The sequence below is a fragment of the Lathamus discolor genome, chromosome 1 (assembly GCF_037157495.1).
Source record: "Lathamus discolor isolate bLatDis1 chromosome 1, bLatDis1.hap1, whole genome shotgun sequence".
NCBI lineage: Eukaryota > Metazoa > Chordata > Aves > Psittaciformes > Psittacidae > Lathamus > Lathamus discolor.
In genome coordinates, this window is record NC_088884.1 from 94,202,334 (window position 1) to 94,346,512 (window position 144,179).

The 144,179-nt window shown below is 39.7% G+C and overlaps 3 protein-coding genes across 12 annotated transcripts; 2 read left to right on the top strand and 1 right to left on the bottom strand.

The window, feature by feature from the left end:
* Window positions 1–18,225: 18,225 nt before the first annotated feature.
* Window positions 18,226–60,977, top strand: JADE1 (jade family PHD finger 1). 9 transcript variants are annotated; one of them, XM_065687123.1, is made up of 11 exons: window positions 18,226–18,305; window positions 27,369–27,446; window positions 38,370–38,452; window positions 41,863–42,020; window positions 46,244–46,431; window positions 48,799–49,010; window positions 50,360–50,527; window positions 51,121–51,237; window positions 54,040–54,570; window positions 56,413–56,530; window positions 57,393–60,977. In XM_065687123.1, the coding sequence occupies exons 2-11, from the start codon at window positions 27,395–27,397 to the stop codon at window positions 58,289–58,291; spliced, it is 2,526 nt and encodes an 841-aa protein (XP_065543195.1). In that variant the 5' UTR covers window positions 18,226–18,305; window positions 27,369–27,394; the 3' UTR covers window positions 58,292–60,977. The 9 variants fall into 9 exon arrangements, with proteins under 9 accessions (XP_065543195.1, XP_065543203.1, XP_065543223.1 ...); XM_065687131.1 differs by lacking the exon at window positions 18,226–18,305 and adding an exon at window positions 18,420–18,442; XM_065687151.1 differs by lacking the exon at window positions 18,226–18,305 and adding an exon at window positions 18,630–18,778.
* A 2,630-nt stretch (window positions 60,978–63,607) lies between these two features.
* On the bottom strand, window positions 63,608–99,747 carry SCLT1 (sodium channel and clathrin linker 1). 2 transcript variants are annotated; one of them, XM_065687195.1, is made up of 23 exons: window positions 99,551–99,747; window positions 99,277–99,356; window positions 99,038–99,096; window positions 98,279–98,331; window positions 97,326–97,395; window positions 96,205–96,260; window positions 95,706–95,838; window positions 95,169–95,291; window positions 94,398–94,463; window positions 91,884–91,954; window positions 87,301–87,391; window positions 87,037–87,128; window positions 85,256–85,433; window positions 83,086–83,184; window positions 81,421–81,492; window positions 80,419–80,493; window positions 79,462–79,607; window positions 78,320–78,512; window positions 76,752–76,948; window positions 71,318–71,396; window positions 70,151–70,246; window positions 64,460–64,561; window positions 63,608–64,179 (listed from the first exon to the last, which is right to left on the bottom strand). In XM_065687195.1, the coding sequence occupies exons 3-22, from the start codon at window positions 99,080–99,082 to the stop codon at window positions 64,493–64,495; spliced, it is 2,004 nt and encodes a 667-aa protein (XP_065543267.1). In that variant the 5' UTR covers window positions 99,083–99,096; window positions 99,277–99,356; window positions 99,551–99,747; the 3' UTR covers window positions 63,608–64,179; window positions 64,460–64,492. The 2 variants fall into 2 exon arrangements, with proteins under 2 accessions (XP_065543267.1, XP_065543276.1); XM_065687204.1 differs by having other exon boundaries at window positions 99,519–99,747.
* Window positions 99,748–99,843: 96 nt separating this feature from the next.
* C1H4orf33 (chromosome 1 C4orf33 homolog) lies at window positions 99,844–108,164 on the top strand. The gene is made up of 6 exons (XM_065687217.1): window positions 99,844–100,045; window positions 103,091–103,280; window positions 105,099–105,159; window positions 105,357–105,408; window positions 105,519–105,718; window positions 107,306–108,164. The coding sequence occupies exons 2-6, from the start codon at window positions 103,094–103,096 to the stop codon at window positions 107,403–107,405; spliced, it is 600 nt and encodes a 199-aa protein (XP_065543289.1). The 5' UTR covers window positions 99,844–100,045; window positions 103,091–103,093; the 3' UTR covers window positions 107,406–108,164.
* Window positions 108,165–144,179: the final 36,015 nt, after the last annotated feature.

A 144,179-nucleotide genomic window follows, 5' to 3' on the forward strand; every position in this document is an offset into this window, starting at 1 on the left:
TGGCGTGGTTGGGAGGTGGTTTCTAAGTTGGTATCTTTTAAATGTCAGATTTTTTTAAACTAGTTGTAGTAATGTGATATCATGGTGACATTTACCATCAGCAAGGAGCATTAGTCTGAGGATCCCAGCCTTCTCCAGCAGGCAAGAGGTGAACTTTGAAAACTTGCCTCTTCTGGGGGTGCCAGTGACACCACATATGCTGCTACTCTGGTTGCAACACTGATCTAAGTTAACGTGAGCGAGCAGTATCTTTTGTAGCTATCAGTTTTCGTTTAGTCACAGAAGCAAATTTAAACCCAAAATCCAGAGTTGACAAAACATTGAAAGTGAGAAGCAATGCCAGTAAATCCAACTGTCTTTCCACATGGCACAGCAGCTACTTGGGCAGCTCTGTGAGAGCAGGTCTGTCTTGCCCTGCTGGGTTTGGAGGTGTGTGTGTGGGACTGAGAAATGATTTCTGCAGCTGAAAGTGAAAAAGCTGTCTGTGTTGTCAACTTTCAGAAATAAAACTGTGGCAGCAATGTAGAGAGAAATGTAAATAGAACTAATAACTCTGCAAGACCTGAGAGGAGGAAGTGCACCTCTAAGAGGCTGAAACTGAGCTATTTTGAGAGGTGCTTAATGGAAACTTACCAGTTTCAAAGATAACTGGCTTCCAAGAAAACCAAATGAATTTGAGTAACATGAAAGTACTCAGAATTCCTGGAAATAATGAAATAACAAGCTTTTATATTTTTGTTCTCCATCTAAATATCAAGGACCAGTTACTAACAAATGACCCCTGCATCTATGCATTTGATGTTGCAGATGCTCACTGACCTTTACAGTGCAGGATTTTGCACAACTGACTGAATGGAAAATTCTCATAGGATAAAATGAGTTTTATTCAGTATTTTGCTCCAGGAGGTATATGGATAGGTATAGATGCCCATCAGAATTGAAAGGTGTTGGTATTAATAGATACTGATGCCTACTGATAGGCATTGGTGCCTGTTGATCCCTACTGATATCAAAATGTAATGATGCATATAGGTATCAATGCCTGTTATGGAATCATAGAATCATAGAATAGTTAGGGTTTGAAAGGACCTTAAGATCATCAAGTTCCAACCCCCCTGCCATGGGCAGGGACACCTCACACTAAACCGTGTTACCCAAGTCTCTGTCCAACCCGGCCTTGAACACCACCAGTGATGGAGCACTCACAGCCTCCCTGGGCAACCCATTCCAGTGCCTCACCAACCTAACAGTAAAAAAATTCTTCCTTATATCCAATCTAAACTTCCCCTGTTTAAGTTTTAACCCGTTACCCCTTGTCCTATCACTACAGTCCCTAATTAAGAGTCCCTCCCCAGCATCCCTATAGGCCCCCTTCAGGTACTGGAAGGCTGCTACTAGGTCCCCACGCAGCCTTCTCTTCTCCAGGCTGAACAGCCCCAACTTCCTCAGCCTGTCTTCATACGGGAGGTGCTCCAGTCCCCTGATCATCCTCATGGCCCTCCTCTGCACTTGTTCCAACAGTTCCATGTCCTTTTTATGTTGAGGACACCAGAACTGCACACAATACTCCAGGTGAGGTCTCACAAGAGCAGAGTAGACGGGCAGGATCACCTCCTTTGACCTGCTGGTCACGCTCCTTTTGATGCAGCCCAGGATACGGTTGGCTTTCTGGGCTGCGAGCGCACACTGCCGGCTTATGTTCATTTTCTCATCGACCAGCACCCCAAGTCCTTCTCTGCAGGGCTGCTCTGAATCTCTTCTTTGCCCAGTCTGTAGCTGTGCCTGGGATTGCTCCGACCCAGGTGTAGGACCTTGCACTTGTCATGGTTGAACTTCATAAGGTTGGCATCAGCCCACCTCACAAGCGTGTCGAGGTCCCTCTGGATGGCATCCCTTCCCTCCAGTGTATCAACTGGACCACACAGCTTGGTGTCATTGGCAAACTTGCTGAGGGCACACTCAATCCCACTGTCCATGTCAGCGATGAAGATGTTGAACAAGACCGGTCCCAGCACCGATCCCTGAGGGACACCACTCGTTACTGGTCTCCAGCCGGACATTGAGCCATTGACCACAACTCTTTGTGTGCAGCCGTCCGGCCAGTTCTTTATCCACCGAGTGGTCCATCCATCAAATTGATGTCTCTCCAATTTAGAGACAAGGATGTTGTGTGGGACAGTGTCAAACGCTTTGCACAAGTCCAGGTAGATGACATCAACTGCTTTACCCCTGTCCATCAGTTCTGTAGCCCCATCATAGAAGGCCACCAAATTGGTCAGGCAGGATTTCCTCTTAGTGAAGCCATGCTGGCTGTCACCAAGCACCTTGTTGTTTTTCATGTGCCTTAGCATGCCTTCCAGGAGAATGTTCTCCAAGATTTTGCCAGGCACAGAGGTAAGACTGACTGGTCTGTAGTTCCCTGCGTCATCCATTTTCCCCTTCTTGAAAATAGGGGTTATATTTCCCTTTTTCCAGTTGTCGGGAACTTCACCTGACTGCCATGATTTTTCAAATATGATGGCCAGTGACTTAGCAACTTCATTCGCCAGCTCCTTCAGGACCCGCGGATGGATTCCATCAGGTCCTGTTGATATCAAAGTTGTGAAATCAATAGGCATCAATGAGTAGCAATGCCACTGAGTATTGAAATCAGTGAGTAGAGATGCCACTGATAGCAAAATAGGTATCAAAATTGATAGCATCGATATCTTTACTACGGCTAGTGGGAATATATACAACCAGTATGTAACCAGTAACCATTTATTGGCTAGTACATTGGCAGAAACAACATTCTGTTAAGCCAACCAGAAATGTGTGCACCACCCCAAATGCAAACATCTGATAAGTCTCTGCTCATTAGTCAGGTGAAGGCACATTGGCCTCTGTGGCTTCTTGCAGCAAACTGTTCCTTGATCTTGCTGACTTTTTACTGTTACTTCTTTGGACTTTTATACCTTTTTATGGCTGTATTTGGCTCTCAAGTCCTTCAGCTACTGCTTCCACCTAAAAAAAAAAAAAAAAAAAGAAAAAGAAAATCACTTTAATCTTTGTTTTTACTTTTACTTACTACTTCTTATCTTGCATACTCTCTCACAGCTCAACAACAATCTTTCTGTAGTGCTGAGCCAAGGTCACACCTCTGTGCTTTGCAGAACTCAGCCTCCAGACCACAGAAATCTGAACTCCTGGGCAATGGGTCTGGGTTCAATTTACAAAGAAAAGACGATAATGGATCTCAGGGATATGTTAGAATTCGTGTTTAATTGCATTGACTTGTTATATCCTTTAAGTTTAGGGGAGATGAATGTTGGATGGTCAGACCTACGAGAAGATGCCCCTTGCTTGGATGTAATGATGAATGAATTTAAAACTTGGAGAACACCTTGATGTTTTAGTGATGGCACACGCATGAAGCTAAAAGCAGAATCTGATGGCAGTCTATAGCCATATACAGCTATGAAGTTCACTTAGTCTCTAGCATCTGTATTTTATTTCTATATCTGAAAACATCTGTGTCCATATTGCTACAGACAATTGCTTTTCTTTCAAAGGAAAACGTCTGAGAAATACAACTTTTTCTTCTAATTTTACTTTTCCCACCACAGTCCTAATTTAAATTTACCTAGTGTACCCTAATAGTAAACAGACATCTTGGCTCTAACCTTTTTTTGCCCTTCCTAAATCATTACTCCAAAGTTAGCAGGCTTTGTGATGTTCCTGAAAAGGTACTAGGTTACTAAATGAGGGAAAGCTTTTAAGAATGGAACCCTCATGGAAAATATGTTGTTTCTGTATCATTTTATTCTATATTAAATGTTTTTTTGCCTCAGGTATTTCTGCTGATCATCACCAGGTGCATATATGTTAATGTGTTACTTCAGAGAGGGCTTGTCCTGGTGACATGAATCTTTCCGTCCTCCTTCCTCACCTTGTGTTGGTTTGTCTTGTCAAATTGTCCTGGCGAACACAGAGTTCCTTTTAGATTAAAACAAGAGGCAGGCTACAGGAGCATATTTAAAGTGCTTTAACTGCTAATGATCATTCAGTGCAGGAGACTGGGGTACAGCTAGTATAAAGCATTTCCCCTTCCCTCCAGAAACGTCTGTAGCATGGGCGTTTGGCTTCCAGTAACACCTGTTTTGCTCTTCAGACTTGCTGTGATTGTGCTGCACAAGTTGCTAATGAAAGGGTAGCCACAATTATGCTATATCCTTGTCTACTTCAAGTGAGGTGTGAATCCTAAAATTAAACTTAAATATTAGCATTTTGTTGGTGACTGCAACAGAATAGCATTTTTAATCAGTGATAGCCTACAAGCTCATTTTAGAACTTACCATCATCAATAAAGCCTCATGAAAAATATAGGCCATCAGCACAGCAGTTTGGCATCTTAGTCTTTAAAGCAGATGCTTAATATTTAGCATCTGTTTCATCCTGATGTTATCAGACGCTAGTAGAGAATTCTGTGGATGGTTACCAGAGTGAAATATAATTCAGTTTCCACAGACATTCTTTGCTGAATTCAAGGAGTAGTGGGTCTTATTTTCACCCCTAAAATAAATGCAAAGGACTCTTACCTGTATTGAGGGAACACATTTCTGAAGTGCCTCCTGCCATTTCTTAAGGATGGTGACTTCAATGGAACTGGACTTGCAGACCTGAATTTTATCCATTGGCACTCTAGAACTCCAGAGAAAAGCTTTCTGGTTTAAAATCTTAGGCTGTTTATGTTTACATGGTGGCTTTCCTTCTAAACTGTAAGAATGTAGATAGCAGAACTCCTGCCACAGCTCAAACCATGGCATGGATGCCTTTTAAAAAATTGCCATTGTGATTTTTCTCTGAACTTCATTTACTTTCTGAATTCTCCTCAATTCTTACAAAGTGGACAATAATTGAGAAAATGCACTCAGAGAAATGTCAGCTTTATGGTACAAAGAATAAGGACACTTCTGCATAATTTCTACGAAGAGTTCCACAAGTCTTATGCGACTCTTTTTCCTGTGTAGCTTTGTTGAGATCAGCATATGGCCTTCCCTACAGAAACGATTACATAAAGCTAATATTTGCTGGGCCTTCAGTTTCAGAGAAGCAACTCTATGTAGACAACTATATACTTCTTAGAGGACTTTAAGATTAGTCTGGGACACTTTTCAGGCTATTTAGAGAATTGGGTAGGTAAGTACATGGCTGTATTCAGAATATAGGATGTTTTTAAAAGCTAACTCTACAAACCACTTGTGATTCCTAAAATGGAGATTTGCAGGCATTATGTTGCACACAGGGTTAAGGATCAGTTTGCTTCAGTAGCCATGTGTCCCCTGAATGTGCTGAAAATCTGAGTATCCCAAGGCACAGATATAGGAAAGGGGCTGTTTCGAGGAAGGTCAGCATTCATTGATTCAGACAGCGGCTGGACTAGGTAGTCTCATAAAAAGAGTGACTGATAGAGAGGTTGTGAGTGCCCTGGAAATGTACCAGAGACGTCAAAGAAAGAGTGAATACTTAAGCCTGTTCAATCCAAGTCAGCCTGTACACATGCAGACTAAATAAGGAGGGCTGAAACCTAACAGCTTGATGAATGTCTTGCCGGCAGTTTCAGACTGTGATGTGTTTATGACACCAAGTTGGCTGGAGAAATCCAAATCTCATTCAGTCACAGAATACTCACCCATTGTGGATACCAGCAAGGTCCCTGGCACAAAAATTGCTCCAGAAAGAGGGTGCTCTTGCTCAACAAACCATGCTGCATTTAGTAACCAGGGGGCTGCCAGTGAGACTCTTTGCATGGCCAGCAGAGTCCAAGTGACTCCTGTCTTGCTGGTGTTGCAGCTGCTGGGAGGATCAACTGCCAGGAATGAAGACTACATAAAGAATAACCATGAGGAACAGGAAATAAGAAGCATTAGAATGAAAGAAAAGACACAAGACAGGTTCTCCTCAATTAATGGAACAATTTTCATGAGGAAATTTTATATTGACTGAAGCAGAGTAACCTTTGAGGGAACACGTAATTTGTGTTTTGGCAGCCACATCTAGCCTGTGATTTCTGGTGAAGAGATACTTTGCAAGAGCTATTTACTTTGACCATGTAGATTATAAGTATATTAGTAAAATGCTGTTAGGCTTTAGTTATCTATTCACAGGAAGGGATGGCTCATCAGATTTTGGGGTTCAAGCTAGGAAAATTTCATAGCCAGCTTCTGCTTTGAAGAAAGAAACCAAATTGCAGATTGTTTTCTTAGGCATCTGGAGCTTGGTATATCTAATGAGCAACTTTCTCCTGAAAATGTTATTGCTGTGGTCTATACACATTAAAATCTTTAATACATCTGCTGGTTTTGCTGTTTATCAAAGGACAGAAGGGTTTGATGCAATCATGGCATATATTTGGACATTAAAGTAAAACCACTACAAGGGTCTGGAGTGAAAGAGTTTGAATGTTCTGCTGTTCTAGTCATCAACTTCTTTTCTATTTTCCTTTTAGTTGTGTAGGATTTAAGTTGCTTGATTCATTTGACCTTTAATTCAAAGTATGAAGGCTGATATCTATGAGTATGGAAGAAGGGTTTTGATCTTGTACCATGGAATAAATTTAACATTTAATGGAGTATTCCAAGAGCATTCTAAAAATTATGTCCCAAAATTTTGGTAAAAAAAAAAAAAAAAAAAAAAAAGATGTGGGAGAAAGGCATTAACCCTCAAGTTTTATATTTTATGACCTTTTCCTTTCAGAACTGTGTCTGTAATACTAAAAGAGAAGAATTAGTCATTCTGAAGTCTGGAACCTAAACCAGTGCAGAATAAGGGTGCCCCTCCCTATTAAGTGTAACAGTCAGCAGTTCTTATATAGAGGAAAAGCCAGAAAAGTGTCAGGAAATGAGGATATTCCGAACTCTGAATCACACATTCTGCACATCCACTAAGGGACACTTTGGGGTTTATAATTTACCACAATATAGCTGTGGAATTGCCCTTCATGTATGTTCACTTCAGTTTGGGGGGCTAAGAGGTGGGGTCGCTTGCTTTTTGGTTTGATTTCTTGGTGCATTGTTTTTTTTTGTTTGGTTGATTTTTGGGGTTTTTTTAGGTGATTTTTTTGTATGAGAGAGGAAGACATGATGCTCAAATATCCCCTACCCTCACAGGACAGGAAAAATTAATGCCAATAATCTGGTTTTTTTTCAAAATCCAAACAGAGCTCCACAAATACCAGCAATTGCTTTTATAAGATGATTTTGGCTTATCAGGAAAGATCTGTATCTTTAAAGTAACAAAAACGGGTGTGCATTTAAAATAAACTGTGGTAATATTTCATGTATAAGTTCTGTTGTCTGTGTGACCAAAAATACATATGTACACACAATGGGGATAACACGGTACAAGGACTGAACATGGGCTAAGGAATATTACCAAAAGGAGAACTACCTCCTAAACATTACAGTTGAAGTATCAGTAAACTGTTTTCTCTTCTTTTAAAAACTAAGTTGTTAATTGCCTGAGGCATTTTAGCACCCCGTCTGCCAAGAACTTAGGAAGTTGTTTAATTTTAGGTATAATAGTCTAGTTGATGCTTCTGGACATAAATGTGTAAATGTGTCTGTGGAGGTACTGAGTCTGCCTGGCAGGCAGCTAACATTCTTCATAGCAGCTTGTATGGTACTGAAAATACTGGACAAACATTTTCTTCTTTGCTTTTGCTTTGTTTTCAAGCAAAATAGCATTCTATGTCTTTAACCACATGAGATCTGAGCATAGATTTTTAATTTGCATTATTTTATACAGGAGGAAACTGAATTAGCAGAGCAGCTTTATGCAAAAAGTTAACTACCAGCTTACTGTTGCTTCTAACATTTTATATAAAGATAACAAATCAGTAAATACTACAGTGATTAATCTGACATATTAAAAAGCTATTTAAATGTTAGTTTTTATAAATCATACTGTTCTAGAAGACTCCAGTTAGGAAGTTTAGAATTAATTTGCAAATACCTGTGTCCTTTATTGCTATCTGTGGGCTGCTTCTGGTCTTATCATAACGAAAAGCTGCACTGGGATGTTCTGAAGATTCCCCAATGTTTTGGTTGCTTGTTCACTCGTGCACATGTTTATGAAGTTCTTTTCTCAGAGTCATCTTCCTGATCTCAGTGCAACAGCAGTCTCTCTTGATTTCTGTTGTGATAGTGAGATCACAGCTTTCATGCTTTCATGATTCTCTTTGCTGCTAAAAGAAAAAGAAAACTGGGAGGACTTCTCTGAGCAGAAAAGAAGCAAATTGCTGGTGACAGAGCCATTGGTTGCCTTGGGAGTACCCACTGCATCCTTCAGTTTAATTTGCTTAATATATGTAATTAATTAAGCAACTACAAAGTGAAAGAAATGTGTTTGTGGATTCAGTCTCTGTGAATTAGCGATAAACCATTTGATACTGCAGGATGCTAGTGCTTTCTCTGTGGGACTAATGATCTCTAATGCCTCAGCAGTCATTTGTAAAGCTCATCATACTTACCTATTAACATGAAGGCATTAAATTTTGCTGTAGAAATCTTGGAATGCTCCTGGTACTACCTGTATTTGGCTGTGAATTTCTGATCATGAATAGCACCTTGAGTTATGCATACTCTTTTAGTTCTGGTAGTGTTTGTAGAGACATGGTAGATTCAGTTGAAGCATCAGCAATAGCTTAGTGATGCAGGTCATTCTGCAACCTGAAATCTGACAGAATTACGCTTTTTGGTGTTTCTTTTTGTTTGGTTTCTTTTTTTTTTTTGCAAGCCTTAACTACCTGATATTTCTCAAGTCTTCTATATATCAGCTATATGAGACAATTTAAGTGTGATGCATTTTATGGGAGTCAAGGGATTAAGGTGTCCTCTTCAGACCTTGACTTACAAACAGCTGGGTGTGCACATTTCTGTGTAATGTCACTGGAAAACCTAACACTACTCATGAGGACCAGTGACTTCAGGGTTAAAATAAGAATCTTAAACAAAGGTAAAGAGTGGTCTCCTGGTGGGTGGAGATCATTTAAAATGCTTGGGCTGAAGAGCTACAACTTGTCTAGAGACAGCTTTAGTGTGTGCAGGTGCTGTGCCCGCATTCTGTGCAGTATGGGTACTTACCTATGCAGCTACTGAGTCTGCATGCACAAAGGAGAAATGCTTGTATATGAAAACCTGTAGAACAACACATAGAGGCCAAACTGACAGAATTTTCAAAATTAGGCTCAAGACCAGGCCTTACTACTCCCCTACGCAGCATTCTTGCTGTTTTTCTTCCTTCAAACTATTTGAAGGAAACTGATAATCTAACTGGAGTCCAGGCAAGTGGCTGTTGGTGTCATCTGTACCCAAGAGATAAGTGACGTAAACTCAGTGCAAAGAAAAAAAATTGCAACTTCACTTGTTTCTTTCAAAAGGTTTGTTTTGTTTTTTTTTTTTTTTCTGAAGGAAATTCGTGTGGTGCTGTCAGTGTGAAGCCCTGTAACATCCTTATGAACTTCATCTCTTAGAAAACGTCTTACTTGTTTACTCCTGCAAGCTGTGGCCTCCATATGCTGGAGACTTTCCTGTACGGGGAGCAAAATGATTGCTCAATAGGGAAGTGTGAGCTGAATTACTGGTACTATTAATATAGGTTAAAAACACAAAAGAGCTGAGATATCCTAGTTCGTGTCCTGTGTCTGTAGCATGACTAGCAAAAGTGTTATGCAACTTTCAGACCTTAAATAGTAGTGTTGTTTTAAAAAATGAATCAAGCATTAAGTATCTTCTTGTAAAAAAGCAGTGTAGCCAGAACAGAATAAGTACAAAGACATCAGATATAATGGTTTACCCCCAAACTTAGGCAGAGATGTGTGTTCTCCATCCCTTTTATTAAAGTTGAGGCATTGTGCAACAGAGTGCATACAAGTCACGAAGCAGGATGAGAACAAGCAGGCCCTTTGGCTCTGTGGCACTGGGTTGCGAAATTCAGCATGGAGCAAGTGGAAGCATCGAACCAATAGGTAGCCCTAGACCATAGCATCTGGCTTCACTGGGCTGAGGCTGGAGCCATGACCTCATTATGCAAACTCAAGCAGTTCAGATCATGCCAAACAAATAAGAGCTGCAGATCTTCAAGGAATGCTGCAATCATGCAGGGAGGTACTATGTAAGTTTAGACTATTCCAGAGTCAGACAAAGAGCAAGAATTTGCTGAACTACATTTTTAGCCTCGGACATCAAAGTCCTTTGAACCTAGTCTCGGTAACCTAGCACATTTTTCACTTTACTTGTGCTTAATACTCCTGGACCTGGCCTAAATTTTCAGAGTTAAATGTGTCTGGTTTTGTGCCGGGAAGTGTAAACTGGGTTAGTGTAGCAGTACGATTTCGTTTGGTGCATGTGCTAGAAATGACATGCAGCTTTTAAACCCTTTGTCAATTAAATCCTTGTTGGATGTTCAGGTTGAGATGCTGGTCTTCAGTCAGGGTACTGTGTTGTGTTGGAGAAATCAGTTTATTAAAACACATCACAGAGTTTGAACTGCAACAGCTACATAGAATTCTCTGCAATTATAAAACAGGCTCAGGAAGAATCCTGGCTCCACAGATGTAAGTGGCATAAACACTCATTACTGGTGGGAAGTCTTTCAGCTCCTGCTTTTGGTTCCAATGGGTGCTTACAAACTGTAGGTACATGCAAGGAATTTTTAAAGTAAGACAAGTACTGATGTCTTCTTCCCTCAGCTAGGCTTGGAGATATCCAGACTTTGAGATACTTGCAAAAACAAAGCATGCATGTGTAGTAGAGAAAGATTTTGTGCGTATGCTGTAGCTTGATTTTCTGGACTGCTATTTTTCATGGAAAAATACAGAATTTGGAGTATTAGTGTATCTTTGGCAACCTTAAAAGGATTTACAACACTTAACCAGCTGATGTTCATTGTATTGTGAAGGGTAACCTGCTCAGTCACTAGGGCTCCCTTGCTGGGGACAGCATACGACAGATGTACACATTTCAACACTTAATCATTCTGTTCACACAAAGCAACCGGGCTTACACAGTCAGTGATCTGGGATTCTCATTACTTTACCTGAGGTTTGGGACCTTTTTGCTGTCACTGGTTTCCTTCACTGCAATCAAACTTCTGCAAACAAGCTAACTATAATATTTGAGGTGTGTGTCAGGCACTACTGAGTGCACAACACCTGCAGCAGTTCATTAAGGCAGTCATGAAAGATGTTTAATTTCATTCAAGGGTGGTGGGGGGGAGGTAATCCCAAAGAACCCACAGGAGGAGCTCTTTGTAAAGCATGAAATAAAGATAAACATGTAAAGGTAGAGCCTGGGCAGAGCTCTAGGCTCCAGTGCCAGCATCTGGGAGAGGAGCAATCCCTCGCTCCTGCTGTGCATCTGTCCAGCCCGTCAGTTAATATGTGCTTTATTACAGATGTTGTCAATCCAGAGCACTACAGCAGAGTGCCAGTACAAGTTGTACTCTGGCATGGGACTGTACTACGGTCCTGGAGCTCTTTCAGACTTTCCTGCACTTATCTTCCATAAACTTCCCCCCCACACCTTCCCCTCCCCCCCTGCCTTGATGTGCTGGGGCTGAAGACTCTGCCTGGCTCCCTTAAGTAGTTGGGCCCTTTTCCAGAAGAGATCTGAGACACTGTGGGCTCACCTTTAGCTTTGGCCAAGTCCAGAGATGCTGCTATGGTTGGCTGAGTATTTGAGAAGCAGAGTAGGCTGGAACTGTGGTTTTGGCAGTTACGTAAAGGATACATGTGCTCGATGTAGGATGTGCCCATTCCTCCTTTAGAGATACCAGGTTACAGGCACTTGGCGCACTGACTTTGCCCCAGTGCTCGCACTTCCATGTGAGGAAAGTAATCTGCCTCAGATTGTCAAAGAAACATACATGCATGATGGTTTAAAAGTATGCCCTGCATAAAAGAGGGAGTCTTTTCCGAGTTGTGTAATTTGAGGAGCAAACATAGATGTTTACCTGGTGCCAAAATCTGCCCACATAAGCAGATCAGGCTTTTTTTTTTTTTTTTAATGTTGTTCTGGAAGGTCAGAGCCTATTTTGTTCGCTGCAGGTTTTTTTTGCTTAGTGAAGCAAAGTTCACAGGAGCCAGAGTAATGATTTGATGTCCGAGTTTTCTTCATTCTTCACTGTGTGCTTAGTTATATACATCTGTGGCAGTCTCGGCTTTGAGCAGTAGCAAAGGAGATGAAACTTCTAAATAAGCTATACCGTCCTTTGTCCATTAAAAAACAAATAACTTCAGAATTGCTGTTATAGATGGTACGAAATGACTTGAGGGCTGTTTACATCCTGAGTGCTTGCAGTATGTGCAGTGAAAATTTACTGTGCAGCTGTTTGAGATTCTGCCTATGAACATCTTCATGTGCAAAAACTCTGCTACATCCTGTGACTCTCCTTGCTCTCCTGGAGTCTGAGGCAGAAATTTGGGCTTAGACACATCCAGTGTTCAAATAAAACATTAAGGGTAGCTGACCTTTTATACTGTTCAGTTTCTAACGGCTCTGAAGGAGTAAATTAGGGTTGGATATAAGGTAGAGTCTCTGCTTTGCCAGGTGCAGCTTTTATTTGTCTCTCTCTGCCATTATGTCTCAATGTCTTACATGCAAAATAGATAATAATTCTCTACCTGATAAGGGTACTGCGGATTTTCTCATGTTTGTGCATTTCCTCCTGAGTGTGTATTTCTGAAAAGCTCTTAGCAAAGCGGAAGAGTAACAGCATGAGACTGTGTTGCGTTGGGTATGTATTAATGCTGGCTGGATCAGAGAGGCAGCTAAGGCCATGTGCTGCAAGGTTATGTGGCTCATTGATCTATGGGATAAACTGCCTTGCGTCTCCCAATACTCCGCCCACTTTTTTGGGAGGGAGGTTAGAGAAGGGCTCGAATGCCTCTGTTGTGCAAGGGTTCTTTTGTACTGGATATTCTGAGCCTCTTGTTGCAAGTCCTGTTTGGTAGTGTTGAACCTCTGAATATATGTAATTGTGAAATGGAAGTATGTGAGGCAGCTTTTACTACATTTATGCCAATTAAAACTTTCTGAACTGTTTTTCTTTTGTGCTTACTTACGCAGTGAAACCACAGAAAAGCTCAGCAATCAGTATTGCCACAGACATTCAATTTAGTTTTCCTATGTGTTAAACCCTGAATAACTTACTTTCTAAACCACGTAATTGGTAAAGTAAAATAACTGAAGTAAACAACAGTTGCCTATTTGTTTGACTTAAGTTTCCTTTATTTACAAGTAATGGCTTCTTTACACCCTTGTGGCCTTACATCAGTGCACTATTGCGCTAAGGTTACTAATATTTGAAGTAGATTTCAGGACAACTGCATCTGAAATTATTGGATTGCTGACTAGGAAATAGAGTTCAAGCCCAGGCTGGACAGGGCTTTGAGCAACCTGGGTCTAGCAGACGTGTCCCTGCCTGTGGCAGGGGGTTGGAACTGGATGACCTTTAAGGTCCCTTTCAACACAAACCAGCCTGTGATTCTATGACACTATAAGAAAATTTGCCTTTTGTCAACATTATGATTGACACATTCCCTAAGGGGGATTTTGAGCATGGAAACTGCTAAGCTGGTAAACTGAGGAGAGGGAGCTACAGCTATTGAAGATGAACAGAAAATCTCTTCTGCACTGTAACTTATGTCTAATTGTCCTAGCCATGTTTTCTGCCATGGAGTGTATGATCTCTTGGCCCTTGTGGCACACCTCAGTTTTGTGGTCTGGAAACAGCTTTAAATTCAATGAAGTGTGAGTCATCACATTTGGAAGAGGCTGTCCCGGAGGAGACCGCAAATAGAAACTACTCTGGGGCAATTCCATAAAGTACCGAGTGGAACCCAAAAGGGCCACATGGGAAGATACTTCAAAGGTTTCTGCTCTTTCCAGAAATGTTACCACAAATTGCTCCGAGCAATTTCAACAGCTGATCTTTTTTTTTTTTTTTTTTTTCCCAAGTTTAATCTTTTTCTGACTCCTAAGGATCCAGAGTTGAAGCTGCCTTTTTCGTTAGGTCATTTTGGCACCAGGTTGTTACTGAAAAAAGAAATTGGTATTTTTGTGTTTCCCCAATAAACTGGTACCACTACTCCACTTTTAGCAAGCAGCTATCAGGATGTACTCTGCAATCAGAGAATCTGTAATCAGATTCTTTTGAACCCTTCTATGAATGTTGTCACAGCACCTTTCTTTCCCTACATGATTTATGCCTGCACAAACACAATTTAATATTGAAGTTCATTTAGATTAGCCAGTGTAATGTTGCTTGATGAGCTGCCAGATAGGCACGTGTGTATACATCAACTGAGATTTGATCTGTTACTGCTAAACTCGCACTTGCCTGAGGTTTTCACAATCCATTCTTCCTGTACTTAGGGCATTATCTTGCCTGCTAATTACTTTTCTCATCATGTACAAAATGGTGTTGTTTACCTTAAAGGTGATGCATCAGCTTCATCCTGCTTAACTCACAGACCTGCAAGTTAACCGCCTGCTTCTAGTTGTTCCCTTGAGGTTCTTGTTCTACTGTTTTCCTGTCAGCTTCCGCTTTTCAAGTCAAGTAATTTAGAAGCACTTGGTTTCAGTAGCTGTTCTTTTAGATTTTGGAATTTAGTAAATTTTGCCTATTGGACTTACCCATTACCAGTTCACTTTCAGATGAATACACAATGTCAGCAGATGCATATCCATGTAATGACTGTGTTTGCAAGAATATTTTAAGATATCTATGTGCCAAATGTCATGGAGGGATACTTTGTACTGTGTTATGTACTACAGACCAGGCCAAAGGAGAGGATATAGTTTAATCATTAGAAACCTTGGATGGGGAGGCATGACTTTAGGTTTCTATTCTTGGTTTTAATGCTGACTTAACATGTGACTTGTGCAAATGACTTAACTTTTGTATGCCCCTGCCTACCGAAACATAAAATTAATATTATAATCTCTATTTCTCAAATATGGTCATTAACAAGACTAGACTAGTCTCCCTGTTACAAGCACCGTGTTTGATAGTATGTTAAATGTAATGTTCAGCTGTAAAGATTCATTTTCATCCTTCTCCATCCTCATCCCTTAATGGTACAACTTTTCCTTACTGGGGTACTGGCTCATACAGCCAGTTAGTAACTTCTCACAACAATTATATTTCAATAAAACAAAGGAATTATAAAACAGAAAAAGGAGGCTTGTGTGCACAGGAGAAAGCACATCTTTGGAGCATGGTCTGTGAATATGCAAATCACTCCTACAAGCAATCCTGGGAGCTGTAAACCTCAGCTTCAGAGTAACAGGAAATAGCGTACTACCTGGGCTTAGTCTTTTTGGCCTCCCTAATCCAGACACACCAAAATTCAGTGCTTCTAGATAAAAAGAAGGAAGAAAAAGCCAGAGAACCGATTAATTTTTGTGCATTATTTTGTGAAGTGGCCAGGTGCTGTGTTGCCATAAATGCTGTATTTGCATTAGACAGAACTGTGATAACCATGTTCCTCTACAGCCCATACATGAGCTGTGTGCGCAAGTTTTATTTCTGCAGGAGTTAGTTAAAAATATTGTGCTTAGGCAATTTGTAAGCAGTATAGATTCACATATGCATAATTCTAAATGGTTCTCAGCCCCTGCCCCTCCCCTCCCCGGCTCATGTGAGTAGACCAACTAGAGACAAAACGGATCTCAATAGGATTTGGCTCAACTATGTACCCACCTTATCTCACTGCAATATGCACACATCTCACAGAAGATGCTAAAGTTCTCCGGAAGTTTTTACACTTGAAGATTGAGTGTGAGCTAAAGTCTTGATAGTGCTGGTTTGGATCTGGACTGTGTTTTTCCCCTCCAGTTTCTAATCTTCCAAATAAAGAAGGAGAAAATGGAAGTAGAAGTTCCTAAGAACTGGAACTAAAAGTGCAGAAGAGTAGTTTTGGGTTCTGAGTAATACTTGGGCTAAGTTTAACAGTGCGAAGCAACTCAACATCATTAGTTCCATCTTCCTGTGTGGAGACTGCAAGAATTAGTGGGAAAGATTCCCCCTCAAAAGGTGTGTGTGTGGGGAAGCTAAAGTATTTTATCAGACACTGCCGCAACAACAGATTTCCATGAAAGGCTGGGAAAAAAGTGCTGAAAAGGCATATATTCTTTCCTTGTCTTTGTGCATTTACTCAGAAATAAGTCAAGCAAGAGAAACCAAGAAACTATATAAAAAACAAGGAAAAAAGAAAAATATGAGTGACTATATCTGATGAAACAACTTGGAGAAGGGATCAGAAGTTCTGTGTGGTAGTACAAAGCCTGACTCCAAGCCTTATACATATTCTTAGAATGCTCCTGGAATGGGTGTTAATACTGATACAAAGATGACTGAAGGAGGCACACAGTCTAATGACATTATTTATTACAACAAAGTAAGAAGTAGTCCATGAGCCCCCAAGGGGCCTGCAGACCACTGAGTGAAAAAATCCTCTGATCTAACCTGTTCCTGGGTTTATACCACAACACAGCACATGCTGTTTAGATAACACAGATCAACAAAGTTCTAGTTCCCGACCCCCTTGGCAGTATTGACAATCAGTGCATGCATGGGGTAGGTTCCTGGCAGCTCAGGAGTGAGATGATGGGTGTGTGGATGTAAATCTGACAATAAGCAGATTATTTATCAGATAATCTGACCTGGTCTGTCACACAGATGATCACAGGTACCCTGACTGGCAAAGAGCTGAGGCCTTGATCCTGTGAATATGAATGACTTTAACTGGAGTGCTGGTCTGGACATCCAGGGAAGTACAGGAGAATATAGCAAATTGGTGCGTTTTCTGATTTTCATGGAGATGAAAACAAAGAGAATCAAAGGCTTTTAGGCTCTACAACCTGAAGATGCTTCAGGCTGTTCTACGTATAAACCCACAACTGTCCTATTTTCACAGTGAAAAAATATCTTGGGGCAGGGAAAGGATACTTTTGTAGTGAAGTACAACTTCTCAGGACGCGTAGCAATGCAAGTCCTGTTTCATTCTTGGGTAGGTAGGTGGGTGAGACAGCAGGATGAACGATTCCGTTTGCATGGATGAGTAATGACCCAGTTCCTCTATTGAGCTAAGGTGGGATTCTCTGGCAGACTGCTGTGGAGGCTGCGTTAATTTGTATTTGCAGTTATGGGGGTCACGTTCCACAGATTGCCTTAATTCTGAGATGATGCCGAATCTTCTCCATGGTGTTCATTACCTCACACTGCATTTGCTCAGGAACTCTGCTCAAAAGGGGGAGTTCTCCTTCAGTCGGGGAGCACGGGTGCGTGGCATGAGGTAAAGTGATTTATGTGGAAAATAAAGAAATAGGCTTTCGTATTTTTTTTTTAATAATGGGAACTTTAGCATGTAATTTGGTGCCAATTGAAGATAATTTGGTTTCCTGCTAGAAAGATGTGAACTGAACTGCAGCGTGTGCTAGCTCTTTCTGGTCTTTGCTAAGTGTCAAAGTTCGGAGCTGGAGGGGTACCGCTGGGGCTGAAATGGGGACCCTGCAGTTTTATTCTTGCCCTGGCAATTACTCACTTGTGTATGCGGCCGCACCATTTAACTCTTGGGTGCCTCAGTTTCTCTGCTTCAAACCCGGCACACTGTGCGTTACTCACAGGGAGCCCGTGCAGCACTGCTTGTGAAATCGGCTGGAATTTTGGAGAGAGAAGAGGCAATGGTCGCAGGGTAACGCCAGCAGTGCCACGGGGGGACCCGGGTGCAGACACCATTCGTTTCCCAGCTGCCAGCCCTGCGCCGTCCGCTCCTCTCGTCCTCTGCCAGCCCGATCCAATACCAGCCCCCGCGGGCTCCGTCCGAGTGGGCACAACCGGGCGGGGAGCCCCTCCGGCGAGCTGCCGGGGCGGCGGCGGCTGCGAGGCGGGCCCGGCCCGCCAAGAGTTAACGGCGGCTCCCGCGGGGCCGCCCCCTCCCTGGCGGTACGCGATTATCCCCCCCCCGGCCCCCCCTTCCCTAGCCTTCCAGTTTTGGCAGGGGATTAAAGTAGCTCCCCCCTGTGGCAGCAGTGACCCAGAAACGAGTTTGATTCACGGAGTCCTTCCTCCATAACAAGTACAAACGTCAGTCAGAGGGAGTCTCTCTGTGCCTGTGGTGTGTGTGGCGCAGGGAGCCGCTCTCCGCGCCCGCTCCCCGGCGCCGCGCCGAACTCATGAGGCGGCCCCGAGCCCTCCGCGCAGGGGGAGCCCGGCCGCGTTACCCGCCCTCGCCGCCGCCGCCGCCCCGCCGCCGCCAGCAGGTAACAGTGCCCGCCGCCGCCGCGCCAGCCGGGGGAAGCCGCCAGCACAGCCATATTTGATGGGCTTTTTTTGTCGCTCCGGAGGCGGCGGGAGAGCAGTTCGGTGCCGAAGGTCGCTGCCTAGTGGAAATAAGATAGTACGTCATTAACATGGCGCCAAGAGCCGCGCGGCTCGGTGCGGGGCGAGGGGAGGCGGCCGACTTGCGGCTCCGCTATCCCACAAGCAACTTGTGCCGGGCCGGGCCGGGCCGGGCCGGGGAGGGCGGCAGGGACGGGGCGGTGGGAGCAGGGCGGGGAGGCTGCGCTGGTGCCGGCACCGCCGGCCGGCTTTTTGTTCCGCCGCCGCCGCAGGCGAGGACCGCGCAGCTCCCGAGGTGCCGCGGCCAACTGAGGCGCCGGCCCCGCGCCTCGGGCTGCGCCGGGGGGAGAGCCCCCGCGGCATCGCCCTCCGCGGGAAGCATTGGAGTAACTTGGTAGGCAGATGGCAATAGCAGAGCGCAGGTCCTGCTCGGGGGGTGATGTGCGGGAAGGGGGCGGGGGGAGCCGTGGCCACTGCCTGTCACCGTGTTACCCACATGTCCGCTAGACCCATCGCCGAGAGCGTGTGCGTGGGGGAGGAGGTGTGCACAAGCAGCTCTGTAACTACACTGACCCCCCTGGGCGCACTTGGCTTTCGCTTGTAGAAAAATAATGCTTGGAAAGCATAAAAACTGCTCATCGGTGAAATTAAGCACAAGTTGTTTTGCGCCGCAGCCGGCCAGCCGTGCACTGCCTGAGCGCGGGAGGCAGTGCGCTAGGGCACCGGCACCGGTGGCAGCTCCGCGGGCGGCGGACAGCGGCGGGTGGGTCGCCAGAGGCGCGCCCGTACCCACCGCCCGTGCCCCGCAGAGCGCACGGCGCGTCCCGCTGCGGAGCAAGTTGCGGAGCCCGGAGCGCACGTGTTGCGAGCAGCCCCGCCGGGCAGGGCCGGCAGGTGCAGGGTGGCCCCAGGGAGGCGGGTGCGGTGCTAGGACGGGCACGGGGTGGTGTGAAGTGTGCAGACTCCGGCGGGGGCTCCTGGCAGGACGGAGCTCCGCCGGGGTGATCGGCGTGGCTGTGCCCGAGTTTGTTGACGAGGGAACGAAACGTCACCGGCGGTGCTGGAACGCGAACGTAACAGAGCAAGAATTCTTGCGCCGGGGAGCGGCGGCAAACGCCAGAAGTTGGTTGGGCGCCGGTCTGGGTAGCTCCGCCATCCCAGTGCAGGCGGGATGGGGCTGTGCTGAGGTAACCGCTCTGTGCCCTGCGGCGGCCCTGCCTCGGCCTCTCGCTGGAGGTGAGCGCTTCTCCAGCGGTATTCCACTTGATGAAATTAGACAAAGCCGCCCGGCTGCTGCTGCTGCCACCCTGCTGGTCCCGGGGCTCGGGTAGCCGCCTGCCTCCCGACGCCGTTTTGGGGTTTTATTTTTTATGTTTTGCTTTTCCCTGCCGTTCGCGCCCGCCCGTTCATTAGCGATAGGCGGTGGGGCGGTCGTTATTTTGGGAGGGTGGAGGCAGAGGGTGTTTGTTTGTTTGCACCGCCTGCTGGTTGGTTTCCTGTGACAAGAGGTGATACACAGTTTCCAGAACTGTCTGGGAGTGGGAGGAGAGACAGACACAAAATGAGCTCAAGTCTCGTCCGTGCTGGTGATGCTGCTCCTGATGCTGCTCCATCCGCCAAACCGCCGTCCCGTCTCCCCCGCCGCAACGCGGCGATGGGGATGGAGGGATCGGGAAGGTGCTCCGGACGTTTCGGGCAGTGCCAGGGCTTTGGGGGAGAGGCAGCGGGGCTGGGGGTACCAAGTTTGATTTGTGGCCGAGCGGATTGGTGCTGCCGGCGGCGGAGAGGAGAGGCAGAGGGAGGCAAGAGGAGGACGAGGGGGCGAGCCGGGCCGTTTCGAGTAGAAACTGGCGGCCGTGCCGCTGCCCGGGGAGGTGCCACCCCGCTGGGGAGGTGCAGCGAGGCCGCTCCTCTCCTCCCTTCTGCCCGCCGCTGGCCGTGCTTCGGCGGCTCCGGGGTGGGCGGCCGCCGCCCGCCGGGCCGGGACCTGAGCGAGAAGGAGGAGGAAGGAGCCGCCCCGAGCGGCACCCGGCCGGCAGAGAGCCGGCGAGCGCGGGGCGGTAGGCGCCGGCTTTGAATTTAGACTTAGAGCCCCGGCTTCCACTCTCAGGAAAGGCGGCCCCCAGCCGCACCGCCGGCTCGGTGACATCGGTAGCGGCGCAGCTCACCTGGAAGGCGGTGCAGAAGGCCACGCTTCCCGGACGAGGGCGTCCTCTCACTAGCCTCCTCCTCCGTCTCTTCCCTCTGCCGACGGCTTGATGGGGATAAAGTTTATTAGATTCGCCTATCGGTGAAATCCGCGGGATTTTGAGACTTGTCACTGGCCCAGCAAGGACTGGCCGTGTGTGACACAGAATCATAGAACGGTTTTGGGTTGGAAGGGACTATAAAACTTACCCAGTTCCAACCCCCTGTCACGGGCTGGGACACCTTCCACTAGACCAGGTTGCTCCAAGCCCTGTCCAGCCTGGCCTTGAACACTGCCAGGGATGGGGCAGCCATGGCTTCTCCCGACAACCTGTGCCAGGGCCTCAGCAGCCTGACAGGGAAGAATTTATTCGTAAAATCAAATTTAAACCTCCCCTCTGTCAGTTTAAAGTCATTCCCCCTTGTCCTGTCACTACATGCCCTTGTAAAATGTCCCTCTCCAATGCATGGTTTGTGTGGCCGCAGAGAAGCGTTAAAAATAGATTGCTGCTTCTTGGTAGCTGCTAGGTACTATTAGAAATTCTGATAGCATTTAGCAACACATTTTAGTTGACACTTTAACATAAAAGCAGGAGGATGCTTTTATGCCAGCCTGGGTTTTGGGTTTTTTTTTTTTTTTTAGAGGAAGATTTAGCTGTGATTTGGAATAATTTCCTTTTTAAGCAGGCGCTGTCTTTTAAGTAAGTCAAAAGCTGCCCACACTTGCAAACCTAAAACCTGTGTAAAAGTTATGCCAAAACATGCTTGTTACGATTCTATTTCTAGAGGTTTCTCACACTCAGTGGGATATTGTTGAAACAGCAAGGGTTGTATGTTTTAGTGGCAGGATTTTCCCTCTGGCATCAGATACCACTCGCTCCCTGCTTTTGAGCTATGTTTAATACATATGCTTAAAATAATAATAATAAACTCCCCTTTCCCCTCACAGCTGCAGATTTCCCTTCCAGCTTCTCTGGTTTCATTCCCAATTCACAGAATACTGTAAAAAAAAAAAAACAAAACACCAAAAAAACCCCCACCAAACCCCTCCAGTCTTTCCTCAGATGTTTTCTGCGTGCGGTTAGTACTGCTGCTTTGTGCTCCTGTTTTCAGCTGGAGCTGACCAAGCTGACAGCTTTTTCTGCATGGAAGAGATGAACTGCGATGGGTGCAGGGTGGGTTGAATCAATTCATGGAGCCCAGTTTATCATTGCTCAAGGTTTTGGGCAGTCAGTTTCACCGGCACAGTTTGGGAATAATTTCCTGCCGCTGCCCAGGTTGTAGGGTAGTGTTATGAGCTGACTTGCACAGGTGCATAAATAAGCATGTGGCTTGCTGAAAAGTGTTGGGCTCCTACGTCCAAATTGTGCTTCTGCCTTGCCTTGTCAAATTTCGAATAGGTGCGCTGAAGTCAGCAGGAATATTCCTTGTGGAGAACACTCTTGGCATTGGGACATACTTTCTTGTTTCATGAGACTTGGAAATTTTTTTTCTTCAAGGTCTGTGTCTCTTTTATACTGTGGACTGTGCTATGTAGTATTGCAGTATTTAAATAACTCTTTTTGTTTCTTTGTGACCATAAAACGTTGCTGTCGAAGCTTTCCTAGGGATTAAAGAGGAATAATGAAGTTCTACATGGATTTTACCTGTTTGTGAGATACAAGCCAAATGTCTTCATCTGCTATCATTAAGACTATGTCACACTTCCGTTTTCACAATAAGTGTTCTGCAGTGATTTCTTGTTTACTAGAGATAATTAGGTCTTAGTTTCGTTGCAGTTAGCGGGTTACTTTCAGTAAAAGCCAGTTTTTCATTTTGTCTCCAGGGTGTACATCTGTCATAATTCTGCTTTCTTCCCGTTCTGTCTCTGCAGCTGTTCAGTGCAGTTCATTGTAGCGACACACGTTAGCATGGTTACAGTTAATTGTCAGGGCTTCAATTCTACACTCCTTTTACCCAGAGGTTTATACAGCCCTTGAAAATACTTTAGTAAGAGTTGTGCTATGTAAAACCTTTGACCCGAGGATATAGATTTTTTTCATGTATAATTATTTTTCAAAATCTGGTTCTGTTTAGCTATTTGCATAACAAAGAGTGGCACGCTTTATATCTCCCTATTTGATCATGTCTCTCTACTGGGGTCAAACAGAGGAAAAAGTATATGGTGTTCTTAAGTGTGCAGTAGTAACATTAAAAGTTCTGTGATGTGTTGCACGTGGGCATACTGCTGTGCCAGCTTTGTGGGGCATTTCTGCTCTGAAGAAGCTAGGAGCAAGGATTTGGATTTTTTTTCACTCTTAACCTGTGCAACTCCTAGGACTTCAGTGTGGAAGAAATAAGGAAGAAGGATCTTGGTGTTACTGCCCAGCATGGTTTGTGGCTTTTGTTGGTTCTGTGATCAAAGGAGCATGATAATGCGTACTGGTAAAAATAGTGACCAGTGAATTTGCTGTACCGTGTCATGTTGCTAGTTCTAACCCACTGTACTGCATCTGCCAGCAGATACTTGTAAGTGGACAGCAGTGTCCGTATTCCTAACTGTGTCTAGTTAACTTGTGTAGAATTAGATGTTTGTTGCTCTCATCCACAAGGATATGTAAATCCAAATGTGATTTTGTGGCCTGACATTGATTATATGAATATCATCCAGACATTTCATTTGCATAGCATTTTACAAGTATGTTAGAAAATGTTTAGTACTTTCTCCGAAATGCAGTAGCCAGAAGAAACATTTCACGCAGTGTAATCTTACCTTTAAAAATGTACCGTGTAAATCCAGAGTTATGTTTGTATGTTTGAAGTTTGTACCTAATCAATGAGTAAAGCTTTGCTTCCAGAGCTAGCATGATGAGAAGGGGTGGAAGAGCCACTGATGACTGTGGTTGAAGGCTGGTGTTTGCCTTGAGTCCATGTGTGTGTTTTATTGTTGTCTGTGTGTCGATCTCTCTCTCCCTTTCTCCCTTTCCCCCCAGTAAACGGTAAATGCTATAATAGAGTCCTCAGGAGAAATAACTATCAGCAGATAACTGTCAGCATGCTGTGCGTTGGTCTGTCTGATTTCTGAATGGATGCTTTTAAAGTGAAGAAGCAATCATCTTCTCAAGAAATGAAACTGAAACGACATGCCAGAGTTACTGGGTTATTTACACGTGTCACTAAAGTCTTGGGGAATGTTTGGCTTGGTGATGCAGCAGCCTAGGGCTGCTGGGCTCGTGTAGCTTCCCAAGTGTGGGCTCACTGTGTGGGTGAACGGTATGTGGGTAGGTGCCCTTTTGGGGTGAGAATTTGGGAAAAAACTCCTGTAGAAATGTTTGTGATGGGAGATACAGGGTTCAGGGGCACTGCTTGGTTGGCTGCTTCCTTGCTTCATTTTGCGAAGGGGGTTGGCAAGTTATTCTGAAGCATGTGTGGGTGCAGTGAAAGTTTTGTGGAAACTGCTGGACTAAACAGCAATTATGTGGTTGTATGCAGTTGTTGGGAATTACGCTTGGTAACCTGGGTGGTCTCTTCCTGTCCTGCAAGTGCTGCAGAACGGGTGCATAGGTTTTACTTACTATTGGAATGAATTTTAAAGCTTGTCTTAAATATTTAACCCTTTTTATGCTTATTTTACTTACAGGTATGATGATCACAGCCAGTATGTGCCATTAAACTAGCTGTGGTGCAGTCAGTCTTGATGAACCTGCATTTACTTCTGACTCGTTGGAATTGACAGGTGTACTCTAGTTTCAGAATACGTTTTAATGAGCTCAGGGTTGGACCAGATGCATTGTATATGCACCTGGATATAGTAAGTGTGGGTCAGAATAAAGTCAGGTGAAAAATAACAACATTTTCCTGGCTGTGAAGGGCAAGAAATTAAAAGGAAAATAATATTTCTGGCCCTCAAATCTCAGATAATGAAAGGAAAGAGAAGGAAATAAGTAATTTTACTGCCTTTTCAGTGTAATAGTGATAACCTCCTTATTTTTAGTTAATGAAAAGAGTTGCTATAGGTTTGGTGTTTTTTTCTTCTTCTTGAAGATTAAAAAAGTGTTACTTGAATTCACAATATTCTCTAAACATGCTGGGAAAATGTGATTGAGCAAGGAAAGCCTGTACCTTCAGTCTGCACCTAACCATCACTGGATTTATTTCAAATGCAGTTCTTGGGTGGCTTTGAGGTCACCATCACCCAGTAGAAACCAATAGTCTTTGAGCTACAGGCACTGTGATACCCTAAAGGACAGCAGCATTTCAATCTGTGTGGTTGTAGTTCTTATTAGCTATTGTAGTGTTATCTCTAGAATGTGTTTTCTGAACTGTGGATATAAACATCTGGTGGGAACAGTGTAAAATTATTTTAGAAGTTGAAAAAAGCTGTTTTATTACAATGGCAAAAGTTCCAGGGCATTGATCTTGGGAGGTTTGAGACTTACTCTAAGAAGCTGAATGCTGCTTTTGACATCTGTGATTTAGCTCCCTGTAAACTCAAGTTCAAAGATGAGAAAATGAGATCCCTGGATTTTAGCTTCCCCCCCCTGCTTCTATAAAGGAATCTCACAGAAGCTTCATCAGATGGTGTCTTTCTTTGACTGTTATTTTTGAGAACGCAAGCTTTTCACAGGCCAACTTCAGAAACCTGACCAGAGTGGACAAGAAAATTAGCTGTCTTACCTAATATTCTGTACTGCAGGAAAGTGGCTTCTGTTCTGTCTTCTCTTTTTTTGTGCAGAGCTATGGAGGGTGTTTGGACTGGGAGATGTGAATACCACTCTTTCCTTTAAACAATACCAACAACAAAACCATTTAGTTTGTTGGGGATTTTTTTAAATACCAGCTAGGAAGGAGAAGCTTCCTGGTTTTCCCTTACTTTGTGAGTTTGCAGAAAGGAGGGATGGGAAAAGATGAATTCAAAACACATGTATCCAGAAAGATGTGGAGGAGTAGGATGTCAAATTTTCTTGCTCCTTGCAAGGTCATGAGTGTGTCTCAGTGAGTATGCACTATGCTACTTCGCATTAGGATACATAGTACTTTTCAGACCATGCAGGAATGAACCAAGAAATGAAGATTTTTGACCAGGAATATCCCATCTACATTTGTGAGATAACTTTTTTTTTTTTTTAATTCCATATCCTTGGCCTTGTAGCAGCTAATTGATTTTTCAGTCTTGGCCTGTTCTAGACCTGAATGTTGGCTTTCTGTGATACGTGATTGTGTCAGAACTTGGCTCCGGACCTACTACATTTATACCAGATGTGTATTCAGATGACTTTGATGGTCCAGGGTGATCTGGGTATTTATTCATTGGCAGCATTTCTGTCTGCTGTACGCACGGAGTTCTGGTCTGCTTCAAAGCAATTCATTCAGAGAGAATTCTAGCACTACAGTTGCTTGCAGAGGTTGTCATTTATGATTCTTTATTCTCTGTCATTAGACATTATCTGTGAACTCCTACTCTGTAAAATGATAACAAAATGTTTTGGTGAAGTGGACCATTCAGTTACCTTCAGTGAGCAAAGTTTGCAGCTCAGAACTGTTAGAAGTTTCACAGACAACAATGTTAAATCCCACGTTGGAAGGTAACTCTCTGGGAGGGAGTCTTTCCCCCACCTCTGTTTGCAAGTATAATGTAAAAAAGGAAGGCTCAGTGAAAAAAGTTCTGTTGAAGGCTTTCTAAGAAATCTCAGCTCGTGAAAATGAGGTTAGATTTTCTGCGCATACCTAGAAGCAAAGAAGTATTTCAGCATCATGATTTCCAAATCTGTGCCTCTGAGGTATGTATGAGGGCTTTGCTGCTAGCAGAACACTCAGACCTTATTGGTACTGTGATTGATATGTGGTAAGCACAGAATCAAGGGGTTTGATCTGTTTCTAGAATCCTTGTCATTTTAACTCATGGTGGATGTGCCGTTCTACACTTGTCATGTTTTTTCTGCTCTTCAGTTTACACCTTTTAATAGCTTTATACATGTAAATGCACACTAGCTATTTACAGCTTCTTTAATTTTTCTGAATTTGATTTCATTCCACAGAGAATACTTGTGAAAATACCAACACCCTGCGAATAGTAGTTAAAAAGATACTGAACTTTTTGTCTTTCCATCACTGGATCATGTGCAGTCAAACTCAATATTGGTAGAAGTCTGGCAGTTTATAGGAGCTTCTGTGCAGTCAGTTGGTGGTCTGATTCCTGAAGAGCAGTGTTGGGCATGTGCCTGCAGGAGGAATTAACACTTTCGCTGGAGAGGGTGGTGCTTTCCAAGGCATAGGTGATACATGTTTAGTTAATGGAGAAAACTTGGCTGGCTACTGCTCATACTTCGTTCATATGTATATATATATAAATACACACACATATATATGTGGATGACTTTAAACTTTGATTTTGTAAATCTGGCACTTAAAACAGGAATAAAATGGTTCCAGTACCATATTAGCCAAAGCAAATATTTACACAAGCAGTACAAATGTTATCGTATTACAAATCCAGTGTCAGAATGGGCAGGGGAAGTCAAGCGCATTGACTGCAGCTATTTCGTGATTTTAAGACCTCTCAGAACAAAATATGCTCTTGCTTAGGGGTGAAAGTGTTTGGTGGGGCTGTCATCGATCCTCTCCAATCTTGTTCACTTGCTCATGTGATGACTGCCTAATTAAGCATCCCTGAGAGAGTCACTGTTCATATTTCAGATGCTGTTTAAAGTTGTTTGTTTTCCTTTGTGTGCTGTAAATCCTTCTGAATGCCATCAGAAACACAACTTGATGACTGTGTATTATTATCTTGGGTTAAGTGCTGTCTCATTGCTTTGCAGGCTGCCTGCTGTTTCCCGGGGAGATCATGAAACGACGTCGGCTTCCTAGCAGCAGTGAAGATTCTGACGACAATGGCAGTAAGTGCTCCTTTGTTGTACAGTGCAGTAGGTTATGAGTTTGAAAACACATTTTAATGCAGTGTTTTATCTGACAGAGGCTTTTTGCATATTGGTTGGACTGGTAGGAAATGTGTATTATAAGGATTTAGTCATTCTGAGTGCCGGTGGACAGAAGATTGGGGATCCCCCCCATTGTATTGACTATACAGTGTTAGCTGGTAAGAGAAACAAGTGAAAAAGTAGGTTGTCTTCTTTAAAATCTTTGCAAGCAGCATAATTTATCATTGCAAGGACAAAATCTGCATGGAGACATCTGCTGACATTGTCCACAGCTTAGTATCTAATAGAAGTTTGCATTAAGATTCTCATACTCTCTTATGCAATGAAAGGGTATATTGCTTCCAACTTCAGTAGGAAAGATTGATGGTGCATAAAAGTTGTTCCTTACTTCATTTGAGGATTATCTTATTTGAGGAATAACTTTAAAGAATTTGAATTCAGGAGATTAGTAATTTGGATACAGAATGTATTTAGTTTTTTAGCTGTAAGTGTCCTGACATAACTAACATTGAGCTCTTAATGGTGTTTTGGATTCCAGAGATTGATAATCTTCCATTAAGCAGGAAAAAAAAAGGCGGGGGGAGAGAGGAAGGTAAAATGGCAGTTTGGGAAATGTGCCAGGGTGTTTCATTTACCCAAACAAGCAAGCTGATTGTACCTGACAATAGTGCAGCCTAGCCAGTTGTCAGAGAGATTTCCCTGGTTTTAAATTGATCTCTCTGGGTGCACATCTTCAAATCTGAAGTCTTTCATGAGACTTCAGTTTGAAATGTAACAGAAAATGATCAGGGAGGTTTTCCAGGTGCTTCTGAAAGCTTTGCTCTGAGAAGCAGAGCTACACCTGGCTACACTGTGCCTACTTCACCTGCATTTCTTAGGTGTGTCTGTTCTGCATGGAAGTCTGCTCAGGTCTGGCCAGATCTGCACCCTGAAAACCCTAAGCAAACTGTTGCTGTCACGAAGTAGTGGTAAAAGGGTTGAAGGAGATGAGAACTAGCCAGCCTATAGGAGTTAGTCCAAATGAGGATTGAGTAAAATCTGTTAAAGAGGTGTGGGATTTGGCTTGGTTTTGGAGAGCTACCTGCAATTGGGGGATTTTGGAAGACAAAAATGGGTGATTTAGACCTGTTTGTTCTGCGTTAGAAGGTTACTTGGGGTTTTAAAAATAGAAGTTGTTGTAATTCCTCAAATGTAATGCATACTTCCCCAAAACAAAGATGTGTTTTACTTGTAAGATGGACAAATAGCTGCAAATGTGAGGGCTTTCATTGTAATTTTGCTTTACCTTTTTTTTTCATTGTCTGGGAGCTTTGTATTATAGTGTTTCATTTTGATAATACCGGTGTTTATTTTCACTCTGACTTTTACAATTCGATCCCCTCATGTGCCTTGTGTTACAGGTTTTACCAGGCAAAATATGAAGGAGGTAATTTTGGAATTGAAGTTCTGACACATACAATTGACTGATCTGTTGCTGATTATGGTGCTTGTTTGCCATGCCATTTGATATATAGCGATCTGGAATAGAGCTGTCAACTTACTGAATCATGTTTTCCAAAAAGCTTTATTTTCATCTGTTCCAGTGATCAAGATCTAAGGAAATGAGTTAGGGAAAGAAAAACGAATCCTTGCTCTTTCAGGATCTGTCTGTGTTAAAGCCTAACTATTTGTTGAATAAGTTACATGGCAAAAGGCAGTTTAAAAGTATTTTCAAGCACTGATTGAAATATATACTGCTTCCCTTTCTTGAGGTGTCTTTTCTCTTGATTTGATTTGGGTGTTTTTTTCCCCTTGTGAAGTTAGTTGTCAGATTTAGGTACAGGCTTCTGTATTCATTCTGTTACAATACACGTGTTCAAAAAGATCAAGGATGAGAAGCTGAGATACAGTGTAGGGACAGTGTCTGAGTCTTTCTGTCACTCGCACTTGGCTGAGTACAACGCTCAGGCCTTTTCCACTTTTCGTGTTACAGGGATACCAGTAGTTCCTCGCAACTATGTGTGAATGGCAAAGGTCTCCTCTAACAGGTCTCACCTTCATTTAATCTTTTCTTTAGTAGTCTTCAGTAGAATTATTGATTACTCTGGCAGTGTTCATTTCAGTGTATGGGTAGTAGCGTTAGAAGGGGAAGCAAATTTTGCCTAAAAAAACGAAAGGTAAAAATTTCTGGGCTCTGTGTTGAAGGCTTTAAGTTGTTTCACTAGCTGTTCTTCCTTCTTGGAGTTTCCGGAGTCGGAACACAACTCAATAGACTGTTCTGAGCACTTCAGACAGCCGTCTTCTTGTTGAAAAGTAGAAATTGTAATCAACACTTAGTTGGAATCCTGTTGCCAAGCATCTGCTTCCCTTCAGTCAGTGGCACCTCTTGACCCTTCAGTGCACTTGTTGCATTCCCATCATACTGCACTCAGTGGTCCTTCAGCTTAGAGCTCAGAACTGCTCTCCCTCATCTCATGTGGTGAGAATTTGGCCTTCATCTCTTGGGTTTCTTCAGTTCTGAAGTTGTGTTTTCATACTGTGCTTTAGGAGACTGTCTGGTCAGGTGTCTCAGGTTGAGCACGAGTGTCACTGAATAAATGTGCTTGGAGTAACCTGAATGAGGATGCTTGACTGGGGTAGACTCCAGCACATAGACTAGCATCACCCAGAAAATATTTTGGCATGAAGAAATACACATTCTACATTACATTACATTATTATTCTACAATACACATCCTGAACTCAGGAACCTGAGTATTTATAAGGTAATAATAATGTTACTAATAATGGAAGTTACGGAAAAAGAATGAACATACAAAAACTGTTTTCCATTAATTGAACTGAATCAGTTTCCTTGGTAGTCATGAAGTTACAGCAAAATAAGCCTCATATACTAAGCACTAAAAATGTATTATGCTGAAGATATGTGTACCTGTAGTTCTTCAGGGGCACTCTGCTTTTGTGACCTGACAGAAGAGGATCATTTTCATTTAGGGGTGAAATATAGGACAGAAGAAAGCTTAACTACATGGCTGTAGTCTTTGAGTACATACATGTATTTACTGACTTACGTCAGATATTTTAGTGTGAATGGTTATATGTTATTTGCAATATTTTAAAGCCTTGCACATTAAGGAGGGAACCCTTACTTTTTCCATCACTTCTTTGTTGCCTGCTGATTTGGTTCTTTCCCAAAAGCAAAGTGCAGACTTCAAACCCCACAAAGTATTTTTTTTTATGTCCTTCAGCCTAACTGCTGTAAATCTTTAAGCCGCGTACCCTTAAAATGAGAGTTCTAAACCTTCATTTAGACATGAGGCCAAAATAACATATTTGAAGCAGTGAGCAAGAGGTATCAGTGCAAGTTGTACTCAGCAGTTCCACAGTTAGCCCCTGGCTATCCGAGTGTGTTCTCAAGAGATTTTGTTTTCTGAAATCATAGGTCACTTCTGAATATTTTATTCATGAAAGATAATTGAATGAAAAATGGCTGCAGATATAGTTCTGGATTTTGAGCTTATGTCTAAATACAGAAGAATGGTATTGGGAGAGGCTTGTTGAAAGGATTTAAGATTATTGGCACCTGAAAGTGATCTTTTTTTTTGTCATCTGGCAGTTTGTTAGTTTCTGTCCCTTTCCAGGTAGCGCATTACAGAAGCTACAGTAGATGTTAATGTGAGCCAGGGCCATTATAAAAGCATGATACCACCTTCTTCAAAACCTGTATTAGGTACATTAGTAACCTTTACCTCAGACTCACTCATGTCCTTGTTAGCTGCATGGCTGGCTAGTGCTTTTGTAGTTCTTAAGCAATCTTTCCATTGTATTTCTGCTTGCTCCTCCTTTGCAAAAACTCCTCTTTATGATTCTGGGTCTTGCTGTCATCAAATGTTAGATACTGAAGCTGTTTTATCTTTCCTGCTCAGTCTTGACCTGACTTTTTAGCCTCATTGGTCTGTAGATCTGCAAAAGTGGTTTGTGCTGAATGTTCCATGTGCTTTGCTTCCTGGAGAGATAAAGTTGTGCAGGGAGTAGTTTCCATTTATAGCTTCAGGGCATTCCTTCCACACAAATTGCTCGGACAATTGTATTGTAGAGATCTTGGGTGAAATCCAGGCTTTCCTTGATGTCAGAGGTAGTTTGGTCGGTGTTTTCCATGAGTAAGGAATTCAGAGCATGATTTTCTCCACACTTTACTGGCTCCCAAGATGCTTCTTCATTTATTCGTGGAGGGGTTATCAGTTCATCATACTCCTACATGCAGAGCGTCTGAGAGAAAAACTGAAGACGCTTGCAGACAAAAAGTACTTGTAAGATTTACAAGGTTTCACATCAGTTTTGAGAAATGAAAGATTTAATACTTATGGATTATGGAGTATAATTCTGTAAATTAGATGGACCCTTATTCTATCTTTGCTAAACAAATGTTATTTTAAAGTTAAACACATTTTGCCAATATCCATTGCTTTGGCTGAATGATGGGTATCTTAGGTTTAGAAAGGGCTTTTCATCCCAGTGGATTCCCGTTGTGTTTGAGATGGATCCCAGAGTGCCTTCACAAAGGTTGCTGAGTACATAACCTCAGGTGTGTACATTTACCGCAGTGTTGCAGTTGCTGCTGGCCTGAGGTGTGGCACTTACTTAGCAGTATGAGTAATGCTGTGCACCATTTTATCAAAAGCAAGTGAAGAGCATGTTTTGGTTTTCAATTGAACTGGCTGGTAGGGGAGGGATGGTGATAAATAGTGGAATGTAATGTAGTTACAGTGCGAGAATTTGGGCAAAGTAGGACGTTTAGTGGTTACTACTGTGCTTTTGGTCAAGGGTTTTGGCGTTCAGATTTGATGCTGAGTGGTCAGAACCAGCATATCGTGAAGGTTATGTTCACTGGGGTGGGGTGACTTTTGGTAAAGTTGTTGCTCTTTTGAGTGATTTGAAAGATTTACGGATTTTAGGATATTGTATCTGAGGAAGAGACATCACATAATCATCACAACCATTTTGGGAGGCGTACACCTTTCTTTACAGGACTGCTAATGTTGAATACACCTAACTCCGCTGGAGTTTTAAGGCCTGACTGACAACAGTTGTGTTACCAACCTATGCTAGCTCAGGAGGTGCTAAATTTGCTTTGATAACCTGTATTAACCTTGCCCTGAAACTTCGCATACTGTTAATGGTGGGAAGCCCTGGGCTAGAGAGTACTTGGGTCTTGTGATAAAATACAAGGTGGGGTCTAGGAATGTTAAAAGAGTGTCGTGTGCCTCTGCATGGCGCATGTTATGTACATGGTCTTTGTAATTATGAAACTTGTGTGTGCTACTGAGAAAAGGGATGATAGAGGGAACTTCAATTGAACTACTGTGGCAGGGAGCTGCAAAGCTGTTTGTTATGTGTGTCAGATACTGAGCAATTGTGCTGTGTTGTTCTAAAGCACTGCAAAAATTGTATGGATGCATGTGTTGTTCAGCAACTGCAGTTGGGTAGTTGTCAAATGGCGCTACATCTTAAGTAGAATTGGTGTTGCTTTTTCTGTTTTGATCTTGAATGAGACTATTGTGTATTAATACACTATTATATAAAGATAAGGAAGATAGATGGCTCCAGCAACAGAAACATGAGAAGGTGAATCTGGCTGTGTGGAACGATCTCGTATGTTGTGTTTGCATACATGCTCTGTGATAAGGCCTGAAGGCTTCTGCACATACAGCTCTTTTTGTACCTAACATAATGGGAAGCTGCCCTTCGAATAGTCTGCTTCTGTTTTCTTTGTGTTGGAATTTAGGTCTAGACATAGAGTTATGTGTAAGTGATATGTGAAAAGTTGTGGGCCAGCCACTAAATGGGGAGAATGAGCATCTATGTTTTCTCTTCAGATTGCAGATTTTTCTGACAGAGTATTGGCAGCAGCACCTAGTTTGACTCAGAGAGAGCTGAGGAACAGTATAGGCAGCTGGAAATGCCAGCGTTAAGCAGAAGTGACAGCCAGACATACATCCATGTCGGGGATGTTTTGCTCTGTTTTGCTGCCTGCTGTAATGGTGTAGCAGGAGTGTATTTACAGTGGGAGAACTGCTTTCAGATGCCTGGTGATCTGAGGCTTTGAAGTGTTCAGAGGCTGGAGCAGCAGGTAGGTCTCCAAGGACACAGCAGGGTGCCTTGCAGGTGGCTTTACAACAGTCTTGTGTATGATACATACTAGCTGAGCCTTTTCTGCTCATGCTGAGTAGTAGATTAGTTGTGGGGAAGAATTCCCTGAGGGTTTGAATTGCTTTTTTGGTCTAGAGGAGTTTTGTGTTTGATGGACTTTTTTTGAATCAAAACATATCCTCAGTAGATCATTTAATAAATTGATACAGTTAAAATTGATTAGGTTTTTCCTTCTGCAGAGTGTCTGTCCCTCACAAATATGGAGAGAGAATTCATGGTCCTTGATTTCTTCATTATCAGGAGGTGAATGTGCTACATACACCCTGTAGTGGTGTTATAGAAAGAGTGTACAGTGTAAGGTGCATGTAATAGCCTAAGGGAACAGGAAGTTTTCTTACTTGTGTCTTAGAAGTCGCCTTTGCAGCACCAGGAGTGTTCTAGACCTTTGCCTCTCCTGCTGTGAGTTGTACCTTGTTAGTAGTCTGGGATTTCTTCTTGCTTTTTGTCTTTAAGTGGATAAATGCAAAGGGAAAGCTGAGATGTAGTGAAAGTATGATCCTCCTACTGTTCTCAGTGATGAAAACCTTTTAAAGCATGCGAACACCTATGCTGTCTGAATGGATCATACCTGTAAAAGAATAAGCATGCTCTTGGTGTCTCTCCTGAGTGGTGATGGGTCTGGCTACTAGGTTCACTTCCACAATCATGTAACAGGATTGGCACTTAATGAGACACCTTTTATCTCTGATGTCTGGTGATAATAGTGATGAATGCCCTGGGTATGTTTGTTTAGCTTCGTGCTTTTGGAGTTGTGTGCTTTTCCTATTCACTGTTATTCACGTGGCTTTTGGTAGTATGGGCTCTCTTAACATCTCATTAATTTTCCATCTGCTGTAGAACTCATTTCTCCCATGAGGTGTATAATGTTATCTTACAGAAGTTTTACGTCTGCCAAATCCCCGTGATTCAGCCTTCCCTTATGTTTTTTGTTATTTTACCAAAACTGGGTTTAACTGTCTTGATCTTTAGTTGATTTTCTAGTCTTGGTGATCCTAACCCAGTTTAAGGCTAGTGTTCAGAAAACTGTTGATGAATATAGTAATTTTGAATACTTAATGCAAGAGGATAATTTTGGTGAAAAGCGTCTGTAATCTTTCCAGAATAACTCAGGTTCATGTGCTTTTACAAGCACAGAAGAGCTGTTTTGAATCTGTTTGTTTTGACCACAGTAGATTGTTCCTTCTGTACGATCCAGGAATGGTTCTTACTTCATATATTAGACATAAAAATCAGATCATTCATCACTGAAGTGGTTGTAATCGCCTATGAACTTTTTCTTTCAGTGAGGTCCCTCTTCTGGATTAAGCATGAAAATGTGGAAAGGATGCTGAAAAGACAGATAACACCCTCATTTTCTTCCTGCACTTTTAATGGTGTACTCAGAGTGGGTGGATTCCTTACTAATGAAAACAGCTTTGGGTAATACAGTGACCTGATCCTGGCACTGTTGAAGGCAGTGATACTTTGCCATTAACTTTGATGGGAGCAGAGTTGAAAATCTGGTTTGAGATTTCCGAAGTGTTAAATTTAATACTGTTAGGGGCTGGATAGTTTACTATCATTAGGCTACCTCCTTCAATTCCTTGCAGTTCTGTGTCTTAAGTGGTGGTGGTTTGACTCTGTGAATGCTGCCTTATAGCTGGGTTCTGTTTATTCAGTGAGTAAATGTTTTCCGTATTGAAGCAAAGCTGTTGCCAAAGGTCATCTGTTAGCTGTAGTTACAGATCTTAGTGGGTAGTAAAATCACAGTCCCCTGAGAAATTCTTACACCTTTTTCTCCTAGTATTACGTAGAGTCAGTTTACACTGCTCAGAAAAATACAACAGCTTTTTCAGTAACTTACTAAAAACATTGTATGCTTTCAATGTGTGTTCACCAATGTTATGTACAAGGAAGCAGCTATTACAGAACTACGTAAGAAACTGTTTCTTCCCTTATTCGTTGTAGGGAGTTAGTTGGCATGGAAAAAATACTCACAGTATCTCCTGAGGAAGGCTGGCTGCATTTGAGTTATCCCTTATGCACAGAAATTTTATGTTGTGTGCTGTGGTATAGCACTTTAAAAAAAGTAATTTAAAATGAACTTTCTGTAGTTTTGGTGCTCAGAGTTGACCTTTCACGTTGCGTGGGATAGTTAATTGATCTGGTGGCCTAACCCTTGCGTAGATGGACTGTGTCTGAAATAGAAGTACACATTTAAGACACTGTTTTGATGTGTAGCATCTGACTGAGTAAAGAAATGGAGAAGATACAGCAGGGATTATTTTATTCCTCACCCTTTGTGGCTTCTCTGTGGCATGAGAGAGACCTGGGAGTCCATCCTTTAATACCCACAATAAAACAAACAAACAAGCCCCATATGCTGCTTGCTTACTTGTCTTCAGCTTATGATAAATTGTCATCAGAGTTGAATTACAGCACATGGGTAAAGATCCAGAAGTACAGTGTACTGCTGCTATTGCTGTAATTTTCCCAGATGCATGCATTACTTGAGAACAGCTGGATTAAACCTCCAGACCTACCAGCTAATTTCCCACAGAAACTTCTGAATCAAACACCGCTTTGCCAATGCAGCTTGGTGTTCTTAATTCCTTGCCTTGCGGTCTACATCCCCCAGGCCCAGCAGTGTACAAAATACCCCAAACCACAGATGAATTAGAAATTTCAAGTGTCTGACTTGCTGGTGTAGCGGTCTGACTAGCTGAATATCTCAGTAGCAGATGGTTAGTCAGATATTAATGTCTTGCTGATGGAAAATACCAGAACCCACGAGAACTGAATACTGTCTGGGTGGGTATGAATGTGGTCTGTCTTCTAGTGAGGCTCTTCATTAATCACATCTGCCTAAACATTAAAATGTTTGTATTGTTGTGGTGCAGGAAAAATCTGTTTTTCTGTCACGGATTTTAGCTGTATGTCTGACACTTTTTGAGTGCTTACACTTACTCCCCTCTGCCTTTTTTAGGTTGAGTTTGGATAAGGCTTATAGGATCCTCAGGAGCAGTTTCTACTGCTGCTTGTGGTTTTTCTTTAGTTTTCAAGGGAATGTTTAAGTGGAATGGTGGTTAAGTGATCTCGGGAGCCTGGTTTTCCACACAGATCAATAAATAGCAGTTGGTTGATTCTTTCGTTCTTTTTCTTCCTTCTTTTTTTCTTTCCTCCTTCGTAGAAATAGAAAATTATAATTGTGAAATACAGGAGCTTAGGACAAGTGACCATGACTTTTTAAAAACTTTTAAAATCCCCAGCTTTTATATTAAAATTATGACGTGCTTAAAATAATCTTTCTGTATTCTTATCTCTGAAGATTTTTAGCTGTTTGCTCTGTTACGTTGCTTTAGTTTGACCATTATGCACGTCTGCGTAACCTGTTACTCATTGCTGTGTACAGAGCAGCTTCTACTGGGGCAGATTCCTTAATGGAATCTGAAAAACTGAAAAGAGAAGCCAGAAGCATAACTACGACATAATGGATTCTTCTAATGACTTGTTACTAGCTGCGTCTTTCCAATGAACACCTTGGTTAGTCGCTTCACTTAGAAAATGATTTTCCATTTTGAGAGCTTATCCCATCCTATGCAATCTGGTTTTGAGCAGTACTCTCTGATCCCTAAGAGGTTTTCTGCTGGATGACGTAAGGTGATGTTGCTCTTACGGACTATAGCTTACACTTTCTACTCCTACTGTCTATATGCACAGGCAGTGGAGAAATGAACAACATGGGAAGGCCTTTGCATCTGTTCTGTTTATCTGTATTCAATGCCCAGAGTTCCAAAGTCTGTGTTCAGAGTTCAGTGTGTAGGTCCTAGCCTCCCTATCATATAGATGTTATTTCAAGTCCTTCATCTCTCCATCCCATGAGGATTTATTGTTTTTTTTTTTTCCCATTGTTTTTGTATAGTTGGGAGTAGAAAATACCTGCTGTACGTATAAATCTTCCTGAATTAAAATCAGTTGATTGGCACAGGTATAATATACTATGGTGTCAAAGCACTGCCTTGACAGCGGAGTGGAGGTGCTTTCTCTTTTTGCTTTTCTCCTGTTACAATATTTCTGAAAGCTGACAGAGACTCTGCCAAAAGGTTTCAAGGCAAAGAGGTATAATTTTTTTGGAATGGAATGAATAATTATGCAGATGAAAATTATACAGCCACACTGAGAGATTTGCTCAGAAGAGACAGCAGCTTGTTCGTGTGGGCTCTGCGGTGTGCGCATGGCAGTGGGCTTCATTTTGAAGAGGCTTGCTCTTTGGCTGACCAAAAGAGATATTTAGGACATTAATACGTTAGCTTGAAAGAGTACATTTCTGGCTGCCAGCAGACCTCCTGGTCAGTGATTAATCTGTAGAAAGTGGTTTACTGATGCTCAGGGGGAAGTGTGGTATGAGATAGCTCTCTTTAAATGCTGGGGGGAAGGCTGGTAAGGGCCATGCAGCCGATGCCTCTGTAAATAGAAAATTACGAACGAAACCAAACCAGAAGAGCAATCACTGAAGTTTACAGCTGAGTAACTTTTATTTTCTGGTTCATTTTGAAAGAGTCTTTGGAGGTGTGTCATAGGAGCCTGCCTCTAGCTTACCTTACTCATACAGTTGCGCTGAAGTCAATTGGCCTTCTTGGGTGTGTGGAGGGAGCAAAGGCTTTTATTGATAGATGGCAGCAGTGTCTGCAAATGATCATTTCTGTATCCTAGGTCTGTCCACCTGGTCTCAGCATTCCAGATCTCGACGTCGGAGGACGTCGTGTTCCAGACATGAAGATCGGAAACCTTCTGAGGTATTTCTGGAATGTGATTTGCATTTTGTTACATCTATCACATACAGAGCCATATACATGTTCTGGTAATGGATCCATTGCTTCTGTTTTACATTTTCTTTTCTTTCTGCTACATTTTAGCTGGCACCTTCCCCACACCCCCAACTTATTTTTTTGGCCGGGAGATGAGGGAGTTCAGCTGTTGGCAGAGCCACTGCCAGCACCAGTCTCTGTGAATTTTGTTATAGTCTGACACCCGTTCAGCATGGCTGTGTAGTCTTTCTTCTAGTCTTTTAGGCATCGGGGTTTATTTGTAGCTTGAAATGTGAACAGTGAAAGTCAACATTAGGTGCATTTATTGCGTAGTTGGTAGTGGGTCTTGGTATGTGATCTTTGTTAAACTGCTTGTCAAACTAGAAGTCTGCTTCCTGACAGTTATGACTTGTGTAGTGCTTTGAGGAAATCCTGTTAAGGGAGATGCAAATCTTTGAACTTTCCAGGATGGATCAGCTGTTAGTAACACATAAACGCGATCCAGTTCTTTGGAAGTGTTCTTGGTCAATTTCCCTATCTTCAGGCAAATACTGCGTGGCAGACTTTGTAGAGGCTGCAAGGAAGGTGTTAATGTTGGGAAATGGAATTTCTTCATTTAACGTACTTGCCCAATACATATATTTCTGGTGCATTAGTAAGTGATCGATGTTGTGTGAAAACTTGCTTTATTAATCTCCTCAATGACAGTATGCCCAAGTCCCGGAGAAAGAGTTTTCGCATGAAGGGTCATTGCTCAGTGTTTCAGTGTGAGCGACACCAAGTAGTGGTGGTTTCCAGTCTTCTTTTTTGATTGTTGGCCATTAAAGACCTGTTATTTAAATTTTTCCTTCCTTCTTGGTGAATGTGGAGATTCCCTGGTGGCTGGCTTCCTTTCCTTAGTTATCTTTTGTGCTTCCCTTAGAAGCAGCCCCTTACACGCAGGTTTGAGAACTACCTCAGGAAAAGCCATCTGGAAATAATTTGAGATAATTACAAATCTTGCTCTTGTTTTTTTGTGAGCTTCTGCTTTCTCCCTGTTGCTGCATTTATTGTCAGAATCTTTGCAGTTTTGTGCTGTTCTTTCTTGTCTTCTGAGCGTGGATGGACTTCTCATACACATCCCTTTAGCTCTGTTTCCCTGCCCCCGCTGCCTCCCTCCTCTCTGCTCACCACAGCACACTATTCTGATGAGAAGTGTGCTGGCGGGAAAGTGACACTTGCTAAACTCCCCGGGTGAAATCCTGCTCTCATTGAAGTTGGTGGCAAAATTCCATTGACTTCAGCGTGGCCAGAGTTTCACCCTTCAGCTTTGAAGTGTTCAGTGCTTCTGAGAGCCAGCACTTCTGTAAGCTCTGCTTTGCTCCGGGCAGTCTGATTGCATCAGAAATTAGAGCAGAAAGAATGGTGTCACGGGGCCACTGGCCTGGGAAGAAGTTTCTTGGCTGCCAGGTGCTGCATTAGCTTGGCTTCTGAGGGAGTTTAGCGACAAATTTATCTGAGAGCCTGAGTTTCATTTCGCTCTTGGAGCAAGGTTTGTGACCCATTTTACATTTTTAGGCTTCTTTTCATTTGACGTATGATTGCTTTAAATCAAACCACTCAGAAGTGCAGAATCCCCTGACCAGCTGTGTTTGTTTGTTTCGTGAGCCGGTTTACTTTGTGGCTTGTATTTTATTTCTTGAGTGGAGCCTCCCAGGGCTTGTAATTGGATTGTTTGAAACATTTCATTATATTTCATTACCTGCATTCTCCCTTTCCTTCATACGGTAATATTATTCTTTATTATTGGCAGTTTTTCTGAACATGTCAAGACAGATGTTAAGAAAAATGTCATGATTTTGTGCTACTTTTTTGACAAAGCCAGAGTGGAAACAGAAACAGAGACAGAAGTAGGGTAGTATGTGTGTGATGGGAGGCAGGAGAGGTACCAAGATGTGCAGTGTGGTGAGGCAAATCACACTTTGAAATATTCTCAGAAGTGTAATTAACCATCAGTTTCACTGTTTCCCTGAAGTGCTTCCCGGAAATCATAGGGAATCTATTGAGGTTTCAGGTGTGTGACTACTGCATGACAGAAATGGCTGTCCTGAGAGGCTGCCTCATCAGCACTCTGCACAGACTGGGCTCTTCCGCAGCCCTGGGCAGCTGCTGGCTGGAGCTAAGGTAGAACCATTGCTCTGGGACTGGGAGGTTAGGTCCCTTTGCCCCACTAGCAGCCCAGTAGGAGAATTCAGGAGCAGTGCCCAGGTCATCCTTTGTAACTGTGCGGTGTGGGGCTGAGCGGATGCAGAACCGCAGAGTCTTCAGGGGAGCTTTTCTTAAGCTGTTACCTGTCTTCTTCTTGTCCTGGTGGTGCTTATTTTCTGTCAGCTGGTTGGTTTTTTTCCTGTAAATATGGCATTGAGCAGTTAAAAATGAGTGGTTATGGACGTGAGGAGTAGTGAGAGTAGTTGTACTCCACAGCAGCCTTGCCTTGCAGCAAGAGGTGGATGGGGAGAGCTGGAAGATGCACGAACAAGTGCAGGCTTGTACTTCTGCTGCCTGTGATAGCACCCTTTGTGTTCTGCAGTGCTGACAGGCAGTGGCTGACCGAGTTGAAGCTGCTACAGCAGTACCACAGCATGCCTGCTACAAGAATGAATCCCTTTTAATTTCATTCTATGGCTTGTTGAAAACAGTATCACAGCTTGTTTATGGCTGCTAACCCAAAGGCTTCCAAACATCTTGCTCATTTTAGAGGTGGATGCCTTTGCAAAGACAAGGTAAACTCACAGCTATGATGCAGAGGTATCTGCAGCTGATGGAACAACAGCACCTGTGCTGAATAATGGAGTTGCCCCCACAATTCCAGTTTTCATCTTATTTCATTTGGTTATTATTTTAAATACTTGCACAAAGAGTCATCTCCGTAGAATTTCCTCTTGTGGCTGGTCATGGTAGAATCACGCCTTGATTTCTACCACAGGGAATTTCTAGAATTGCTTTGGATTAGTCAGAACTCCAGTACTTAAGAAAAAAACCTCAAGCCTTGGAGCAAAAATGAGGGTTTTTTTTTGTGCTGCTGTTTTAAGACTCAAAGCTCCTGCAGCTTTTATTGCAGAAGGGCAGAGGTGAAAGTGGATGTCAGTTTTGAGCATTATGCCTCCAGTGTAGGGGGAGTGCCAGGACTTGTAATGGAGTTAGCTGGAAGTCATTCTATCTGAATTTGCACCTTCAGCCACCCCTTTCCCTGCAATGAAGCTAAACTTCTGTTCTGCAGCGGGCTGGGTTAGTTCACTGGTGATGCAGTGACCTTGTTGCACACTGTGCTCCATGGTTACCCTGCAGCTGTGAATCATAGAGTGTAAATATCAAATGTCGGTGTCTCTATTTTTCTCTCTTGGTCACTCTCTTTGCAGGTGTTCAGAACGGACCTGATCACTGCCATGAAGTTACATGACTCCTTCCAGCTGAACCCTGATGAATACTATGTGCTGGCAGACCCCTGGAGGCAGGAGTGGGAAAAGGGAGTTCAGGTGCCAGTTAGCCCAGGGACCATCCCAGAACCAGTAGCCAGGTATAGTTTGAAGGAATGTAAATAAATACACAACATTTATCCTAGCAGCTGTATCTACATTGCCTTAGCTTCTTGAGCTGTATTCCACAGTGTCTAGCTAGACAGGTCTTGGTTCTCGGAGATGAAGAGCAACCTGCCTCAGCTTTTTGAATGATCAGAGAGGTCAAGAGTCAGGCCTGCTCTGCCTGTGTGTTAAAATGTGAATGTCAGAGAGTAATTTTTGGCATTACATTAGGATGGAGTGTAATGACAGAACCTTACAAATAGTTTCTATTTTTAAGTCTAGACTTGACCTCACTCAGCATTGCCAGGAGAGCCCTTGTCTGATGCTTCTTGTGTTTAGTTCCAAGCCATGGGTTCCTTGTAGGGAACAGTTAGACATCCAGACTTAAGGGCTAGAGAAAACACAGCATTTATTCTGGTTTTGTGTTATTTTCTTGGTTGTTTCATTTACTACCTTAGGAAATGGTTTGTTGTACAACATTTCAGCCGTTTTAAGAACCATCCAGATGTGCATGTAACTAAATACGTTAATGTGAGATTTTCTAGTTCTTATCCAAGAAACCCTTGTTTTCCTTACCTTTTTGTTATACTTGGATACTGTTTTCTGTTTCAAATTAAACAGTTGTAAGGGCAGGAGTGTGCTGCAGCCCAGCTGTCTATTTCATGCTTAGTTGGGATTGGAGCTGGAGAAAGTGGGAAGAACAAGGGTTATTGCTATTTAATTCTACTAGATCTCTTTGATTGAAGTCCAGGCTGGCCTGTAAGGTGTTACCAGATGACTCACCAGTGCTGGTGGAGCCAGAACAGCCCGACCTCTGATATACAGCAAAAAATCATAGATTATGCTACACTGTTTCTGCCATCTTTAACCTTGGAGCAGGGGGACTGTAGGTATGTTTAGCACTTCCTGTGTTCTGTGCAGTAGCCTGCAGACTGCTGCACAGTCCCACTAGGTCTGTACAGTGAGGAACTTCACCAACACATCAGGTAGACCCTCTCCTTCCTTCTTCTTCCAAAGGACTGGAGGTGGAGGTCCAAGGAATTTTTCCTTCTGCTGTGCAGTGTAGAACATGGGAGCATACTGTTCTCCTGCAGTTCTTGTAGCCTGCTCTACACTGACCTCAACCAGTCCCTACATAAATGCACACACACTGGACATGTGTGCTCACATTGTTGTCTTCTCACCGCTTTTTCCTTCAGGCATCTCCCAAGGCTGCAGGATGGCTGGGAGACCTTTGGACTTTAGCAGAGGGAGACTGTCCAGGGGATCCCCACCCTGTATCTTTCAGGGAGGTGGTTTGGTGGCTTTATCAGATCCAGGTACCCACTTAGGAGAGAGCTTTTCTCTGCCAATGGCCAACAGAGATGTTGCTCCAAATTTAAGCTATTAAAGGAAATGGGGAAAGGCAGCACCCACAGTTGTAGGTACCAGTACAGGAGGCATCACTGTTTTTTAGCTGCTGAGCAATCTTGTATGGGGCTGCTGGAGAGCACCTGCGGCTCAGAGGGGCTCTGTGATTGTCTTGCTTGCTCCCTGTTGTGGTTTAAACCCAACCACAAACCTCGTTCACTCGCTCCCCCCACTTCTTGCCCTCCCCCTGCTCCTGGAGGGACGGAGAGGAGAATCGAAAAGAATGCAACTCCCACGGGTTGAGATAAGAACAGTCCAGTAACTAAGGTATAACACAAATCACTACTGCTACCACCAATAAAAATAATGATAGAGGAAATAACAAGAGGAAAGAATACAACACCTCAACACCAGCCGACTGATAACTCGCCCCACTCCCCCCAGCCAAGCACTGACCGATACCTCGTCCAACCCTGCAGTCCCTAGCCCTTCTGGGTAACTCCCAGTTACATCCTGGGCATGACGTGCTGTGGTATGGAATACCTCTTTGGCTAGTTTAGGTCAGGTGTCCTGTTTCTGCTTCCTCCCAGCTTCCCCTCCTCCCTGGCAGAGCATGAGACTCAGAAAGTCCTTTGCCAGACCAAACATTTGAGCAGCAGCTAAAAACATCGGTGTTATCAGCACTGCTCCCAGGCCAAAAAATGAAAACATAGCACTGCACTAGCTACTAAGAAGGAGAAAAATGACTGCTACTGCTGAACCCAGGACACTCCCTCACAAAATACCCAAGAGAGCTCTGTGGTGGTGGTGCTGGAGAGCTGGAACTGTTCTGTGCCTGACTGTGGGAGGGGAGGCAAATGTTCTGTAAATTGAACCAGCAATACTTAAACACTAGCTGATGTAGAACAGAGGCAAAATACAGTACAGACAGCTGATGCCAGCAAGGTATGTAATGGTGAATTAAAGGTTTTGGCTGGTCAGAGCAGCAGGTGTAGGTTCAGAGGGGTGGTGAAAGGAGCAAGTCCATGTGGTGACTTTGTGTAAGCATGGTCAGGAGGATAATGCAGTTGGATGGGTTTGTCGGTATGTAGCAAGTGTTGCATTTTTTTTTTACTTCTTTTGATAAGAAGTAAAGAGGTGGAAGTGGTTTGTTTTGCAGCCAAACTGCCTGTGCCACTAGAGTGGTATTTAGACAGCATGTGCAAGGTGCAGCCCAGAGTTTATGACTTCTGAATGGGGCAGTACTCAGGAAGGAATTTCTAGTACAGAAGACTCAGAGAGCAGTGCCCAGTTTCAAGTAAATTTGCTGTGAGCTGTAATAGTCTGTAATATTTTAATACTGTGCGGCATGACCAGGAACGGTTTGGGCAGTGCAGTTAGGCTGGCAAAGTCATTCATATTTGTATTCTTCCACAGTTCCTTTCTGCACCTCAGAAGCCTCAAATTCAGCATTTGGCTCCTGCCCACAGTTGCCACCATATATCAGATTGTTGTCTGAAATAAGCTAGATGAAGGGAGGATTTAGGGCTGTGCAGAAGACTGAGATAGGTAGAGGATTTACTGTGTGTGCAGATGAAGTAGTGGCAGATCAAGGTCTTCTGATAAGAGGAGGAGGTGTTAACATGTTGGACCTGAAATCGGGGCAGAACAGGTTGGAGGATGTCCTGCTTGTGGAGCTTAGGCCAATCCCAGCAGAAAGTTCTGCATACATGGAGTGGTGTTATCTCCTTGCTGGTAGCATTAGCGCACCAAAGATCATCTGCACTGGCTGCAGGGGGCAGTCGCTTGGCAGCATGGCCTGTCACTCCTGGAGGTACCAGCCTTACATGGTGAAGTGGATTTGATCCAAACTGAATTTCAGTGTGTGCAGTTAACTAAGAGAAAGTGCAGTTTCCTCTAGTGAGGGAGCTGTGCTGCAGGATGGAGTTACCTTACTGTTTGGAGGCAAGCCTGCTGGTAGAATGACTGCTGTCCTTTATGAACTGGGTGGTTTTCCCCCAGTTCCTGGCTTTGCAAGGTTGTGGCATTGCAGGAATCTGACCTAGAACAAGTGATATGTTGTAGGTACTTTACTGTTTCCTGAACCAATGCCTGTGGTCAAACAAAAATTCCATTGGCTTGCAGCTAAAATACACTTTCATGATTGGTTGTTGGCCAGCTGGAGCTTCCATAGCCTGAGAGAAAGTAGTTCCATGAGTGGCTGATTAATATTTGCACTTGACCCAGCATGGCATTAGCGAATATGAAAGAGGAAATGCAGACTGAGGATGCTTGGGTAAGTGGAGGTGAAGCTAGTGCAGGTTACTGATTCTCTGTGGAAAAGTTATCTGAATTTCGCAGGGATGGCAATTGCTTAGCTACACATGTGCACACACGCACAAACCCCCTTCAAATGTAGCAGGAAATACTACTTTTTTTCCTTGAATTTTCATGATCTTGGTGTTGTAGATTTCCAAACAGGTAATGTAGTTCAACAGATTGATTTAAGAAAGGCCGCAAACCAGAGTTTACATCTCTGTGTATGGCAGCTATCACTACATGAATACAGTGTTCCCATTTTAGCTTTAAACAAGTGTGAATTTCAGGTAAGAGTAAGCACAACCCTGTCCTCTAATCTTTCTATTTTATTTAGATTTTTGGTAATGAATTTGGTTTCTAGACAACTCCAATTAACTTCTTATAATATCACCAGTCCATTGTGGAAGTGCACTATACTGCTGTCTCTTCCCTTAGTGAGCAGGATAATTGCTTAGGTGGTCAGATGTGTGCTGATGATGGTTAGTCACTTAAAGTGAGGCAGTTTGAGTTCTGTGAAACAAGTGTCTCAGCATCCCAGCATACCTGACATCCTTTTGTCTGTCTGTTCTAGGGTTGTGTCTGAGACGAAAGCCGTCACGTTTACACGACCCAGGAAGTACATTGTTTCATCGGGGTCGGAGCCTCCGGAGCTGGGCTATGTTGACATTCGAACCTTAGCAGACAGCATGTGTCGCTATGATCTCAATGACGTGGATGTAGCATGGTTGCAGCTTGCCAATGAAGAATTCAAAGAAATGGGTGAGCAATGAGTGATGGTTTTTGTGTGTCCTTTATTTTTAAAGCTGGCAGGTTTAAGAATAATTTGAGGAGGGCAGCAGCAGGAAGAGATGGGGTAGCTGTGGGAAGCCACGCCTGATGTAATTAAGCCATAAGATACAGGCTTTTGTAACTGCTGAGTAGTATTTGTTTAGACCAGGTCAGAATCTAGCCACATGGTTGGATTTTTCTTTTCTCTGCTGCTTTCTATTTCACAAGGCAATTCTGCCAGAGTTCCCTTTTTGCCATCAGGTTTCTTGAAGAGGACATTAGGCAGACCATTCATTGTTTCGCCAGTTAGTCCTTTGCATTTACTTATTTATTTTTCTCTGTGTCACATACCCGTATCATCTTTTTAGCTAGCCATGTGGAGTGCAGAGAAGGTAGACAAGGAGTCTGGGGACGTCTGGAGAGCCTAATGCCATCCCAGCTGCACAGGGAATGAGACATTAAGGAACTCCTGTAGTGATTTATTGGAGGAACCTCCCAAACCTTACTGTGCCTGTGGGCTCCAGTTAGGAAGTAGGAAGAAGAGGTGTTGCAGGGGGAGCAGCTCTTTCTTTTTCTGCAGGATGACTTGTGCATTGGAAGGGACAAGGAAGCAGGGCAAGAACAGGAACGTTGGTGAGGCTGGGTTATGTGTCAGCATTGTGGCAGTCCCCTACTCTGGGTTACAGAACGCTCATACGGGTTTTACCTGGCTGTAGCCCACATGTGGCGTGGCACAAGACCTGGTAAACCGCAAACTGACCGTTTAGAACTCTTGAATTAAACCCACATATGAACCAACCATGGCCTGGTTTCTTACCCAAGCCTTTTTTCCAGATCTCAGGTCAGGCCTGCTCAGGTTTAGTGTTGGGCTTAAACAAGTCAAACCAGTTCATAATTCAAGAGTTTAAGTTACTTTTCCAAGTGACCTTCAGTAAAACAGCACCAGTAAGTCCCCTCAGCTTTCTTCAGAATAAAATAAAAATACTTTTTATGATTTTCAGTTGATGCCCAGTGTCTTGCCAGAACCAGAGGAGGGCTGCCACAGTGTTACACTGGGGTGTGAGTGGGGAGGTGTGTGAAGCCCTGAACTGGCCCTTCTGCTTGTTTCCTCTTGCTGCCTTCCAGCTGCTCCTTGTGGGGAGTGTTGGAGGCATTGATCCCTGCTGCAGGGATTTACCTGCCAGTAGGGGAAGCTGGAAGCACTTCCATAGAGTGTTTGTCTTCAACCTGCAGGAGCTAGAGAGGTTTTTAATTCTTCATTTTGTGGAATTTATGTCTCGGTTATTCACAGGGAAAGCTGAAAGGAGGATTTTCTTGTTAAAACACACATTGTAAGGTTGCCATCTTCTGTATGTCACAGGAAACATTAGGTATTAGACCAAAAGTGGGATATCCTAAGCTTGTGCTTCTTTGTAGTGATTTAACTATATGGAAATTCTTGTGCTAAACTGACTTGGCAAAAGGAAGATGACTGTTGGCAGTAGCATAGCTGTCCTGGTTTCACCGGGGCTTGAGTGGCATGATTGTGTGGGAAAGGTCAGCACAGCACCAACCTGGAAGTATTGCGGCCAGCTCATTGTTGTGGCAAGTGAGACATGGAAGCCAGAAGGTGAAACACCATGCTCTTTTTTGATATTGTTCCTGCTGCTTCTATGATAGATATTTTCGAGGTCTGTAATGGTAATATAATTAACAAAGATAGATTATAGAATACTGTATTACAGTCAGCCTGCAGCTGTGGTGTCATGAATAATTTTCTGATGTATGTCGTTTGAAAAGACCAAGTCCCAGATTAGATGGTATATGTATTTATTGTCCCAGATTTGATGTTGCATTTATTACAGGAGTGTTTTCACTTGTTAAACATATTGTCAGTTGGGGTTGCACCCTCTTGAGTTGGAAGTTATGGAAAAACCAACAGCTCTTGTTAGAAACTGTAAGTTTGCCATAAGTATTGCAGCAGATTTTGTCAGTGATTTCTTCCCTCTGCTCTCATCGCTTTTGGTTCAAAACACTCTCAAATCCTTCACCAAAGAGTCAACATCTGGGTTGCAAAATTGAAGCCGAAGCCATAGACAGGGCTGCACCAGAAGGAAAAATGAGAGCAAGACCAGGAAGCCAAAATCAGTTTATGGAAATTTTCCCCAGGATTTTGAAAGATTGGTTTGGATATTGCACTTCTGTTAGGTTAATACAGTTACAAGGCAACTTTGACTTTATTTTCCAGTTTCTCTAGTTAATGCTGGAATAGGCTGAGGTTGCCTAGGAATGAAATGTGCCTGCTCTGGGGTTGGCTGTATCTACTCAGCTGTTAAAAAGCTGGAACTGTGTGTTACCACTCTTTCTCCTGCTCCCCAGGGATGCCTGAGCTGGATGAGTACACGATGGAAAGGATCCTAGAGGAGTTTGAACTACAATGCTATGATAACATGAATCATGCTATTGAGACGGAAGAAGGACTTGGGATTGAATATGATGAAGATGTTGTCTGTGACGTCTGTCAGTCTCCAGATGGAGAAGATGGCAATGAAATGGTGTTTTGTGACAAATGCAATATTTGTGTGCACCAGGTATGGTGGCCAGGGCACTGTGGGGTGTGTAGGGATGGTGACAGAAACTTTTCCAAACCATTAAAGATAACAGATTGGATTTTTTCCAGTGACATTGATCAGTTGCACAAGGTTCATCATCAAGCGGTGGGGTGAATTCAGAAATTATGTAATTGACTAGAATTGTTACATGTGATTCTAGAAGTATCATGTTAAGAAGGTTGAAAGTAGTATTGTTTATGTATGGAGGAGTTACAAGGTGAGGAGTTGCCTTCCCGGAACAGATGTGTCTTGTTACACATTCTCACCTGGTCACTTCTTGTCCTATATTCATATCCTCTCTGCACACTTCAGTATCAGTAACTGGGGCTCAGCAGAGAGGGAATAAAAGGTTTCGGGCAATCAGTGGGGATGTAGGGAGGATTTATTATAGTAATTTTAATTTAATGGAGAACTTACAGAGCTGAGCTAATGAAGCGCTATTATGTGCCACCTTTTTGTGCCATTTAAAAAGTCTTCAATTTTAGCATATCTGTTTCTGTGGATGCTTCTTATTGCGGCAGGTGCTTTTCTGTCAGTCTGTCCTTCCTTTCCAGCTCTAAGAAGTTTGCTTTGCCATTCATTATTTTGAAAACTGTGGTCTTGTGAGCAAGAATGGCATTTTTGTGTATGTGTTACTTAAATGCAGTTGTACTAATGATAAAGAAATACGCCTGCGATAGCTGTGAGGTACAGATGGCTTTCTTGTGAGATGTGCAGAGTGAGGTGGACATTTTTAGACCTGTAGTGGTTCTCTTTTCTTAGTCTCTGATCACATCAAATCGGAAACTTAAGAGGATTAAAACTGACAATAATGTGGACACAGGTCTCCATAAAGGTGCAGCATCTGAAAAAAATTATATTAATTCATTGCCGTTTTGCATATTTTCCCTCTGAATACAAAGTAAAACCTGATGCTCCTGAGTTAACATAGAGTACTGCATAGCTGAGCTTCTCAGTTGGTGATTCTAGCCTTTTGAATTAGGTATAGCCCAATCCCTGTTACGTGAGTCTTGGTGATACTGAACTTCATGGGAGCTGGCTTCTGGCAGGATTGTCTGTCGGGAGTCCCCTTGCTGTTTGGGCTGGCAGACACATTTTTTTTCTTTTTCCCAGGTGTTTTTACCTAACAGCTGGTCGTGACATCTGATCTTTCTGGGGAATGAATGGGTAACGACGTTGGCAAAGTTTCTGAAAGCATCACCACAAGATGAAGTGTCTGTAGTGTCAGCAATCCCATAAAGAACTGTTCGAAAGCTGGGAGAGGCTACATGTAAGCAGCTAAAAAGGCACAAAAATTCACATCGTTCCCATGTTTTCTTTCCCCACAGGCATGCTACGGGATCCTGAAGGTGCCAGAAGGCAGCTGGTTGTGCAGGACCTGTGCACTTGGTGTTGAGCCCAAGTGTTTGCTGTGTCCTAAGAAGGGTGGAGCCATGAAGCCAACTCGAAGTGGCACCAAGTGGGTCCACGTTAGCTGTGCTCTATGGATTCCAGAGGTAGGTACTGATCCTATGGGAGTGTTGGGCTGCTGGGGTTCCTGGAGCGATATGTTATAAAAACATAGCTCAGCTTCCTGTGTGTTGCTACAGTGAGCTTAACATACATACGATACTTCTCAGTAAGACAGTATAAAGGATTTTCAGTAAGGTGTACAGTCTGGCAGGATGATGCATCTTCTATAAAGAAATTACATTACCTTTGTCAACCAAAATTAGGCCTCAAAAAATGAGGCCTTTGTTGCTGGCAAATCTCCTTTAACGAGGACACAAAGTACTGCTTTATTTTGTGAAGGGAACATTAAAGGTGGATCAGGAAGGTTTGGATGTGGCAGTGAGAGCTCCTGTGGGTTTTCATCCTGCATGATAATTTCAGAATGGTGGGCTTCACCTTGAAACTATTTTGTTTATGCAGTGAGGAACTGATGTTTTTTAAAAAGGAATTGTAATTTTTTTATTTCCTTACAAATTGAGGAACTTGGAACATGCTCATTTTACACATGCATACAAGGAATTAGATTTCTTTGGTAAATCGCTTTCCAGTTAACAGTGTAATGGTCGCTCTGTTGTTTTTAACCTTTTTTTTCTTTAAGGTGAGCATTGGAAGCCCAGAAAAAATGGAGCCCATTACAAAGGTTTCTCACATTCCCAGCAGCAGATGGGCACTGGTGTGCAGCCTTTGCAATGAAAAAGTTGGAGCTTCTATACAGGTAATTTAATTGCACAGATATCTGTGCGTTTTGTTTTGTCAGTTTTTAGTAGATACACAAAACTCGTATCTGCCATAAACTTTCTTTGATTTCCTGTTTGCTGCTATGGACTTAACTATATAGAGTGCTGTCAATGTTAGCATGTTCTTATTGTCTAGTCAGATTTGAATAATAATAGCCAGGTCATCTGTCTGCTTGTCCCTATTTAGTGACTTCTAAGACAAGTTGGGTATTTCAATGGGAGTTGTGTGTAACGCAGTTGTTTTCACACCAACAACTCCCATTCTTGTGCCAGTGCTGGTTTGTCTCACTGCATACTTCTGCAGTTCTCTCTGCAGTGTCAGTTGCATTTGGGTTCAGCCTTTCTCACCATAGCCTGTGAACTGTGCCTGTTAAATGATCTGCATCAGGGTATTTCAGGCCAGGCAGTGTGAGTGCACGTGCATATTTATATTCAGTTGTTGCCTGTAAAGCACTTGCATATCCTCTGCAGTGGAAGGTCACTCAGAAACGTTAAATAATCATTTTAAGAACACTTTAACAATCATTTTAGAATTAGATTGCGAAAACATACTGCCAAGCCCCAAGTTTTTGAAAGAGGAGATACTAGGTTTCTTGAAACACAAGACAAAACTTTGACCTAGCTTACTCACTACCAAATGATGGGAGAGCATGAAGACAGGCGACCCACTCCGAAGAAGCAGAGCTCTGTCCGTTGTGTTGTGGCTGGCCTTACTGACGTTGCAGGGTCCAGGATGGTCAGACCAGCATTAAGACACAAAAGTCCTGCTCTTCTTTGAAATTAGGTTTTATCCATTTCCTTTTTCCCCTCTGCTCTATTTGATGAGGTTACCAGCAAAAGCTGTAAACCAGCACTGCAGCAGTAGTTCCAGTGAAACCTATCAGTCCGTTCTCATTTAAGGAATGTATAAAATAGTAAATGTTAAGTAAATAAATCTGTCCACAACATATAAATTTGTGATCATAATACCTCCTTGCAGAGCTGCCGCTTCCTCTTGGCCACTCTTACTTGGTGGAAGCTGTTTTGTCCATTCTGTGGGGTAACTCATGGTAGTTTAAGTTGAATGCTTGAGTGTTTACATACTTCAGTGTGGTGCAGAGGGGTGTCCTTCCATATTTCTTCTCCCTTTCTAGTGCTGACAGAGGATGACATGCAGACATGACAGCTGCCACTTCAGACAGCTCTGCATTTGAAATTATGGGGAAAGAAACAAAAAATGGCAGTTGTGCCTGACATCTTACAGCAATTGTGTAAATCTTTGGTATCGTTAAACTAGCAGTGAGAAATACATAGATTTGTGTTGTGAAATTTTATACAGCAGAGAAGAATATTATACAGAGTGACTGCAATGGAGAGGAAGTAGCATTAACTGGAGAAACTGGGGGAGATGGGATTTTTCAGAGATGTTGGGAGATAGGCACAGCAAACAGAAAAGCTGGCAGCTGGAGTGTGTGTGAGGCTGGGCATGGAACAACCGCAGCAAGCTGGGAAAACTGAGACTGGATTCTCCCAGCTTCAGCAGATTTCCTTATCATGAGACAGGCTTCCCCTGTTCTTTCAGTAAAACATCAGTCACACTAAGCTAATTATTCTGAATGGGCGCAGCTTGGAAACCATGGCTGGAGTACTCACCTGGACTATGTGGTGTTCCAGCAGGGCTGCTTTTGCTCTGCTTGTTGGTAACAGGAAAGGGCAAAAGATAGGTTGATATTTTTTAATTCCTTTTATATGTTGATTTTATTAAAGAATGTTCATTTGAAACTGCTGCAGTTTAAATTCTGTTGTACCTTTATATGCCATCTGGCTGCTGAGTGAGCCTGAGCAGGAAAATCCAGCAGAGAAAGATATCTGGCTTCTTTACAAAGCCCTGTGTAAACATCCTTGTGCAGTGCATTTATTTCTCTTTAAGGTTAGATGACTTGGGTTAAGCATAGTTTTATTTCCTCCTAGTTAATAGCACCAATGTTCATTTCCACTCTAAATTCTCTTCACTGGAGGCTGAGGTGTGAGTTGATACAACTGCATATGTATGCCTGTGGGTATATACATACACATATATATTTAAACCTTTCAGTTGTGGCTGGTGATAGCTATGACAGCAGTTTGCAAGAGGAAGTTATATATAAATGAAGTGCTAAATCAGCTGAACTAGTGCCCATCACACCATGATGGCTGGGTTCAGAGGGAGGGAAGAAAAAGGACAGAAAATGGGATTTCCTGTTCTCCTCATGTCCTCATGTCGCTGGTGAAGCGAAGGCTGCAGTCAGTGCAGTAGTGATTGACAACAATTTAATATTTGACATTATAAAATTGGGATAATGGGAAGAAAACTGCCCTTGGTTGAGGCCTTTTGGGCAGCACAGGTCCAGGTGCTAGGAAGGACTTTTAATTAGAAGTATTAGACTGGCCTGGAGCCCCCCAAGGTGTTTTTCCCTCTCTCTTGCTGGCACAGCCAAAGTGGAATGATTTCCGTTGTGTAATGCTGCCTTACATGCGTGGCCCAGTGCCGGTGAGAACACTCATCTTGTGGATTTGCTGGTTATTGAATAGGGCAAGGGAGGGGTTAACCACTTCTGTCCCACCAGGCCACTTCATCCTTACCTAGCCTGAAAGCACAAAATTGTAAGCCTAATTAAAAGAGAGCAAGAAACTACATGCAGCTTAGAGGCAGAGCACAGGTACAGGGCTGTTCTTCCAAAGCATTCCTGGCTGCATGAATAGTTTTAGGCAGTGTGGCTTCTTAAATTTGTGTTTGATTAATTTTAGTTTAATTTGTGCAGTGTTCGGTGAAGAACTGCAGAACAGCCTTTCACGTTACCTGTGCATTCGACCGTGGCTTGGAGATGAAGACCATCCTGGCAGAGAATGATGAGGTGAAGTTTAAGTCATACTGTCCCAAGCACAGTTCCACCAAGAAAGTGGATGAGGAGACTTTCAGTGAAAGCCCAGGTCGGGAGAATGGGAATGGGATTCAGGACAGCTCTCTTCCTGCCCACGTTGACCCTTTCCACAGCATGACTCAAAACCAGGAGGAGGCCCACAGAGTCAGCCTCCGCAAACAGAAACTCCAGCAGCTGGAGGATGAGTTCTATACCTTTGTTGAGTCTGGGGCAGTAGCTAAAGTACTGCGGCTGCCAGAAGAGTCAGTGGAATTCCTTTACCAGTACTGGAAGCTGAAGAGAAAAGCCAACTTCAACAAGCCTTTGATTACTCCAAAGAAGGATGAAGAGGACAATCTGGCCAAACGAGAACAGGATGTTCTGTTCAGAAGACTGCAGCTCTTTACACACCTCCGGCAGGATCTAGAGCGGGTAAGGCATAGCACTGCCTACACATGCTTAAGCGGCATTGCCCTTCCTTAGCCAGGTTTCTAAATTACGCTTTCAGTTACTGCCCTTGCATGTAGGTACTTCATGCTGCATCCTCATGCAAAGTGGTATTGTCAGAGAAGACCATGAACACCAAATTTCTATGGAGCGCACCAGCTACCCATTCCAAACAGAGGGTTAGTTCAGAGGCCAGCAGGTCGTGGTAGTAGTATCCAGTCTCCCTATAAGCACTGGATTGTTGTATTTCCACGTACCTGGAGATTTTCTAGCCTTTAAGGGCTTTCTCTGCTCCTTTCATCTGGTGCACAATGAGGAGAAGATTATGAACTTTACTTCGATTTGCAGCAGATCTGTGTTTTCATTGACACAACATAGCATTGACACATACAGACAGTGGACTGTCTGTGTAGTAGGTTTGGGAGGCATGTGATACTGCACTTCAGTTTTGAATGTTTAAAGGGCAGTTTGGTGTTTTAGGTACATCTGATCTTGTAATAACCTGAATTCCTTCCTCTTGGGGTTATTTGGGTTAACTAGTAGAGCTTCAGATCAGTTTAAGTTTAGAGAACGCTTAAGATCAGTTTAAGTTTAGAGTACTGCAATAATTCCAGCTTTTCATGTCCATACAGTATGTGACTCATGTAGGCCATGTGCAGAACCCAGCTCAGGGGCTCATAACTCAGCCACAGTAACCTGTGGGTGAACTGGAGCCTTTCTTCTGGAGTAATACCTAGCCTTTAAATCAGGACAGTGCGTGTTCATGCATCTACTGCATTCTTTGTAAAGCATCCCAGTGGTTAACTACTCTCCTAAGGAATCATTGCAATTTTACTTGGAAGTTTTTTCTCTAGTTTCAACTAGAAATGACCCATACTAGAAATGGCCCATGACCCTTCTCTAGTTTGGTGAGATGGCATCTCTTGTTTCTGCTGCATGCTCAAGGTTTCTTTTCATGTTCTCTTTGATCAGCTAAATAAGTTGAGGTTGTCACTGTGCTTCTCTGGATCTTAAATGGTTCTGTAGGTATACTTCCCATTTTTAAGTTCAGTGTCAAAACAAGATACATCATTCCAGTAATATTTTACTACTCCCTTGTTCCTATTGATTTTAATTGAAGTTACCTTGGACATACAGAAAAAAAAGCCCAAGTTTTTTTCTCCTCTTCAAGATAATCAAGTTACCCAACTTTATGAGTGACATTTAGTGAGAGTGTCATCAATCTAGAAACAGTCTGAAATCATGTCATCCAGTTTATGGAAGAGGTACTTTGATGGACATGATGTATTTGTTGTGCAGCTGGAATCAAATAAGGCAAAGAACAAAAGGCCAGAGACTGTCTCAGAAAGGACCAGCCAGACAAATCCCTGCTAATTAAGATCCACAGAGTAATGACAGTTAGTTAAACGTAGTGGCTTTCATGGGACTGGAACTTTTAAACAGAGTAGGACCTTACCACGCAGGTCACACGTATTCAGTGTCTCCTCCTCAGTGACTGCGAGACCAGCTTACAAGGCTGTAATGCGCAGGGCACCACACTGTGGCTGCACCAGGCTGAGCGAGGAGCCCTGGGAACACCCACATGGATCCCTCAGCAATTTCTTCCACTGGGAGAGAAGGAGCTAATGAGCTCTAGGAGAATAATCTCTCAATTAAATGGTATTTAAGACTCTTCTGTAAGAAATATGTTCAAGAAGGTTAAAATACAGGTACATTACTAACTTGTTTAATTCAGTTTAAGCACTATACACCATTTAAGTCAAAGAGCAGATTGACAACATTACAGAAACGTAATTCCTGTAAAGCTCATAACTTGATGTCTTCCAGGTGCGTAATCTCACCTACATGGTGACCCGAAGGGAAAAAATCAAGAGATCTGTTTGCAAAGTTCAAGAGCAGATATTTAATATCTACGCAAAGCAGCTGGAACAAGAAAGAGTTTCAGGTATGCTTCAGTGTTGTCTTTTTCACCTAAGACCACAGGTACAAGCATTGAAGGGTTTGGCTGCAGGCTAATAGCTAATTTTGAAGGACAATCAGGACCTCATTTATTCTCATTAAGATCTTGTGTAGTCCATCATGCTTCAGCGGATTGGGAGAGATGTGGGTGGGTGGAGCTCTAATAGTGGGCACATTGCTATAGGAACTGGTAAGTCTGTGCTCTTGTCTAAGGGGCACTGAGTGGCTCCTGGCTTCAGCTTCTGTCTGGTGCGATTCTTCAATGACTCTTTGTGACAGGAAGACATGACTTAGGTACCATATGGTACCTCCTAAGTCTGTGTTTTATTAGTGCCACTACATTAGTGTTTAGCATGTGCTTCTTTGCATCACAGATGGCTGTTGAAACAAATGAATTTTGAAAAGGTAGCACTCTGGTTTTAAAACAAGATGCAGTTTTTTTTTCTCATTGCCTTTTCTCAGAAAGATTAATATCCTCAAACTTAACTGCATTAACTAGATTATCATTAAAGTATTCAGTAATAATAAATCATATTTTAGGCAGAATCAATCAGATTCACGTGCTGGTTGCTTCCCTGTCCTGGAATCTGTCTTAGTGGCTACTGTAGTGCTAGGATTTATGCTTGCTAGAAGTGTAATTGCATGCAGCACAGCTACAGGAAAACAAACTACACCAGCAGTATGTTGTGAAACCAAGACATAGCTGCGTAACTGTGGCCAAATACCCGTTGATTGTCAAAGAACACACCAGGTTTTGGGAAGAACAGTGTTAAAATATGTATATTCAAAAGTGGTTATTTACCCAGATGTGGAATTCCTTGACTTTAACTTACTTTGTTTACATGTAGGTGTGCCTTCCTCATTCTCCTCCATGGACAACACAGTACTGTTCAACAGTCCATCTTTGGGTCCCAGTACCCCTAAGATAGAGGATCTGAAATGGCATTCTGCATTCTTCAGGAAACAGATGGGCACGTCCCTAACTCATTCCTTGAAAAAATCACACAAGAGGGACAGAGTAAGGGAGAGCTCAGGGAATGACAGCAAAGCCATTCTGAGGCAGCCCAGCCAAAAGGAGGGCAGTGCAGCTCCAGGGAGCTTTTTACATTTTGACAAGACCTTTGCAGAAACACGGATTGCATCAGAACAGCAGAAAAATGGCATAGTTATACCAGACCACAGAAAAAGCCGAGACAATCGTCCACAGTGCGAGGTGACCAAGGCAGAACTAAAAGAAAAGACTTCTAAACACAACCACAAACCACTGAGACCTACAGAACTCTCTCAGAGGCAATTGGAAAATAAAAGGGCTGTGAACCACTCCAGTGGTAGGTCAGCACCTGGCACACGGAGGGATATAGTGCCTAAATGCAATGGGGGTCTTGTGAAAGTAAACTCTAATCAGACAGCAGCAGTTCAAGTGCCTACGACACCCACTAGCCCAGTGAAAAACTGGGGCGGATTCCGAATTCCAAAGAAGGGGGAAAGGCAACAGCAGGGTGAGAGCCTAGAGGAGACCTGCCGCCAGAACTCCAGCTACCCCTACTTGGGCAGGGTTTCCCCAAAGGACAGGGCTAAAAGCAAGCTCAAGCCCGACAGTGAGAATGATGGGTATATCCCTGATGCTGAAATGAGCGACTCAGAGACTGAAGTGGCTGAAAAGAAGTGCCGGCAGCAGAGGCTCAGTCCAAACAACACTATCAGCAGAAGGACAGACATTATCAGGAGAAGCATCCTGGCATCCTGACTGGACACAGGGACACAGAGTCACTGCCTACAAGCCAACTCCACGTTATTTATTGATTTGAAAGAGAAGAATTCTAAGACCTAGCTATAGACTGATGATGACCTATTATTCTTGAGCTCTATAAACATGTTTACATGCACTTAAAGCTGTTTTTTTTCCCTCCTTTCATTCTGTGAGAAGTTTGAATCTCCTTTATTTGCAACTATCCTGAGTAAGCAGAGGAATGATGTCACTACTAAGATGGGATTTGTGATGAACACTAAGTCACAGAAACCTTTTAAAAGAGGCTAGGGTGGGTAGGGGACAGTAGGCTGCATTCATACCTTTTAGCTAAAAAGCACTGATAAAATTTTACTTCCTTCCCCTGCCTTCTGGAAAAGCACAAGCTCTTAATTTATAACTAGCGTGTACTGAATGGAAGATGGTTGTTTAACCATACTGCACTGCTAAATATCTCATTACAAATGGTCATTTACCTTGGGTGGTGGTAGTCTTTTTCCCCTCTTTGCAGATGTTTCCCGTTGCATTCAGTTTCAGCAGAGGTGGCAGCTCAAACCCATCTGGAAGCTCCAGAGTTTACATGTACATATACCTATGAGGTGACCAGATTTAACCATGTTGTTATGCTGGAGGAGGAGGAAGGGACTGGTCAGGGCTGCAGCTGTATTACACTGCAGCAGCTGGGAAAGATGCAGACTGAGCACGAGGACACTCTCAAAATGGCTCAGTTCTGAGAAGGGAAGTGGGGCGAAGCTTGTGGTTTACAGCACCCCGTGAAATAACCCACCACCATTTAGTCAGTCACCTGCCTCTGTGAGTATGGTGACAACTCCAGAGAGAAATTTCAAAGGCACTAGTTGGTAGGATTTCCCAAAGTCCACTGCAGATGCACTAATGGTACGTACTGGGAAAGCTAGGCTTAGGACACTAAAGGGTTGCTTTAAAATGGACATGAATATATATTTTTAAATAGAATAAAATGGAAAGGCAATAAATTGTGATTAGTTCTTTACAGTCAAATGAAGAAAAACTATTTCATTCTATTCTGGACTAGATTTGATGGAAGAGGGATCTCGAATTCTGGTTGTATACTTTTTTAGTAACTGCAAATGGCAATAACTGGTAAGCTAGGAGCAATAATATCAACAGATCACTAGGGTACTGTTGGGCCAAGTAGAGTGCACATCTAACAGTAGAGTGTTAGGAGCCTCCAAGTTTTGGAATTCTGCATAGCTGTAAGTCAGGTATGTACTGGTGAAAAAAGCTAAAGCAGCAATGTGTTACACAAAGTCAGGCATAAAGAAACCCCTCCTTTCCTACCCCCACCTCCTTCTCCTAGTCTGCTCTTACATCCCCTCACTTTTTAGTGTTAGACCCTTGCCTCTTGAGTAGGGGACGTTTAAAGCCCAGCAGAACTCTGCCATAAATGAGTCTTCCAGAGGATTCAATCAAACAAACAAGGCTTATTAACACCCTGTCTTGCTATGCAAGTTATCACTTAATGAAGTATTTATTTCAACTGAACATATTCCTATCAATAGTTTTACAACTCCAAAGTCTTACCCTACAGAGGGAGGGGGATTGCGCATAGGATAGTGTACTTTTAAAATAGATTGCTGGTTCCAAGAAGTTAGATGAATGTCAGGACTTCCAGAGGTGAAAGTCAGACAGGGCACTGGAGAATGTGAAGTTACGGAGTTATTCTTGGGATGTGTTAAAAGTACTTACTTGATTGGCCATCACCAGACAGACGACAGGTGAATGCAGGTAGGTTCTGCTCAACATGCAGCGAGGTTTTCCAAACAGGCACTGTGCTTTCCTGTAATAACGAAACTTGTAACCATATAGGGCATAGTATGTTAAGCCATAGAAGGAGTCTAAATTTTGATGCTTAAGTAAATGTTTAACCTCGCACCAGATTGAAGGAGTTACTTGTTAATTTGCACTATGATGAACGCTAAGGTTGTGCAGAATTAATGCCTTACCTGTTCTGCTCCCTGCTGTCTAGGTTACTAAGCTTTTTAAAGTTAAATTGAACCAAAACCAAAAACCTGTAGGACTGCAGGATGCTCAGCTCTGTAGGTTAGGTTTGTCCCGCATGCTTTGCTGTCAGCAGAGGTGTTGGAAGTACAGCAGTGACAGTACAAACCTCCCCCGTCTTTTACTGCGATAGACCCATTTGCTGCATTTCTGTTTTTATAAGCATTTCCTTCCCTTGTGCAGACTGACCAACAGATCTTTGACTATGATTGGTGTATTCTGTCCAACTGTAGGTTAGTTGAACTTCTGTAAAGTTGACTGGAATGCCATTTATTAGGCTGCAGACTCACACAGACCTAAATGAAGGGTTACCCATATTGTGTATAAATCTTAATTTCAGAGATTTGAGAAGATTTGTCATTACATTTGTAAAATCTTGTACAGAAGATTTTTCACTATGTGCCTAGCTTTGGTGTCCATTCAGCTGAAATTAAGAAAGGTGCATGAAGAGAAACAGATAGAAATAAAAAGTATATGTAGAGATGACTATTTTATATTACATGGCCCAATCTGTATTTATTTTCTCCCTTTTTTGAAGTATTTATAAAGACCTAGTTGAAGACAGCTGTTATTTTTTTGTTAGAATATTCAGTAGACTTGTGCCTTTTTGTCTGTATGTGAATAAATGCTGTACATTTTTGCAGTATCCTTGCCCAGTGTTTTAGAATTCACAGTAGTTGTGTTTGAGGTTTTACATAAACACTTCACTGCAGTGATACGAAAAACTTCCATAGTTAAAGCCAGCATTTAATTTGAATTATTACAACTATTAAAATGCAGAGAAGGGTGGTGGGTTTTTTTTTTTTGTTTTTTTTTTTTTTTTTTTTTTTTTTTGTTTTTTAAGGAAGAGTAAAGAGTTTTGTTACTAGCAGTTGTGCTTGTTCCATCAACAGAAAATTGTCTGATTTTAACTTGAGATCCTCAAAGAGATGTTGCTTACCTCAAATAGTTTAGTTGTTGATGTCTGATGTCCTTCCAACATCCATCATCTTCATACATACCCCACTGAACAGGAACCTGAAGTTTCTGACCTGGAGCTCTTCAGGATTAGTATGCTGAATGTACATTCACTCTATGAACTGCCTCTAGTCAAGCAACACCGACAGAATGTTTGTGGCTGCAGCAGGATCTTGAGGAGACAAAGTATGCAGGGCTTCCTCTAAACTCAAGCGTGGAACAGACTTGCAGCAGAGCAAGTAAAGGGGAAGACTGCAAAGGCATATGCCTATAGCAATACATCCTGAAAAACAGCTGTGGGCAAGTAATTTTTCTCAGATCTGCACTTGCATCACATGCACTCCCACTGCAGGCACTGCGAGTGGCACCCCTCAACACATTTCATAGAATGAGGATTAAGAATGACTCCACGAGGGGTTACAAGCTTATCAAGGTGTGGATGAGTCTGAAAGACGTTCTTGCAGCTGCTGTATAGATACTGCTGACAGCAGCCTTTCTGAAAGGCACTGCGCTGCTGGGGTGACATGAGTAAGGTTGGGTCAGGGCTGAGGACAGGCTCTCGCTTGACGCAGGAAGGCATGAGGCATTTGGGAAGACCCAAAATTAAACTCATATTAACCTTCAGTTTATCTCACCTGTTAGTTTATCATCTCACCTGTTCAACTATTTCCCTAGAAAATTTTCTTAAACATAGTGAAGAACAAAATTTTACTCAAGGGAAACAATGTCACACTAGAGAATCTTTAAAATGCTCAGAAAGTGGTGTTGGGTGGGAAAGGAAGGTAGGGGAAACAAACTTCACTGACAGAGTGACAAGAAATATACAGATAGAAACAAATGTAAAAGAGCCAAGACACATACTGCACAATTCCCTGAAACAACCTAGTATCACAGGGGAAAGAGCAGGACTTCCCTAATAAGCAAACCTCAAATTTTACTTGCCTCAGCAGGTGCCTTTCCAAATCCAGCTTGTGATCCACACGCCAGCAGCCTCCTCTAGAAGCTAAACAGAAATGAGAGGTGGTGGTGGCCAGCTTCACTTGGCTACAGTCCCTTTTGTGGCTCCGACAGAAGTATTTGGTCAGTTTTTAGCTTCTTAGAGGGGTTAGGCAGAGGGGAGGGCAATATTTTTCTTTCTTGTGTCCTCTGCCATAATTCTGCTGCCCCTTATCTTGACTATTAAGTGCTTGTGTCATCACTGCAGTTTGTATTTTGGCAAGTAACCATTACACAAAAACTAGACCACAAGTTGAAATGAATACACCCATAATTAAAGGGAATCAAATCAATTCCTTCTGTGCTTCAAGGAACAAACACACAAATAATGGTGCTCAAAAACTTACCTGCCATTTCGAGCTGGGTTTCACTTCCCAGCTAGAGCCTCTATTGAAGGTATGATGGGATGAACAACACGCACAAAACCTTCCAGGTGGGCTGTCATCATTTCAGATGTGCATTATACAAATGGAAAAAAGGTGGTTGGTACTTACCTCCCTCTGTATCACACAGACAGTTGACTGATTACAGTCTCACCGCAACAGACATTTGGAGTTTCTAGACAATGTGTCCATGTTGCTTTGAAAAATCTTGGAAGTCTTTAAGCAGAATTACAGATTGCAGTTGATACAGGTACAGGTACCAAACTGAGAAAGCACTATGAAAGAAGTGTGTACAACTGCAGAACAAGGTAACTTCTCTGTGGAAAGTAGAAATTCTTCTTGAGGTTGCATCCATTTTGCAGGCTGTACTGGAACAGCAGGTTTTCAGGAGGTGGCACCAACTCTAACCTCCATGTGATGAACAACCTGGGTTTGTCCTCTAAAATGTGAATGGTGAAGATCCACTGTGACAGATGCATGGGTTTGTTAGTCCAACAAAACAGCTTTCCTGAAGCACTGGGTAAGCATTATCCACCAACTGAATTAGAATTTACAAACCAGAATTACACTCTTCACATTTAAGAGGAAAGAACAAGAAACTACATTACTTCAAAATCAGTTAGCACCTATCAAATGTTTATAATACGTGCTGAAAGAGAAAACAGAGTTCAGCTCTCATTTTAGAATGTTGTTTATGAAGTTTCTCAACTACCAAAGAAAAACAGGTGCGCAAGAGGATTACCACATACTGGCATTTCTAGAATTTAAATACACCATTTCAGAATGCACAGAAGCTGGATGACTTCACCAGCTTTGCGCTAATTGAAGTAACAGAGCACTCAAGTTCCCAGACAGATAAACAAGGAGAGCAGACCAACGGACAAACAAGGAACAACTGTAAAATTGTAATTACCAAGAAAAAGGCACAACTGAAGAAAGATATGATCTGAACAGCATTTTATTTACAAACTTTTTCAAAGAGGCATAAAAACAACCAACCAAAATCTTAACACTGGAAGGTAAGGGAGGCATTTCGCAGCTACATTGAAGTCCTCTAAATGACATTTTGTGGTCTTCTTCCAATCTTTAGTATGCTACGGATAGTATCTTGATCCACCCCTTTCTTACCTAAAAAAACTAGGAAATGTTTATTTAAACATTTAGATAAAACATTAAGAATGGTTTAGATTTAGATCTAATCATTTAGATTAAACATTAGAACTTAAAATCCAAGTTTTACAAGCCTTGCTATGTATTTGGGTGCCTCTTTGAAGGAGGGACATTCCACAGGCCTCCAGCCCAAGTTGGGGCAGACGTCCTATCTCACCCTCAGGACAGAATGGTGGGCACTTGTTGGAAAGCAAAGGTCACAGCTCCAGTGAAGGGTCTCTACTGTCTGTGCTGGTGGCAGCTTATGCCTTCACTCAGAGCAGCTGCAGTGCAGATCTCAGGTTGCAGAAGGTGCCTCAAGCTTTCCCGTGGAGCAGAGATAAGCCCGGGAATGAATTTAAACTGAAAGAGGGTAGATGTAGATTAGATATTATGAAAAATATCTTCCCTGTGAGGGTGGTGAGGCCCTGGCACAGGTTGCCCAGAGAACCTGTGGCTGCCCCATCCCTGGCAGTGTTCAAGGCCAGGTTGGACGGGGCTTGGAGCAACCTGATGTAGTGGAAGGTGACCCTGCCCGTGGCAGGGAGTTGGAACAAGATAGCTTTTAAGGTCTCTTCCAACCCTGATTGTTCTATGATGACTTTAATGCTTCAATATGAAGTTTCTCCATCAATCTTCTTACCTCCAACATGGTGTGAAGAAACAATGCAGGTGTTCACATATCTTCCACCTCCTTCAGGGGAGCAGCTTTTTTCTTCTGTGTTGTTATGAGGCTGAGCTGTAACTACAAACATATAGTTTTGTATGTAAGTTTTTGTAAGATCAAAGCATCAATATATCTTCAACATGGAAGGTGTCACGAAGGAGAGAGAACAAGTACAGGTAAGTGGGCATTTGGGGAAAGTGGCAGAATTCACAATGCACTCCGTAGATGACTACTGCTTTTGTTTTATTTGTGATCCCAAAGAATTCAAGATGATCAAAGATTAGGAAAAGTACACTTTCAATACATCTACACAGAATATACAAAGTTTAAACCTGTGCAAACATTAGCCTTGTATTTTTTATGTTTCTTACTGAATTACTGCTATTAATAATTACTATTACTAATAAGCTAAGATTATAGATATAATAATATGTATATGTATATATGATAATTACTAATAAGCTAGGATTACTATTAATAATAAGCTAAGATTTGTAGTCACTGAACTAACCACAATAAAAATGTAATTTCTAGACTCCCTCATAGTCCAGCTCTAGCATACACTGGATCTAATTTTACCGGTAAGCTGGATACTGTAATGAGAATATGCAATTAAGTCTGAAAGTAGTCCTCAACTGACAGGTTCAGAATACAGATAGGATCTGCCATTCTGAATCTCAGGAAGTACACACATAACTGTTTAGTCTTACGAGAGCTAAAAGAGAACAAACACCTCCTTTCTTCAGATCCAGAAGAGTGGACATGCTTTTAGCTGTACTCCTGGAGACCTCTTTTCCCAGCCTTTAGTGGGAACAGTGCTGGTATGTCTTTTTTGGGGTGGGTTCAGGGGAAGAGGAAGGAGCTTGGCACAGAAGTCTTTAAGTTATTACAGAGGAGCATTGCCTGACAGCAGCAGCAGTAACCTCTGCCAAGCCTGAAGAGGGCAAGTCAGTTCTGAAGACTGGTAGCAAGATCCAAACAACAATTTGGCTGCTAAACATCTTACAAATCTCTCTGTTACCTTTCAGTAGAAGACTGCTAAGGAATAGTTAATTATCAATTTTTTTAATTAATTGGAGCTCATCTCAGATGCCTCTATACAAACGCCCCCAGCATGGGGAACAAACAAGAGGAATTAGAGATGTGTGCACATCTACGGGGGTATGATATAATAGGCATCACAGAAACATGGTGGGATGGCTCCTGTGACTGGAGTGTTGGAATGGAAGGTTACAGGCTCTTTAGAAAGGACAGGCCTGGCAGGCAGGGAGGGGGAGTTGCCCTTTATGTTAGGGAAAGGCTGGAGTGTACGGAACTCTGTCTGGGGACAGGTGAGCAGTTAACAGAGAGTTTGTGGGTCAGGGTTAAAGGGAAAACAGCCGTGAGAGACATTACTGTGGGGATCTGTTACAGGCTGCCTGATCAAGGAGAACCTGTGGATGAAGCACTCTACAGACAGATAGGAAAAGCCTCACGCTCGCAGGCCCTTGTTCTCATGGGGGATTTCAACCACCCTGACATCTGTTGGAAAGATGGCACTGCACGGCACAAGCAATCCAGGAGGTTCCTCGATTGTGTGGAAGACAACTTCCTTCTGCAAGTAATAGAGGAGCCGACAAGGAGAGGTGCCATGCTTGACCTTGTGCTCAACAACAGGGAAGGGCTTGTTGAGAATGTGACGCTCCAGGGCAGCCTTGGATGCAGCGATCACGAGATGGTCGAATTTGAGATCCCCAGGAGAGTGAGAAGAGCGTGCAGCAAGCTCACTGCCCTGGACTTCAAAAGAGCAGACTTTGGCCTCTTCAGGAGCCTGCTTAGTAAGGTTCCATAGGATACACCCCTGGAGGACAGGGGGGCCCAAGACTCTTGGTTGATATTCAAGGATCACCTGCTACAAGCTCAGGAGTGCTGCATCCCAACTAGAAGGAAGTGCGGCAGGAGGGCCAGGAGACCTCCTTGGATGGATAAGGAGCTGCTGAGGAAAATTCAAAGGAAAAGAGAGGCTTATAAAAAAATGGAAGCAAGGACAGGCGGCCTGGGTAGAGTACAGGGATGTTGTCCGGGAAGCTAGGGACCAGATTAGGAAGGCTAAGGCCCAGTTAGAATTAAACTTGGCTAGGGATGTCAAAGATAACAGGAAGGGATTCTACAGGTACGTAGCAAACAAAAAACAGACTAGGGACAACGTAGGCCCCCTGAGGAAGCTTTCGGGAGAGCTGGCTACACAGGATTTGGAGAAGGCTGAGGTTCTGAATGACTTCTTTGCCTCGGTCTTCACTGGCAAAGGCTCTGACTGCACCACCCAGGTCTTAGAAGGTAGACGCTGGGACTGTGAGAATGAAGACCTTGCGCCCACTGTAGGAGAGGATCTGGTTGGAGACCATCTTCAAAATGTGAACGCGCACAAGTCCGTGGGACCTGATGGAATCCATCCGTGGGTCCTGAAGGAGCTGGCGAATGAAGTTGCTAAGCCACTGGCCATCGTATTTGAAAAATCATGGCAGTCAGGTGAAGTTCCCGACGACTGGAAAAAGGGAAATATAACCCCCATTTTCAAGAAGGGGAAAATGGAAGACCCGGGGAATTACAGACCAGTCAGTCTCACCTCTGTGCCTGGCAAAATCTTGGAGCACATTCTCCTGGAAGCCATGCTAAGGCACATGAAAAACAACAAGGTGCTTGGTGACAGCCAGCATGGCTTCACTAAGGGGAAATCTTGCCTGACCAGTTTGGTGGCCTTCTATGATGGGGCTACAGAATTGATGGATAAGGGTAGAGCAGTTGACATCATCTACCTGGACTTGTGCAAAGCGTTTGACACTGTCCCACACCACATCCTTCTCCCTAAATTGGAGAGACATCAATTTGATGGATGGACCACTCGGTGGATAAAGAACTGGCTGGACGGCCGCACACAAAGAGTTGTGGTCAATGGCTCAATGTCTGGCGGGAGACCGGTAACGAGTGGTGTCCCTGAGGGATCGGTGTTGGGACCGGTCTTGTTTAACATCTTCGTTGCTGACATGGACAGTGGGATTGAGTGCGCCCTCAGCAAGTTTGCCGATGACACCAAGCTGTGTGGTCCGGTTGATATGGCGGAGGGAAGGGATGCCATCCAGAGGGACCTTGACACGCTTGTGAGGTGGGCTGATGCCAACCTTATGAAGTTCAACCATGACAAGTGCAAGGTGCTACACCTGGGTTGGAGCAATCCCAGGCACAGCTACAGGTTGGGCAAAGAAGAGATTCAGAGCGGCCCTGCAGAGAAGGACTTGGGGGTGCTGGTCGATAAGAAAATGAACATGAGCTGGCAGTGTGCGCTCGCAGCCCAGAAAGCCAACCGCATCCTGGGCTGCACCAAAAGGAGCGTGACCAACAGGTCGAAGGAGGTGATCCTGCCCCTCTACTCTGCTCTTGTGAGACCTCACTTGGAGTATTGTGTGCAGTTCTGGTGTCCTCAACATAAAAAGGACATGGAACTGCTGGAACAAGTCCAGAGAAGGGCCACAAGGATGATCAGGGGACTGGAGCACCTCCTGTATGAAGACAGGCTGAGGAAGTTGGGGCTGTTCAGCCTGGAGAAGAGAAGGCTGCGTGGTGACCTAATAGCAGCCTTCCAGTACCTGAAGGGGGCCTATAGGGATGCTGGGGAGGGACTCTTCGTCAGGGACTGTAGTGACAGGACAAGGGGTAACGGGTTCAAACTTAAACAGGGGAAGTTTAGATTGGATATAAGGAGGAAATTCTTTCCTGTTAGGGTGGTGAGACACTGGAATGGGTTGCCCAGGGAGGTTGTGAGTGCTCCATCCCTGGCGGTGTTCAAGGCCAGGTTGGATGAAGCCTTGTGTGGGATGGTTTAGTGTGAGGTGTCCCTGTCCATGGCAGGGGGGTTGGAACTAGATGATCTTGAGGTCCTTTCCAACCCTAACTGTTCTATGATTCTATGATCAAGGTTTTCAGGAGCAGCAATATCTCTTCCTATATCACCAGCTGACCTTGTCATGACAGAGAACATCTACAGCTAGTAAATGCAGCTTAAGTTATGACAGCTTGGCAGATACTCGCTGCTCTTTGGGAAAATTTGCCTTTTGTCCTAACTAGACAATTTGGATCTACCAAGCATATTCTGTCTGCAGCTCACATGGGATTCCCTTCCCTTAAAAGGCCGTAATTTGCAAATGAGTTTCCTAAGTCACTGTAAAGAAACAACAACAACCAAACAAAAGCCAGGAGGCAAGAAGACCACCTTTATTTAATAGGAGACCAACCTGAGTTACAAGTTTGCTTGGCAAATAAATGAGGCCAGCATACAACCCCCCTTGTGGGATTTGCTTCAAGTATAGCTCGAATAGCTTCGAAACAGAATGCTGGGTGTGGAAAAACCCACGAAATGTCCAGCAGAGGAAATACAGAATTATAGTAGCATGAGGCTTAGATAATTAAAGACCAAAGTTTCTCTCTGAAGAGAGGAAGACTTTTCCTCCCAATATTCCTAATGTCTAGAAATACTGACCAGTATTTCTCAAAGCTGGAACAGAGTTGTAAGAAAACTGAAAAAAGAAGGCAGCAACAGTTCAGCTCAGTAAGTGATCACAGTGATGCCACGAGGAGGTTGTGGGCATATAAATGGCCCTAACAGACATGTGTTGTCTGAAGTTTTCAGAATTACTGAAACATGGACTAGGCATGTTCACTATGGCAGTGAGATACATAGAACATCCCCTTTCTTCTCCTGGCCTAGAAAAAAAACTTATTTTTTTTCTAGTTGGTCTGCACAATTTTCAGTATTTTTGACATTGCAAGATCTCTTGCACTTACTTTAGGTAGCTGACGCTGACTGCAGTTAGCTTACGCTGGCTGCAGTGAGGTGTACTCCTCCAACAAGCTTTGGGGCCACAGCTACTGGAGGCTACTAATGGAAATGCAGGTGCACAGACAAGATAATTCTGAAGTTTACATGATGCAAAAGAAGGCACTCAAGGCTGCAATTTGATGAACACTGAACTAGTCAACCTGCAACTATTTCACACTGTTTCCATCCACTCTTTGTGCAGCCACACAATGAATTAGACCATTGAACTTATCTGGCTGAAAAAAGCAGAGAATTCCCACAAAACAGCTATGCTGCCTCCCAGTTTTTATAAAGGCAGTTCTGTAGCCACCAACTCAAGGCATGCTTTGCTTTATATCAGATTCCCAAAAGACAAGTGTAGGGATCAGTACAACATTTGCTCTTTAGCATGTGAAACCATCGTTTATGACTGCTGCAGTAGGTAAGCCTGCTTTACGTAAGCAGGAGCTCGGTTATTTGTCGGAGGTTTTATTCCTCTTTGTTAATTTGCTCCCATTTCTGAAGATGGAAACGATCATACACCTTCATTCACACATTTTGAACCACAGAAGCTTAATTTGCATCAAATATGTTTCCATAAACAAATTATACTGTCACTTAAGCATCCTGTCAGAAGGTGACATTTAATTGAATATGCATCAGTTTTGTCATGACACACCCAAAACACAAGCTTGTTGTTAAAACTGTATTATTAAGAATGCACATAAATGATCACGTCTGCTTCAGGAATAATAAGAAATGATTATTTTTGTAATATTCAGTGGGAAGATTTAAATGCACTTAGGTAACATGGTGTTTGTTTGTTAGTTCTGTACCTTTTGAGTTGCCATAGCTGCCTTCTGTTCTGCCTGGTTTAGACGCCTTTGAAGCCTATTGATGTATTCTCGATATTCCCCCATTAATTTTTCATCCTGTGGAATTGAAATACCTCATTACAAATGCAAAGTTCTTTCTACAGGATCTATACATACTGCAGTGAAAAAGCTTAGAACAAGAGTAACCTCATAAGTGGAACTGTTCACCACTTACAAGACTTAAGACATACAGCTGACACATTATATAAAGAATTTCCAGCCCAAGTATCATATCCTATGACTTTTCTAAACATAGTGATCTGCAGAGGAAGTTTTACTCCATCATCTTGAAGTAAGATGCATAAAAGCTGACATTTTAATCCAGGTAATTTAATTCACAATATCTTAAAATGTGTTTTATTTAGATATACTTCAACTATACTCAAATGGACAAAGACTACACTAGGTAATATGAATGACATAATAAACTTGCTACAGATCTGTTCTCTTCAGCAAAGGGTCTGTATAAAGTCTTTTAGAACTGTATTTTACTTACAAAAATCTATCCTTGCATCAGCCCCATTTTTCTTCTCTAAATAATCTAACATTACAAAAACAAACAACGGAGGACTTACCCTGATTAGAACTGCATGTTACCCCAGATTTATGAGGCTGACAGGACAGCTGTTTTCTAAAGTGGCCATTATTTATTGAGCAATGCAATTCCAAAACAACCCTGCCATTAATCTTTAATGGATACTGCTATATACATATATGCACATAGTACAAATTCTACTATACACATAGTATGCTGAAAATGTGGTATCTCTGCATATACTACATTATCCACAACACAGTGCCTTTTCCTTTGTAGAGGTATGTGTGCATAGACAGGCACAAGTGACTTCAGAGAGATTTCCTGTACTGTCTAAAATTGCCAGATTATGAACCTTGAAAGATGATCTATCTTTCCTTGTAATTTGAGAGTGAAGGTCATTTGTCCTCCCACCATTTGAACATGTCAGTTGGCAGAAACAGCGGGGATTTCCTGTTATGACTACTTCTGTCAAAAGTCCTTAGTTTTTAACAAGCCAACAACACAGGTCACCTCAATAGGTTTCTGTTATTATCCTAATGTACATGCACCAGCTTGCAACTGAAAGTAGTTGCCACATCAGTCAATCTTACCTCAGTTGCCTTTTCATTTGCAACTTCCAGCTGAGAAATGAGCTCCTGGTTACAAATTTTTTGTTGACTTAGCTCTCTTCTATTAATCAAAAGTAAAGATGTTGATTAACACACATTAGTGCATCAGTTATTGAAATATAATTTCACATGTTACTTTCTTGCAGTTTAGGGCTTATGGTATATTTTTAATTACAGCATTGCTCTTAAAACATTGATTTCAAAACCACTACACAGCTAGAACTGCTTCATGATGTGATTCAAAACTATAATGCCAGAGGAGTGGGATGTATTCAATACAACTTTGTCAAGAGCATTTGACATTTTACTTTTTCTTTATTGAATCTTATTTTGCAAGAGCATTACCAAATATATTGTAAATATAAGGTACGTTACCAGAGTGCATCCAATATTTTGGGCAACATGTTAATTACTGTCCTATAAGCAGACTTCAGTATGGACATTATTGAAGGTGGCTTGCCTGCCTGCCTCACACTGAACACATATTGAAGGAAACTAGTTTAACCGTTTCCACGTAAGGAAGTGTGATGGCTACTGAGCCAGTTGATTCACTCTGATTGTTAACCCTCCCCCAGTCATGAGACTTTAAAATTAAAATTGAGCAGTAACCCCAACTGCTGAATAATCACATCAGGCCCTACTCCATATTGTCTTTATTATGTGAGTAGGAAACAAAAGGTGAGCTTTTAGCATTTTGGCAGAGAGGAGATAAATCCACCAGCTGTATCAAGTACATTCTGCAAAGCTCTCATGTAACATGACATGTGCCAGCTGTTTTTTCAGTTGAATTATACTATGCTTCAGTTACTCTTAGTAATTATGAATTTTGTATATTGCCAGTACCTGCAGCTGTCTCTCATCCTGTTAATTTTTTTCTTTAAATGACCATCTTAAAATAAGCAACTATAGCTGCCAAACATTACAGAAGTATAGCCAAGAATAATGTTTTAGAAATGGAAGAAACTTCTTCATCTCAAGATGCTGTGCAACTCAGTGTACTGTACAAGATGCTGGGAGGAGGAGAAGGCAGTGCTGGCCAGCACTTCATGCACAGGCACCAAAAAAGGTCATCCTTCAGAGGCAGATTCTTTTCAATTATGGAAGAGATAAAACTGAGAACTCCAAAACCCACACAGGGCTACTGCTGAGTCAGGGACTAAATGTGACACAGAAATGTTTCACAAGCAGAAACTGGAGAAAAACACCCTAAATAGCTGCAAAGATGACTTAAGCTAAGCAAAAGACTGATTTAAATTTAAAAGCAATATGGCAAGGATTCCCTTTTTGTAAGTACTGACAATCATAATTTAAGTGAAAATAAAAAGAACTCCAAAGCCGTTCAGTATAGTTGGTTCAAACACAATGGATTCATGTTACCACAAATATTTTTAATTCCCCCCCCCCCCCCCAAAATAGTTGTATCTTACTGCTAGGGAACAGTGGCACAGGGAGAAGATTGTTACTTTGCTGATTTACTCATACCGCATACTAGTACTCAATTTTATTACTTTTTTATTAAAGAGTTAAGATTTCAGAAGCTCCTTAAATGCTTTGTTACATGGAATTAACTTCTACTTAGTCTCTTTCTCATTTAAGCCTACATTTATAAATTCTCTTGGGTACTGTTTGTTTTGTACATTTAGTTTCTATTTCTAAAAAGAGAACAGCCTTCTGTATACCTATTACTACCCCTACTCAGGCTAAAATGTACCTTAGTTGAGCAACTACCCACAGGTCTTAACAGGCCAAAGTAATATTCATAGCAAAGTTGACAGAACTGTCTATTTCCTGTAAAGTTTTCAAGTTTCAAGGATCTGCCTTTTTCCCCATCTGCAGTTTTCCAAATCTACTCCACCAAGAGCATTTTGTGGATAATTCAGTTATCTGATTGAATACGAGACTTGGCTTATCTATGTGAATCTGGTTCTGATCCCTGGTAGAACCAGAATCATGTTCAACAAAAACATGCTCTTGGTGTTGGCTACAGGTGAAGAGTTTGGTAAGGGCTTAACGTATAACCACTGGTTACCTGCAAAATCCTCTCTCAATTGCCCCAGTTCTTACCTTCATTCTCAGGATTAAAACATAGAGATATATGAAAAATACTAATATGCCAATTCAAAAGGATTAACCATCTATTACCACCCGTATTACAACCTCTTTTCTGTTTAGTTGTTTAACCTATTTACGTACAGATGAGTCAAAGTGGACTTTACAGAATGAATAATTTGCCGTTATTTTTAAACCTGCATAGAGTCATCTACATTTTCTTTTAGTAAATGCTGGCCGATGCGATTACCCTGATTTTTGCTTAAATAGTGTTGTCAGAACTCTCTTTCTCACCCCTTCTCAATCTACCCTGTATTCTTTTGCTACTGAAGTTTGTTTCCTTTCAATTTAAAAATTTCCTAAATGTTCCTTTGGTTTTGCTGATTTCACTTTCTCTCTGTGCTCTCATTTACTCAGCTGAAGTCCGAAGAACTATATTGCTTTATACACGATGCTGTAAAGGTAACAAGAACAGTCCTACCCTGTCTCTTCCTCCCAAATATAGCCACAGGAATAAATTTTCTAGGTTACAGAACTTGAGTGAAAGCAAGAGCCTTTAAAAATATGTGCATGTATTTCTCAATTATTTCAAAAGTAAATTCTTTCCAATGACAAGAAATGTAAAATAAGCTGCAAACACTAAATACTGATTTTTTTAAATTTTTTTTTAGTACAGCTGTCAAAGGCAGATCACCTACATCCTTTGAATTTTTAGGACATTCAAAATGACAGTGATCTGAGAGCTTACAACTTCACAACTGGAAGCTTTATAACCTGTAGATCAGCACCAAAAATGTGGATGGCATGTATCTCATCAAATTCACACAAATTTGCAAGGAAGTGACACTGAAGATCAAAATAACTTATTCAACATTAAATCTAATTCTGATTTGGTTATTTAAATGACCTCAGTAACATTCCAGATAGAGGGGGAGAAAAAGAAATGGAAACTCAAGTATGTGTCAGTTACTAATTCATGAACTATATATAGTAGCTAAATTATTAACCAAGATTTAAAAGCTCCTTTTGTGTTATGAAAAAAATTACCATGCAAAATTCACTAGATTTATAGAATTTCTGTACTTCTCTCCTTACTATTTTCCATTTAAACCCTTAAACTAATGTGAAAGATTATTTTTTGGGTCTCAGAAGCTCACTTCATTCTACTTATTATTCCTAGTCAGAACTGAACTGGTGGTTCAATCTCAAACCCTTGCAGAGATACAACTATTAAAATACAAGCCTGTTGAAACACAGCAAGTAAGCAAACCAATTCAGCTAAAATTAGACGTTAATACACAGTTCTGTCTCCAAATCCACATTTCTGTCCTTCGGTATTGAGGTGGATTGACCCAGATGGCAGGTGAGCCCTTCCCCCTCACTCACTCTCTCCCCAGCCAGAGGACAGTGGGGAGAGAACTGGAATGGTATCTGTGAGAAAATTACTCACGGGCCACGAGAATGACAGTAAGTAAAGGGGAAAAAAAAGGATGCAAAAGCAATCACTCCTCACCAGCAGAGCAATAGCACGCCAGTACGAACACAACAGCTACCTTGGAAGCACTTCCACGCAGTTTTACTGGTGAACATGACATCATATGGTGTGGGATATCCTTTTGGTCAGCTGGGGTCAGCTATCCCACTATGTCCCCTCCCAGCGTCATGCCTACCACCACCCTCCTTGCTCGGGGAGCACAGTGAGAAACAGAAAAAGGCTTGACCCTGTATTGGCACTGTTCGGCAGCAGCTAAAACATCACTGTTATTGACACTACTTTAGTCATAGACCTAAACCATTGCGTGCACCACAGAGGCTGCTATAAAGAAAATGAACTCCATCCCAGTCAAACCCCACACAGGTCTTTAAGAAGTATTAAATTCACCTGGATTTAAAATACAAAATTCCCCCTAAAAATTAATCTGACAGTAACAATTTCTATATGTGTTCATAAACACATATAACCAGTTCTAGTTTTTTTTACATACATGTACATTCTTAGAGAGAGAAACAGCTTAAATACAGTAGAAGAGCCCTGGGGCTACCCATCTTTAAATAAGAGTGCTACACTATATTTTTTTTTTTTTCAACCTTTAACAGCAATCACTCATTTAAATAACTATTTTATAATTGTAAATATTTGCTATCTCAGTTCACTTCAGTAAATGTCATTAGAACTCAAACTACATCTAAAATGGATGCAACCAAAAGCCAGAACAGCTTTGTTTCATACTCTACCAGACCAGACATTTTGCAGGAATAAACAGAATAAACACTAGTCAGGAGGTGTTAGCCATGCTGCCAAGAGCAACATTTTTCTTTGGTATGAGTACCTATGTTGCAAGAAGCTCTTACCTTCTTAGTTACCTTCAAGGCTAACTTTCGGCACAAGTATATTGAAGCAAAACTGGTTCCTTGCCCTCTTGCAAGGTGAAGGTGAGGTCTACTACCAATAAATCCTTCTAAAAGTGTACAGCATCTTAAGATGCTTAGAGGGAAGAAACCTCTTCTCATAAATGAAGACTGCAATGTATTTTTTATGAAGAAAATGGTGGAATTTAGTCTACAAGTATTCAATGCACTGCCAAGCATTATTTTTTAATTCCAAGTTCACTCTTATAGGAAATGATTATGTGTTTGATTTGAACTGTGACCCAGAGATACAAGAAAGCACAGAATAATTTTCAGTGAAGCCTAAAAGGATCAATTTATTTTTCAACATTATCTACAGGTTTTTCACTGATCTACTACATTTTTGTATTATTAAAAGAAATAAGAAAATCATCACTCTGCAGCAACAGGTTGCAAAATTTGCTTTTCCTTCTTATGCCTTTTTTTTGTTTCTTCCTTTTTTTTTTTTTTTTAATTAAAAAAAATCACCTAACACTCCCTGATGTTGCTTCAGTTCTTAGAATTATTTATTTAATGCCTCCTTATGGATTACACCTCACAAAACAAAACACTGCAGACTTAAAAGATGACAAAAGAAAAGCACAGAATATGTGAAAATTAGCTGCCACTGCTGAGACATTCATAAAGAAGCCAAAAGGTTTCAGACACCTTCACTTGGAAAAAGAAAGTAATGAGGATAGAACTGAAAACTAGCAAGGGATCATGACTTTAAGCCAAAAGAATGGGAAACACCTACAGTAACAAACATGACACTGACTTAATGCTTATGAGAGCTGCACTAACCGCAAACTTCTGGTGAAATGCAATATAAAATGCTCTTTTATGTAAACTACCACCCCAGTATACCCATATATGACTTTTTTAGGAAGTTTATGATTTCCTGAAAAACCTTCACTTATAAAGCACATTACTATGCCAACAGTAACAGCTTCCGGAAGAGGAACAAAATTGCACTTACTTTAGCTTACTGATCCTGGCTTCTGTAGTTTCAGTAATTTTGTTTGCTTCTTCTTTCCATCGATTTGTTGCTTTTTGCTGGGCTAATAACAGACATGTAAGTTCAGCAGTAGACTTCTGATTGCTGTCTTCCATTTCCTTAAGTCGAGCTTCATATCCATGTTCTTTCACATCATGCTCATGCTCCATTGTGCTTATCTAGAAAAGATACAATTCGGGAACAATCAAGTCTCTAACTTTTCCCCCCAACGCTTAAGTTCAATTTATAAACATTTGTTGAAAGCATGTAACATAGAATAATTAAACATGTAATTATATGCTCGAAGGCATACATGCTCCCAAGGCCAATTTAAGCAAATAGTATAACTGACAATGAATGATAATGAGCTGTGTATGCTTATTTTTGGAAATAATCTTTATCCTTCTCTCTTTTCTTCAAAGAAACATGTTCTTTCTTTTTCATCTAGCTAAAATGTATCAGGAATTTCTTAACTGGATCTAAAATCCTTCATATGTCACAGGAAAATGAAAACAATAATCTTATCTGTGACTATAATGGAAGCCTGTCTTGATTATAAAAAGAGAAAGACAAAGATCTGGTATATGTTTTCTAACTGCCACAAGACTGTTAAAACTGTTTAATAACTATTACAAGACTGATTCTTTGCTTTTAAACTACATTTGCCTTAAGGGCTCTGGAGCTGTAGTAAGATTTCCTATTTAATTTGTCTGCTTCCTTTATCTTGTGGTGCAAAGCAGAAACCAGACTTGAGATGATCCCCACTCATAACTTGTAAAACTGCTTACCAAAGTCTTCTTAATTCCTGCAGATTCTTACATCCCTCTGCAATACCTTTACACTTATACAGTTAAGAGCAGAGGGGAAAGTAACAGCTTTGTATGTCTAGAAAGCACACCAAGGGTCAAAGCTGTTGTTCACTCTAGAAGCTAAAGGTACAATGAATCTGCTGAGGTTACTATTAATTCATTCTAACACCAGCAGTCTGTTCAGGTGCATTTAATGGAACACATTCAAAAAGAATAATCTTTCAGCTAATTATCTTGTCTGCAACTATCCGTAAAGAAAAATGTTCTCTGTTCAGAAAATACAGGGCCAATGTTTGACAACCACAGTATTAAATTATTTATTAGTTGCACACTGCACTGACAACATGGTGGACATACAAATAGAGGAACACTCTAGACTGAAAGTTATACAGAGATTCATAACACATTACACACAGATAAATGAAGATCTGGAATTGGAGTAAGTGAAATCACTTGAAGGATTATTATTTAATTATTATATTATTTAATCTAATCATCTTAAACAAAGAACATTTGGGATCTTCTTATACATATTAAACCAAAATTTAATTGGCAGAGATTGAGTTATCTAATAGATTCTGAGGAAACAATGCTACAATGAAGTTGATTTTAAGCAGAAACCAGGAAGCATCCTTGAAACTTTTTTCCTTAAGATAAACTTCTAATTATTTTCTCTTAGAACTGCTGCCTTATCAAGTAATTATCAGTCATGTTAAAATAAAGCTAACATATAAACCATACCTTTATGTTCGCTTTTCGTTGAGCCTCTATGACCTGTTTTCTCGAGTCCTCAATTTCTTTTTGCAACTGTTCATTCTCTTGCTGAAGCTTTAGACTTTGTTCACTGACAGAGACACTCTTTTCTCTTTCTGATTCCAAAGTGCTTTGCAAATTACAGATAACATCCTGGGAACGGGATTTCTCCTCCTCAAAGCTGAAAGAGAAGAAATGGCTTGTTGGAACTAAAGAGTTGAGCAACTACCACACAAGAGGAAAAAAAAAAAAAAAAAAAAAAAACAAAAAACCAATCTTGGACAGGTCTTTGGTCTGATCCAATACAGCTGTTCCTGTTTCTTCCTGAAAGTTTGTATCAGCTCAGCATGTTTAATGGTTGACAGAATTATACACAAGTCAGCAAAGAATTTCCTGACGGAATTCATAAAACCAATCTTATGTTGTAACAATCTTAGTAAAATTGCCCGAGGAAGTGGTAAATGCTCCATCCCTGGCAGTGTCCAAGGCCAGGCTGGCCAGAGCCTTGAGCGACATGGTCTAGAGTGAGGCATCCCTGCCCATGGCAGGGGGGTTGGAACTAGATGATCTAAAGGTCCTTCCCAACCCTGACTATTCTACGATTCTATGATTTAGGATGAACAGAGTACAGAAATGACTAAAGCTGCTACAGAATCCTGTATTTTCATGCTGAAAACTACAACCTCTTCTAAAAATGTGTAGTTAGCTCTGAACACATACCTGAAACTCAGTATGCTATGTAAATAGTGTTCTGCATGTACTAGGAGATACCTCACTGTAGATGAATTTATAATATTATCAATTTTTCCTGAATATTTCATACTTTTCCTACAAACAGTATTTAAAAACAGTGAGAGTCCAAATAATACACTATTTTCTTTTCTTTTTTGGTCAAAAAAATTGCTTACAATTCTTATCTTGGAAAGATCTTTCATTCTATAGCACATTATCCCCTTTAATTCTTTTACAGTGATTCATAATTGCCCTTGCTTCAGACGTGGTATCTGGATACTATTCCTGTCACTGGTTAAAAAAGATGTAACAAAAACTTAACACATAATAACAATTTAAATACTCAGACATAATTTCCATTGTTTTCCATGCTAATTTCTGTAACATTCGTTACTTACTTAATTTCCAGCTGTTTCAGTTTATTTTGTGTTGTCTGAAGAGTGAGCTGAAGGTCATCTATTGTAGTCTCTGCAAGTAAGTACTTCTGATGCAGCTGCTCTAGTTTTCTGTTGTCAGATTCATATCCTTCATCTTCCCTGTAAATCTGAAGAATAAGCTTATACGTAACATCATCTTTACTTTGCACTGGTGACTGGCAGTGTAATACTGTGGTACAGCGTAGTATTGTAGTGATAGGATGAGAGGTTCAAACTTAGACAGGGGAAGTTCAGGTTGGATAAAAGGAAGAAGTTCTTTACTGTGCAGGTGGTGAGGCACTGAACAGCTTGCCCAAAGAAGTGGCAAATGCTCCTTCCCTGGCAGCGTTTGAGGCCAAGCTCGTCAGAGCCTTGGGTGACATGGTCTAGAGGGGCACAGGGTTGGACCTAGATGATCTTAAAGTCTGTTTCAACCCTGACTATCTTATGATTCTATGATACTGACAAGGCTATTTATTCCTCATTGCATCTTATTTTCCAGTCATTTAAAACAAAACTGAATGTAAGTTTTGAACAAAATTCATTATTGCTGCTACTTGGGAAAAGAAGTTTCCAAAGGTCTAGCATCCATTAATTTTTCTGTCTAATTAGCTTAGTTTAACTTAATTAGCTTAACTGGAATATGTGCCAACATTCTTTCAGATTATGTCAAATATCTCTTCTTTCACTTTTTATACTTTCCAGAGAACCCTCTTTTTCAGTTTAGTATTACAGCTTTAAAATGCCTTCTGGATTACATAAAAACCTGAACTTAAAATGACTGCATGAAAATTTACAATTAAGAAAATCTACTCCAAGAATCAAGTAAGAAAATTAAGGAAAAACAAACCACGAGAAATGGGAAAAAAATTATGTATAGCTTTTCCTTCTGAAAAGTGATCTTAAATGTGATGTAAAAAAAACATGCAACTGCCTTACCTTTTCAAGTTCTGCTTGTACTGCTCTCTTTTCCCTAACAGCTCGTTCAATTTGACACTGCTTTTCTCCACATTCCTGTTTTTCAAAAGTCATTTTAAGATAAAAAAATAACTAAAAATTCAAGAAGTGTCAAAGCTTAAAACCAGCCACTGTAAATGTAATTCTTGCTGCTGATATGAATGCATTTGATTATAATTACCTGCTCAATATTTTCTCTATAGGATCAGTCTTATTCATAATACAGACCAAGACACATAAAATGAAAGCTTTTTTAAAGAAATTTAACCCATACATTATGCATATGCACTGAGCTCTTTTGGTCTCCCATACAATCTGTTACAGGCGATTGGTTAATTCAAGAATGTGATGACTGTAATGCACAGACTTTCTCTTAGCATGTTTATCAACTTTCATATACTTCATTTTTACATACCCAACTATAGATATGATATGGTACAAATACTCAGCTTTCCGTGCTTTATCCCTGAAAGAAACAGGAATACCTAAGAAATGCCATCACACAGGAAGTATTTTCTAGAGCACAGAAACTCACTGACTTGATGCTTGTGAACTAAACCTACATCAAGCAATAAATGTACACAAAGATATGGGTGGATCTGCAGAACTGCACAATTTTATGCATAGACAGTCAAATTTCCAGGGAAGGTAAATTGTATATGCATAAGGCAAATCTGTACATTAAAAATGAAGTTTCAAACCAAATATGCTTTATAACTAAATATGAATCTCTGCACCAAGTGTTATGACACTGCACACGGCCGCTTTTGTCAAGTAACATGAAAGGCACTCTGTGTTTGATGTCTGGAGTTATGAAGGATGTAAACTGCTATACAGTAATAAAACACAGACCTAGACAATTACCCATTACTCACATTTTAGTTGACTGCATTTTAACCATAATTTAGCATTTTACTTCATCAAAAAAAATAGATATCACAAACATTTTGCTATCGAAAATACTTTCATCAGTCAACACCGTACCATCTGAAGAGCTGAAAGTTCTTCTTCTAGTCGAGAAATCTGCACCTTATACTGCTTCTTTGCCATGTCTACCTGTAATCAAAGCCAAAGTACAACACACAAAGCCATGAACTATTTTTCCATCTTGTTTTCTTAATATATGTATAAATATATATATTTATACGTATATATATTCTATACGCACTGCATATATATATAAATATATGGGATTGCAATAACTGACAAATCTTATTGTAAAAATGTTAGAAGAATGTTTATTATCAACCTATACTTGTTAAAAAAAAAAAAAGGCAGAAACGAAGACATCACAACAAGGCCTTATAGAAAGAACACTAATTCTAACATGAAAGCTGCTATCAGGTGCAAGATATTTGCAATCTGTGTAACAAGACATTTTTAGATCACATAACAAAATAAGTATTTGTTAATACCTGGAGAAACATGACAACTCATGGTTTAAAATTTTACTTTTTGTGCTTTTGATAGATTCACTTTTACTGAGACAATTTCAAAGTAAGAAATAGGGCATTTCTAAGCTTCTAAATTCTATTCAATAAAGGACTGTCACAACTAAAGTTGTTATCCTAGTTGCTCATTAGCTCTTGTACTTCCGCTGAACCACTCATGAAAGTTTTAAGTAATCCATGCAATTTTTGTGATTCTTTCAGGTAACCATAAACGGAAAGCACAAACTTTATCATCATAGGCTCTGAATATTTAGGTAGTATGCTCCTGACACCTCTTGAAATGAAAGGATTGGAAAGAAAAATAATCCTTTCATCCCTATACAGTACACAGGCACATTGTGTCAGAGACAAAACTGAAAGGAGTCAAAATTAATTACACCACTGAAAACTTAAAAAAATGAAATAATTGCTTTACACTGTTGTTCACTTGCAACAAAAGACATTACCAACACATGCTTTTATTTCCTCTAGAGCTTGTCTTAAAATAAAGTAAGTCTCTCTGACATGCAGGTAATTACTGAGAACCTCCAGACAGATTAGTCAGCATTTTAACCGCAGACACGATGCAACACAAAGAAAATTAATTTTGTGACTAGTCTTTTATCAGAAGAGCTTCAGTATTTCAGCTGCTTATAACAATAAAAATCATAAAGAGACTAGAACATTTTTTTTTTAGACATTTATCTACCTTTGTGACATTGAGACTTTTGGTTGTTAGCTTTACTGGGTAGAAGAGTCTTACTTGCCTAAATAGGGGAATATTTTTAAGTATTGAGATGCCACAAAACTGACAGTATAACTTTCAACAGGTCCTGTGACAAGCATCCATCAGTAACTTCTCAAATGAGGCCACGTGTCATAAATTAAGTAACTTGGATAGCAATGCAACACTGTGTGTTGAAGTACCACTGAACACAATCTCTGAGATAAAAGAAAGTGCCATTCGTTACATCTTCACAGTGCAGCCTTCTCTACACCACTGTCTGCAGAAACATCAACACTTTTATTTCTTCAGAAATTTCAGAGTATTACTTAGTTTGGAAGAATTTATGTCTAGATAACAAACCTGAAAAGTACAGTAGTGTTGGCATGCTGCCTTGCTATCTAGAAAACTGCTCATTATCATGCACCATCTACAGCTTTTCACGGTGAGGAAAACCAAAAAATCTTCCCATTCCTTCTAAACATCTTAACTTACTGCCTTTCTAATTCTTGCAGCATTATCTTCTGCGAATCGAGACATTTCATATTTCTTTTTTTTTATTTCCTCTTCCTTTTTTTTCTCCCTAGAGAGTGCCTAGAAAAAAAAAATCAGAATTTGAAATACTACTGGTATTTCAGTGGTGACAAAGCATCTAGCACTGAGAGAAGAAACCACACAGTCACTGTTCAAAACACTTTTCTTCCTTTTTGCTTTGGGGTAGCTTGACACTAAGACTGAGCATTTCGCATTAAACGCACCTTCTTGTACACCAGTACCACACAAAAAGTTAGCATCAGTAGATGCTTTTTTCTCTTGAGACTTATTATTGGGACCTTCAGATTTTGGCTGGGTGTAGAATTACACAGAAGAAAGCATAGGAACTCAGAGCTACTCTCCCATGTTCTCATTTATGGGCAGATCTGTAATAAAAAATACTGATAATGATGCATAGTAAGTTCTCTGTTAGGAAACAAATGAGATGCACAAAGATATGGGGAAATTAGGAGAAGGAAAAGATGGCACCAAAGGATTTCCTAAATAGCTATAAATACATGAGAAGACTGTAACAAGATGATAACCCATTTTTGTATAGCAAGAACAATCACAGAAGTTTAACTACAGTAACATGCAGAACCCTAAGCTTTGTCAATACTTTATTCTGGAAGCAGGCCAGAATGCAGCAGGATTTCCGTCAAGAAGCTAGTTCCCTTTTCTGTCAGAAAAAAAGGGGGCAGGTCTGCCTCCTTTGTCACAGAAATTAAATCAGCAAGGGCAACACTAACTTTAATATTTAAAAAGTTAAAGTAAAAATCTAGTTTAGACACTCAGGTGCTCCTCAAGTTTAGAAAGCAGCTTCAGACTAAAAGGGAGCATTTCTCTCCTTAATTGCTCAAAGGTTCAACATGTTAGCTCAAAGTAAATTCTAAGATTCTCCCATTTATTCCCATGGACTTTGACTAGACTGGGTTTCACATACTGATGGCTACAGTCATCAGATGTGTGTTGAAGTTCTGTCCTGACAGCAAACACAATTCATTAGAGTTCTAAAAGTCTGACTGAAACTGAAGCCTAGCATTAAACAAAGAGCCTGTATTAGACAAAAGTTTTCCAAGCCCTGTAATCTATCCCCAAGAGGGGCAAAGAACAGACTTCTGTAAAGTTAAGAACTGGGAAAGAAGGATTTTTTTTTTTTTTTGATCAACAGACACATCAAGACTTGCTGGATTAGACCCTGTTCTTTAGGAAGTGTTGGTGGATTGTCCTGTCCTGAATTTGACCATTTTCATATCTACATATTTTTGGCATACCCTTCATGCTATGACAATTTAATCACGTATTGTATAGGAAAAAAAAAAAAGTTTAGTTTTCTCTGTTGACTTCTCCTACACTTCCTTTTTTCTCCCATGTCTTCCTGAAGTGGATTGATCAAAACTGCACATGAAGGTGGCACTATGTTTAAAGGCATCTTTATTCACTCTGCACATTCTATTCCTCGTATTGAGCACCACAGAGGATTGTGCAAGTATATTCTTTAGAGACATCCACACTATCTCCTAAACCATTTTTTTGTCTGGTAAGACTAAATTCAGCAACCAGTCTGGCACATTTGAATTTCTTCTGCCATTTTACAATACATGAATAAACACCTTGGCAAATTCTTCCTGACTGCACACTTCACCCACTGATTCCTCAGACACTTTTTCAGATTTCTTCTGCATCATTAAGATCTGAATACAGAACTCACTCTCTTGCTCACCTATGCCCATTGTGTAACAAAAAAAATCCCTTTAGTTTTAGCTCTTCTTTCCTAAATTAGAAATTCATAACACAACCTTCCTTTTTATTCTGACAGTCCAATTTGTTTATCAGAAACAAGAAACATCTGTTGACAAGAAACTCTAAAAAATTTTTGAAAATTCAAGTTCAGGTACAGTATTATCACTTCAGTCACTTTTATCCAGACACTCAACATATTCTTTGAAATCTGTACTGTAGAACAAGTCTTAACTAATGTATGGTCATATCAGAGTTTGTTATCTTATGCACTATGCACTTGTAGCAATTTTAGTACAACAGACATGCAGCTTAGTTGTGTATGCACCTCACAACTGTAAGTGATTAAAGTATTCTAATAACTAAGAAATATCTTCAACATTTGCCTTACCCAACTTTTTTGTAGGTTAGCTTCTTCTAAGAGGTGTATGTAATCTTGGGATTTTGCAACAGCATCATGCTTCTCCCTTACTAGATTAGCAATCTTTTTCTGAAGTTCCACGATTTGTTTCTCCTGGGCTGCTCTTTCTTTTCTCTGCTGTTGAGCATCTTGAACAGCAATGCTTAATCTACAGGATAGTAATAATTTTACTAATTTAACAATAAGATGGCTAATTAATACACTAATACTTGCAAGCTAAACTAATAAGATGTATTCATAAGTTGCCAAAACTGCATTCCTGGTTTTCTGCTTGTTTTTGGACAGAGTCTTTGAGCTTAATATTCATAAAGTCCTAGAAACAAAAAGAACTAAAAGAGTTAACTCAGATACCTAATCTCAGAAGATCCTTAGCAGAATGTTGCTACCCTGGGGATACATCACTGCAAATGTTCTATATTAAACTAGAATATAACAGCCCCAGAAGGAATACAGTTTTCCTCTGTGGAGGAAATGAAATAACTGGATGTGAGCAATGAAGTTGCAGCCACACCATTAGAACAAGAAACCACTGGTAATTTTACAACAGCTTGGAAAATCTTGTTTAATTATGATTGTCAGTAGTGGTAAGCATGAAAAAGAGCAAGAAAGCCTCAGAGGTATCCTCAAAAAATCTTGGAAAGTTCCACAAGTACTGCTGGTTCAATGAAGTTCATGGTTCTAAATATCCATTGAGAGCACTTCAGAAAACAGAGACAACCATTGTGGTTTTGTAGAATCAAAGCCCAATTTTTGCAAGACCAAAAACTTACAGAGAACAGTAAAATGAGCTAATTCCTTCAGACATTCTAAAATAAACTTAAGATCCTCCAAAATGCTAAGGCCAGCGAAATTTGTCAAGTAGAGATAACCTCACTAGCCTGTGCAACAACTTGAGACAGTACTTGACCACAGATTTACAAGGTTGGTTCCCTAGTAATTATTTGGGTTCTAGAGTTACTGAAGAGTCATGCTTGCAAGGCTGGCCAAGAATGGAAGATGAACAGTCACACAATTATTTCAGTAGAAATTTATATAGTCTTAACTATCAGGTCATTTGACTAATGTTAATAGTTCAACAACTTGAATTAACTTCAAGTTTGTGATAGTTGAATCAAAAATCACTGTGCTCAGCCAAGTGTCTTATCCTTGAAAATGAAGGGGAAAAAAAATCCATGCAAAAGCACCTGAGTCTTACATTTTCCAGTAGATAGTGCTGGAATTTAAGTTCTACTCCCTAGCTCAAACTTATTCAAGCTGCTTTCATAATTAGCATTTATTGTTAAGAAGAGAGCTTTAACAATGTCATTATCTTTTTCTGTGTAAATATTTCTGAACTAACACCTCAAAACATATCCTATCTAACACGGGGGAAAAAAATCACTTCAAAACCTTCCAGTTTACATAAACATTTTCAAATTTCAGTACAAATGGTTTTCTTTAGAGTTCCACACAAAGCTAACAAGAGTTGAGTAACTAGAATTTATGTACTAGAACGAAACATATATGCCTCATTTTTCCCCCATTACAGTCAAAATCAAGTGGCCTGTTTATCATTCTAAAAACACTGAAATCAGAAGCTGTTCTGAAAGGTTGCAGAATATAACAAGATTGAGAGCAGCCAAGCATAAGATACCTGTATTTTGAGAAAATAGGGCTGCTCAGAAAGACAAAACCCAGAGGCTGAAAAAACCCACAGTATTTAAACTTACTTGCCTGTATTGTGTGATTAACACCCAAGGAGTAATTGTTACCTTGTTTCTAGTTGTTTTATCCTAGTCTGCATTTGATACACCTGTCTGCCAAATGCCTCTTCTCTTTGCTGGTCAAATAACATGTTTTCTTCCTAGAAAGAACGTATGCATTATCCAGACATCATCTGACCTTCCCTGAACAAAATAAGTATGCACTAACATAAAACAAGTTAGAGAACAACTTGGGATTAATTTTATGTCAGCATTCAGGTAACTGACTAGCCATTCAATTGCAATAGAAAATTATTCCTTTCTCTAAAGTACCTTTCTCTCCAATTGGCTTTGAAGCCTTTTTGTTGATCTGGTCATTTCATCAACCTTAACATTTGCTGTCTGCTCATCTTTTCTGGCTTGCCTGTATAAAGAAAACAGTCTATGAATTACATTTCAATTATTACAGGGGAAAAAAACTCCAGATGAATTACAACTTTGTTGAAATAGCTGTGAAGTGCAGTCAAATTTCATAACACTGCTCCTACAGGGCAGAAAACTTTTTCCCCTTCTCCTTCTTTCTGTGTGGCATAGTGAAAAAGGAACAACAGATTCATTAAACGATTGTTCTGTGAAAATGACTTCTTTAAGACCTCTAACAAGAAGGTGCATGTGTTGATTACATATTTGAGAGAACAAGGCAATCAAGAACTTCAAGTCATTCAGTCAGCTTAAATATAACTGGCCACAGATACTTCATAGAAAAATCATTTACAGAATTAGATTTCACTTTTTATAGCAACCTGACCAGGAATAAAAATAATAATAATAATAATAAAAAAAATCATTAACTACTTCTGAAGAATTTAACTGATGTGCTTTGTAACTTGAATAGGTTTTACATGAGGACTAGTTAATGAATCAGACTTCCTCCTAAGCAGAAAATCTTACTGAAACGGGCAACCCTCCTACTCTAACTTGAGAGCAGAAAGACTGAGTCCTTCACCTGGGGTGCACCCCAATTATTCAGGCTGCATATTAGGCCAAATTTTAAGACCAACGATAGCATGTATGATACAGTTAAAAAAGAGCAAGTATATTTGATAAGGTAATGCACACTGAAGCACCAATAGTAACAAAAGAAGCTAGAAAATATTTAAATAATCAATATGAAGCAAAAAAATCCTTACAGCAACTTTGATTTAATGACATAAAAGATAAGAACATATTATACCTACATGAAAATCTTAAGCAAGATATACATAATCCCAGCAATTCCACAGCAAATACTTTATTTCAGCTTAATTCATCAGGAAAGCTGATTTTGTTACAGCTTCTTTTAAAAGCAAAAAACAAAGTTAAAAACATTATTTCCAGACATATTGTCCTCATTGCAGGTCCAGAAGTTTGATCTTACTCCATCTGAATTATGCAACTTTCTCCTACAAAAAGTACTGTTAAATTTATGAGGACATTAAGTTGCTTTCCCCCAGATATTTAAAATGTGCTGTAAACCAAAACAAAACCTTAAAACCCAGCATAAGGAGAAGCAAACAAACAAACAAACAAAAAAAGAAGTCAAAAAAATCAGAAAAGCTTAAATATAAAAACTGAATTTTAAGGAACAAATTCAGATTCAGATAAAATTCATAAGTGTGTGTTTAACAGGCAATAAATTAATTCTAAAGATGCAGATTTTATTCTTCACTGTGCAATAAATCTTTAACATAACCTTGGCAAGTTCTGTTTAAAAGCATTAAGATTCTGAAATGCAGATACAGACCCTAGCAATGCCAGTTTTCTTAGTTTATATATTTTATCTACCAATCTTTAAAAAATATTTCATTAGCATATAGATTAAAACATTTTTAATACCCTCAGTAAAACTCAACAGTTCAAGCCACCAGAAAAGACCATTAGGTCACTGACTGTTAAGCATCCCCTCTCCAGAGACAGCTGCTAGTAGTTAATTCAACAGAACAGCAATACAGTTAACTAAATGATTAGCCGTATACAACAGAGCTCTGAAACACTAAAGCACAAATAAATGTTTCAGTAAAAATTCTACCATATAAATGAAATCTATTCAAACCTCAATTCTCTACAGAAATACATCAAATATTACAATGTCTCTAAGAGTGGCAGATTATGGCCCTTCAATAGCTAGCATAATAGTGCATAAATAGTACAATGTAGTACATTTTAAATCCAGTTTCTGTTAACATTGATGAGAAGCAATGATTTAGTTCTTAAGCACTTCTTAGGGAGTTTCTGCTCAAATTTCATTTTTTTTATTTTGGGTAAGGTCTGATCAAAAGAATAAAAGCTAACATCAAGCTGGAAATAACTTCTAGCAGAATTCTTCATTTTGTCTTCTTTTTCCCAGAATACTTGCCAAATCTTAATCTAACAGTATTCCTCTAGGCACATGTACTGCAGACACAGCATGACAATACGTCAGGAGCATGTTTAAAGTGTTTCATGGCTACATGTCAGATTGCATACTTTGATGTAATTAATTTTGAAGTATCTAAAGTTTATGAAAACACATTTATAAATTTAGCAATATCAAGATCTCCAAAACTATATTCAATCTAGGCCACAGAAACCTAAATCAAACTTAAATTCTCTTATACACAAAGTGTGGTTTTTTTAGATCTACTTTTCCTCTTCCAACTTGTTACTCTACCATCATAAATCAATGTGTATCTATTAAAAGCAATCTAAAGGATTGGAATTGTATGTAATATATGCTATATAATCCATGCGAACTACATCTATGTAACTTCATGTTAAGAGAAACAAGTTGTAAAATATGCCAGACTTTTTTGAAAAAAAAAATCACTGCAGCACTTTTAGAGCTATAGAAAGCTGCTGTCATTAGCTTTACAAATGTAACAGCACTGCTTTCAGGGTTACAAGAAATTCAAGCTGATCTGAGAGGATGCAAGTGTAATCAGAGCCCATAATTAGATGCAAAAATCCTCCAAGATTCTCTTTTCCCAAAACTGAGAATGCTATAAAGGGAGTGTAACAATGACAAAGGCTGCTCATGATCACTGCCAGCCAGATTAAATAATTCCAGAAAGACTTCTAAAACAGCAGCTTGAAAGGAAACATTAAATCTCATGACTGTGGGTGAGAGACCTTAAGAGTGAATTTAGACATTTACTGCATATCTAAAAAAGGTTCCGTTTATGCTAATTGCTTTCAGACCCACTTATTACATGAGTCACTGCAAGCATGTCAATGCAAGAGCAAAGATTTGCAGATGAATGAGAGATCAAAACAGTAATTCAATACTAATATCCTCTGCAAAGAAAGAAATTCCAAAAAAAGTAGGGATATGAAAATGTTATTTCCCTCCTAAGAACAGTAGCACAAGCAAATTGCAAGCAGTGACTAAGTTTGGAAATATTTTATTTTGGCAAATACCCCAAGTACCATGTTAATCTTTGATTGCTTGTCATAACACTTGTTTTCCAAAACATGATTTATGAAAACAGTTTTTCCAAAGAAAAATCTTGACTAATAAAAATGAGAGGTCGTAACAAGTCCCTCTCAAAAACACATTTTCAGTGATTGAGACAACCTGGCATTTGTAAGCAGGTTCTGGTCCTACATTTATTGTACAAAAGGAAAAAATTAAATATTGTTTAAAACGAAATTATTCTAGTAAGTAAACGACACTGTACCAATCAGGGTGAAAGCTTAATAGCGGAAGCAGCTAATTTTTATTGCTCTAACAGCAAGAAAGCTTGGATGCATCCGATCTTAAAAAAAAAAAAAAAAACCAACCCAACTTTTAAATTGGTTAATAAATATTCAACCATGACCAATATTCAACACTAATAAATCTATTCATTGACCCTCAACCTGTACCTTTAAATGTGGGTTTTGTGACACAGTAACGTTAATATCTACGCATAGTACAACTAGACTCATTAAACAGATGCTGAAATTCATGTAATACCCAGTCTTTATAGTGACAACCGCTTAGCACTACAACAGATAGCAGCTGCTTTTCATGTAATATTTTGTATGGTTTCAGAAGAGAGGAGAGAGAAGGTCTGATGCAGCCAACCTAGGTTTCTCAATACCAGCACTGCTTGCAAAAACTGCATACGAACTTGAGTGCATGCACACACAGAGCCATCTTTAACTTCACATAAAAATAGGAGTGATTTTTACCATTTTGGGAGTGATGTTCTTTGAAAATCAAAATAGAAAACCACCTAACAAAATCACAGCAGTCCAACTATATTAAATATTTTAATCACACTACTGAAAGAAATTACAGTATCTAAAAATCAAAGGAAAATTTAACTCCAAATTTAAGCACATTATAAATTTTATGCCTATAAACATAAATGTTTATTTTAAAGAGCTTATATAAAGTTTTAGGGTAATGCTATAAAAGAAAGAAAAAATCATCACGAATCCCTTTCCTTTTTATTGTCATTCGACAAACCCACTGGTTACTGAAATTTTAGTTTAGCCCACATTTTGTTGCTCTTTATTGAGAAACAGTGAAATTTAAAACTACTTTGAACATTCAAATTTCAGAATGTTAATGAGTAATCATGTCACTGGATTTTGAGCAAATTGTCTTCTACAGAAAACTTATCTCCAGAGTAAATTTTGCTGTGATACTGACACTTTGCTCTTTTTAAACTAACAGTCAAATGTTGAATATTTCAGGAAACAGCTGAGACAAATAACACTAACTGGAAATATGCTACCCTAACACTAATGATGCACACAGTTCTAACAAACTTAAGAGGCTTTAACTGAAACCATTATAACTATCATTTTCAAGGCAGTTTACAGTACAAACAAGGCCCATGATATAGCAGTAGGTTAAAAAAAAGCTATAGAACAGATAATTAATAATTTTTTAATTGACTGGTTTATACCTCAGTTGTTTTTGTTGGTTCTGTAGTTCCACATTTTGTTGTGCTACAATTTGCAGAAGCTGTTGATTAGTCTGCAAAATAAGAAGATACATGTAACGTGTTCCTTATGGTATTGAAAACAAGACGTTCAGAATTGTGACAGGGCACTTCTACAGAATATAATACCATTAAAATAGCCAGCAAGGTCTATTAAACACTGTGGTTCATCTCCAAGGTTTAGATAAAGTATTTTAGAAAGGCAAACACAGAAGTGATTTTACTTAATCCTCCCCATATTTTGGTAGCATAGAAACTTCCTGAGATGAGAACTGTAATACCTAAGACCAACTGTTTGCATTTGCATCTAGTTTAGGTGCCTGGAATACCTTATGACAATGAACAGACTAGTAGAACACATGGAAAGTAGAGACAATGAGCAATTGCTGCTCCTTTATTTTTGCTATGCCAGCAAGAGCTGCCATTCTCCTTCAACTGCTTTATCATTTAAGAATCATTTCCTATTTTTGTTACGCTACTAGCCTTTTCTGGATCTTACATATACCTTACGTTGAGATGTTAGAGATGACCACAGCTGCAGGCAGCATTCAAGATGCAACTGTATTTTGGACTTAAACACAATATATTCCTTACCCCATCTCCTAATAATTGCTAACATCCTTGTTGCTTTTTTGGCTGTTGCTAAAAATTGTTTTCAGACACTTCCTACTTCTAAAATACCTGTTCCGAGTGGTAACAGTTAATTTCAAGACCATCACAGAGTAGACAAAATGAAAGCTCCCTCTTGCCCACATGCATTATTTTGTTTTTAATACCAATGTCAGATGAAATTCACTCAGATACTCAAGATCATGAGATCTTCCTGTAAATTTCTGCAGTTTACTTTAGTTTTCACTACCCTAAGTTGCTTGACATCAGCAGTTAACACTTGCCTCAATACTGAGTCTCATTTAATTTATAAATATGCTGAACACCTCTAATCTGAGCACATCTAGGAAATACAGCTGTTTGACCACAATAAAAAAAACTGTGTATTTACTGACTTTATTTCCTATTTTTCAGTTTGTTAGTTCAAGAAAGGGCATGCTTCTTTATCCCATGAAATCTTTACACCTATCGGTTATTTTTGGATAAGAGCATGGATTACCATACGCCTATCCTTTGGGTAGGACAAATGGATTACCTTTATGTTATCATCTGTTTCATCTCTTTCCATGAGTTCACATATTTTACTCTCCTCTCCATATCATCTCTTTCCAATTTTATGATGTTAAGCATTCAGTGATTGTTTTTTTAGGTACCTACTACTGACATCGTAATAGCAGATTAAACAGTCTGTAACTGCAAAATCCTCAGCAAAACTGCTTCAAAAGCTCATAATTGTATTTGCCTGAGATTTTTTTTTTTGACAGCTACCTCCCAATAACTCTAAAGAATCTATCTTTACAGAATAGCGAATTTCGAAATGACATAATACACAAGTTCCTCTCAAGACTGTTATTTTGCTTTTATTAACAGGACAACTGCTTGCAACATACAGTTCTGTAGTAATCTGCAATATACTACACAACATTGGTAAGGGCTCAATTGGAATATTGTACTGTTTCCAGCACCACAGTTCAAGAATGATGACACAATTGGAGAGAATTTAAAGGTGAGCTATAAGAATGATTAGATATGTTAACTAAAGAGTCAAAGAACATTCAGACTTCACCAGCTTTGAACAGAATACATAAGTGGGGAAAGGGAACAGATTGCAATAGAGAAGTTTCAATAACAGAGGCACCATGACAAAGAATGCAATAATCTTTCCTTTATACCTACACTATTTCACACCAAAGAAATCTGGCTAATACTTTAACAAGAACATTTTAACAGGAGATCACATCTGAGGAAAAAGGGTTCCAGTGATAAAGACAGAAGACAGACCACCTACAGCAGGTCAGGATTTCACCTGGATTTTTTTACAGTATTAAAAGTTTTTGTTAATCCTGGGAAGTCCTAGGCTAAATTTTAGAGACTAAGGTGTCTCATAATCCAAGTATATGGATGAAGCACTGGTAGATGATTATTGCTCAGAAAAATCTTTGAAAAGGTTGACAGACACTGAAGCCAGCAGTGCCAAACAATCAGTAAACATGTGGCAAAGAATAGCCTGTATAAAAGATGGTAATTAAATTTTTCCTTTGTGGAGATGGCTTTGGATGTGTGTAACTGAAGTGTACTCACCACATACTCAAATTATGAGCGTAACCTGACTTCTTGAAGAAAGAGCTCACATAATATTAAGACCTAACCTCTCAATCAGGCTGACCAGTGTCTGGAGTTAAGGAAAAAAAGAGCTGTTACTACTTGATTTTGGACTCGTCCCAAGAAAAGTCTGCAATTCTGAAAGGCACAATTTCTTTTTCAACAAGGTATATATGAAGGACCTTTTGCTTTTCTTTTATACTTTGAGGCTCTAGTAGAACCCCTCCCCCATAATTTACTAGGTCATTTTTCAGAAGTTTTACTTACCAACTCTTTTTTTTCATTGGCTATGCGCAGTTGTTGAGTCAACCGCTGAAAACCAGTCAGCTGATCCTAAAAAGAGAATTCAGAGCTTGTTATAATCATTATCATCATAAAGAGTGTATAATTATAGAGTTTCATAGTCAACTGAAAACATTTCCCAAAAATGTATACACACTGCAGGAAATTCAATATGCCTTTGTAGATTTTAATTAAATTGCTTTTATCTGTTGACATAGTAACCTGGATAATTAGACGTGCTACCGAAAAATGTATCCAAGTTTCACTCAGTTATAAATTGCCTCCTTCCAGTACTCATACATACTTATTCCCAAAATATGAAAACATAAGCAGTGCCTTTAAAGCGCCACATAGACTATGATGCTATTATAAGTTTTTTTGCTAAGCACAGTAGCAGACACACCCCTTAATTAAAAACGGCAAAAAAAAAAAAAAATCATGATTTCCAACCCTGCAATTCAAACACATTTATATGCACATGACGATCTTATGTGCATATACATATATACACAGTAAGACTTCATGCCCTCTGCAAGTTCCTGCCCATATATTTGAAATAAAGAATTTTCCAGTCATAACAGTGCATTTAGCTGATGAATCAGTGACCACATCTAACCATGCACCTTTAGGTAACTATTATGGAAAATAACTAACAGTACTGGTAGGCACCTCCCTCCTTCAGTTTGACTACACACACCCTCATCATCTCTACAGTATAGAAAGATTCTAAAATTAACAAAAACAAATTAAAATTACTTTATGCTTTTGCATTTCAACCATGTGAATCCCTGTTTCAGTCAGGTATTCCTGGTACTTCTGCTGGAGTTGATCACGCTCCTGTACTACCGTCTGCCAAAGCTCTACTGCTTGCTCCTTTGCCTGTTACAAAACAATAGTTTGCATGAAATATTTCATTATAGCACATTTACCTTCATCTATCATTCTCTAAAGAGAGGTCTTAACCTCTATTTTTACTGTACTACAAAAATTTGAATTGAACAGAGCATTTCATTAATTTCCTGGTCTGGTTGTCTTCCAGATGAAGTCAACTATGAAAAAACACAGACACGAATTAATTCTAAAAAACCTTATATTAATCTAGGAAAGAAGTTCCATCAGGTCTTTCAGCTGAAAGTACAAACGTTTGTTTAGCTACAGAACACCAGAACACCTCAAAAGAGTGTCAACGAACTCTAACAACTTAATTCCGAACCAATAAATAAATCAGTTTCCTCAAATCTGCCAAGGCATGACAAGAGAAGTAAAACATTTGTACTGTTTTATCTCACACACTTGAGTTTCCAGTTTTAGTTGCTCTTGAAGGTTTTTCACTATATATTCATCTGCAAGAATATCAGTTCCTAGAGACACGAAAGGAAAGGTGTCCAGTTGCTTCTCAATAGCCTCTTTCAACTCTGCATGCAGCCTGAAATTCAAATAACTAAGTTCAGCGAAGTATTTCTTTAACAAGGATTTTTTTAACAACTGAAGTACATTATACCTTCAATCTGTACATACTGTTTACTTCTAAGTCATATTTAAATCTATTTTTATGTTCTACAAACACAATGGACAGTTCGAAATAGTTTACCATCTAATTCTTTTAGATACATAGTTAAATCTCCTAAACATGGTGCTGTAATCTATGGTAAGCACTTAAAGGCACTAACATTGAGCCACTGAGCCTGTATGAAATATTCAACTGTTAAGTAGGTTCAAAAGACTTCAAGGTCCTAGAGAAAAAGCTTTTCAAGGTTTAGAAATCAAGAAATGCAGAAGTGCAGTTATTTACCTTTCATTTTCCCGAGTGACTTGTTCAAGATTTTGTCTCATCCCTCTCATTTGTATCTAACATAAAAACATGCAAGAGTAAGCACTCATTCAGGCGACACAAACTTTGTTAATTCTTTAAGGAAAGTCACAGGATGCTACTTAAATTTAAGAGCTGCTAAGTCCTGTATATTCCAGGTCTTGTTATATCTAAAGCATTCAGAAGCTATTATGAGCATTAAACTTACCTTTAGGAGTTCTTATGGCTCTTACAGATTGATTCTTTATTAACTCAAGCTCTTTTAGAGATACAGTGGATAACTCTCATCTTTCATGCAGTTAAGTATTTGAGAAAACAGTTTAAAAATTAACTGAGGACAAACTCCAGTTACACGAGTCAAATGGACTGTTTTGTTAACTAGTGCAACAAAACCATAGTGCTTGTATTACCTTCTGAAATCAGCCAAGCTTCAAGACTGTGTTTGCATAATCCTTATGACAGACAAATTTAACAAATTAAGTGCATTAAATCAAAACCGGAGGATCCCTTCTGCATGTAGATCACAAGTAAAAATTGCTTTCTGGTTGCCACAGGTTTTAAATATTAAACATATCATTACTTTGCTTTCCAGTGATCATATGAAGCATTAAAAAGTTAATTTTTTCTGCAGCTGAAAGGTGGACAGTCCCCCTCCACCACAGTCTCCATGATAATCAACATTTAAAGAATTATTAGAATCTAAAGAATTATTAAGAATAGAGAAGGCCGGCTGCATCTACATTTGCAGGACTGAGCTGGACTGCACGGCCAAAATCAGACCTGTAAGGTAAGAGAGAAACAGCTGCCTCACCTGAATGTCACCTGGGAAAATACCTGCAACCACATCAGAACATCTAGAGATATAAACCATGTATGTTTTGTTTTACAAAACTTCTCCAAACAGTAATCTGTGCATTTTGGACAGTCTCTCATCCTTCTAATTGAAAGCTCTCCATTCATCCATTTTAAGCAGACTATAGTCCAGCAAGTTTGTGAAGTGTGGCGAACGCAGACTTTCCTTTACTGAAAAAAACTAATAGCCTAGACATCAATACTATAAAATAAAAAGAATTTACAGTCCGAAATGTTAGGAACATCCATACCCAATAAAGCTGCTGCTGTTTTCTCATTTCTTCCAATTGTTCATAATATTCCTTCATTAGAGCTGACAAGCTAAAAAGTTGAAAAACATGCCAAGTTTTGTAAATGCTGAAACATTGCTCTGATAATTAACGAGTTTTAAAGAATTCTTAATCTAAATTTTCTTTATATCTAAGCTTGACATTCGCCAGAATCAAATGAACAAATATAATTACTATTTTTAAAATATGATCATCAACAGCATATTTCTTCTATAACAGAATGTGTGACATTATAAATGGGCAGTAAGGGAGCATCAGTATTTCATACACAGAATCCCAAATGATGGAAAAGCAGACTGCTACTGCTTTCACATACAACAGTTAAGCAGCCTACAAGACAATGTAAAATAAAATAATTCCACTAATATCTTTTTTTTCCTTCTTACCATTTTTTTTTTAATTGAGAGTAATTACTAGAAAATTCTGTATTAGTTTAAAGGGATAATACCTTAAAAGCTAACAAGAAACGATAGGTTATTTTTATAACAGGAATGACAATAATTATTGAACAATTTACTAATAGGCAACTCTTAGTTGAAGACTGTCAAATAAGCACTTTTAAAAACAGCCACCTGACCTCAACAGACAGCAGTTACTTGCGTTACCTAGATCAGTACAATCCTAGCTGCAGTTCTATTTATCATCTTAAAATTTAGACTAGAGAATTCCTCCATTCATATCTCATCCTTTATTTTACAGATTGCAGAAGCAAAGTCATATATTTAGTTCACTGAATGAATAGAACAGTATCTAAAAACAGCTACTACAGGAACACTTTTAGAGATCTACAGACAAGTTCAGAACTGTGAATATATTCACATAAGACCAGGTTCACCTGGTTAAATTTTTAAAAGCGCATGATAATTTCTTTAAGTACTTCATAGTATTCCCACTTATCACTTGCAATCAGTTACCTTTCATCCATCATCCTGTATCCTGACATGACACCACCACCAGGGGCATTTTTCTGCAATGGTATACTTCACATGTTAGTAATTGCACATGACTGCATGTAGTTTTAAATTTTTTTATGCAACCCAAAGTTGTTTTGTCTGTACTGTAATAATACACAATATCCTACATGATCACTTTCAGGTTTATGCTCAAAAATACTTAGGTGGCCCAATGTGAAAAAAAATCAACTTTTTCTTTTTTTCCTGGAGATGCTCTGATATAAAGCATAACTGGATCTGAGGGGGAATCATCTCACTCTTCAAAGAGCAATCAGAGGTTTGTGTAAGTGCTAAGTTCATTTCCATGCACCTCAGCATCAGCAAAGGCTGATATCCTAGCTTCTGTTCAGACCTTCAGACAGGTTGACTGTAACCAGCACAAAAAGTTCTCTTAACAAGAGACCAATCTCTTAGAAAAAAACATGAAGTCTATGAGTGTCTACTAAAGGAGAAATCATGTGTTCTCTCAAGGATATGTTCTCCTGCATATGACAAACTTTTGAAAATGCGCTAAATACACCAGAATTTCACTGTTATTATAGTTTTATTCTATTGTTTATGCTTGGAAAAACAACAAGCAGCTCTAGAGTTGTAGGATGGACCCAAGGCAAGGCCAGGCCACTCTGAAGCAGGCTGTGGTCTTCGTATAGAAAGACGTCTGTTGCAAAACTTCATTATGAAAAAAATATCTTACTTACTTCCTCCCCCAAGTTCACATACCTGGTCAGAAGTAGTTCTCAAAATCTCATCTATTTCATGTAGCATATTTAGCCTTCGGTCTGAAAGATACCAAGTTTGAGAATAAGAGCTATAACATGGGCCATTATCTACATAAACCTGACTGCCAGCCAAAAACGTTTAACAGCGTAGTGCTTTGAAGGCACACAATGTGTTCCGACACGCCAAGTGTCAGGACCGGGAGTGCAGCCCGAGACGCTGGCCGCTGGCAGAGATCTCACCTGACGCCCCCCGCTGTTGAGCTCAGTAGCCACGTTTCCCGTGGGTAACTTCATCGCCGCTCAGTTAGCTCGAAGAAAGCCTGCTCGAAAAAAAAACCGGAGGAACACCAGTTATTTCGGCCTTTCAGCTCACTGGCAGATGAAGAAGACGAGAGCCATTAAGAAGACGGACTCAGTAACTTCCAGACAACGAAGACGCGCTTCCCTCACCCCCCAGCTCCCACTTCTCCCGTTAAACAGACCCGCAGCTGTCGCTAGGAGCGCCTCCACACACCTTCCCCTCAGCCCGGAGCAGCAACCTCGCCAGCATGGCCGCCTGAGAGGACGCGGACTCTGGGCACCAACCGGCACCGACGGCCCACGAGCGCCTCAGCAGCCGCTGACCGCGCCGCGCCCACAGACCGCCGAAGCACCGAGCCCTCTCCGGCGGACCTCTCCGGCAAACGGCCGCGCCGGGGAGGGGGGGGGCGGGTGGCTTCGTGCGCGCGCACCCACGCATGCGCGCTGGCGCGGCAGCAGCCGGAGGGCGTAGTGGCGGTGGTGTGGGGGAAGGAGGTGGGTGTCTGTGGGTGTAAGAAGTGTCCGGCTGACCACAAGTGGGGGGCTTGTCGTCGAAGAAGGGCGCTCCGAGGCTGGAGGCACCTTGAAGCCTTCTGGGAGCTCATGTCTGTGTCTAAAAGAGAAGTCTTAAATACGCTGAAAGCTACCGTCTCTACTCGGTTTTCGACTTTCCCCCTGTTCTCTTGGAGCAATTAAGAAAAACACTAGGGTAATTACTTCCTGCTTGTCCTTTTCCTTCTTACCGGCGTGGGTGGGGTCTGGAATGGAATACGTAAATCCGTTCGGTAGGGAGAGATATGAAGTGGTAGCAGCGGCATGATTTCTCCTTGCTGCTGGGGTCTGAGCATGCCAACTGGGTGTTCTCGGCATTGTGTAGCTTGAGGCCATGCAGTATGACTACAAAGTGACTGAGAAAGTACTTGCTGTAAAACTGTTGAGTGTTGGCATGTCTTTACAGCGTGTTAGCGACTGGTAGAGGTGTAATGTTAAAAGATAACGGAGGGTTACCTCTTGTTTTAATTTGCTTTTACACTATTTCTATGTGTTGCTGTTTTTATTATAATTAAAAGTGTGCTAGTAACCAGCTTAGCTAAATCTGTGCAATGTAATAAACTTAAAAGTTGCACCAAAGGCTATTAATGTGGAAAATTTTTTATCTTCTGTCCTGTAAATTGAGCAACAGGTGCTAATGAATGTTTTGCAATTTCCCATAATATCTGTTTGATTTTTGATTGTTTTAAATTCCATGATCTTCTATTCAAGAGTAATAGTGGTTTACAGCAGCAGGCTAAATCTTCAGTATGTTCATTTAGGTATACTGTAAATTGTCCCTGCAGGAGTTAGGGTTTTTTTTAATCAAAAAAAGTCATCTATCATATAGGTACAAATAAGGATGTGCATGTGTGATGCATCTTGTGTCTTGTCTTTCAGGCACTGCAGTTACAGTAGTGTCTAAAATAGTTTAGCAAGTTATATTATTTCATTGCCTTTTTTCTTTTTCTTTCTTTCTTTTTTTTTTTTTCCTATTAAACTTGCTATGTTGTGACTTTTCCAGAGACAACCTTTCAGATCTTATGCCCAAAGGCAAGCTTCACATTGCTTACTTGAGGAAGGAACTGCAATAGCTAGTCATGTAATTCTCATGGTTTAAGCCCAGCCAGTAACTCAGAACCGCATAGCTACTTGCTCACTTCCCCCACCTTTCCTCCCCCCAGCCCCAGCTCCTGGAGGGATGGGGAGGCGAATTGAAAGAATGTAACTCCCATGGGCTGAGATAAGAACAGCCCAGTAACTAAGGTATAACACAAAACCGCTGCTGCTACCACCAATAATAACAGAAAGGGAAATAACAAGGGAAGAGAATATGACCGGTCACCACCTGCAGACTGATACCCAGCCTGACAGAAGCAGTGATCTAGCCCTTCTAGGTAACTGCCCCCAGTTTTACACCCTGGGCATGACGTGTTGTGGTATGGAATACCTCTCTGGCTAGTTTGGGTTGGGTGTTCTGTCTCTGTTTCCTTCTGGCTTCTCTTCCTCCCTGGCAGAACATGAGACTGAGAAAGTCCTTGGTCACAGTAAGCATTACTGAGCAACAACTAAAATCATCGGTGTTATCAGCGCTGTTCCCAGGCTGAAAGTCAAAAACACAGCAGTGCACCAGCTATTAAGAAGGAGAAAAATGACTGCTACTGCAGAATCCAGGGCACTCTGTATTTTAAGATCTTTCCAGCCTACTTTTATTAGAAAGCTACTAAAATCTTATAGTTCTTTCAAATAGGTATTTCAGGCATTTGCCTTGGCCAGTGCTTCCAGAAACTCACCTGCTGCTTGAGTTGGAGCAAACATTAATGATGGTAAAGTCTTTCATAGTTTCTAGGGCTATTCCAGGTCCCTTGCATAAAGGACACCTGGTGCTTGCCTGGCTTATGAAGTTAAAATGCTGATATAAGAATTTAATTAGTTTTCAGTTTATTTAAATGCAGCCTTGTCAAAGTGGTATTCCAATATTTGACTTTCCTTTTTTTACTGGACTTCCTAAGGTATCTAATGATTAACTCTATTGTTTCAAATTTTCTCTAACCTCTCGCACTTCTTTGGTCACATCATTATCTCCTTGATTGTGAGTGTATCTACTTATGTCATTGGGCTTAGGTCAGTAAAATAGCTAGAAAGAGAGGATATCTGGTGCTTTTCAGGATGACCCATCAGTGAAGAGAAGCTGGCTGGTATGTCTGTAGCAGAGTGTATGAAACAGTTAATGTGCAGTCATACCAACAAGGCTATGGCATGTAGAGGAGTGTGATACATGTAGTTACATTCTGTCTCATGTGCTACACATGTTGATAATACTTGCAGAATGTGGTAAGCTACACTTACCTTTTTGTGAATCCCAAGGAAGTAGGTAATGAGGCAGAGATTAAATGATCCAATTTAGTGTTTCCCACTGTGGTTACAACTTAAGTACTGAGCTAGCATCTTTCTGGTCACAGAACTTTATAATTCTCTGCTGGGCTATGTACTGCCAGTTCACTTCTTGTATGGCTAGATGTGTAAGGGTCACTTTTGTGGATGAAAAAATAACCATCAATGTGGAATGAACTCATAATACTAAAGAGAGGAGGACTAAGGCTGCAGGGGCTTTAAAATTGTTTGGAAACTGGGCTCTACTGGTTCTTTTGCTTATTAAATAGATTAAGGCTATTTGTAAGGTTTGTATATTTCAAAGTGGCAACAGCTGTTGGAGTGCAGTATTCTCTGTTCTTGCTCTTCTGCAAACATTCAATGTGTTTAATATGAGCTTGCAGTTTTGCTTGAAATCCTTTAGTTTGGCTGGTTTGCAATAACTGAAGGAAAGCTTTAGCTAACTGTCCTTTCTCAGTCTGTTTTTCTCATGACACCAAATCATCTAAGGTCCTGTAGTGGAGTCTGTGTTTTCTTGATAGATATTTTTTATGGCTTTGGAAGGTATTTATTTAGGTACATACTTGAAATATCTTAATTACCTTTGGTAAGAGTCGAGGTGATTTGTTACTATGCAAGTACAAAAACCTATGAAAAGCATTAATGTAACTGCTTATTTAATTGCTTTGAAAAGTTTAACTATTTCAGTTCTTTTAATATGTAAAAACATGATTTGGTGATTGACTGTGCAAAAGTGTGCTTTTTTTCCTGGCCAAGCAAACAGTGCAGTTGGTGCTGAAATGGAATCAAAGATGATCTTTGACGGAACCTTCCTTTCTCATTTATGTAGTGTATGAAGATGGAATTTACAATTAAACACACATGGGATGGTTTACCTGTGAGCCATGAGCCGACAACAATTTGGCTGAAGTCAGACAATGTGGGACTGCTAATGGAAGTTAGTGCTCCCTTCTTTAATGACCCTCCAGCACCGCTTGGAGAGCCGGGGAAACCTTTTAGTAGACTGTGGGACTATGAGGGTAAGCGTAACCGTTCTGCAGTTGTATCTAATTTGTGTAGACAGTGATATTCCTCTGTAGCTAATATGGATGGTCTTTATTTAAGTCTGTGATGGTTATTTTTTTTTTTTTTAACTGATCTAATGGTTGTGAGTGTATGACATCTAGTTCAGTTTCCTTGGTCACAGTACTGCTTGTACTGTGAAAGTAAAATGTAAAGTAAAAACTTACTGTGCTGTCGTATCCAGAGCAGTCCAGGAAAGAGTTTAGTTGCAATCACTGCCTTATCCTTAAGCAGCTCCTTAAGTAACTACAAGCCTCGTGCTATATTCATTTGAAAACTACCCCAAACTGCATAAATAGCAATGCTCTTTTTTTAGGCAATGAAGTGATTTTCATCACTAGCACTGCTGACCATATGGTGAGTGGTTGTTTTATAGTAGTGCAACAATACAAATGATTGGGGAAAGAAGCAAATATGTCACTCAGTGGCTGGGAAGAAATGGAGTCCAATGAGCTGGATTGATTTCATGAACGATGAGGCTGACTCTCCCTAGTCAAGGAAGAGTGCTTAGTCAAGTGCCTAGTGTAGGCAGTCAAATTTAGTTTCTGACTTACTGATGTAATTTGTGGAATAACAGGGGCTTAACATATTTGAATATCAAAATGATTTTGTGGAGTATATGTATATATAAATGCATTTGCAATTGGTAAGTAGAAGTGAAATCCTAAAGATGGGTTCCGCTTTTGCTTTAAGAAGTAGAGAATCTGGGTCTATTTTAATTGGTTTTCCACAGTCTTATTTGAGGACTGGGAGAGTGTTAAACAAACAGATAGCAGCTTATAAAATATGATTCAAGACTGTTCCCAAATGGAATGGGGAATATTCTTATAGTAATGCTGTTTTCCTTGTTGCTTCCTGCCAATACTGTCACTTTCACCTGCTTTGAATAATGCAAAAATTTGTTTCTAGCTGTTCTCTACTTCCTAATTATTGAACTATTCTAATTAAAGCCCTACTAAAAGAGTGTTAGCACCTCTCTGGTATGATTATACTAAGTAGGCTTATGTAAAAACACAATAATCATAATTCTAACTGAAGCTTTCTAATAATGTCCTTGCTGTTGAGAAACACCATTATAATTCTACTTTGTGTTCCTGAAAGGTGGTTCAACATGGCTTTCAGGTATGAATAGAACAGTAGTCACTTGTCTCAGTGCTTTCTTAACTATTTCTGAGATTTAGCAGTCTTATTTATGAGTGAGGTGTGTGGTCTGCTGTGAATGTACCTTTCTCTTTTCTTTCCTGTTTTTTTTTTTTTTTTTTAATCCTAAAGCTACCAGCAAACACAAGACTTCTGCGCTTAAGTACCCTTCCTGGAGTGCCTGCCATATGATTAATTAGGATCAGTTTATCTTGGTCAGCTTTGTTCACAGCAATCATACTGGATGAAATAGCTGTGTGGTGATGCTTTTCTTGTTTTATGAAGAGCTAACATTAATTTGTAGGCCATATTTTTCTGCAACATCGAGATGAGTGTTTTGAAAGTTGAAAGTGGTAAAGTAAATAGATTACTACAGTGGTTTTTAAAGCACTTTATGATGATAAGCATTAGAAATAAAAGCTCTTGAAGTTACAGTTATGGCTCAGCATTTCAAATAGTTAGGAAGCTGTCAGTAGCATGTACACAGCTAGTCAAGGTCTGGCACGGCATGGGCCAAAAATCATGAAACTAGAATTGTTTTAGGGGGATAATGAAAGTCTCAGGGTATTACAAAATAGTTAATATAAAATACTGACAGTGTGTGTTTTGGTGTTATTTTTTTATTTTTTTTTTAGTTGTAGAAGCGTTTTTCCTGAATGGCAGAACTGAACAATATTTAGAAGTTGAAGTTTGTCCGTAAGTGCAGCACTCTGAAAGCTACATGTTATACATGTTATTTGCATTTTGAGTTCTAATTCTTGTAAGGTATGTGTATGAGGAAGATTGCAAATTGTTCCAATATGGGGAGTGTATGTATTTGTGGCAGAACAGCACACTAATAATTGTGCAACTGGCATAATTTGAAGAAAACAGTGCTCTGATTTTTTTGACAGCCATGGACAGCACTTGTTGCTGCTGCTTTCTGGCAGAAGAGGAGTATGGAAAGTAAGTGGTCAAGTACATTCATAATGTACAGAAAACCTAGTTACGTTTAGGTACCTGTTGCCTGATTAGGAGATGGCATTATCTCTGTTTATTTTTCCTGTCTTTAACAGGAAGAACTTTCTTTAGAGTTTGAGGTGACCAGAATGAAAACCAAATGGGAGGGTAAAGTTCATCTTCCTTGGAATTATTTTCCACCATGCATTAACAAGTTCAATGCATTTGCAATTCATGGCTCAGGAGAAGAAAGAAAATATGAAGCGCTTTATCCGGTACCTCAACATGAACTACAGGAAGGACAGAAACCAGATTTGTAAGCATAAACTTAGCTTTTCTGTAATATATTTACACTATTTCTTTAAGTGCTGCTATTATTTTAATTACACTGCTTAGCTGTGGATCTGTTAGCACTGTGCTTTCTATAAAGCACTGTGGCAGATAGCTGTAATTAGTGCTTGATTTCTGTATTATCATCCCTTAGATGCATAGAAAATGATGCATTCAACGCTGTGGGCATCTGTTTTATCACCTTTCTCTGTTAAATCATAGAGAGCTTGTTCTGCTTTTTCCTTTCCTCCATACCTCCTGAAATGTGATTTAATATTCATTTTACCAGATACGCTTCCAGGATACCTCTTTTGCTTCTCCCCTACTGTTCTAAACAACCTTACCTATACAGATGGCTCCATAGTGGGGAAAAAAGGCAGACTAAAATGAAAAGTATAATAAAAGGATATTCAGTATCAATAGAAAAACTAGGTTATCTTGATTTTTAAATTGTGCTTTAGGCTTATTTATTTTCTTTGACTGTAAGGCTGAGATGATTTGATAAAAACTGGTACTTCTGGGCATTTTGTATAAATGAACTAGCTTTAGTGGGTACATTATACTTCTTATGCAAACTTGTTACTCAACATACATTGGCAGCCAGGTAAGGTAAATTTTAGATAAGTTGCCCTTTTTGTCTTTATTTAAGATAAACTTTGCTTCTGCAACTGTTTATTTTAAAAATTTTTAGCTGTTGCTAACAAATTCCCTTTCTTAGTGTTTCGTAATAAATAAATACTATTTATTTTTCTGTGGTAAACTGGCTGTAATATTTTCCTATTCTTTCTATAGCACCCCTTTCAAAAAAAACCTTGACTTTTCAGACATTGATAGAAGATGCAATTATGTGAAGAGGTTGCTCCTTGCTACTTTCATTGCTCTTAGTTTGTCTTTTAGAAATATCTTCTGAATAAGAGAATTCCGTTTACCTTTTAAAATGATGGGGTTAATGTCAGATGTTCCATCTACTGTTTGTCAGTTGATTATGTATTAATTAGCAGTTGGCTTCAGTGTCTTCATTCTATTGTTTCTGTGTGGTAGCTTAAAGGAGAAATTCTTAGCAAGAACTGATTCATAATACTTAAAAGAAAATAAAACTTTTAGAGGAAAAAATGCTCTCTAGTTGCGTTATCCAGTCTTCCCCTTTTTCTGTAAGGAAAGAATATTCCTGTGATACAACTTTTCAAATGGTCAGGAGTTGCAGATTTTTATTCTATTGGAGTGCAGGTAAGTCATAAAGCAGGCTATAACTGCGCTTGCTCTGACTGCAGTTCCAGGCAACATAAGCTGAGGGAGTTTAAAAGGTGAACGCTTTAACTTCGCTTTATGCTGTGTAATGCTTGTTTTTAGCTGAGAATTTTGCCCTGTGTTTTTCCAGTATAAGATTCAGAAACATGGTAATGTGTTTTATTTATAAACTTAAGTTTGGAAAATCAACACTTGGAATGCTGGTTACGTTTCTGTCCAGGAAAACCTGAAAATAGGGATGAGTTAAACCTATTGAGGATATTGTATCTTATTAAGACACATACTACAATAATTACAACTTTTGTTATTTTGCTTTTCTTTGCAGTCATCGCCTGGAATTTTTTGAAGATTTGAACCTGAAAAGACTAATGGGAGAAGATTGGAAGCAGCCTGAATCCGATATTTGGAAATCTCTCAGTAATTAAATGGATCAAGGCATAAATTTTTATAGCATTAAGGTTGGATGAAGCTTTATGGAAGCAACTTCATTCTGAGCAAAGTCTGTAAATAACAGATTCCTAAGGCATTTCTTGACATCAAAATCATTGATCAGTCTTAAAATCAACTGCAAAGTATCTGAATGTACATACTATGCAACAGCTGTGCTTCAGTTCATCTAGGTATGGAGTTTTTCATATGTGGTGAATCTGCTTCTACCAATGAAGAGGAAAAGTGCTAAAAAGAAGTGCTAAAATTACAGCTGTGGTTTTGTGAGAGCTCTAGCCTGAGAAGGCCAATATCTGTCTTGGAATCCTTCAGTTTCTTGGAGCTAGTCCATTTCTGCTGTATTTTCTTGTTTGTTTGTCATTCTGTTGAATGAGTCTTATGTGCCTAAATTTTTTTTTTTTTTTTTGATTGCAATCAGAAGAAAGAATACCTCTTCTGGGAACAGAAAAGAATATTGCTATCATGGCATTTGTGGCCCAGTACTTGCATTGCAAAGTGCTGTGGAGGTATTGCACTACCCTCTCTTACACCTTCCTATACAAGTTTTTCCTCGCATTGTATTGAAGTGGAACTTAATCTATGTTAGTTTACTATTAGACTTCTCTCCTTCAAATTCAATGTGGAATTTCTAGTGATATTTAGGTACGGACAGTAGATCTACAAAAGACTTTATGTATTCCAAGAAAAGTTTCTGGGACAAATAATGTTTAGTAAAGCCTTTTGATGTACCTACAAAAGCTCGTTTGTTCCAAGACCTTGTCATATCACCTTAAGGATTCAGCTCAGTCACAGGAGAATTTTGTATGCATGCCAACTGATGTTAGAAATACTTTAGTTTTAAATGCTTACATTTTCTATGTACAGGCATGAATATTTTTAACAGTAGTAAATACTGTTAGATGGCAACGTAAATTCTCAGTTTTGTGAGAAGGTTTGTTTTGGGACCCTGGGAGAATGCAGCTCAGTTATAACTGAGGGAGTGTTTTTTCCAGAAATTACACCCTGAGGATATGGTGTTGAGTCGCATCCTCTTATGTTGCAATTTCTTCTGAACAATTTACAATCCTACAGCTTTCTAGAAGGGACTGATGTTCTTGTAGTCTGACATCCCACTCAAAGCAGGGCTATTGTTGAAGCTAAATGAGATCACTCGGGGCCTTGCTGAGTTTTGAATAACTCCAAAAAACGGAGCTTCAGATTCTCTGTGTAGCCTGTTTCGATACTTACTCTGTTATGAAAACTTGCCCAATAACCATCCTCCATGCTGCAATGTCTGCCCGTTGCTGTTGGTCCTTCCTTTATGCACAAGAAGAGTGACTTTTTTTTTTTTTTTAACGTTGACTCATAAGTGGCTCTAAAAATCTGTGTAGCTTTAGGTATCAAAACACCTGTGAAATTCTGCACAAGACTGCACTCTCCAAGTAATATTACTAAAAGGATTCTCTGTTCTATTATGAGCTTGTATACAGTAATAGCTATAGTCATGTTTCTGTGTCATCTCTAAATTTAACTCTACCTGTAAATTCTGCTTGAGAAGATGGGAATATACTTGCCTTTGTGAAAAACATCCCCGTGTGATTAATATCTGAGAATGTTCCTTCAGAGTTTTTGTTTGGCTTTAGATTCTTTATTTGTACTTTCAGTTTTATAGAGGTATGCTTTCAAATTTAAGGATATTGGGCTTTTTTTGATGCAGACTTTGGCATGTCAGTGCACTTGTACATCCCGTTGTTTTTGCTCTCTCTTAATTAGGCACTATAGATTTCTTGATATAAAGTGCCATCTGTTGAAAATTATAAGTATTGTACATTCAATTGTTTGGCTTCTTTTCTGCCTTCTATCCATATACAATCTTCTAAAGGCTGCCATCAGTCTGAAATACTGAATAGTCAAAAAATATTGATTAAAACCATCTTCTAGACACCAACATGTCAAAGCTACTTTTGAATTTTGATTAAAAGCAAAAAAAAAACCAAAAAAAACCCAACAAAAACCCAAAACAAAAAAAAAACAACTTGTCAAACTTTTAGTCTTTGTTTTCAACAGTTTGTTAAAAAAAGTGTATGCAAAGGGTCAAAATGAGTTTACTCCTTTGTTTTCACAAAGGTGTTTTTTCACATGATGAATAATGTTTTGTACGTAAAGGACAGTAAATCAAATTATTTATTCAGAGCCTTAATCTCATGTTCATTCCCACTTCAAACTGACTACTTCAGATTTGACTTTGGCTGCAAATTATAAACTTTGAGGGAAGTAGATTACTTTCCCTAAATAAGTATTTTAAAGCAAAATAATTGTCTCTGCAGTACAAAATTTAATGTTGGATGCTTCTGAAAATGAGAATTATCATACAGACTTTATTCAAGGCACATGGTACTTCACTTGTTGGAGTCTCTTGTATGATTCTAAGCCTTAACAGTCTGAACCGTAAGTGCTGGCTTTCATCAGATGGTTTCCATATGTGTTCATGGAGTGCAGAGCTGGAATTTGCACACTGACTTGTTTCTGAAGTTTTAAGTTAAATGAATCCCTTGATAGAAAGTTACTTTAGGAGACAGTCTCTACATGAGGCACGTGTTAGATGGAAGCGCGGTGTTCCAGCACATAGTAGTGAATTGATGGCTCATCAATGAATAGCACAATGCTTGCCAGCATCACTTAAAGCTCCCAGGACTTTGCATGGATGGGTATCAGTGTTCACTGAGATGACTAGCTAGTTGGTGGTTTTATTGCTCTGATCTGCTTTAAACTGGGCCTTGTTTTACACTGTGGAGTCCAGTTGTAGTCTGCCTTTCCTGAATTTCTTCTTTTTGACATGAGGAAAAGACAGAACAGACTATTCTGCATGAGTTTCATCTAAGTATGTGTTCATTAATTATTAATCTTGGTATAGAAGGAATGTCATTCAATCCGGTCTAGCTAATGTATGTGTCTATATACATGTGTACATATGTAGGCATTCAGTATTGTGCTGGTTTTGTATGCCACACATGTATCAAGAATAATACAGATAAATTTGCTAAATTGTCCCACTAGATACCCTTTATGTGGGATACAAATTTGATAAAACGCAGGGCTGCATGATAGAAAGCAGGCACTCTATCCGCAAATCCATTTCATTTTGTAATGGATTTAAACACTTCAACTCTGTAGGCACTTCTTATCCATTGCTCTCTTAAAAAAAAAAAAAATCAAAAAAAAAAAAGATCAACCTGTCTCAAATATTTCCTGTGGATAATATTTGGTGTTATACCGGTCGTATCATGTGATGTATTAAGTCTAAGATGCAGGAGGAATTTTATTACTTAGGAAATGGGAGAATACTTACTGGGAGTGCATAGTGTTTTTTCTCCAGGCTGTAGATAGCGTTAAGTGTGACATTTTCACATGTGAAAAATCAATGTTGTGTCAATTTTTAATTATTTTACTTTATTTAACCAGAATTCCTAAGGAAGTGAGGCTGTTGGCTTATCACTACCTTCCTGCCTTTCTGGCAGTCTTGTCATCTCTTTCTCCCACTACCACAACAATTTTTATGTCCATTAGCCAATTTCAGCTGAACTGGGGGAACATACAGCCTCAAAAGATACTGGTTTCTTGCAAAATCTGTGAATGTGAACAGCTGGAGGCATACGAGGTACTGTCACAGCTTTAGATTTCATAGACCTATGTCCTAGTATTGTCTTGAGGTAAGAAGCTTACGAAACAGTGTATGTATGCAAATTTTTTTTTTTTTTTTTAATTTTTTTGAAACTTGAGGAAATGATTCCCCTGTTCTTGTCCTTTTTCAGGAAAAGATTCCACATAAATGATAATGGATGGAGTTTCCCCAGGTTTAATGCCAGAGTTAGTTTAAAACAAGAACATAATATCAACTTGTCATTGCCTCTAAAAATACATTTTTGGTTTAATACATTTTCTATTTCTGTTCTGTTGTGCCTAAGGAGAAGCAGAATACAAGCTTGAAAATACTGCTGTTACTTAAAATTCCTGTTGAGACAATGAATATATTGCTGTTACATAGTGCTCAAAAGTGGTTTGCAGAAACTTTTAATTAATTCTTCTGTTCTGCTCCAAGCATCCCCCTGTCCGTAGGGCAATAGAATTACCTTAGTTCCCACTGTTGTTGTATTTGATTTACTAAATTTAATGAAACACTGAGCAGCTTTGATGTAATTTTCCCCCCTCTCTCCCTCCCTTGCCACTCTTCTTAGTAAATACTTGAGCAGTTGAGGCAGAATGCAGCTTTGGATAGTTGCAACCTTTTACCTACAAGATGATCAGGCTGAATAACCTGAGTGAGTGAGTGTGTGTGTGTGTGTGTAATCAAATAAAAAAACCCAAGCCTGAGCTTCATGAAAGGAAAGTATACCTATGAAGAGAACTTAGAATTGTTGAAACAATTTTATCTCGTGCTTTTTTTTAAGCTCCTTACACTAGTATGTTTATTGCTTGTGAAATAAAACATGAACACCAAAATTCTATAGAAACACGATTCTATTCTCAGTCCTTATAATGTCAGCGAATCTTATGGAGTTGGCATTTGAAAACGCCTTGTGACTGTACTTCCAAAGACCCTGTTTTTTAAGCTTCTTGCCACTAGGTGGAAGAAGAAGGTTATTAAAACTATGCCTTGGTGCTACTAGCCTAGTTATCCTTCACCAGATCCATTCCTTCTTACTGTATCCTTGATTTTAGAAAAAGGTGTTTCAGTCAAGCTGATGATGGCTTATTTTGATTTTTTTTGAGACATCTTTATTAAAAGAAACACTATGCTAAGTTGTGTAGTTCTAAATTTTCTTTTTCTACAGTAGTATTTCTGTAATTTTGAGATGAAATTAGCAGAAGATAAATTCCAAGAGGTGACAGTCTGTAGTATAAAAGTGTTATGATATGCAAACTTTCAAAAAAGGCTGTATTTAATTCTGAAGGATTTTTTGGTGTGGGTTTGTTTGTTTTTTTTTTTTTTTTTCTTTCTTTCCTTAATTTAAATTTGGCCTGGTTTGTAAGAGATGGTGCACCCCTTCAGGAGTGAGGCTCAACTGATGTGAACACTTTGAAATGAAGATTAGAGAAGAATGTGAAACAGTGTGAAAACTGTAGCTTAAGAGGGACAAAAAATTGCTATTCTTCAATACAAAAATACAACTGAAAAGCTTTCTTTAAAGATAACTTGAGTGGTATTGTGTCTTCCTAGCACAAGTGATTTGTGTCTTAAATGCACAATAGAGCAATTTAGGCTGTCAGGTTTATCATGGTAGGTGATAAAAATCTAACACTGCATGAAGTGACGCTGCACAGTGGGTTTTTTTATGCAAAAACTGTGAAAGGGAGTAAAATTTTGCTGGTATCTTTGTATACTTTTAAATATTTTAATATTTTTCTCCAATATGCCATATTAGATGTTAGAGCTGGTAAAATCTAACTTTATGCTGGATTATGTGTTTTGTTAGCTATGACTGGCGTAACTACTGTATTATCTGTTCTGGTAAACTTGTTAGAAATGCAAGTCAGTTAATATTTGCACTGCCCAGCAATATGGTACAATACTGGTGAATAAGTACTATGTTGCTTGCTGTTTCATTTTCCCAGGCTGAGATGTTTTGTTCCTCTGAAAGCCACAGAACAGAATGTTTGTTTTATTTTAGATTCTGACCATGTAACATACTTTCAAACTATGAACAGCCCAGTGCATAGTTTGCTGCACATAAAATGTAACAGTATTCTTTCATACTGCTAGAGCCAGCTCTGAAATGGACTTCATTGCATTTAATTTTGGTACATTTATAGTAATGCTATTCAAGTTTGATAGTTAACCTGCATTTATTTTATTGATGATTGCTTCCTTTTGCTTTCAGTGCGTGCTTTAGTTTACTACAGTGTCTCTGAACAGCCAAAGTACTGGCAAGTGCTTTAAGCCTGATTATAGAACCCTTGTTTATACTGGTTGTATAAACAGCTATACACAGGCTCATGCAAATGGTCCCAATGAGATCACTGTAACAGTTAACATAAAGTGTATCGTAATTATGCCTTTTTCCATCTACTTGTCTATTTGTTGAAATTAGTATCAGGATTACCAGGAGAATTCAGTTTTAGAAGCTAGATCTGTCCAAGCATACTGCTTGGCACTGCTTGTTTTCTTTAATCTGGTTTAAACCAAGCAAAAGCCTTAGCTTACAGGGTCTTTGAGGGGGTTTAAAGTGATGGTTCAGGATGCACTCTCTGTATCTGCACTAGCTATGAATGTACCAAAATATGTTCATGATTCATTTTCAGAAATAGTAGACTACCACGGAGTATGTGTAAATACCCTCAGATAGTTATGTGGTTTATGTGCAAATACAAAACTATCGTTATATGTGTGGTAAACCAGAACTAACTAAATTGTGTTAAGCTATGCACTGAAATAAAATCTAGATTGCCGTGGCTTCACTGCTGTATTCAAACCAACCTAGATAGACTAGTTCAGTGGCTTTCTTGAAATATGCAATAGATTGCTGGACGGTGGAGGGGAGGGCAGGGGAAAAAGCAATTTTCAGATGTCATCTTCTTAAAATACTGAACTTCCCTTCATATATATATATATATTTTTTTTTTTTTGCTAATTTAATCTTGTCTTTCATTTCATGAGTTCATTCTGTTGAAATAAGTCATTGCAGGCACTGAAGTTTATAGCTTGTTGCTAGTAGTAGCTGTCACAAAATTATTCATCTCTAATTCTAAGCAGTGTGATTGGTTCTATTCTTCTTACTGCTGAGTTTGCTTCCATCAGCAAATTAAACATTTTGGAAACTGGCACTTTTTCTCAGTGCCTTATATCTTACACAAGTCATGGTATTTATATTTAATTGTGGCTGGCACTTTAAATAATATTGTTGTTTTAAAGTTGCATATTACTTTTGTAAATGTTAATAGGGTGGTCTGTAACCTTTTATGCTAATACCTACTTCCAACCATTTTTTTAATTACAGCAAAGTGCTTAGCTGTTTCAGAGAAAGGTAGTTAATAATTTCAGGAGACAAAAATGTGGGCTTGTACCTCCTTAAATTCTTATGACTTCTAGCATGAAATCTTGAGACTTGGTGAGATGTACATATTGTTGTCACAAGGATTCTTTTGTAATCCCTCTGAAACAACTTTCAGGAACTTCAAAAGAACTTTTTCAGCTTGGCAGGTGAACATTCTCTGAACATTCTGCTGGGAGTGGGAATACACTGTTGGCAGATAGAATTGCAAGGCTTAAACTCATTCAAAGTTGAGTGGTCATAATGACTCCTAGTGACAGGTTTTATGATGGGGAATGATCCTCTATGAGCATCTACTTGCTAGGCTAGGGCTGTCTTCAGCCTGGAAGAGGAAGTTTGAAGATATGGTAGAGGGCTACAAATTGCTGTATAGAGTTTGGATGGATAAAATTGTAAAAAGAAGCTGGATAGGGGTTGTCTTGGATGGGCCGTCATTCAAAGCTAGTGTGTGCCATGGTCAGAGTAGAGAAAGGTACTTTTAATAGCATTATATTGCCATTGTGTTTGAGAATTTTCTGTGGACTCAGTGGGAGTCTGGAAAAGGTACTAGGAAGAAGGATAAAGTGGAGGTTTTTAAGTATCTAAAATCAAGTTAAAGAAACCTTTTCAGCTGAAGGTAATGGGAGGTTGGGAGTGTACTAGAGTAAGCATAAGCTTTCTATATTTCCTATTCTTACTCTAGGGATAACTACTATAGTTTAAAGTGTCAGCAAGTGTAAGGCACTTTGTTCCTTTGTAGGAAAGGGCATTTTTTGTATACTAGAAGTTCCTTCGGGCATGAGTCAGTTTCCAAATGTTGCTTCTCTGGGCTGTCAAGACTTCAGATTCAGCATTCAGGATTGGAAAAGCGTATCTGAGCTAATGAGAAATGGATTTTTTTTCCTTTCTTTCTTATTATTTCTGCACCTGCTTAGTTAGTTTTAATAGAAAAATAAATTGACTGCTTTCCATCTTAGTTAATCTGTGGGTTTGATGCTCGGGTGAGGCTCTCCAGATTAATTAGCAAGCATAGTACACCATACAGGGAAAAGTAATCACATTCTGCATGTGTTAGTATCACAGTGCCAAGTCTTTATTTTCATCCTCCTGAGTCTAAAATGCCTGAAGTGCTTAAAATCATAGCATTGCTTGTAAGATGTATAATTTATCTGTTAAAATCATAGAACAGTTAGGGTTGGAAAGGACCTTAAGATCATCTAGTTCCAACCCCCCTGCCATGGGCAGGGATACCTCACACTAAACCATCTCACCCAAGGTTTCGTCCAACCTGGCCTTGAACACTGCCAGGGATGGAGCACTCACAACCTCCCTGGGCAACCCATTCCAGTGCCTCACCACCCTAACAGGAAAGAACTTCCTCCTTATGTTCAAACTAGACCTCCCCTGTTTAAGTTTTAACCCGTTATCCCTGTCCTGTCACTACAGTCCCTGACGAAGAGTCCCTCCCCAGCATCCCCGTAGGCCCCCTTCAGATACTGGAAGGCTGCTATGAAGTCTCCACGCAGCCTTCTCTTCTCCAGGATGAACAGCCCAAACTTTCTCAGCCTGTCGTCATATGGGAGGTGCTCCAGTCCCCTGATCATCCTCGTGGCCCTCCTCTGGACTTGTTCCAACAGTTCCATGTCCTTTTTATGTTGAGGACACCAGAACTGCACACAATACTCCAAATGAGGTCTCACAAGAGCAGAGTAGAGGGGCAGGATCACCTCCTTTGACCTGCTGGTCACGCTCCTTTTGGTGCAGCCCAGGATACGGTTGGCTTTCTGGGCTGCGAGCCCACACTGCCGGCTCATGTTCATTTTCTCCTTGACCAACACCCCCAAGTCCTTCTCCGCAGGGCTGCTCTGAATCTCTTCTTTGCCCAACCTATAGCTGTGCCTGGGATTGCTCTGACCCAGGTGTAGGACCTTGCACTTGGCATGGTTGAACTTCATAAGGTTGGCATCAGCCCACCTCACAAGCGTGTCAAGGTCCCTCTGGATGGCATCCCTTCCCTCCAGCATATCAACCGGACCACACAGCTTGGTGTCATCGGCAAACTTGCTGAGGGCGCACTCAATCCCACTGTCCATGTCAGCGATGAAGATGTTAAACAAGATTGGTCCCAACACTGATCCCTGTGGGACACCGCTCGTTACTGGTCTCCCGCCAGACATTGAGCCGTTGACCACAACTCTTTGTATGCGGCCATCCAGCCAGTTCTTTATCCACCGAGTGGTCCATCCATCAAATTGATGTTTTTCCAATTTAGAGACAAGGATGTCGTGTGGGACAGTGTCAAATGCTTTGCACAAGTCCAGGTAGACGACATCAACTGCTTTACCCCTTTCCACTGGTTCTGTAGCCCCATCATAGAAGGCCACCAAATTGGTCAGGCAGGATTTCCCCTTAATGAAGCCATGCTGGCTGTCACCAAGCACCTTGTTGTTTTTCATGTGCCTTAGCATGCCTTCCAGGAGAATGTGCTCCAAGATTTTGCCAGGCACAGAGGTGAGACTGACTGGTCTGTAGTTCCCTGTGTCATCCATTTTCCCCTTCTTGAAAATGGGGGTTATATTTCCCTTTTTCCAGTCATCAGGAACTTCACCTGACTGCCATGATTTTTCAAATATGATGGCCAGTGGCTCAGCAACTTCATTCGCCAGCTCCTTCAGGACCCGTGGATGGATTTCATCAGGTCCCATGGACTTGTGCACGTTCAGATTTTTAAGATGGTCTCGAACCAGATCCTCTCCTACAGTGGGCCCAAGGTCTTCATTCTCACAGCCCCTGCATCTGCTTTCCAAGACCTGGGTGGTGCAGTCAGAGCCTTTGCCAGTGAAGACCGAGGCAAAGAAGTCATTCAGAACCTCAGCCTTCTCCAAATCCTGTATATCCAGTTCTCCTGAGAGCTTCCTCAGGGGGCCTATGTTATCCCTAGTCTGTTTTTTATTTGCTACGTATCTGTAGGATCCCTTCCTATTATCCTTAACATCCCTAGCCAAGTTTAATTCTAACTGGGCCTCAGCCTTCCTAACCTGGTCCCTAGCTTACCGGACAACATCCCTGTACTCTTCCCAGGCCTCCTGTCCTTGCTTCCACTTTTTATAAGCCTCTTTTTTCATTTGAATATTCCTCAGCAGCTCCTTATCCATCCAAGGAGGTCTCCTGGCCCTCCTGCTGCACTTTCTTTTAGTTGGGATGCAGCACTCCTGAGCTTGTAGCAGGTGATCCTTGAATATCAACCAAGAGTCTTGGGCCCCCCTGCCCTCCAGGGCTATATCCCATGGAACCTTACTAAGTAGGTTCCTGAAGAGGTCTGCTCTCTTTCGATGTCCAGGGCAGTGAGCTTGCTGCACGCTCTTCTCACTGTCCTGGGGATCTCAAATTCGACCATCTTGTGATCGCTGCATCCAAGGCTGCCCTGGAGTACCACATTCTCAATGAGCCCTTCCCTGTTGGTGAGCACAAAGTCAAGCATGGCACCTCTCCTTGTCGGCTCCTCTATTACTTGCAGAAGGAAGTTGTCTTCCACACAACCGAGGAACCTCCTGGATTGCTTGTGCCAGGCCGTACCGTAGTTCCAACAGGTGTCAGGGTGGTTGAAGTCACCAAGAGCCTGCGAGCGCGGAGAGGAATCTGTAGATGAAGCACTCTAAAAATGGGGACTCTAAAAAATGGGGACTGTTGCATAGATTACATAACAAGCATTGGCTGTATTCACCCAATTTTGTGTTCACTGTAATGTGATACACAGAATTTCCCTCTTTGGTTATTAACACTTTCCCCCTCCATGATTCTTAAACATATTCTGAAAGCCTTCTGTACTTTTCAACAATGAATGGGTTTTTTTTTCTGCTGAAATCCTTTTTTCTTTTCCCCCCGATTAGCAAGACCAGAGTAACCTCCTTAAAGCAGAACTTAGTCCTAAGATTTGTGCAACTCTCTTCTTTTTGTTTGCCTTGTGTATCAACATTTACAGTTCAAAGCATTGGCGTAGCCATTACAGCACTTAAAAATTGGATTTGAGTCAGAGGAATTGTCTGTTTAAATTTCATGAAACATCTTTGGTGTTTCCCCCCTCCCCCCGCCCCCTTCACTCATGGAAAGATGATTTAGTGGGAAAAAAAAAAAGAAGTCCTAATTGAAAATCATGATGATTCTTTCAGACTATTAAATATACTGCTGCTAAAAGCAGGCATTTATAGGTACAAGTTAATAGCTAGTTTATTAGGACTACAAATATTTTAGTTTTCTCAGGAGCTGTAATGCAGCTAATTATGGTCATAACTGGATTGTTTAAAATAAATTCAGGGTATTATACAAGAGGTGTTTTCTGTTTTTCAGTAGGCCACATAATGGAAGCTTTCTAACATTGCTTTCACATTTTTTGGCACTTGCGGTCTTTTCTAACTTAGTTGTGATGTTCCCTAAGCCATATCTTGAATAGAATTAATTGTGGATGGTTGTGTGTCTTTCAGCATCTAATTAGAACATAGTAATTACAAGCTGTTTTGTGAAGCCTAGTTTCCATTGGATTTGTGTTACATGTTCCTAAATCCTTCTGTCTGCATTAGAAATCACTTAAAATTCTTAGGTCTTACTAGAAAAGTGACAGTAAGGAACTTGTAATTGCTGTCAGACTCTGATTGAACTGCCTGTCAGTCATCTGTTTCTCATAAATGGAAACAATAGGAATATGTTTAGTTTTTATTTTTTGTGGTGAAAAGGTTAGCTGTTTGCTTACACACACATTGTCAGCTTTCAGTAAGGTTTGTGAGCTTGCATTTGACATCTTAGGAGTTTTTTTGAAACTCCTAAGACGTTAGATGCATTTGCCAAATGCTTTGTCATCAGTACAATGGTGTTACTTTAAGATGGCATTACTTTAATATCTAATGATTAAAAGTTGGCAGAATATGAAGTGGTGTGTGGGTCTGAAAGGCTGGGTGTTAGGACATTGTGCACTAGGAGAGCTGTATTTTTTAAGAAACAAGTGATGCTGCCTGTTACCCACTTTGGCATATCGATATTTAAGATTTAGATATATCAGGCCATAAGTTGCAGTGAGAAGTACTATACAGCACAGAACGTCAGTTTGGAATCAGTGACTCTTGAGTGCAAGTTAATTTGAAAACTGAAACCAAAAAACTCATACCAAAGTTCTCCTGGGGTGAGGGAGGGCGTCTGTGGTAAGATGGTGAGGTTGTAATTTCAAATGCACATTCTGGCTTTGTTAAATCAACTCTGTTGGTCAAAAAAAACTTTCTACTGGAATTATCTTGCTATAATGATTTGGATATTGATATTATTTAAGGTACAAAAGCATCTGTAGTCTGAATCAAATTTGGGATGAATTCTGAAATTTGCTGAGCAGCATTTGCAAGTTTGTGATTAGCAAGCAGTCCAATTTGGTATTCTAGCATTTGTGGATAGTTCTCCTGTGATAGGATCAGCCCTTGACAGTTACAGAGCCATGCTATTAAATAAAACCACAAACATACAAATTGTATGCACCTATCTCCATTATTAACCAAGAATCTTTTGTCACATGCTGGTTGCAGTTTCTCAGAATGTAGTTTCTTACAGTTTAGTTTTCTGTGCCCTCTGTGCCTTACTGTCCTTTGTCTATCCTAAGCAGAAGATTGTTTGCTCCTGGAGCTAAGCTGATGGGTAATTTACTTGCTATGCTGGGTACATTAATCAGCTGATTGACTAGCAACTGCTCATTAAATAAAGTGCAAATGACTAAATTGTACCCCTGTTTGCTTCATAAGGGATGTAACAGGATCATCATTCTCACTCTTCCCTTTCTCACCACAAAAATTTTAAAAGCTTATTAACTGTTAATGCGTTACACTTCCTCTCCCTGCCCCCCCCCCCCCCCCCCCATCACCCCTTTTAGAAGAGGTTATTCCATGGATTCAAAAGTAGTTAGAACAGGACAGATGCACAAGTAGTGCAACTACTTAAGCTTAATTTCTGAAAGATGAGGCAGAAGTTCATATAGCTGCCAAAAGAGAAAGCCATTGCAAAACCTGCATGGTTAAAATGCCTTTAGTGGTTTTGTCAATAGGATTTTATATAACTTCATTCACTGCAGCTTTGAGTAAAGTAGAGTTAAAGCTTAGTTTCTTTAATGGGCATTGCACTGATTATGAGGTTGTTGATTGCTGAACTTTCACTTAAAATTTGTATATAGAATTCTTTACCAGTTATGTACAGTATGAGCAATTAATAAAATGAATGCAAACATCTGGTCTTTAAATTTGTTTCCCTGTTCAGTAATTAACTTCTGATGGAGCAAAAAAGTTAGCTAATGAAGTTTTGATTTATGGTGTGTATCTGTGCATAATTTAAGTTCAGATACCATTTTAATTTGAACTGGTAACTATTGTAATTGCTTGCATGAGGACAAAAAGCCACTGTCTTTTATGAGACTGCATATGCATGTGGTTTTTGTTACTGATGGAAAATTAGGATAGATCAGCCAAGCTGCTGGCGGAAGAAGAGATTAGATATGAAGTTAAATTCAGTATTTAATGAATGGTAACTGAGCTGGTTTTAGCCTTACAATTGAAGTTTGACTGAATGTGGGTGAATTCTCTCTGGAGAAGATTACTTTGCAGTGAGTAGTATCCTGCAAAGACAATGAAATGCCATCTGAAACTAACTCTTTCTTGTTTCTTTTCTTGGCATTATTATTTTTACTTAATTTTCTTAAGAATTAAAGGCCTCTTATTTGTGTCCTTATTAATTAGATCAGAGAATTTTCAGGGAAAATTAGTTCAGAATGGTCAGGTATTTGGAAAGACACAGTTCACAATATTTTCATGTCTTCATAGCCTCACAAAGGGAAATGCAGTTCCTGATTAAACTGACATGATAAAGCCAGACTGCATTCTTGAGCTTTTATTGCATTAAAGGTATCCACATGGAGAAAGTTTTCTGCAAACAATGCTCCCCTTTTCTGTAATTTTCTAGCAAATATGTGACAAAAAGGTAGTTATTTGCGTGGAGAAGGCAATGAGTTAAGGAGGTCTCAGAGTTCTGGGTGTGCTCAGTGCTTAGAAACAATTGAGATCTATGTGAAAAGAGTTCTGGTCAGGACAACAGATGTTAAATTTCCCAAAATACTGTCAAAATCCTCCATTAAGGGTCAATAATTGAATTATAAGTAAGTTGGATACAGCTAATTGGGTATCATGTCACTAATTTCATAGTGTTTTCTGTAAGTACAACATTTCTCTGTAAATCTTGCATAGAATTTGGATTAGATTGTGTCTTGCTGTAAATGTTCAGGAGGAAGTGGAGTCTTGTGTCTTTGTTAACCACAGAGATGAGAGGGGCTCCTAGTAATTTGCTGTTCTAGCTTTTTGTAAGGAGAAAGTTGACAGTTACAGGTTTTCATCCAGACAATGAAGTATCACAGTGATGAGTTGTGAATAAAGAGGGGAAGTACGTGGGTTGAAAAGATATTCCAGTATTCTAATGTTAATTGTAGAGGAATACAGCTACATGATTTCATCTTTGTATGTTAACTATTCTGCCCACACATGTACTTTTTCACATTAAAAAGAATTTTAAGAATAAGAAAATTAGATCTAAAATGTTTTACTTGGTAGATCACTTTTAAACCAGATTTGGTTAGTCAGTTTGGGTGCCTCATAAGACTGAGGATTTCTTTAAGGTCAGGATTAATAAATACTTTTCTCAATTACTTTATATATAAGAGCACTAGACAAAAGAAAACTCTTAAATCTGTAAATTCTTCCTTATACACAATGTTCTGTTTTAAGTGGAAATGGAACTATTTGATCTATTTTTAAGGGTAGCTTTATTCAAGAACAATATAGCATAAGAGCCAGGAATATGTTAAATAGTTTTTATTTTTAATAATAAATTCTGACCTTGCTAACTATTCCACTCTGTAGGTTTCCACATGAAGTATCCTGTCTTCAAGGTTAAATGCAAGTAAATTTTTAATGATGTAAGTCATGATAAAATCTTTCTGTCTTTTATCTTTCCCAGTTGTTCATTTACAGAGAGGTTTGCAGATTGACATTTGTTGACTTTTTTTGTTTTTAACTGTCTTCCCCTTTGTGACTTACCCCACCCCCCCAATTTGGTTCCTAAAGCCTGTACATCTTGCTTCATTTGTTTTAGTGTCCTAAAATAAATCACTGAAATAATGCACTTTGAGTAATGACAGGATACTTTGTATCCCTTGTGAGCTGGCTAGTTGAGCAGAAAACTGTGGATATCTCTGTATTCAAGTTTATACTTCAGCTTTATGGGTACTCAAAGCTATGTTTTTCACTAGTAATTATCAAAAAGTCCAGCCTCACTTTAACACACTGTGCAGAATGTGAATATATTTTTTCAGTAGCTCACACTTTCAGTTAACTGCACACTTAATGTTTTAGAGTAATAGGCTTTCTGTAATGTGAAAACTTTGGCAGGTAGTGTTTATAATGTTTGTGTACTTCAGTGAAGAGTATTAATTTAAGGCAGAAGTTCTGAGAATGGTTAGAGTGCATCACCAAGACTGCAGCAGCTTTAGCTGCTTATAGTCTTGCATTATACTTTTAAGGTTGTAATGTGGCTGCTGTTGAATTGAATGACAAAACTCATGGGATTTTGCCCTGTGTGATCAAAACGTTTCTTGTTCTTAAGCAGCAATTGCTCCTTACCTATGTTTGGTTGGTTTTGTTTTTCTTTTTTAAATACCACCTGCTGTTAATACAAGCACACTTCTTGCTGTTGAGATAAGGATTTGGCATGGTGGCTGTATCAACATGAGTTACTAACTTGATGCTTTCCTTTTGCAACGTAACAAAAGGACTTGCCTTAAGTTGGGCAGGTGAATTAGTTGCAATTTTGTCATTTCAGTTTCATCTGAGGCTTGCTTAGCCATTCTTTGATAGGAAAGATAAGCAACAGCTTCCTCCGTGATGGACTAAATTACCAGTAGGGATTGGAATTTACGCTGTATAGTATACCCAGTCATCTGGTCAGGACCCAATCAGATTTTTTTTCTGAAAATGCTAGTTTGGCTGACTTGGGTATATTGTTTTCCTTGCAAATAGAGGGGAACTTTTTCTTAATTGCCACAGTTTAGGAATCCATGATATGCAGCCACTGCACGTACTGACCCTATCAATGGCAGTTTGAAGAAAGAATACTGTTAAAAATTACAGAGTAATCAAAAGCAGTGTCTGTATCTCAACACGTGCACTTTTGTGCTTACAGTGATAATATGCACTAATTCTTTTCCATAGGTAATCCTCTGTATTTCTGAAATTCATATGTTGAAACTTTTGTTGGTTCAATTAATTGTTTAATTTTGTTGGTTGATTAGTGCCTAAATAATAATTAATCATGAAATAAAAATGAAACTTGGAGGTCCTTGTCTGAATAATGCAGATAATGAAAATATTTTAAGTATTTGAAAATGCTTTCATTCAAAGTACTTTGCCAATATCACACTACAAATTAGGTTGAAGTTATAATGATTTTCTTTTAAATGCCCTGCAAAGGGATCAATCTGCTATCAAAAGTGGATATAAGCTGGAGCAGTTCAAATGGTGCATCATTTATTGAAAATATTTGCCACCTGAGAATAACGAATTCAATGTTATAAATGGATATATCATTGGAAAAATTTATGAGCATCGAAGAGATTGAGCTGGGTCAGGAGCCTGATTTGTAAGTATGAACATCTTCTTTTTGCCAATAAAGCAAACTTGGGCTCCTAAGCATAAGGATGATTTATAGTGCCCAGTGGTCCTGATTTCAGAACTTAAGCAAGATGTTGTTAGAGAAAAAAATTGCAGAAGCAACTTTTCATTCATTTCAGGCTTGGTGGTTCTGTGTTAGAATTTTTTGGCTGCCTGAAGACTCTAGTGGTCTTTGTTTAACTCCATCATGGCATGTTTTCCGATTTTCTGTTGCAGCAAAGGAATAGGAAATTGCTCTGTCCCTGTCAAAAATAAGCATATTTATTTGATGTTTTTTAAAATTTAGTGTTTTCATACTTAACTAATTAGGAACATAATAGCATTCATATTATTAATATTATACAATATTACTATACAATTGCTAATATGCAATACTAGTTTAGTTAATGCTGATAAACTCTTGATAGTTGCAAAACCAACTCAAAACTTCATTGCCTTTAAAGCAAAATTAAATTTTGCTGCCCTGAAACATGTGGCCAGGACACAGTTGTATCTGATAAGATCCATATATATGTGGCCTTGAGTGACATGTTAGACTTGCAAGTGGCTCCGTATGAAATCCGGAAACTGAATTCTGCTTTGATCACATCTAAGAGAATTGAATTTTAAAGTGTAAGTTATCAGTGGAACTCATAACATTTACTTGCATACTGTTTTCCTGTTCATTATTTTCTCCGTTAGTTACTGTTTGGTGTATTTTAAAACATTAGCTCAGAAATGGAGTCTGGGAGAGAGCTAGGAACCAGCTACCTACTACTGTGGATATAGGTAAGTCTGTTCCTACTATCAAGTAATGTTTGTTTGAAAATAAACATTTGTTCTGGATAGCTAACATTACGCTGTCTTCTGTCTGAAATCACATTCAGGCATGTGGGCAAGTTCTGTCATCTAAGGGACTACACTTCAGTGCTACTTAGGTTTGACATTGATTGTTATCAATGATGACTGTGGAGTGGTAACTGGTGGTTTAAACTTCTCTTCCTGGGTACAACGTGCTTTCCTAAAACATCCCTTTAACAGAAAATATTTGAAATTATTTTGACCAATCTTGTAAGTAGTGGTGATACGAGTATTATAAAGCTATAGCTTAACCTCTGAAATTCAGAGAGTCTTGGCTCATGTTCTGCTACCACCAACTGCAAACCCATGTTTTTTGTGACTAGTTGGAATATTTATATAAAATAACTGCTATCGGTGTTCACTTTCTTCAACTGTAGAGTAAAATTGCTTCCCAGAACATCAGAATGTTTTGCAAAACATGCTCTTTGTTTTTCAGTTAGTCATACTTGGTAGTCACTAAAGCTGTTATAACTAATCCTCTTGTAGGGAAGGAATAAGTCTGTTGTAACAGCTACAGTTTAATTATAGCCATGGTGTACGTGTTCCTTTTGGATCCAGATTCTGACTTTGCAGATTTTTATGTAATGTATTTCAGAGTGATGCTTGTGAATGATCTCGTTGAGCTGCTAAAATTTGGATTCTTTCAAGTGGCAGAAACGGAATTCTCCCTAATGAGTTTTTCCAGAATAATGGAGAGACTGCGTAGGTTCCTCACTACTTGTAACATGCATACAGGACTATAAAGGTAAATAAAATGACAGTGTTTATGAACTGTTTATTCTAGACAGCCCATAACTTATGGTTCATGGTAATGTGTTGGCTTTTCTTAGATCTATCTGGATTTTACAGGATTTATGTATTATGGAGTATTTCACTTTACTTTGCTCTAAATGGAACCTTTAAGATGAAACACAATAAAGAAAAAATTATTCATAAAATGTTACCCCCCAAAATAAAAGCATGACTTCTTTATGTAGACAGTCTTAGAATGTTTTTAGTAAGTCCTTAGAGCAAGGATTTTATATGTGGTTGATAAGAATGGTTCTTTCAATTAAAACCAAAATAACTGTGGAACTTTAATTGTATATTGCTGGATATTATTGTTCTATCAAAAATCAGATATAGGAATCTTTATAAGTGATGAACCAGCTGATGATCATCTGTTTTGCTACAATTAGGAGCACCTTTTCACTCTGACCTTTTATCATTTTGCAGTTGAGAACATTACCCTAGTGATGGAGTTCAGCACTGTTTAGGTCAGTTTCCAGGAGTAACAAAAAAATGGATATGTGTCTAGACATGTTGCTGGGTTATCTTCTGACCTATGGCTTGGGTCAAACCTTGTCTTGGATTTAATAAATGTGTCTTCAAGTCAGCTGTGCAATTGAGTGCAGCTTGAAGTCTTGAAAAACATTTTCTGAAATTCCTTATGGTGCCACTTTAAATGTAAGTTTGGAAACTTTAAATGAAAGTGTGTAAAGTTTCGTTTGCAGAGTGTTATTAACTACAGGGATTCTGGATTAATTTAGCAGCCAGGTCTCTTCTTTCAGCCATAAACCATGCTGTCAGGGAAACTTAATTACACTTTAAGTGGGATGCAAATGAGTTGTGACACTACATCATTTCACATGAAAGGTTCATTGCTTACATTAACTGCACAATGCTCTCTCCTAAGCATAGGGCTCATTACAATTTTTCTGGTTTTTAACATGGCTACATCTGAGTATGGCTTTTACTTTTAATATGTCTCTTCTTAGTACATCTCCTCTCTTTAATCTTTTAAGCTTTAAGCTGTTGAGTTTATTAAATGAGTTGAACTTGAGTTGCATAGAAGATACTAAAATAAAGACAGACTTTATAGGCTTCCAAAACTTTCACTTTGGGTTAATTTGTTATCTTAAGAGTTTTCATGTGTGCAGAGCTGTTGCATGTGCTTTGCTATGAGACATTTCCCTTAGTGAGGATGTTCGTTTCTCGCTTCTTTCCCAGAAAAATTAGAAGAAAAGGGATACTATTATTCTTGGTGATTTACCCTGTTCTTTGGGTCATGGTAAATAATGATGAATCTTTTACAGTGGAATGAAAAGTGTTTATATTGACTCAGAATCAAGGAATTTTGATTCATTAGTCATTCTCAACTGAGAAAATAACTTACAATGGTATGTCTTAAACTCCTAGACCAACTCCATAGTTACCCAGTAGGTTTGTGCTGTCAACCAACTGTATGTGCCTTGGTGAAATAGGTCAAAAGGATGTTTGTTGGAAGCAGTATTTAGTTGTCTTTAAGTTTTAAAAAGACTTCATTTTCATCTTAAGTCTCCTCTACATATCTTGCTTTAGAAAGGGCAGGGGGTTGGAGAGAAGATTTTCTGTCACAACAGCAAGTGGTCATGTAAATCCATTAATTGCTTTTTCTTGCAAGAATGTCATATCAATAATGACAGGATATTCCTCAAAGTTTTATCTTCAACTCGTATAGTGCAGCCAATTGATAGCACCTTGAAATAGTGTTGAAATTGTCCATTCTCAGGAATTTCTGCTGATATGTTTGATAAGAATATAAAATCTTTGGGCTTATTTTATTATCAGTAAACTTATTTTGTTTGCATGTTCACACTAAGCTAGAGTCTAGTTAAACCCTTTATTACTGCTTAGATAGGGTCTTGAAGGCAAGACTCTCGGGGACTATCATCACTTCACTGCTAATTTGATAATTACCAATTAATCTAGTAAACCCTATTCCATTTCACTGAATTTAGTGCTCATGAAAGATGCCAATATTATATCCTTGAATATATCTTTAAATCCAAGGTCAGTGTCTTTCTGTAGCTGTGTTTTTTATAAAGAGCAAGTTTATTGTCAATTCACTTGTGTTCCTGAGGAGCATGCTGTAACCCCGGCTGCAGAGGGTGAAACAATGATTCTGTCTCACTGCCTGCTCAGGCTGTTGTTAAGCACAGAGTTTGAATTCATGCTTTGGTAGCATCAATTATCCTGCTTAAGTCAGAGTGGTCACTATGGGACAGTGGGACTATTCCTTGAAATCAGTAGGTCTTCCCTAGGTCTTAGTTTAATTATGACTTTGTTAAAAACAATACCTGAAAAAGCTCTAATAAAAAGGGTATTACATCAGCAGTCTACCTCAATTCTAATTTTATGCATCTCTGACCTATGTGTGCTGGTGGCTCATTAACTGCAAAACTGTGGTTTTAAGAAGGGTATCCAAGTTCATAAACACTGTTTGATGTGCTGCTGTGCACCTAAGCAACAAATACTTGCTATTCCTTAGGGGGACAGAAAAAAAAAACCAAAACAAATTTCAGATCTTTCAGATCAGCCTTCAAATGTTGTAGTAAAGTAGCTGTAAAAATATTCCTAAGGAAGCATGTGCTGAGGGGAAAAAATGGAATACTCTGTTGTGTCATTAGCAGTTAAGGGTCTCTAGCACTTCTGTTCCAGTACAGAATTGCACCCAGAATTATAAATTCAGTACAGTTGCAGGGAAGTGCAACATGTAAAACAGTTTTGAGGAATAAAAGGTATACCAATAAAACACTTGTCAGTGTAGATAATAAGAATACTGCATCATTTTCTATCAGCTGAAGTAAAGGTTATACACAGTTGTTTACTCAAACAGTATTATCTTACTGGAATATTCAGCATTAAATTCCATGCTTGCTGAGGGCCAGAATGCCTGGGAGTACGTGGGTGAGTGTTCTTCAGTGCACTCTTCTGCATGATTGTTTTCCTCTGCAGTTGCTTTCCTGCTGTATTGTCTGTTGCCTTTGCTGAATCAGGTGAGTTGAGAAAAGTGGGGAATGGACAGTACTTGTAATTTAGGCTTTACTGTACCTGCCTTTCTAGCTCATACTGGGGAGGGTGGATGTGGGGAGTGGGTGGCAGTTGGGAAGCACTAATGTATTACTGATATAGTTGTCTTGAGACAAAAGGTAGCAAGGAAATAATTTTAATTATTTCAATTATCCTGCCTCATGAGTCACAGCAGTTATAAACTGCGTAATTGATTATTTACAATGTGCTTTTGTAAGTGAAATATTTTATGTTTTCCTGCAGTTGTTATAATTTCTGAGAAAGATGCCATGGTGTTTAATAACAATAGTGCTAGCAACATTTAAAAGATAATGCTTATTGAACTGAGGGGGAAAAAAATTACCTTCTTTGAAATCTTTGGCTACAAATATTATTCAATGTGTTCTGAATAAAGTGTGCTAAATAAATGGCTTGCTTTGCTTTGAATAGTTATTTGTGATTTTTAATATATAATATTTACATTTTAATAGAAGTGCTAGGGTACTTCAATGTCTTTACAACTAATGGTCTGTAACTAGAAACACTATTTTTAAGTAGCCTTTATTATTTTGCTCTCATGAAATGACACAGAAGGTGGGAAATGTCATAGATTAAGTTGTGGAAGAAAGTTGAGACTAGACATTGACACCATTATATTGAGTGGTATTTTATGCTGAATTATTTTAAATGGGGCGTCTTGGACCGCTTATCTTGATAAGATGTAGCCTGAAATAGAAGCTGCACTATGCCCACAGTGGTCACTAATTTAATGTTTTTCCTTTGTAGCTTGTCTTGATTAGGGTTTTTTCATGTGTTCTTTGTCAAGAATGTTTTGCCTGTATTCGGAGCATATTGGGAATCTGACACCTTTGCTGTTTTGGGGTGAAATTATGAATTTCACCTTTTTTTTTTTTTTTTTTTTGTAGGTGCTGTGATCTCATGAAAACTGTTTGAAAAGCAAGTCTAGGGGAGCATTAAATCCTTCTTTTAGCATGAACTAGTACTGTTTCCACTCAGCCTCATGTGATGAGTAAGAGCCTTAATTCTGTCTGGTTTTAAGGTGTCAGAAATTGATTCATTCTCCACATGGAAGACTTGAACTCTTTCTCCCATCTATATGAGCTGTCAAACAGCAATGTAAACTGTTCAAAAAGGCATTTTTTGTATTTAAAAAAATGAGACTAGACTGAAGCTGAAAAAAAGACATTGATGATACTATGTGGTGAGTGTAGTATATAAACTCTTAGGCACATACATGCCTGAAATCTTGTTACCCTTTAATCAAGATGGCAAAAGCAGCTTGATACAGTATTAAATTTTCTCTTGCTCTTCAAGACATGAACACTCATCTCATGGTGTGTTTGCTTTGAGTAGTACATTGCATCCCTGTTGTGGAGCCTCTGCTAATATCATCCCCCTCCTGGATGTGCAAGTGAAAGCATAAGAAAGTGTTTAAATCAATAAAACTAACAAATAAACAGCATGTGGCTGATGCATGGCCTGTCAGTTAGAAAATACAGTGTGTAGGGCGTATTGATGGCTTCTGGTGAAGAACCATACTGGATATTGACAGCAGAAGTCTGTATGTGATGAACATCTGATTGGGATTATGTTTACGTGGAACTATAGCAAGTTGACATTTGACAGGAAAATGTGATCCAGCTTTCTGCTATGAAAAAACAATAAAGTATTATAATAGTAATGGAGTTAATGTGCTCTAAACATGTTTTAAAGCTTAAATTCAGCTATAGAGACTATATGAGCCTTTTATTTCTGTTCTGTGTAAGAAAGAATTTAGTGTTAATAACAATAGTGTATCTTCTCAGGAATTCTGAGTTAATTTACCATTTTTGTATTAATTTCTAGCTTCCTTTGGATTTCACTTTTAAAAAACATAAATCCTAAGATTTACAGAGCATATAAAAAGCAAATTAAAAAGCCAGAGGAAAAAGATCAAAAAACCCCTTATTACTGCTAAAGTGATTGAATTCCTTTTAGCAGACACTTACACCCTTGTCCAAATAATCACCACAAATATGCCATGTTGATGAGGTGCTGATGAGGTGCTATGAATTACTACAGGTTTCCATTTTGAACAAAATTAATTCATTTTAAGTTCTTCAGGATGGGAAATATCAAAAAAGGTCTATATTATCATGTCTTTTTAAAGGAATTTTCAGGAAGTGATCATGTTAGTCCAAGGTTCCAGAGCAGTTGACTGTTTCAGGTTACTGTGGATGAATATTTCAGGCAGCTGAGTCCTTATTCAATGTGGTACACTTCTACTTTGGTATAATTTCTTCAATAGTTCTGAAGTATACCTAAATGTTGACATACAATGCACCATTTTCTGGATTGCAGGTCAAATTTTATCAGGTTACATACATTCCACTGAAGTTTTTATCTTGTCTTCCTCTCAAACTACCGTCTTCACCTATAAAGAAATACTACATTTTCTGTGTACAAATTAGTAACTACTTCAGATTCTGATCAGATTGGAAAGCAAGTGAATTCTGTCCAAAATAAAGGAAATGTAATTGAGCCTTTTGAATTCCAAAAGGTAATTATAGTTTATATTGTTGTAAATGCAGTGAGCATCTATTCTATGTGTTTTTATGGCTCTGATAGGTTTGAAATGAGCTTAGTGCAGGAAATCAATGAAAGTCATAATGCTGTGCTAGCCACTTCCTCTGGCAGGATTGTTGCCGAGTAGTTTTAGACTAATACAATGAACACACATCTTTAACAACTGAAGTCATTATTTAAATAACTGCAAAAATAAAAGTTAAAATGGAGCCAAATAACTTACACTGTATACATAACTTGAATGATTTGTGGCAAAGCACTTCAGCTATAACATGGGAAGATGTTTGTATTAGTTAGTGTTGTAGCTTGCTGTCTACAAATGCTTTGCCTGGCAAAAGTCCCCAAGGCAGAACTTGTACAGAAACACTTGCCACTAGGATAAACTCCGCAAAGTCTTAACAAATTAAAGACCTTGTTTAAATATCACTACACTTGTGGCTTCTACGATCTGTAGTACTTATGCTGATCTTTTCTACAAAGAAAGGGTGTGGCAACACTTAATCCAGACCATTTCTGCCACGGGATGGGATTTATTCATTTGCCCACTATTACAGTTAATCAACGACTGAAAAATCTGGACTGTAGATTCTAGACAATGGAACTAGGCTGCATCCTGTACTTCTGAGATAAAAATATTTGTAACGGAAGACCTGGTAGGGTATGACCTAGTTTTCACTGAATCTTATTTTTTGATAAAAACTTATTCCAGTATAATCTCTTTGGTGAGCTTTCATTGTTGTAAATTCTGACTTCAAGATCTTATGTTTTAGAGATACCAAAAAAAAGTATATAATATGTCTGCGCCCAGAACATCATCTTAACAAGTTCTGAATAATTTAAAAATTATGATAATTAGATATATCAGGATTTAATAAATATTAAATCATAGCCGGTTAGGACTCTATCTTGGTACAGGTCAAATTCATGTACCTAATGAGGGCTGCAGTATTGTGTGAAAGGCCCAAAAAGTGGTTAGGCAAGCAAGGGACCGTGGAAAGCAAGTGTAGAAAAGTCAAGTGATATGTTTTGGTAACGGCTTGATTAATGCATAGCAGTGTATTATCAATGTGGTGTAGCTTTGGGATTATGACCATATGAAAGTGTGTGGCATGCAGTCGAGAGAGTATAGTACAGAATTAATACGTTGATCTAATGTTAGGAAATATCCAAAGGAAGGTAACAGGAAAGATGAGGGATGAAAAGATTAATATATAAGTAAACAAAAATACTGTTGTATATGGCTTAACATAGATAAATATTTCTAATTGCATGGCATCTTAAAAATTTGCTCTTGTCTAATGTTAGTCTTGATTTTAGGGCAAATTTTCTATAGTCCATTGTGTTCACGTGTGCACTGTGAGACTAAACACCTCATTTCAGTTTTTCGTCAGATGAATTCCTTAATGATACGTGATACTGCCTTGAATGAATTAACAGTTTTGTTTTTTTTTTTTTTAAAGGAAAAAAAAAATCTCAACACTGTAAAATACTTCCAGTTAAGAACTCTTTACCTCCCCCCTCCCCCCATCCCCGAATTAGGTGAAATAACAATCACAATCACAAAAAACTCCTTCAGAATGAATGTATGCCATAAATACCATTTTATGGGGTTTCCCCTGCTATTTAGCATTATGATAAATAGGCTATTATTTTAAAGCACCATTTTACTTTTCTAACAAGCAGCCTGCAGCTTTTGCATCTGTAAGCCATCATGACACCCATGCTTGTGAATGGTGTCTGCAAACAGATTTTTGGGTGATTTTCTTTTCTTTTTTTTTTTTTTTAAATGAAACTAAAGCTATGCTTACAATTTGAAATACCGCACCTCAGAGCAAAAACTTTCAGTTGATTACAGATTTGGGTTAACTTCTTATAATGACAGTATCCTGGAGGTGGCAGCAAAGTACACACAAGGAAAGTAAAAAGGAACTCAAACGCATAAACAAGCAAGAGATTAATGATGCTATGCAGTACTGATGATGAGTCTGACTAAATGCATCAGCTTCTTCTAGCTTAAAATGACAGTGCAGGTAAATAGAGGATTGATGTATTTATCTCTCTCTCTCTTTTTTTTTTTTTTAATGGGTTTCATCCAGGTGCGCCAAATTCCTCATTTTACATCTCCATTTTTAGCAGAAGATAGAAGTTTGCGCATCCCTTCATTTTCAGGATGGTTACAAGCAACTAAGGCAAAAAGCCCTTTTGATTAAATTTTTTTTTTGTGCACCAGCGCAACACAGTTCAAAACCCATCTTTGCTAGTCTGCCTATATTTTTCAAATAGCTTCTCTTAATCTGGAAAGATACGTTTCAATCCCTCTTGTTTTTCATACCTCCAGCATTCATAGTTGTATGATTAACTGGCAAGGTGATTCAAATTCTAATAACAGATTGCAAAGTGCATTATATTGGACATCCTAAGAGCCCCCTTTACTCCAAAGTATACATACAATAATGCCCTGGAGACATGAGTTATGGCTGTTGTACCTTGAATAACAAGAACAGTGAATGCTGGCAGAAACATTATTAAAATGAAAGAGAAAACCCTGGCTGCCAAATTGCAACTGTTGGTTTCAATGCTAAACTTGTTTGTCAAAATACTATTGGGTGGAATCGATAAAAGCTGCAGCCAGAATGTTCTACGGGTTAGAAGTCTAATGCAGGACAGTTTGGTTTAGATCGATCTAAATGGGAAACTTTTTTGTAAAGTGTATAGTGTAACCTTTTGCAAATGCGTGCCTGGCTTTGTTGGTTAAAAGAGAAGGCCTGGAGCATAGAGCAATTTATTTGCAGACACAATGTAGGCAGAAATGGAACAATTCCCCACTTTACCTGTGTGCATAAATCCCAGCTTACATGAAAGGCTTCAGGGGATCGAAAGATGTAGTGTTCAAGAGAGACTTCATGTTTTGCCTCGGTGAAACATTATGCACACAAAAGGTTTGTTCAAAGTGAAAGGGGTAAAGAGGGTTGTCTCTGGCTATCATGAGAAAACAAGCTTCAAGGTCTTGCTTCCCTCCTTTGACTTCATTAGTGAGTGACAGAGCATCAGTTGTATGGAAGTAGTGCTAGTGGGGCCAGCACATACACAAGTTACAGAGGAGGGGGTCTGTATGCATCTTTTGCAGGAGCTTCAGTGAAAGCCTTCAAGGAGGTCAGAAAACAAGAGTCCGTTCTTGCTGAAGCAGGGATACAATGTCTTTCTCCTCAACCCTTTAATATATCCAAAGGGAAGGCAGATTATTTCTAGCACCTGTTTGAAGAGGAAGCAGATAAGCTTGACAGCTTTCAAAGTTTAGTAGGAATGCATAAGGGAAAAGCTGAGCACTTGCAGAAACTATTGCTAGGCAGTGTTTCTCTCCTACTGAGTTGAAGTACTTGCAGTATGGTTGAATCATCTCTGCTCTCTGAGCTTTGAGTGACAATGATGGTGTGGTTCTAGATTGCCCCTTTTGTGGCAGGCATGCCTGAAATAGCATGTCTGCTACTCCAATCTATGAGTTCTTGCACAGTTTGCTAGTTTATCTAACCACAATTTCATCTGCCACTTTTTGTCAAATAAAGGAATCACAAATGCTACTGATAGCGATTCTAAATGTAGTGGTATGATGGTACAGGTATCACAGTATAACTTGTAACTGTTACAGCTAGTGTGCGTGAGCAGGAGACACCTATGTTTTAAAGTACACAGTTAAGCCATTAGAAAAAATAATTTAGATTTCTTTAGATCTTAATATTTATTATTGAAGTGAATTGCTAAAAAGCTATCACAGATAGATTTTTGGGGTTTTTTGCATTAATTATGGGTTTTTCCCCAAAATGAAGAAGTAACATTCTGATAGATTTTAATCTGTAAATGGGCATCTTTATTATTCTGTCTTCATAATAGAATGTTAATCTGTGTTTAAAAACCCCAAACATTACATGAATTTATCCTGAAATATGATTTTTCAGCCAAATATCTCATTTCAGGGTGATCTCTCTGGAAGTCCCTAAAACTTCTATTCTTAATTATAACCATATAGGTTACATGAAGTTTAAAATCACCTGGAACTTGTATACTCGGAGGTTCACATAGCTTCTGCTTAAACCACTTTGAAATAATGTTCAAGTTAATTGCAGTCAACATTTTAGCAAATATGTGGTCATAGGTAGGAGGAGTCTGACCCCAAATTCTTGTAGTATAACAAATTTCTGGTTGTTAGAGTGCTTTTTATGGGAAGAAATCTGTGCTTGACTCTTAGACATCTAGTGATGGGAAACCAATTGGATCAACTGGGTGTTGTCCCAAGTGATAATGACCCTTACTGTTTAGAAAAAAAAATAAATCCTTTCAATAATGTATTTTCAACTTACGCTCTTCAGTCGCTGGATCTGTTTGTCAGATTGAGTTGTTTCTTGTAAGTGGTCCTATTGGCTATTGTGGGACTACACGCAGTAAAAAATGCTTCATCTGAATGCTGATATTACAGTTTGCCTCACAGCATGCCAGTTTGAAGACGGAAGAAATTATGTCCACTTCCTGATCTCCTAATGTGTACCAGTGAAACTGGAATAATCTACTAGGCTTAAGCAATAGGCCAAATATGTATAAAAACTGAGTACAATTATTTGAGCAGGCAAATATAAACCGATATATTGTCTTGCTTTTGTGCATTCCTTTTTCCCTTTGTTAATCAGACAGACCTAGAATTCTTCTCAGTGGTAAACCATCTCCCTGATCAGTTACCATCTTCTAAGCCAGGTGTGCCCTGGGTGCATGTGGAATGTTGCGAAATCTTTTCACACTTAAAGAGACCTCTGAGTGACTAGCAAGAATGCAAAGATGTAATAGACATTCAACAGGAGTGTTAGAAATGACAGTCAAAATAAGCAGTTCTTTCTTGCTACTTTTCTGTAAAGAAAAATTCTTGAAGACAATTGGGAAAATTTTGATTTGAAATGCACTCCATAAATGTTAAGAAATTTCATCCTAAATTCAAGAAGAGGATGCTAATACAGAACAATACAGATTAAGCCAAGTCATTCAGCCATGACTACAAATAACAATGACTAGGCCAGTAGGTTTTAAAAGGACCATTGGTACAGTCTTTATTTGAGTTATTTTATAATAATCATCATCATAATAATTTTATAATAAAATGGGTCCTGCAAAAAACAAACAAAAAAATCCATTGCTTGTCATGCAAGCACAGATTATTTTTCCTTCTGCTCTTATGCTGCTAAATGCTCTCTCTCCTTTAAGTCTTTGTCTTTTTCCTTAGTAAGAGCTCAGACTTTTAACTTGACATACACGAGCTCAGCTATAGTAACTGGCTCCCTGCACATTTTCAGTGTGATAGAAGTGTGAATTTAAATGTCTTTGTTTTTTGAGCTAACAGTTTTGTTATGTAGCTGGCCAAAAGCATGCAGAGACACTGTGACTAGTGCTTAGTTGATTAGTAACTCATTAAGCTATGGGAATATAACTCCCTGATCTTTGAATTCATGGCTGGTAGATGTCTATACTCTCCTTTTTCTTCATATTTGGCCTCCTTTCTGCAATGAGCTGCTCATATTCCTAATTATGAGTAGCAAATAATAATTGTATATTTATTTGGTTCTTTTGGCTTCCTACGCTGTTTCTTCTGTACCTGGTTTCCTCACTGAGAGTGATGAATCAGACACTTTGTAGAAAGAATGACTGTTAGAGGTTAGCAGTAGTGTTAGAGCTAATATAATGAGCTAAGACAATGCTAAACTGTATCAGTCGTGGTCTTCCTAATAGTCTGTGTTTCGTATGGGTTCTTATTTATGAATGACAATTTAGCGAAGCTGGAATTCAGCAGAAAGTCGAGAAGCAAATAGAACCCATTATGCAAGTAGAATGGCATATAGCTTAGACAGGCTGAAATAAGGATTGCAAATTACTTGCAGTTTTCAGAGACTTTGAAGCATTAATCTCCTGGACCTTAATCCTGTGACATATGGAAACATTTTAAAGGAAAGTTAAAATCTTAGCAAAAATATTTTTAGTAATAACAGACCAAAATGAGAGTAGGCAATCTTCATACCATTTTTACAAGTTCTTATGAAAGTCTTAAGCCTGTAATGCTATAGTGGTGATATTTCTTGGCTAATGACCTCCAACTGGTGTACTCCATCTGATGAAATCCATTTGTATGTTTTCTTATAAGACGTGCATTCAGCCCTTTTTTACTGTTATTAAATCTCTTCTGATTGTAGCTGTCATCGGTTTAAGCGAATGGGAAACATCAGATCAAATCTGTAGTGTTGAGAGGTGTACTTTAAGAAGATGTGCTTATATTAAGGTTGTAATATGTTACCGCTCATACTACTCAGGGTCCATGGCTGGGAAAGGTGGCTTTTAGGTAAAAGGTGAAGCTGTATCTTCTGGCCAGAATAGTAGTAGAGCCCTGTCTTGGTCTAATGCTTAGCCCAGATAATTTCGCTGTCTCATGGCTTTATAGCCTGTTTCCAGGATCTGTGTTGTGATTACTTAGGTAACTAGTTAAACGTGAAGAACTTACATGCCTTCAATATGCAGATGTTATGCATTTCTGGTTATTTTTTATCTTATGCAAAAATGCTACTGCTCTGAAGATTGTCAGGGGTTTGGTGAAGCACATTCATGGCTGTAAACCAACTAAAGATGAAACTAAGAATCAAATAATACTGATAGGTACAGTAAAGTATTTTGAGACATTTGTAGATTTGTGACCTCCTTGGTAGATGATGACAGCTGTAGTTAATAAATCTTGTCTATAGCTTGTTGTCATGTAGCAGAAGCTTTCAACCATGGATGGATTGCAGCTTGACTTCACTGCTCGTTTTTCTGTTGCTCCTTACCTGTCTAAATTAGTGCTATATGTGTATGGGTCTATCTTCAGTACTTAAGAGGTTCTACCCACTTAAGAAATGTTGCAGCAGATCTTGCAAATTGCAAGCACTGAACTCAGTTCTCTGGTGCCTTCCTGCAGTTTTTGATTCAGTTAAACCTCCTGATTGTTACCTGTAGTTGGTTCCATAGCATGAATTCAGGATAACTGTGTGGTGCTTAAAGCTTAGGCATAAGGGACACTGCTGCTATTTAGGATAGGGTAAAGACTGCCTTTGAGGGAGACAGTTTGTGCCATAGTGGCTGAAGATTGTGGTAAGAATTGAATGTGACTTCTGCCTTTCCCTGTGGATAGCCGCATTTCTTTTAACTTGCCCTTTCACAACCCCCCCCCCCAAAAAAAAAAAAAAAAGAAAAAAAAAAAAAAGTACTTGCAGGTCTCTTTCATTGAAGATCTCTTATGGCAGAAGTTTATAATGTATTTCTTGTCTAGCCTTCAAAAGAGGGAAGGGGAAAATGGCCAGATTTGTCTCAGATGTTAAGTTATGCTCTATAATAGCAAACAGAACATAGCGGTGTTCTGCACATCAGGAATTCTGGTGTAGCATTTTTCCTTGCTACAAGTAGCGATACATGTACCCTGCACACAAGTCCATTTTTTTCTCATTTATTTAAAGGTAGAATTAATGGTATATTTAAACTTCAAATACTTCAAAATCTATTGAGTTAACTCACATCTCTTCATATTTGAAGCAGACTTCTTTCATGTTTTCTCACTTTTGAAACATTTTTTAAACCTGCATAAAATCAGGCGACAATAAATGTCAGAATTACCTTAAACATTTCCAGGCTGGAATTTGAGATGCAACCCATGAATTTACTTTGTTTCACATTGATCTGCATACTATCAAGACCCAGTGTCACTGTTCTCTGCTGATATAAATATAGGTCTAGTCACATCAGTGGAATTTCTCCTCTAGATGCTGACACATAATCTAATAGTTCTATTCAACTCTAAATAAATTTCATCGACATGGGTAAATTGTTTGGTGCAATTTAATGTAAGAAAAAGAAACCCCAAAGACATTCAGTACCAAGTCAAATACTTTTAAAGGTTTTCCTGTTGCTTTACTCTCATATAATTAAACAGTCCGTCTGTCCTTTAAATACAAGTGCCTAGCGTCTTCTATAACATTACTCTCTAGCCATTACTTTTCCTTTTAAATTACTGGATGCTCCAGACCGTTGTCAAAGGCACACTGGCACTGCTTCAAAAATCAGAAATAATACATCTCTGTTAGCTCAGGAAGCAAAAGTGATATTAACTTGATCCTAAAAGCAGTAATTGGGCTAAAAGGGTAAGTAGTACTTTAAAGTGTTTATATGGGCTTTAATATTGAAAATGAAATTAACTTAATCAGTGGGATTTGCTGAAGTGGGATTTGCAAGATTCTTGCAGGCATGCTGTATGGTCACCAGTTGCTTCTTCAGGTAATTTACAAGGCTTCCTGCTGTTTGATGAAGCATAGGTGCTAAGGCCGTCATCCAAAGCAGTGACTTATTAGCTTTTGTGGTACTGTAGACTTCATGTAACCAGTACTAAATTAAGTATATGTATACAAAACTAATGTTTTGCAATGATGAGCCATGGGGACCTTTTACCTGTTCATGCCTTTCTAACACTGCCATTGTTTCTTGTCATCTCCCATCATTATTTTGAAATCCATGAGGTTCACATTCGATCTTAATTTCTCAGCAGTGAAGGTTGCTTCACTGTAGTTTTATTGCTATTGATTTTCTGTTGATATGTCATACCAAAGGAGTCTGAAGTAATATGGAGAAGGTGAGATACCCCAGGGCAAATGAGATCATTGAGAAATTGAGATTTCTGCAGCAAATCTCTTTCATTGTGCCAATCTCTGGTAGTCCATGCCATCTTTCTTAGCAACACTGGTATGTGATAAAAATGTCTCAGTCATAGTTTGGAACATATTATCTATAGAGCTTTTCTTCAAGGAAAGTCACTTAAACATTTTATCCTCCAGGTTTCATGACAGTGTTTATCAATCAAAGTCACTGCCTGTTGATTATCTGTGTACTCTTTGAATAGACTAGAGAAATCTTTAATTACTATGAAATGCTTGCCAAGCATGGACATAAGGAGAAAAAGAAAATAAATCAGTCAGTCAAGGTGTAGGTCGAGTGTAGACACTGAATTACAATGAGAGGACACTTGAGAAAAGTAAGTGAAATAAAATGAATTAGTTAGAAAACCAGAGGTGAGACACAGGGGGAATGAAGATTTGACAGGAAAGAAGAGACTTAATATCTGTGGCCCTGTGTGCAAGCTCCTTTCCGTCTTGTGACCTAATATCCCTTCCTGTAATTACACCAATTGCATGTTTTGAAGTGAACCTACTAAAATAGTGGTTTTAATATTATTTTAGGACTTTTTCATTACAAGCAAGTGAACAGTTTTCAGTCTCTGCTCTTCAGTAGTGTTTTTTTTTCTCCTTTGTCTTCTCAGGTTGAAGTATCTTCGGTTGTTTTTTTGATAATGAGTTTGTGGAAGTAGGACCAGACTGGCTTAAAAACTGGATTTAAACAGAAGTTTTCAGTAGCCTTCAAGAGCCTGCTGAGTTGATGCGCAGATTTTATGTGTGTGCTTTTTTTTTGTTGCTGATTTTATTTGTTTATTTAAAGAAACGACAGAGAATCAGAAATAAAGGAAATGGATCAAATCTGCTCTTTAGGGCTCTCATTTAGATTGCCATTTCTTCTCTAAGGTATGTACTGTGTCTGTGAGCCACTATCACAGTTGCAGGTAAGGTGTGACACACAGATCAAAGAATAGATTCTGCTGATGTATTCTAGCTGAAGTTATGGGGTCAGATGAGGTGGTTTTGTCCTGTCCTCACAGCTGGAAGCTCACAGATATATGATGCAGTGATACAGGGAGTTGTTCAAGAGAGTCAAGTGAGCTAGTGGCCCTTATTGGATAAATGTGGATACCAGGTTTTACATTAATGTTGTCCTGCTTTACAACTAAGATAGCTTTGCTACAGCTTTTAGCAAATTAATTGGTTGCTACAGCACATCCCTACTCTGCAAGAGTTGGATTGTAGTCTCCTGCTTGAGAGAAGTTGGTTTCCATCCTTTACCTCCCTTGCTGCCATGAAGAAGGTGTATGAGATGGATGGACAGGGATTTCAGATGCTGAATCATTTATTTATATTGTCATATTTGACTTCTCCTGTTCATCTCCTTTATTCATTATTTTTAATACATTAAGAGCTGTGCATAAGAGGGTGGAAGTTACTCACACAAACTGACAAAGGCAGAAAATATAAAATTAAGCTTGAGAATGGTTTCTTATTTCATTGTTATCCATAAAATCAAGTTTCCTCAGGTGAGTGATGGGCTGATGTTTTTCAGCCATGTTTTCTTTGAAAAAGAACGCATTTTCTTTTCTAAGGTCTTTTAAGGAGTGTTAAGATAACAGAAAAAAAATACTGTTAGGTTTATATAGCATTTTATCTATACCATAACTTAATTATCAATAGCATAGTTTTAATTAATCATAACATATTCTTTGTTCTTGTTTGAAATACTGTTGCTGTTGTCCTACAATTAGGCCAGGAATTACTGGCTGGCTGAAGCCACTGAATGCTGGTTCTGGTTCCCTTTTACCGTGTTGTGTGTTACTTTGGACAAAAACACTTGGAAAGTGTCTCCTTTAGTCAGTCATGAACAGACAGGTGACAGCAATTCTTGATCATAATATTTGTTTTGGGATGGGATGAATTGCCCTCTGGAGATGTCTGTTTCTCACTGTTAATTCTAAGGAGAGCCTAGAGGGCTTGCTTAGCTGATTGGTGTAACTTCACGTAGGCAGAGTAAGAAAAATCAGACCTCTCTATTTACTTTTCATCACAAAGAACTTGGGATTTGATGTGGAAAAACAAAGTTAATGCTGAAGAGCTGCTTTCAGGTATAACTAAGGATTTGTCCCTTTATTTATAGAGTAAATATTTTAAAATAAGTGCCAGATTGGATCTTTAAAAGCAAATAATTTATATTCAGTTATTCTGCCTGGTTAAAGATGAGATTCATACATTGGTACCAATTACGTGCCTGCTAGGTGGGAGCTAGCAAGTGAGGTGACTTTCTATCTTGCAAATTATACCTAGGTGTGTTAAAATACACATCTAATTCTGAAGACAGATGCGGGCAGGCAGGCTATTGTTACTGCTATAGATGAGGTGTACTCCAAATGTATTGAATGAACAAAATTGAAGTGACATTTTGGGGCATCCTTATCGCTGTGTATAACTGATGATTTACTCTCAAGAGACTACACTGTTAAAGAGAGAAGTTGTTATCTGTCTTCTACTCAGTGCTAATAAATAATAAGGGGGCTCATTTTTGTTATAAATCAACTAACCATCTGCAGGCAGTCAGCGTTACTCTTATAATTGCCATTGTAGCATAAACATGTTAGGGAACTGTATATAACGCAAGATAGATACTCAGCAAGTGCTGATGATAGTTCATGCTGATATAGCTTGAGGATGCCAGATCCATCTTGTCATGGTGAGAAATTGCTATTTGCTTTAGGGCAGAGAGCAGATAAGAAAATCAAAGTTTGAGATGCTATTTTAAAAGAGTAATACTTCCAAATGTATTTGCAATTTACATTTTCTAATTCACAAACAATAGAAATACAGAGACTATTTTGGCAAATATTTTTTTTTAAAGGAAAATCAAGTGATTATGAAGGTACTTTTAATTTTCATTTCATTGCTCAGCAGGAAAATCATCAACAATTCTGAGTGAAAGTAAATATTGAAATGCTGCAATTTTCTTTTGAAGAATCAGTCAAATATTTACTGTTGTATATAGTGCCCTGTTTTTCATTACTTGCCAAAATACCTTGTTAGTGAATGATTCAATTATACATTCAGGAAGGTGATTTTGTGTTATGGTAAACAGTTTAAACATTGTGCGGTTGAAAATAGTAATTGTAGGCTAATATAAATGGATCAAATAGACTAGTTGACTGTCTGCTAGTGCTGGTCTGACTCAAGAATGCTGCTGATTTGCTAATGGAGCTTATAATAATAATAATTCTGTTTCTTTACAAGAGAGTAGACACACCACCACGTTTTCTTCTTAATGAGTTCACTTTGCTATGAACACCTAGTGGCAATGTAACCTGTAATGACTTTATTACGATTAACTACCTTTTGATCTTGTTCATCATGTTCCTGAAGACAATGCCTTGGACAAGGCATTGCTATTTTTACATGCAAAGGTTATAAAGCAAGAACAAGGGGCCATTTTACTGTTGGACATTTAAATTCAGAAGTAGTTGTTGAAGTGAATTTAGGAATGATTGCGTAGAATGGGCACTGTTATGAAGAGCTCTAGGAAGGATATGGGAGCTCTGAGGTTAGAATGAACACTTGTTAGCTGTTACACTGTTTGTAGCTCTGTTACATGCAAATTATGTTGATCAGATGGGTAAGGTCCTTGCATTGGTCCCTTAACTCTGTTTGGTGTTTGATTCTGAGAGAGAAATGTGTTCACCCATGTTATTTTTATCTATCGTAATAGTATTTGATATTCAGAAACAGCTTGGATCTTCCAGCCACTTAACTTCTAGCACTATGCTGATATGCCTAAACTAATGACATTGTTTCAGGCTCCTGAAGTAGTCACAGGAGATAAGCATGGTCCAAAAGCTATTTGTTCTTTTGACAATCTAAATTGCTATCTGAAAGCGCTTGTCGCTAATGATTGTAAAGGGAACTTACCATTATTGTATGCACCTTACCTTTGGTACCTTTGTTAAGTGTGGTGAATCTGAACCTCAGCACTGTAGAATTTGCACTGAATGATAATCCCTTCTCTAAACATAATCTGAAAATCA

Coding starts and splice junctions, on each gene's coding strand:
- C1H4orf33 (XM_065687217.1), top strand. CDS start 103,094: ATGAAGATGGAATTTACAATTAAACACACATGGGATGGTTTACCTGTG. Junction 103,281..105,098: donor TAGACTGTGGGACTATGAGG/GTAAGCGTAACC, acceptor TTTTTTTTTTAG/TTGTAGAAGCGTTTTTCCTG. Junction 105,160..105,356: donor TTAGAAGTTGAAGTTTGTCC/GTAAGTGCAGCA, acceptor TTTTTTTGACAG/CCATGGACAGCACTTGTTGC.
- JADE1 (XM_065687113.1), top strand. CDS start 19,974: ATGCTGCTCCTGATGCTGCTCCATCCGCCAAACCGCCGTCCCGTCTCC. Junction 38,453..41,862: donor AAGATCGGAAACCTTCTGAG/GTATTTCTGGAA, acceptor CTCTCTTTGCAG/GTGTTCAGAACGGACCTGAT. Junction 50,528..51,120: donor GTGCTCTATGGATTCCAGAG/GTAGGTACTGAT, acceptor TTTTTCTTTAAG/GTGAGCATTGGAAGCCCAGA.
- SCLT1 (XM_065687195.1), bottom strand. CDS start 99,082: ATGCTACATGAAATAGATGAGATTTTGAGAACTACTTCTGACCAG. Junction 95,839..96,204: donor GTCACTCGGGAAAATGAAAG/GTAAATAACTGC, acceptor TTTGAATTTCAG/GCTGCATGCAGAGTTGAAAG. Junction 71,397..76,751: donor GCCAGGATCAGTAAGCTAAA/GTAAGTGCAATT, acceptor TTTGATTAATAG/AAGAGAGCTAAGTCAACAAA.